The 137631-nt window shown below is 44.2% G+C and overlaps 2 protein-coding genes, 1 long non-coding RNA gene and 1 pseudogene across 3 annotated transcripts; 1 reads left to right on the top strand and 3 right to left on the bottom strand.

The window, feature by feature from the left end:
- Positions 1–29406: 29406 nt before the first annotated feature.
- ELAC1 (elaC ribonuclease Z 1) lies at positions 29407–47514 on the bottom strand. Its single transcript, XM_062201680.1, has 4 exons — positions 47444–47514; positions 39861–40025; positions 32124–32591; positions 29407–30035 (listed from the first exon to the last, which is right to left on the bottom strand). The coding sequence occupies exons 2-4, from the start codon at positions 40015–40017 to the stop codon at positions 29569–29571; spliced, it is 1092 nt and encodes a 363-aa protein (XP_062057664.1). The 5' UTR covers positions 40018–40025; positions 47444–47514; the 3' UTR covers positions 29407–29568.
- A 7361-nt stretch (positions 47515–54875) lies between these two features.
- On the bottom strand, positions 54876–124817 carry ME2 (malic enzyme 2). Its single transcript, XM_062201679.1, has 16 exons — positions 124706–124817; positions 102786–102905; positions 93641–93774; positions 90913–91062; positions 88472–88547; positions 87199–87360; positions 86589–86692; positions 84220–84329; positions 84031–84128; positions 83600–83713; positions 79017–79131; positions 76657–76799; positions 69694–69796; positions 59664–59734; positions 58924–59022; positions 54876–57099 (listed from the first exon to the last, which is right to left on the bottom strand). The coding sequence occupies exons 2-16, from the start codon at positions 102891–102893 to the stop codon at positions 56932–56934; spliced, it is 1755 nt and encodes a 584-aa protein (XP_062057663.1). The 5' UTR covers positions 102894–102905; positions 124706–124817; the 3' UTR covers positions 54876–56931.
- On the bottom strand, positions 98179–101063 carry LOC133766701 (eukaryotic translation initiation factor 3 subunit F-like; annotated as a pseudogene).
- A 567-nt stretch (positions 124818–125384) lies between the features above and the next one.
- On the top strand, positions 125385–136547 carry LOC133766616 (uncharacterized). Its single transcript, XR_009866730.1, has 3 exons — positions 125385–125599; positions 131442–131508; positions 136171–136547. It is a non-coding gene; the product is annotated as an uncharacterized LOC133766616 (long non-coding RNA).
- Positions 136548–137631: the final 1084 nt, after the last annotated feature.

The following is a 137631-nucleotide window of genomic DNA, read 5'->3' as shown; positions in this document are numbered from 1 at the left end:
TCCTAACTCAGCCACTGACTCCCAGAGTCATCATCAAGGGAGCTTTATCAAACTCTGCAACTTCTTCATGATGGCAATTTAAGGCTTCTCACACTCCAGTTAGCACCTTGTATTTCCATGTCACTCCCTGGAGTACTCTAACTCCAAAAAGTTTTTAACCTTTATATCCATTTATTCCCATCCTTACCCAGGTTAATCCCCTGGCCAATCATTATCATCACCCTTGCACACACCCTCAACCACTTTACCTTCTTCCCCTTTGTGCTAGGCTCGGCAAAAACATAACCCTGATTCAGGTCAGCTCACCACCTACCCCACACCAGTACCCATGCATCTGAATGTGTTTAGCAAAAAGCACAATCAACACTGACTAGTGGCACTGTAATTTCAACACAGTGCTGCCAGCGACACTATGTCCCTCCTCTATTCTAGATCACGTCCCCTGTCTTTCCTCTAACCTGTACATCCTCCCTTCCCTCTCAATTAATAACCTGCTTCCTATTTCTGTAAGAAAATTGAAGCAATGAGACAAAAATGTCCACAGAATCCCCTATCATATCTCTCATAGCTGCAACACGGCCTTGTCTCTGCCTTCACCTTTATTATATACAATGGAATCTCCATGATCCTGGATAAAGCCAGTCCTCCCACGGAAGCAAGGGCTCTCGCTCCGACTCGCCTGATCTAGATCATCACTATCATCCAGCAGCTACCCACCCTCCCTTCTGTGTTATCAATATTTCTCTCTACTGGGTCATTTTCATAAGCTTAAAAGCAACTGTTAATTATCCAGCCATACAGGTTCTTTGTGACTCATCTCCACTGTCCGCTACCACCCATTTCTCTGCTTCCTTTGTAACAAAATTTCTAAGAGTTTCTATCGCTGTACTTTAGTTCTCTTTCTACTCTGGAAAAGCAGATTCCATACCATATATACATTTATATAAAGTTCAGAAACATGTCAAACACTTTATATGTTAAGACCACATACATTTGTAGCAAAATAATAGTGCACATGAGGCTGTCTATATGCATATCTTGAGTTGTCAGCTGAATGAGTAGGTTTCCCACCCTCACTGCATCCCGCTCCAGTCATGCTTTCATCCTACTTGTTTGTTTGTTTGTTTGTTTGGACAGGCAGAGTGGACAGTGAGAGAGAGAGAGAGAGAAAGGTCTTCCTTTGCTGTTGGTTCACCTTCCAATGGCCGCTGCAGCTGGCGCGCTGCGGCCGGCGCACCACGCTAATCAGGAGCCAGGTGCTTCTCCTGGTCTCCCATGTGGGTGCGGGGCCCAAGCACTTGGGCCATCCTCCACTGCACTCCTGGGCCACAGCAGAGAGCTGGCCTGGAAGGGGGCACCGGGACAGAACCCGGTGTGCCGGCGCCGTACGCAGAGGATTAGCCTATTGAGCCGTGGTGCCTGCCATATCCTACTATTGTTAATGAATACCCTTGTCATTGTCAACAGGGAATGCACACTGGCTAAATCCAGTGATCTGGTCTGAATTTTCACCTGATTTACACATACCCTCTGGGTTTCCTCCTCCATCCTTGGTGCTCCCTCCCTGTCTTTGCTGGTTCCATCTGTTTTCTCAAACCTTTAACCTTGCAGTGAGTGACACAGGGTTCGTTCCTTGGACTTCTCTTTTTTAGCTATGCTGATTTCCCTAGTGATCTCATCCAGTCTCCTGACTTTCCATACCATTGAAGGTGCATGATATCCTATGTGGTGACCACTCCCAAGTTCTCTCTCCACTTCAGACCTCTTGCCTGAACTCCAGATTCTGATATCCAGCTATCTGGTGCACACCTCAAACTTAACCTGTCACAAACAGAACAAATCCCCCCTCAATTCTGTTCAAACCCTTTGGCTTTCCTATCTCAGCTGATAACAACTCCATCCATGCTGGACTTTCTTCTTTCTCTTGCATCCATTTCCAGTCCAAAGTCCAAGCACCTCTGGCCACCTCCACTGCCTCCCTGCCCCCGTCTGAGCCACCTTCAACATACATGTTGATTTGTCTTCGAAAAGTTTGCCCTGCTCTCTTGCTTGCCTCTCCTCTGCATAATAGCTACACTAATCCTCTTTAACAGATGTCAGAGGTCACTCCTCTGCTTAAATCCTTGCATCCAATGCCCGTGCTTTCAGAGTAAAAGTCTCCAACCTTACAACAGTCTGAGGGGTCTGTAAGATTGGTGCCACCACCCTGCCCCCAGTCACGAACTCCCTAAGTGCATCTGCTGTATTCCTCCTCTTGGATCCCTGTGCTCCATCTTCCTGACATCCTTTGTTGATGCAGGATCTCAGGCATGTGCCCACATCAGGGCCTGTCGCTAACTGTGCCCCCTGCCAGGCCCACATTTTCCCCAGCTAGCTGATTACACTAACTCTCACCTCCTTTAGTCAAAAATCACCTTCTCAGGGCCGGTTTCATGGTGTAGCACATAAAGCCGCCACCTGTGATGCCAGCATCTCATATGGGTGCCAGTTCTAGTGCCAGCTGCTCCATTTCCCATCCAGCTCCCTGCTAAAAAGCAGGGCCTGAGAAAAGCAGCAGATGATGGCCCAAGTACTTGGGCCCCTGCCACTCACGTGGAAGACCCCAAAGAAGCTCCTGGCTCCCTGCTTCAGTGTGGCCCAGCCCTGGGTGTTGTGGCCATGTGGGGAGTGAGCTGGTGGCTTGAAGATCTCTCAGGGCTGTGGTTGTGGCGCAGCAGGTAAGCTGCTGCTTTCGATGATGACATCTCGTAGGAGTGCCGGTTGTGTCCTGGCTGCTCCATTTCCCATGCAGCTCCCGCTAATGACCTGGAAAAAGCAGAGGAGGATGTCCCAAGTGTTTGGGCCTCTGCTACCCATGTGGGAGACTGGATGAAGCTGTCCTGGCTCCTGGCTGTGGTTTGGCCCAGCCCTGACCATTTTGGTCATCTTGGGAGCGAACCAGTTGGTGGAAGATTCTCTCTTTCTCTCCCTGTCTCTCTCCTCTCTCTCTTTCTCTCTCTCTCTCTCTCTCTGTGTGTGTGTGTGTGTATCTCCTTCTGTCTCTGTAACTCTGACTTTCAAATAAATAATTTTTTTAAAAATCATCTTCTCAATATGGCCTATCCCTACCCTTTTTTTTTTTTAAAGATTTATTTATTTATTTAAAGGCAGAGTTACAGACAGGCGGAGGCAGAGAGAGAGAGAGGTTTTCCATCTGCTGGTTCACTCCCCAAATGGCTGCAATGGCAGGAGCTGGGCTGTTCCAAAGCCAGGAGCCTGGACTGGACTGGTTGCAGGAGCCCAAGGACTTGAGCCATCTGCTGCTGCTTTCCCAGGCGCATTAGCAGGGAGCTAGATCAGAAGTGGGGCAGCAGGGACTCGAACCGGTGCCCATATGGGATGCTGGTGTTGCAGGTGGCAGCTTTACCCACTATGCCAAAATGCTGGCCCCACCTAGATGAATTTTATAATCTTAAGACACTCAACCTAAAAAAAGTTTTTCTATTTTCATTTTATTTGAAAGACAGAGACAGGCAGAGGTCCATACACTGGTTTACTCTCCAAATGTCTATAACAGCCAGGACTGAGCCAGGCTGAAGCCAGGAGCCTGGGCTGAATCCAGAACTCCCACATGGGTATCAGGGACCCAAGTGCTTGAACCATCATCTGCTGCCCTCCCAGGGAGCACTTTAGCAGGAAGCTGGATCAGAAGTAAGACCCCATCTACTGGTGTATTCCTTAAATGCCCATAATGGCCAGTGGCTGGGGAAGGGCTGAGGCCAGGAGCTAGGAAAGAAATGTAGGTCTTTCACACAGGTAGCAGAAACCTACTTACTGAAACCATCACTATTGTCTCCCCGGGTCTGCATTGGCAGGAAGCAGTGTGGGCTGTGGACATCTTAACCTCTAGGCATCTCATATGGGTGCCGGTTCTAGTCCTGGCTGCTCCTCTTCTGATCCAGCTCTCTGCTATGGCCTGGAAAAGCAATAGATGATGGCCCAAGTCCTTGGGCCCCTGCACCCACGTGGGAGACCCAGAAGAAGCTCCTGGCTTCGCATCGGCACAGCTCCAGCCATTGGGGCCAATTGGAGAGTGAACCATCAGATGGAAGACTTCTCTCTCTTTCTGCCTCTCTTCTGTGTAACTCTCTGACTTTTGAATGAATAAATAAAATCTTTAAAAAAAAAAAACCCTCTAGGCTAGATGCCTGCTCTGAGATTCAGTTTTTTAAAAGAAATTTTTCAAAAATCAGGGAAATGATAGGTTGATCGATAAAGACTTTCTAGCCTAAAATATACTAAATTGTTCAGAGGAAAGTAGACTGAAAATACAAGCTAAGAGGACAAAAGAAGGATGTGAAATTTCTTTTAAAGAGAAGCTGTTTCATTATTTTTTTAGATGGATGATAGATGCATTATGATATTTAGATTCCCTTGGATATACTTAAAGATTGACGTAACAGTCTTATTTTTAAATGCCAATACTTATAATATGCCAGAAATAACAAACCTTCCCATTATTTAAACTTGTGATGAAACATTTTAGACAGGAGCTTTAGAAGTACAAGAAGAAACAAAGATTTTCAAGTTTCTTTTAGGACATAAGCAAGAAAGAAATTGTGAGGCCCACAGTCCCAAAGCACTCAAAGGAGCTAAGGCTCTGCTAAGGTTTCTCCAAGTGAAATTGAATCCCCACTTCTGTGTCTGGCCTATGCAGGCAAAGCCTAGAAAGCCGTATTTTCCTTTTGTCATCTTGTTTTTAAATGCATTTAAAAAAATTTACCCATTTATTTGGGAAACAGAGAGCTCCACCCATGCTTGTGTAATGGCCGGCTTTCTATGCTGGAGAGCTTTCTAAGGATGAGGAATTCCTACCTCTCCATCCCAGGGTAGAGATGGAGAGCTCTTACTTCCAGCACTGCCCAGCTAGAAAGACTACAGTGAAACACTGTGGAAGTGATCCCGCAACTGACAAGCCCAGGCACACGATAGTCTAACATCATGTTTAACCTTTTGTTACTGTAAGAGCTTCCCACATTCCTGTGGAGTAAACTCTTGTCATCTCCTTTGGTTTAAAGCATAGGAAGTGATTTCTTTTTGATAAAGATTTATTTATTTATTTAAAAGTCAGAGTTACACAGAGAAAGGAGAGGCAGAGAGAGAGAGAGAGGCCTTCCATCTGCTGGTTCACTCCCCAATTGGCCACAATGGCTGGAGCTGCACCAATCTGGAACCAGGAGCTTCTTCCGGGTCTCCTGCACAGGTGCAGGGGCCCAAGGACTTGGGCCATCTTCTACTGCTTTCCCAGGCCATAGCAGAGAGCTGAATCAGAAGTGGAGCAGCCGGGTCTTGAACTGGCGCCCGTATCAGATGCTGGCACTGCAGGCGGCAGTTTTACCCAATATGCCACAGCGCCGGCCCCTGGTTACTCTGCTTCCGATCCAGCTTCTTGGCAATGCATCAGGGAAGGCAGCAGATAATGGCCTAAGTGCTTGAGTCCACCCATGTGGGAGACCTGGAGGGAGCTCCTGGTTCCTGGCCACAGCAGTGGCCTCAGTCTTTTAGTTTAGTTTTAAAAGGGATCAAATACTTGATGAGGAAAAGACAAAATGGTGGAGCCAAGACTCCCTTCTTCCTCCCACCCCCAAAACGCTGTGATAGTTTCTGTCCATGCTAGATCCAGCAGGGGCCAGAGAGGCAGCCCGGAATTCAATCCTGGGCTCCTACATGGGTGGCAGGGACCCAAGTACTTGAGCATCTGCTGCCTCCCAGCATGCACATTAGCAGGAAGCTGGAATCGGAAGAGCTGTAATTCAAACCCAGGCACTGTGTGATACTCTATTTCTCTCTTTTAAGACACAGTGATCCTCTAAGAACAGTTCCGGAGTTTGTCAGTAGGCCACCCTTTCTGGCTGCTCCCAGATGGAGCTGTGAGTGCTCTGAGACAGAAGTTCTCTTGCCCTACTTTGAGCATTTAACACTGGCCCTTGCCAACAGCAAGTTCAGAAAATGTTGAATGAATGCCTAGAGGAGAGAGATTGGGGATGAGATTGAGGAGACAAATTTGGGGCTAGACCATGAAGGAAGACATGCTGATGAGTTGAACTTCATTCAGGAACAGATATGTTTGGGCTTTTTAAAAACAGCTTTATTAGAGCTATTGTGGCACAGAGGGTTAAGCCACCACCTGAGACACAGGCATCCCATGTGAGCACTGGTTTGAGTCTCAGCTGCTCCACTTCTGATCCAGATTCCTGCTGATGCATCTGGGAAAGCAGTGAAAGATGGTCCAAGTACTTGGGCTCCTGCCGCCCACACGGGACACCCAGATGGAGTTCCAGGCTCTGAACTTTGAGCTGCACCAGTCCTAGCCACAGTGGGCATTTTGGGAGTGAACCAGTGGATGGAAGAGCTCTCTCTCTGTTTCTGCAACTCCACCTTTCAAATAAATAAGTAAATCTGTTTTAAAAATAGTTTTATGGAGGTATAATCTAATGTCAAAAACTTTTCTCAGGCATTGGATAAATGTATATGCCGTGCAACCACCACAAACAAGTTTAGAACACTTCCATCCCCCAAAATTTCCCTTGGGCCCCTTGGCAGTCGGTGCCCACCCCCACACTCCTGGCCTCAGGCAACCACTGCCAGGCTTCCTGTTGCTACTTTAGGTTTTTTTTCTTTCCGACTTTTACATATATGGAATCTTATGAATGCAGTCTTTTGTATCCAAATACTTTGACTCTGCATGTTGTTTTGAGATCAGAATGCTACTATGTGTATCAGTAGTTAGTTCCTCTTTATTGCTCAGTAATATTCCATTGCAGGTACATAGAAATCCACAGAGACAGATGTAGATTAGCAGACTAGGGAATGGGCAAATGGAGAACTGGGAGGTATAAGACCTATTCTGGGGGTGATGGAAATGTTCTGGAATGAGAGAGGGCTGATGGTGTATAACATTGTAAATACACTAAAACACACGGAATTGTACACTTTAAAATGATTAAAGTAGTGGATTTTTGTATTAAGTAAATTTTATCTTTCAAAACTTTGGCCCAGCATTATGGTGCAGCGGATTAAGTCACTGCTATGCAATGCCAGCATCTCATGTTGAGGCACACTCATAAAATAACTGGCCTGTATATTTTCCAAAAATGTCAGTGTCATGAAAGACGGAGGCTGAGGAGCTGTTTCAGAAGAAAGGAGACTAAAGAGACATGCAGTTGAGTGCAGTGCATAATCCTGGATTGGGACTGGGAGGGGGGATGGAAATTGCTATAAAAGAACGTGGTCATGGCTGTCCCCGCGGCTCACTAGGCTAATCCTCCGCCTTGTGGCACCGGCACACTGGGTTCTAGTCCCGGTCGGGGCACCAGATTCTGTCCCGGTTGCCCCTCTTCCAGGCCAGCTCTCTGCTGTGGCCAGGGAGTGCAGTGGCGGATGGCCCAAGTGCTTGGGCCCTGCACCCCATGGGAGACCAGGAGAAGCACCTGGCTCCTGCCATCGGATCAGCGCGGTGTGCCGGCCGCAGTGCGCCAACCGTGGCAGCCATTGAAGGGTGAACCAACGGCAAAAGGAAGACCTTTCTCTCTGTCTCTCTCTCTCACTGTCCACTCTGTCTGTCAAAAAAAAAAAAAATACAAAAAAAAAAAAAAAAAAACGTGGTCAGGACAGTTGACTAAATTGGAAACTGGGCCATAGATCAAATAATAATAATATCAGGTCAGTGTGATGTCCTGACTTAGTAACTGTAGTGTGCCAGGCCAGGTATGGGGCAGGGCAGGAAAGGCTCCTGGGGTGCAGAGTTTAAGGCAGCACCCTGGGGGACCACTTGCTCTCAGGCCTTGCTTGCCTCCGTCCGGTTATGGTCCTGGTGTTGTGGCTGGGTCTGGGAACGCCCTTGGTCTTAGGAAACACACACTGAAGTATTCAGGGTAAAGAGTAGCTTTTGCAACTAATTCCTCAAAAGTTCAAGAGAAGAGGAAGGAGGATATAGGGAAAGAAGATGTTACAGTACGTGCTATGAAATATGAGTAATTGGTGAATGTGGGTAAAGGATGTATCCTTTTACTTTTTGCAAGTTTTTGGTAAGTTTAAATTATTATTATTTTGTAATTTCTAAGGCACTTGTTCATGTGATGAAATTCCTTTAGCAGCAGAGCTGGAAGTTGAACCCCCTGCACCTCCAGCCATCTACACCTTGAGGTATCATGCTTCCCTGTGCCCCAAATGCCCTAAAGCCAGGGCGTGGGAGGGCCTGCTGACCAGGTGCCTCAGAGCCATATTCCTCCAGCTTTAATGCACACAGATGAAAAAGTGGATTCTGATCTAGTGGATCTGAGGTCCAGCTGAGGAGTTTGCTTTCCTAACAAGCTCCCAAGTGAGGCCGATGGTCCCCGACCATGGTTCCAGAGGCAGGCCCTAGACCCCAGGGCCCAGACCTGTAGGGCCTAAAATTCAGGATGTACTAGGGAGGAGAATAATGGCAAGGAGCACTGACTGCTTTAGGAGGCCGCCGACAGTCACAGTTCTACCATGACTTTTTGATGATAAGTTGAGCTTTCTTTTGTCAAACATCATTTCTTTCACTGCACACGCAGAATGAGCCTACTGGGTGCCACACTGTAGGTCTTAGAATTGCATGGTGATGAACACTAACTGAAGCAGTTATAATTCGCCCAGACTTTCCCTCCCCCCAGGAGACTCCAAATCAGCCTTAAATCCAGACAGTTTTCACTCCAGCAAGTGAACTTGACATCTAACAGTCTCACTCAGTGTCACAGGCACAAGAGAGAACATTGCAGTCAGGGAGTGCTGCAAATGACGAGTTCATAAAAGCGAATAAATAAATGAATGAATACAAGAGAGAAAAATATTTTTAAAAAGAGGTGACATTTGTTCTGTGGCAACATTTTAGTGATAAAAGGATCTTCTAATGAATATTTGTGTTACCTTTGTTTTAGCTTTTAACTCTCAAAGGGAAAATAACCTAAACAATGCCAAATTCTTTTCATATTAAAGCATTTTTCTTGGGAGACAACCTTGGAAAAAAAAATTACTTACCCTGGACCAAAATTATGGTTACTATTTATTTTTACTTATTATTTGAATGGCAGAGAGAAAGAGACAGAGAGAAAGATCTTCCATCTTCACTCTTCAAATGCCTGTGACAGTCAGGGATAGATTAGGCCAAAGCCAAGAGCTGAGAACTCAATCCAGGTGTCTCCACATAAATGACAGGGACCCAATTCCTTAAGCCATCACTTGTTGCCTCCCGGGGGTGCAGTAGCAGGAAGCTGGACTCAGAAGCGGTGTCAGGAATAGACACTCTGATACGGGATGCAGATGTTTAACCACTGGGCTAAACACTTGTCTGTATTTTTTTTTCCTTAAAGATTCAGGGAGAACCAAGTACCATTGTTTAGGGGTGGAAAATAGGCCAGCAAACAGGTACTGAAGAGGGAGGGGTGCTGTGACACTTGAGCAGGCCCTTGCTGTGTGGATGGCAGGCCCCTCTTTTAAGAGAGGGTGGCCAGCAGAGCCCGCGCCTGACGTTCTAGAACAATGGTCCCTGCGAGATACTCCTCTTTCTCTGTCTCAGTGGTTGCCACAGCTTCTCTGCTTTTGCTCCTTCCTCTTTCCTTTCTCTGGCTGACTTTCACTTCCCTGGCACTTCTGACTCCAGCTGCTGCCTTTGAACTGTCCCCGCACTGACTTCCCCTTGTGAAATGCTGCACCATCCAGGGAAGCAGGCTCCCACGACAGCCTGGGACCCCGTGAGCCTCCTCTGGGCCTGGGTACCCAGGTCTTCCCTCACATCTTTCAGCAGGCTCTGGAGACTCTGGCGGTAGCTGTTTCCCTCACTTCCTGGCTTGTTCAACAGGAACACCAATCCCCTTTGAGAAAGATGCCCTGGCTCAAAAGCCCCTCCCAGGCCTGGACTGCCCTTCCCGGCACACAGAAAATTGGCGTCTCCATGGAGCAGAGAAATTGGTCTGAACCTGCCCCAGGCTGCACTGGCTATTAGAATGCGGCTCCTGATGCCGATCCTATCCACAGTCCACAAAGGCTCCTAGGGAAATGCTGTTTGTTGGAGGGTTTCACACAAAGGCCCAGGAATGCGGGCTTTGCTGTGCTGCCCCCACAGCCTGCTCTCCGTCTTCACAGCTCTCCCAAGGGGAAAATCCAGACTGGATTCTTCAGCCCAGGGCAAAGCCATGGTGGACAATCACAGGCCCGGGCTGGAGGTCCGCCCTCCCTCCCTCCTCATCCTTCCAGATCTCATGCATCCATGAGGCCCTGCTCTCTTCCCAGCCATGCTCCATCTCGGCTGATCTCATCCAAACCGCAGCCTCTCCACTCCACCCTGTCCTGTCCTGTGTGTGTGCTTTCAGCTTCACTCGGAGATGGTAGCTTCAAGGCTAGGTTTATGCAGGAACTTTGAAGCACTGAAATCCCAGCCCTATCGCTCCTGGGCAACTTACAGAACCAATCTCAGCTTTGGCTACTCCATCTGTAAAAGGAGCTATCATAACACTTGTTTAAAGCTTCATTTCTTCCCTAAGGGTTAAATGAAAATTCTCACCCAACAAGAATTTATTTAGTGTCTACTGTTTGCCAGGCACTGCTCAAGATGGGGCTATTGTGCTGTACAAGACTAATTCCTTGCCCTTAAACAGTCTGCATTCTAGTGGGTGATACATATGCTAGATACAAGGCTAAACATATAACATTAGATAATGATTGATCATTGCTATTTTTAAGCGACTGTAGAGGGTAGTTAGATTTGGGGATGGAGATGTTATTTTAGATAGGATGACCAGGAGGTGACACCTGAGCAGGGACCTGAATGATGTAAAAAAGTGAGCTCTGCATAAGTCTAGGAAGAGAAGACGTAAGGATCCTGAAGCCGAAATAAACGATGGGTTCATTTAACCGGAGCAAGAGCAACACGGATTGGGTGAGAGGCGTCCATGCGTCGGCGGAGGGGAGCCCATTTTCCCCTTCAGGTCTTCGAAGTTGGTTATCTGCCCGCTCAGTCACCTCTTTCTAAGGAATGGGGTTTGGTTTGGTTTTGCCTTTTTCTTTATTTTCCTTTCTTTGAAACGTTAGTAAGTATCTGCATTCAACCAGGGGAGACGAGGTCCGAGGCTCAGCGGCCGCCCGCCCCTTCCGTGTTGCAGTCTGCCCTGCAGCAGCCTTCTTGGGGCCTGTGAGCTCCCTGGCTCCTGATGGCCCCGTGTCTGGTACGTTCTACCCGGTGCTGCCACTACCCTCCTTCATGACGCCATTTGCAGGGTGGGGGATCTGCTTCCCACTGAGCCTGGCCCCAGGGATTTGCACCACCTTGTTTTATGCTTCAGTAAGTTTGTTGGAGAATCCCATTAAGTGCCCATTTATATTTTTTGAATATTTGTATTACTTACAACTAATTATTAAACACAAGTTTTAAAAACCTAGAGAGAGAGAGAGAGAAAAGGCATGCAACAGGTTAGATTAGAGAGGCAATATGAGTGGAAGAGGCCTAGCAAGTAGTCAGTGCTCCACCAGCGATAATTGTTGTTAAAGGGGTCTTAATTTTCCCAACAAGGCTGCATGCTCCGTGCATGGATTCATTCATTGAACAAATACTTGGGGGCCTGCCAGGCACTTTGCTACAAGATAGGGATGTCATAACAAACAAAACAGGGGAGAGGAAAATAGGAAGAAAACCAGCAGAGTGTAGTGACAAGATCAAGTGACAGCTGAGGCCACCTATTTAGGAGCTCAGCTTGGACTCCGTGACACTCTGATGCTGTTCTGTAATACAGCAGTGCCCAGGAAAGTGCCCAGTGAGTCACTGTTTGAATTTTAAGAGATGGAAAAGATATACATGGTAAAAAGAAACCAAAAGAAGTCCAGGGTAGCAATTTTTATGTCACTAAAAATAGACTTTAACATGAAAAACATTGTAAGAAGCAAAGAACACTTTATATACAATACGGATCAAGCAGTTATACAGATTATACACTATATATACATCTTTGTATATAGTGTATATATATTATATAGATTATAATCTATTATACACTATATACATGTATTAGATTATATACTATATACATCTATAAGCTCCACAATATATAAAACAGCAGCACAGAAGAATTGACAACTGTCATCAGCTATTTTCCCTTGGAAACAACAGTCTGAATGGTATTTTTCTTAAGTGATGATAAAATATATTGGAATGACTCAATTAGTAAGCACAGTCTAAAAGGCAGCTTTATACCCAACAAATGAAAACTGTACTCCTTTAGAGAACCCATGTCACAAAGATCGTCATCTACTAGTCATGTATCTCAGTCAATCCCAGAGTATCAATATTATATTCTGTGACCACAATGCAGTAAATTCAGAACCCCCACAAAAGGACTGCGGTAGCTGCACCAGCTCACGAGGCTAATCCTCCGCCTGCGGCGCCGGCACACCAGGTTCTAGTCCCGGTTGGGGCACCGGATTCTGTCCTGGTTGCTCCTCTTCCAGTCCAGCTCTCTGCTGTGGCCCGGGAAGGCAATAGAGGATGGCCCAAGTGCTTGAACCCTGCACCCGCGTGGGAGACCAGGAGAAGCACCTGGTTCCTGGCTTTGGATCAGCACAGCGTGCCAGCCGCAGCGGCCATTTTGGGGGTGAACCAACGGAAGGAAGATCATTCTCTCTGTCTCTTTCTCTCATTGTCTAACTCTGCCTGTCAAAAAAAGAGCTGGGGTCTTAAAATTCCTTAAAGTCTGGAAATGTAAGAAATACTCTTGGGGCCGGCACCGCGGCTCAATAGGCTAATCCTCCGCCTTGTGGCGCGTGTTCTAGTCCCGGTCGGGGCGCCGGATTCTGTCCCCGTTGCCCCTCTTCCAGGCCAGCTCTCTGCTGTGGCCCGGGAGTGCACTGGAGGATGGCCCAAGTGCTTGGGCCCTGCACCCCATGGGAGACCAGGATAAACACCTGGCTCCTGCCTTCGGATCAGCGCGGTGCGCCGGCCGCGGCGGCCATTGGAGGGTGAACCAACAGCAAACGAAGACCTTTCTCTCTCTCTCTCTCTCTCTCACTGTCCACTCTGCCTGTTAAAAAATATATGTATTATGAACTACATGCTAATATATTTATAAATGTAGATGAAGGATACAGAGCTGTAAAAATATAAAATATATTAAGTGGCACAAGGAGAAAGAGATCTTGACTAGAATAATAACCATTAAACAGTTTGAAGTTGTAGTTATCTTACCCCAGCCCAACAGCCTATAAACACATATACATACTTGTTTATATTAAAAAACAGTGGAAGAATAAACCATAAAAAAATTTAAAGACTGCTCATGTGGAGTAAAGGGACAAGAAGAAAGAAGTTAGAATTCTCTGAGTATCTCTTGTTTTGTAGATTTTCCTTTAGAGTCATATAAATATTTTTTGCATAATTAAAAAAACAAAATTAAATTTAAATTAAGCAATCCCTAAAAAGTGAAAGCAAAATGAAACCTAGCTCTGTGTTAAGTTTGTGGCACGCAGAGGAACTAATCCAAGTCATTTTAAAACAAGTAATTTGACTCTGCATCCCTAGTGAGACATACCTTAAGGACCAAGAGCTGTGAGACACACAGGTACACACATGCACATGTGTAGTGTCCTAAGGCTACTTTTGATAATCATACTTTTGGCGGAGTTTGGGTGTTATTTGTCTGAGACTGTTAATGTGTATGGGGACAAAGCAAATGCTCAATTGTATTGCTATTATTGAGAATTGAGATTTTTTTTTTTGATAGGACAGAAAAAAAGATACATGACAGCACTTCAAAAAATTTGTGGAAGTGGTATTAAAGGATGCTTATTTGGGGGCCAGCACTGTGGCATAGCATGTAAAAGCCACCGCCTGCAGTGCTGGCATCCCATATGGGCACCAGTTCAAGTCCCAGCCGCTCCACTTCCAATCCAGCTCTCTGCTATGGCCTGGGAAAGCAGTAGAAGACAGCACAAGTCCTTGGGCCTCTGCACCCATGTGGGAGACCCAGAAGAAGCTCCAAGCTTGGGATCAGCCCAGCTCTGGCCATTGCGGCCATTTAGGGAGTGATGGAAGACAAGTAGATGGAAGACCTCTCTCTCTCTCTGCCTCTACCTCTCTAACTCTGCCCTTCAAATAAATAAATTAATAAAAAATTTTTTAAAAGATGCTGTTTTAGTGCCAAAAAAACCTGAAATCCATGCATACCTTTTTCATAATACCAATTTTCTGTGAACTTTTTGAAGACCTCTCATAAGCAAGAAAATATGGTGCAAATTTTCATCTTTGGTGCAAATTAACTTTTTTAGCTGACTGCTCAGCTATCCTTTGCTCAAAATATACTTTGCTCATTTCTTTTTCTAAAAGATTTATTTATTTATTGAAAGGCAGAGATTCAGAGAGAAGGGGAGAAAGAGAATATAAGAACCTTTCATCTGCTGGGTCACTCCCCAAATGGCTGCAACAGCCAGGGCTGGGCCAGGCCAAAGCCAAGAGCTAGGAGCTTCTTCCGGGACTCCCACTTGGGTGCAAGGACCCAAGTAGTTGAGCCATCTTCCTCTGCTTTCTCAGGCACATTAGCAGGGAGCTGAATCAGAAGTGGATCAGCCAGGACTTGAACCAGTGCCCATATTGGTCACCAGCACTGCAGGCAAAGGCCGAACATACACCACAGTGCCGGCCCCAGCTTCTCTTGTTTTAATTTGAGAAGCAGACAGATACAGAAACAGAGAGCTCCTATCTTATGATCCACTCCCCTAATACCTATAACGGCCAGGATGAAGCCAGCAGTGGGGAATTCAATCCAAGTCTCCCGCATGGGTGGCAGGGACCCATCTCCTGGGTTCCCAAGGAGCAAGAAGCCAGAATAGCAAGCAGAGGTAGGGCTCAATCCCAAGTGCTTCAACATGGGACACAAGCATCTTAGGGTCTTACCCGCTAGGTTAAATGCCCACCCCACAGGTCTGAATTTGGATCGGAAGTCTGTAGCAGGCAGAATTCTAACATGCTCTCCAGTGAATCAAGCCCTGTGTGATCTGACAGGCAGAGTGGACAGTGAGAGAGAGAGACAGAGAGAAAAGGTCTTCCTTTTGCCATTGGTTCACCCTCCAATGGCTGTTGCGGCCGGCGCGCTGCGCTGATCCAAAGGCAGGAGCCAGGTGCTTCTCCTGGTCTCCCATGCGGGTGCAGGGCCCAAGCACTTGGGCCATCCTCCAGTGCACTCCCGGGCCACAGCAGAGAGCTGGCCTGGAAGAGGGGCAACCGGGACAGAATCCGGCGCCCCGACCGGGACTAGAACCCGGTGTGCCAGCGCCACAAGGCGGAGGATTAGCCTATTGAGCCACGGCGCCAGCCCCCATCATTCCTGTAATTAGGTTATTCCATGTGGCAGAGGTGAAGGGACGGTTTTGCGGATATGCCTAATCAGAAGAGATTTTCCTGGGTGAGGCTGACCTGAGAAGACAGCCCTCTTAAAGAGGATCTCGAAGTCAGAACCCCTAGCTGGTAAACTCTTAGATGTAATCTCTTCTCATTCAGAAACAAAGCAAAGAGATTGGCCGCCACTGCTGCTGGTGACATAGAGGACCTGGCCAGTGTAATACCATGAGAAAGAGAAAGACTAAAGATTGGAAGGTAACAGATAAACTCGTCATCATCGCCACTTATGTAGAAAACCACAAAGAATCAGCAAATGACTAGATACAATGCAAGTTGAGGAAGGTTGCCAGATAGCAGAGCAACATACAAAACCAGCAGTGCGGGGCAGGCATTAGGCCTAGGCATTAAAACTCCTGTACCCCACCAAAGGTCCCTGGGTTTAATTCCTGGCTCCAGCTCCTGATTGCAGCTTCTTGGCTAATCCAGACTAACTGAAGAATCAGAGTCTGGTTGAATAATCAAAGTTGAAATTTCTTCAGCAAGTCAAATTGAGGATTTAAACAAGGAAACAACCAGTCAGTTGCCTGAGCTGGCTGTTGTGCAAACCTGCGTTTGGTAACATTTCTTTACCATATAAATGCTTTCGGCCTCAGCCGCAGAGAAAGCCCCCAGCAAGTGTGTTCAGGCTGCCTTCCTTCTGCTCCCTGCTCCCTTCTGTCCACTCAGTGATGAGACAACCTGGGGAGGTGGCCCTCTTCCAGTGAAAACAAACCCTGCAAAAGACCTGTGATTGTTTTGTTCTGAGCACTGTCAACAAAATACTTTCTGCTGTTGCATTATGCAATGTTTTATAGACAGCTTAAAGTAAGGAACAAAGAGGTGGAGTGCTTGACTGGAGGGTTCTCCCCCATAATTCAAGATACTTCCTGTGTTTCAATCCCGAAATTTCTCAGCTTTAGCAGATGCAACGAGACACTGTTACCTATAACATTTGCCTGGTGTAAACTATTCCCAGGGGGAGGGGGCCATAGCATTGACAAAGTGGGACTGACCATAGGAGACCCAGATTTTGCCAAAGGCTCACAACAGACCACCATTGGCCAGTACTGTCAGATCCTTCAGAGAGTCAGGTTGTAAAACTTGGTGGAAGAAAAAAGGAATTCCTAACATTTCCCTCTGCTGATAAAGTGGGAAAGGCACCAGGCTGGCAGTTAGGCATTCTGAGTATAGTCTTGGCTCTACTAGGTATTCCTGTATGGGCAAGCCAGTTAACACCTCGTGGTTGTAATTCTTTTGTCTGTAAGATGGATTTCATGGTACGCCCCGTCTGCTTAAGTCACAGAGAGGTTTTAAGAATTAAAGAAGGTATGCAAATACAAGGCACAGTTGTGGTGCGCTAGTCCTAGATGTGTTTATTCAAACCTAAGAGTGGGGGATTCTGATTTTTGGTTAAAAAAAATCAAATTGCTTTTCACATATAAATTTATTTAATATCTGCACATTATGAGTTAGGAATTACACAGGTTCACATGTAGGGTAGTATCAAATTTGGAACATCGGGGCCGGCGCTATGGTGAGCGGGTAAAGCTGCCGCCTACAGAGCTGGCATCCCATGTGGGCAATGGTTCAGGTCCCGGCTGCTGCACTTCCAATCCAGCTCTCTGCTATGGCCTGGGAAAGCAGTAGAAGATGGCTCAAGTCCTTGGGCCCCTGTACCCGCATGAGAGACCTAGAGAAGCTCCTGGCTCCTGGCTTTGGATCAACATGGCTCCGGCCGTTGCAGCCATCTGGGGAGTGAACCAGCGGATGGAAGACCTCTCTCTCTCTCTCTCTCTCTCTCTCTCTGCCTCTCATTCTCTCTCTGTGTAACTCTGACTTTCAAATAAATAAATAAATCTTTAAAAGAAAAAAAAATTGGAACATCAGGATAGCACCATATGCAAATGGGTGAAGATTCAGAATATGGGTGCACATAATGATTTACGTAGATGCTACATACTTCTGCAAAATATGCCTAAAAATGGTCTTTAGCAGATATTTCCAAATTCTCTTTAGATTACAGCTTTTGAACAAAACAAAAAATCTCAGTGGATTTGGATCTCTAAAAGCCTCTCTATCCCTACAACTGTCTTTACTTAGTACTAAATTTAGAGCCGATGGAGAAATCAGGAAACAAGACAATGCCTGCATCTGCTAATACATTAATATTGCTGAGCCAAACAAACAAGTAGAAAAATCTTGAGTTGGCCTGTGCATGGGAGAGGCCTACAAATAATGTATAGGCTCCTGCTTTTAAGGGGTTTATAGTTAATATAATTTAAGCCTAATATAGTCTGCTAACATTTAGTGAGGACTAGGCACTATGCTAAGTGCTTTATTAGTGTGAACTCATGTAATCTTCCCAACAACCCTATAAAATAGATATGTTATCCAGTTTATAAAGGGGAGTACATTGACTCTCACAGGGACTCAGTGACTTTGTCCAAGATCATATGGCTAGTAACAGAGTGGGGATTCTGAAACCACTGAACTGCTCTTCTAGACAGACACAGATGGGAAGGAATAGAATGCATTCTTTATTATATTTTAGAGGTACAGCCCACCCCAATTAGAATGCTCTGGGTCTGTCTCTTAACCCTTAGGGTGAGCCTTGCATATAGCACATGCTCAAGTCAGTTTATATTGATTTACTCATCGACAACATCATTTTGGATACTTAGGTTGCTTTGAACATAAAATTATCATAAAAACTTAAAGAAACTGACCAAGGTCATGAAAGAGATGCTAGACCTCTGAATTCCGGCAAGTCCCATACTCACTACTCGTGTTCGCACTACGTTACAGTCGTCCTTTTCCCTCTTCAAGGGCAAAGGTCATCGCATCCTCCGTTACCAGCCCAGCATCGAAAGCAGCATCATCAAGGGGAGTTTTCTTTTTTAAAAGATTTATTTATTTATTTATTTGAAAGTCAGAGTTACAGAGAGAGAGAGAGAGAGAGAGAGAGTGTGTTCTTCCATCCGCTGGTTCACTCCCCAACTGGCCGCAATGGCTGGAGTTGCGCTGATCCAAAGCTAGGAGCCAGGAGCTTCTTCCAGGTCTCCACATGGGTGCAGGGGGCCCAAGGACTTGGGCTATCTTCTACTGCTTTCCCAGGCCATAGCAGAGAGTTGGATTGGAAGAAGAGCAGCCAGGTCTTGAACCGGCGCGCATATAGGATGCCGGCACTGCAGGCATCGGCTTTATCCGCTGCACCACAGCGCCGGCCCCCCAAGAAGAGTTGTAACCGTGAGCAACAGGAACTCAAGCAGCATTTGTGAAAGCAGGGCTTGTATTGGAGGAGTGCCAGGGAAGCTGGTGGGTTATAGAGCAAGAGCTGTGAGAAGAGAGGAGCTCTGGAAATGGACTCAGGGCTCCATGCTGCTGAGATGTTTTTTGTCCAGTTCATCCCTCTCTGCCTGGGAAAAACAAATTGCCTAGAGCCCCTAACTCACGGTCCTCTGGCTGAACAATGTGACACGAGTCAAGGGGCTACTTCTCCCCTGGCTCCACTGAGCACGATCTTGAGGAAGTCCTAGGCTAGCCAGGCTTAGGTCATGCTTGGGCTTATCTCTGCCCAGGCACTCTGGAGCATTCCGATTGGCCATGCTCAGAATATGTTGCTTTTCCTGCGGGATGGGAGTCCCTCCCCAGCAGAAGTGGGTGTGGGATTAGAAGAAAGGATGACATGGAAACATGCTGGGCATCCAGAACAACAGCCACCACACGCCTAGCAGTTCCCCAATCATGATGAACAGGGATATGGGGTGGTGTGCAGTGAATTGTTTCCTGAAGAACTGATTCCATATGGAAAATAAGACATCCCTGCCATTCAACTTAGATTCTTCTATGTAATCAATAGTTTTTGGGTATCTGACAAGAGCCAGCCCATGTCCTAGATTCTGGATATTTAGAAACAAAACAAAATCCCTGTCCATCTGCTGGTTTACTCCCCCAAAACCCAAGACAGCCACAACTGGACCTGTAGAAACTCATTCCAGGTCTCCCATGTGGGTGGCAGGGACCTGTGGGCTCTGAGGGTACGTGTTAGCAGCAAGCAGGAATTGCAAGTGCAGCCATGATTCAATCCCAGTTAGATATGGGTCAAGCGGTATCTTGACCACTGCACTAAATACCCACACCCACGCTGTCTTAGTAAGTCTTGATATCTGGTGGTGGAAGACTTCTACTTTTATCCTTCTTTCAATGTTTTCCTGGCTATTCTTGGTCCTTTGCATGCCCATATGAATTTTAGAAATTGCATATCAATTTCCATATATAAATACACACGTATATATCCACACAAAAACTGCAGACCTTTTGATTAGGATTGAACTAAAACTAAAGATAAATTTAGGGATAAATGAAATCTTTCTAATTCCAAATCTCCCAAATTTATCAACATGATATACCTTTCCATTTATGAGAGTCTGATGCATAATTATGCATAATTTCAATCAATGATGTTTTGTAGGTTTTTTTTTTTTTTTTTTTTTTTTTGGAAAGGCAAAGTGATAGAGAGGGAAGGAGACAGAGATCTTTCATCTACTGGTTCACTCCTCAAATGGCCACATGATGAAGACTGGTCCAGGTTGAAGCCAGAGTCTAGAACTCCATCAAGGTCTCCCATGGTGGTGGCAGGCCCAAGTGCTTGGGCCATCTTCCATGTTCTTCCCAGGCAAATTAGCAAGAAGGTAAGTTAGAAACGACATAGCTGGGACTGGAACCACACTGATATATGGGATATTGGCATCACAAATGGCGGCTTAACCTGCTGTGCCGCAACACTGGTCCATAAGACTATATTATCATAAAATGAGTTGCAAAATGTTTCCTCTTTTTCTACTTTTCTGGAAAGTGCTGTGGCATAGCAGGTGAAGCCGCCGCCTGCAGTGCTGACATCCCACATGGACACTGGTTCGAGTTCCCACAGCTCCACTTCCCATCCAGCTCCCTAATGTGCCTGGGAAAGCAGTAGAGCATGGCCCAAGTTCTTGGGCCCCTGCACCTTTGTGGGAGACCCAGAAGAAGCTCCTGGTTCCTTGCTTTGGATTAGCCCAGCTCCAGCTGTTGCAGCCATTTGGGAAGTGAATCAGTGGATGGAAGACCTCTCTCTCTCTGCCTCTGTAACTCCGCCTTTCAAATAAATAAATCTTAAAATAAATAAATATATTTTTCCATTAATTGTTTAGAACAACTCAGAGCATGGAGATTTTTTTGTTTATACAATGGCTTTTAATTAAAAATTTAATTCCTCTGATAGAAAATATGAATAGCCCTATTTGTGTGTGTGTGTGTGTCAGTTCTTGAAAATTGTTTTTTTTTTTTTTTAAGAAGTTATTTTAGGAGTGCTGTCTAAAATCAGAAGTTATAGAGTCCTCTTTTTTCTTGCTGTTTGTAAAATTTGTAACAATACCTTCTTTCCCATCCCTGGTATAGGCATTTTGCAGGAAATATTTTTATCAATCTATCATTGGACCAACTGATGAAAGCATAAATAAAATGTGGTATATCCAGAAATAAAATGTGGAATAGTATTTGCCCATAAGAAGGAATGAAGTACTGATACAACATTATGTCTTGAAAACATTAAGGTACATGGAAGAGGCCAGTTCCAAAGAACCACACACTGTACAATTCTGTTTATATGAAATGTCCAAAAGAGATGAAACTACAGAGACAGAGAGATTAGTGGCTTCCTGTGGCTGAGGGGCTGGCAGAGAGAAGTGGGAGCGAACAACTGCCAAAGAGTGTGGGGTTTCTTTGAGAAATAATGAAAAAGTTCCAAAATGGATAGTGGGGATGTTCGCACAACTCTGCGACCATGGCAAAAACCACCTAATTGTATGGTGTGTAAATTGCACCTCAATAAAGCCATGTTTCAGATCTAGCATTAGACAAGTTAGATTTTCCTTCAGTTTTGTTTAGAACAGCACATTGGAAATTACCTAACTTGTAAGAGCATTTTTTACCTAAGAGTTCATCTTTTTCAACCTCAATACCAATATTTCAAATATCTCTTTCTTTCACATCCTAGAGGTAACTCCTTCTGGAATGCTGCAGAATGGGTCTCACAAGACACTTGGATCACACTGGTTCTCAGGAAGACCAATTTGAGGAAGTAGTTCACATAAAGTAGATTGTGTACCCCCTTAAGGTTCTTGCATATCCCCATGGGATACAAATATCTTGGTTTGAAGACCCCTGAGGTAGGCTCCCCTGCCTGTCGTTATAGGCACGTAGGGGAGGAAACCGATTGTGTCTGCTCTCTGCTCGCTGTATGATGAGTTCCATGGCAAGATCCTTGGCAGGCAGTTTGGATCAGCACTTGGGGTGCTGGTCAGACACGGGTGCTTCTACAAGGTTAGCTCCAGTTTAGAATGCAGAGGAGATACGGAGAGACAAGCCTGTGCTGGAAGCCACATGCAGAGAGCAACCCAGACAGAGTCACTTCGGATTTATTTGAACGAAATGATGCCTGGCTCTACCCGAGGCTGCCTGGCCAGTGTCTGGCAGTTACCGGGGAATTTACGCAGCTGGAACACTGGATCCTTCCCTCTATCATTTTGTGGGCAAATTCTGTCTTTGTACCTGCCATGTCTGCTGAGTGCGTAATTAGCATGCTGACATCTGAGCAGCAGTATTTCTCAGTTCGCTTTATTTAGGGGTGGAAATATTTCTTACTTTGGATAAACTTGGTCACCTCCCCACCCCACCCACCCGTGCCACTTTCTTGTTATCCTGGATATGAGAGCGTTGTAACCCTTGGAATATGTCAAAGACACAGAAATAACCATGTCCAGATGTCAGCTGGAGTTATCCTGTCCTTTGAGATATACAAAGGCACTTTAAAATGTTCATGGAAAAATGAGAAAATGAAATTAAAATTTGTTGAAATCTAGGCATAGTTTTCTTAGTACACATTTCCCATGAACTTTTTGAAGATTTTTGTACATGAAATCGGCTCAATCCCTCTCCCCTCCTTCCACAGGTTAAAAGGCCAATGTCATCACTGAGCCCTGTGAATTGTGTGGTCTTTTTAAAATATTTATTTATTTATTTGAAAGGCAGAGTTACAGAGAGACAGAGGCAGAGAGAGAGAGAGAGAGAGAGAGATCTTCCATCCACTGGTTTACTCCCCAAATGGCTGCAATGGCTGTAGCTGGGCCAATCTAAAGTCAGGAGTCCGCAGCTTCTTCTGGTCTTCCACACGGATGCAGGGGCCCAAGGACTTGGGCCACCTCTACTGTTTTCCCAAGCCATAGCAGAGAGCTGGATTGGAAGAGGAGCAGCCAGATCTGGAACTGGCACCCATATGGGATTCGGCACTGCAGGCAGCGGCTTTAACCCAATACGTCACACAGTGCCAGCCCCTTGAATTGTGTTAGTTTGAGGACTAGCTCACTCATTCCTGGGTCTCTTTCCCTTGGCATTTTTTTTTTTTTTTTTTTTTGACAGGCAGAGTGGATAGTGAGAGAGAGAGAGACAGAGAGAAAGGTCTTCCTTTTTGCCGTTGGTTCACTCTCCAATGGCCGCTGCGGCCGGCGCATTGCGCTGATCCGAAGCCAGGAGCCAGGTGCTTCTCCTGGTCTCCCATGGAGTGCAGGGCCCAAGCACTTGGGCCATCCTCCACTGCCTTCCCGGGCCATAGCAGAGAGCTGGCCTGGAAGAGGGGCAACCGGAATAGAATCCGGCGCCCCAACCGGGACTAGAACCCTCTGTGCCGGCGCCGCAAGGTGGAGGATTAGCCTGTTAAGCCACAGCGGCCACCCTTGGCATTTTTTGCATTGGTGGTGTGTGGGGTTGGGGAGGGGTCCCCAAGTCACACATGACTGGTGGACTTCAGAGAAAGCTTGGGGAAAATGAGGGATTTAATTAAAAGCAGTGCAGCCATCATAAAATAGCATGGGTCTGGAAAGGTTCTCCCACCATTCTGCCTCCATGGGGCTCGGTCTTCTCTCCATCCTTGCCTTTGTTCTGACCTTCCCGTACACAACCAAAGCCGGCACCCTGACTTCTGTGACAGAGAAAACTTTGTCCTCCAGCCATTTCCCCAGCTCGAGGTTTCTGTTTACATCTTAGAACACCAAGCTAAGGCTTACGATTAGTATTGATGAGGATCCACCCCCGGAAAACCACAGGAACCCATTTTCATCCTCTCCAGTTTCTGATCAGAGATCAAGTGGGGATTTTGTCTGTTTTTAGTACTAGCCAGGAAAAAAACAAAAACAAAAACCAAAACCTCGGGAGGACATGGTTCTCTGTATTAATAATTAGGATAAGGAGGAACACTGAGCCCGATATCGCTACTTACCGATGCCTACTGTGTTCTAGGTACCAAGCTAGGCACAAAGGGAAACAAAACCAGACACAGCTCTGCGCTTGTCAACTTCCAGGGCTGGTGGGAAAGAGACACAGCGAACACTCACAGAAGCAAAGTGAAAGGTAAGTGACAAGTACCAGAAAGGCAGGTGCAGGTGCTGTGAGTGACACGGATCCAGGAGGGAGGCCAGGGAAGGTCCCCAGGAGGCCGCTGCTGCGGAGCTGGGAACTGAAGGGTTACCATGGGGAAAGGACCAGAGCATCCCAGCCTGGGAGGCTCTGTGACAGCGGACAGTCGTGACAGCACCGATGGAAGGCCTGTGTGGCCAGGGGAACACTGTGGAGTAGGCAGATTGGAGAGGTGGGTTAGGCGAGACCATCAGCCAGGGGAGTCAGGCAGCTCAGGATTTCCACTTTGGAAAACATCCCGTGGCTGCTGTTTGCAAAGTGGATTAGAAGGCTGAGAAGGCTTGAGAGGAGACAGCAACTGACATGATTATTCAGAGCAGCGTCCATGTGCATGTGAGTTAATGAAAATTTTACAGGAAATGAATGCACATGAAGAGATAGTTCAAAATACCAACTAGCGCTAGTCCTCTCTGGCTTTAAGAACCAGCCATCTCCTGCCTCCCTCCCCCACACCTCTGGCCCCTTCCACAAGGGACCCCTCCTCCACTCCTGGCAATTCATCTGGGATCCCGCCTCTTCTCCGCACCCCACCCCGCTTTGTAAGAAGGCTGTATGCTCTCAGTACTGTTTCGTTTGCCTGGTAGACATCGCTCACTTCCTGCTGCTGAAGAACAAGAATGCTGTGCTCCGATCTCACATCGTCCCCTGCCCAAACTCTGTTCCCCTCCAGTCGAGACAGAGCATTCAAAGCACTACCAGCACTTTCCTTTTTCAGTCTTCCCATGTAAGAAAAATACCACCTCATCATTACCTGGAAGATCTATCCATCAGGGAGTCTCACTGTCAATTCATAGCTTTGTGAGGGCAATACCTTTCACTGTACTTCTGCCGTGGACATATTTAAGTACAAACTACTAGAACCTTCAACTGGATTAAGAATATTCAAGGAGGGGCTGGTGCTGTGGTGTGACGGGTTAAGCCGCTGCCTGTGATGCAGGCATCCCATATGGGTGCTGGTTCGAGTCCCGGCTGCTGCTCTTCCAAATCGGCTCCCTGCTAATGGCCTGGAAAGCAGTGGAAAATGGCCCAAGTGCTTGGGACCCTGCACCCACACGGGAGACCCAGAAGCAGCTTCTGGCCCTTGGCTTCACCCTGACCAGCCCTGGCCATTGTGGCCATTTGGGGAATGAATCAGCAGATGGAAGATATTCTCTCTCTCGTCTGTAACTCTGTCAAATAAATAAGTGAATCTTAAAACATTTTAAAAAAGAATATTCAAAGAAATCACAGTTAAATTAAATGTGCTAGGTGAAAGATGACAATCTTGCCAGGACTAATGTCTTGGAAAATAAGTGCCGTGAAGATCACAGACGGGCCACTTCTCTCCGGCTCCTGGGAGTGTAAATGAGCATGAAAGTGAGTGGGTGGTTCCTACCAAGAATCTAAAAAAATAAGTCGAATGTTTTGACCCTCTGGGAGACCAATTCCAAGAAGGAAAGACTCAGAGATACAAGTATTAATGCACAAGAATATTCATGAGGGGCTGGCATTGTGGTGCAGCATGTCAAGCCACCTCCTGTGACGCCAGCATCCCACTTGAGTGCTAGTTCGAGGCCTGGCTGCTCCACTTTCTATCCAGCTCCCTGCTAATGTGCCTCAGAAGGCAGTGGAAGATGGCTCAAGTGCTTGGGCCCCTGCCATGGAGTTCCAGGCTCCTGGTTTCTCCCTGGCCCAGCCCCAGCCTTTGTGGCCATTTGGGGAATGAACCAGCAGATGGAAGATTGATCTATCTCTGTCTCCCTCTAACTCTACTTTTCAAATAAATAAATCCTTAAAAAAATCACAAGAGTATGATTTATGATCCTGGAAAACAAACAGGAAAGCCTCCAAATAGGAAAACAGTTAAATGATACTACAGCTATAGAAAGGGATAATATAAAGCCATCCAATCAACGCTTTCAGAGAACACATAATGCCATGGGAAAATGCTCACAACATGTTAAGTGAAAGGAACAGTTGAGGGAGGCCAGCCTACATGTAAAAATATGCACGAGTGCACATGCACACATACACAACATATATAAATGTCTCTACGCACCCTGATTTTTACAGTGCACAGAAAAGATTTTTTCCTCCCAATGTGGTCTGTCACCCATATACTGCAGCACCACCTGTGGGGCTTGTTAAACATGCAGGTTCTTGAGTGCCACCTCAGACCTACTGCATTAGTCTTTGGAGGCAGAGACAAAGGACCTCCGTCCAACTTCACACCCCAGGTGATCCGTACACCTGCTTGAGGACCACTGGACCAGAAGCAGCAACTCTCTGGGTAGTGGAATTATGGATAATTATTTTATTGAATCTTTAAAGTAAATTCTTGGGTCCAATGTTGTGCCACAGATTAAGCTGCTGCTTGCAATGGCAGCATCCCAGACCAGAGCATTGGTTCAAGGACTGGCTGCTCCACTTCCAATACAGCTCCCTGTTAATGCACCTGAGAAAGCTGCAGAGGATGGCCCAAGTTTCTGGGGCCCTGCTACCCACATGGGAGACCTGGATGGAGTTCCAGGCTCCTGGCTTTGTCTGCCCCAGCCCTAGCCATTGAGGCCATTTGGGGAGTAAACCAATGGATAGAAGATCTCTTTCTCTCTGTGTCTCCTCTCTCCATGTCACTCTACATTTCAAATAAATAAATCTTTAAAAAAATACAAAATACAAAACATTCTCCACCAAGTATATGTGGCTTTTATAACTCAAAGTTCATTAAATGCATATTAATAAGGCATGAGTATTAGAAGACACTGGTTTAGGGACTATTGGGCAAGTCTAACTTCTGAGAACTGCAAAGTGAATTTTCTAAATCTAAAATCAGCAGCTTAACTTGTGGCATACCATTATGCCCAAGTAGGTATCTATGGATTTGACACTGATAGTTAAGTGTAGGATTAAGTACTCTATTAAATATAGATACGGATATTATTACCTCAAAACATTGTGCAGGTAAAAAAAAAGGTACTAACTTAAAGTAATATAAGGAACAGCATTTCTCAATGTTCCAAGAATTTTTTGGCCAAAAGAGGATTCAGTTATCACATATGTTTGGGGTTCAGTGTATACTATAACCCCCTCCCCCATTTATGAGTCCTATTACCATGAGTGGGTTACAGGTTCTGAGAAGTCCGACATAAACTTCCTTCTTACTCCACAAATTCTTAGACTGTTCCTATCATTAAGAACTAATTCTTGGCCAGAAGAGGGTCTAGAAGGAATTCTCACCATGGGCTGACACCTTACACGGTGTCTCCCATTGTTCCCATGCTCCCAGGGCCTCTGAGGTCTTAGCCTAAATAAACTTATAGGGCTTGATTCTAAGGGCATGGCTCAAGTCAGAGGCTAAGTAACGCCCAGGAACAGCAAAAGTGAGTGCCAAGCTGCAAGATGAGCCATTAAGGAAGAACATCGTTACTTGTTTACTTAGCTGCTGCTACCAGTGAACTGAGAGCTTGATGCTGGGCTTCTGTCTATTCACTTATGTACCCCAAACTTAATAAAATCCAGTGCTTATTTGGTACAGAGTGAATGGAGTACTACCAACCTAGTGGTTTCAATTTCTTGGTGAGTACAGTAATGAAATGGGATAGGCATAGAAGATGTCTAAAGTTTGCGTGCTCATGATATCCAAACTACATTTGTTTCAAATCCATTTTTGGAGTACTTACTATGGGCTGGCATTTCTAAGGATTTAGAGGTAACCTAGACATTCTGTGCCCTCAAAGGCTCTATGCATTGGGGATACTCCTCTTAGCCATTCCCTCCTGTATAGGTTTAGGCATTCAGTAAGTGCCTAATTAATTCTTGCTTAAACTCACTTTGGAAACAAAGATCTCCTTTAAGTCTGATCAAACTTGGGCACTTTGGGGGCAAAGGGCCTAGGTTCAGACAGAATCAGACCATTCTAGAGCTGGCATCAAGATGATCTGAGATATTAACTAACCAGACTATCCTGACCATCATTACTCTGAAGTCTCCACAACCAGCCAGAAGTGACACTGCTGACCAAAGAGGACCCAGCATCCAAAGGACTCTAACAGTATACACTACAACATGTTTCTACGTTTGTGTACTTAACACTGTCTAGGTTCCTAGCAAACAGCAGCTAGGGTCTGGTGAAATGGAGTCAACAGAGCTGACAGGCCTGTGTACCACAGGGCTTCTCAATGCTTTTATCAATGAGCATTATATACATCATCTCATGTAATTGTCCCAACAATCCTGTGAAGCATGTATTATTCCTCCCATCCTAGAGATGAGCAAGCTCAAATGGTTGAGAGAGCATGAAACCTGCTCAGACCACACAGGCACCACAGCAAGGTGCACAATGGAACTCTGCCATCAGGTGTTTCTGGCTCCAGAAACTGGTTCATGATCATTCATAGCAGTGCTGTGCTCAGTAGGTTGACAGGCACTAGACCACTCCTAGAGGCGCACAGAGCATAAAGGACTTCCCATGCAGATTTGGGGGCCCATTGGAATGAATCCTCCCTCGACACTAGCTGTCTGTGGAACACACTTTGAGACTTATTGTGTGGCAATTCAGTAAGATACCTCGTGGCACAAAGAAGGGACATGGAAGGCAGCTCAGAAGCAAAGACTGCTATGGAAAGAGCAGGTGTTACACTTGTGGCCAAAGAGTTATTAACAGGGACATGCACCTTAGACTTCAGTTGAATGGACAGAAATGTTTTACCTCCAGGGTCATAGGTTCACTTAATGGCTCATTCCTTCAAATAATATTTGATATGACATTCCCATTCCAACATATACACTCTTCAGGATTCATTACAGGATCCGACTTGCCTAGTACTTCAGCTTATTATGTATATTTTGGTATATATACATATTGGGAGTACAAGTATGAATCTGCTGTGAATCTCAGGGGGCCTACGATTTGCATTTTGGGGTGAGATAATTCTTCATTGCACAGGACTGACCCAAATTATGCAAGACATGCTAACATCCCTGACCCATGCTACCTAGACACCAGTAGTACCATCACCACCACCACTACCCCCAGCCACCATCACAAGCAAACATCCTCACAACTTCAAAATTCCTTCTAGGGGAGCAGTATCACCCTAACTGAGAACTAGGGGTTTAGAGCAAACCGGAAAGTTTGATAGTATACTAAGATAGACACCCAGCCCAATCCTGCATCCAGTATTCCAGCAAAGCCATGGTCACACTAGTGTCCATCCTGCATGTACAATATCTCCTTACATTTCTCTCTATTCTGTTAATAACATGAACAGATTCAACACAAACTGTCAAAATTCTACTCTTAGCTGAGAGAGCCAAGCCCAGTGCACCTTGCCAGTAACAGCAACAACCGGGACTGAAGCGAAGCCTGGGACTGGACGGTGTACTGGCTTTTATCTGCGGCAGAGGCCACACAGTGAGATGTGTACCCGAACAGTCTGTAGTTTTGTCAGACTTGGACTTTAAAGAGGACACTGGGTTTTTTATTTCAAAATGATTTATTATCAAAAAGCTTGCTCCCTGTCATGACCGAGTCAATTCAGCAATGCGCTACCCTTTTCAGGATTATCAGGACCCAAAGAACTTCGGACAAAAAGCAAAAACTGGACTGTGGGTTCCGTAACGCACACGCGCATGTCAACATGCATTCGGGGACACTGCTTTCATTTCTTCATTGGAACGCTGATCACCATGAAATCTTCTGCCAGAGTCACCTTCTGCAGATCCGACGCGGATTCAGCTTGCTTTTTCAGTTCTACAATGCCATCTGCTTCTCCTTCTTTGGCCAAGGCAGCTGGTTTGTACCTCTGACTGAAGTGAGTCAGAACCAGCCGCTTTGCATGGCACAGCTTGGCAAACGTTGCTGCCATCCAAGGTGTGCTGTGGCCGTGCTCCTTTGCTTTGTCCATCTGGGCATCGTCCAGGGTGGCCTCGTGGATCAACAGGTCGGCCTCAAAGCACAGCTTCACACCCCCATCACCCACCACCCCAGAACAGTCACCCAATATACAGATTTTTCTCCCGCTGACAGGCGTTTTGAGGACATCTTGGGGAGAAATTGTAACTCCATTTTCCAGAACAATAGAAATTCCATTTTTCAGCTTTCCATAGGCAGGACCTGGCGGAACACCTAATGATGAAGACAGATAACATTAGGTCATGGGAATGGAATTTACAACTGGTTAAGGAGTTGATTTTAACAGCATAGCAAATAGCAAATGGAAAAGGCTCCAGCTCTTTTCACAATTATTATGCATGTTTTACTGCTTATGGAAAACTGGAATATTTATAAATCTTTAAAAGTTCAGTGCTGATACCAGATATCAGCAATGCTCTAGTACTTAAAACATTTCCCATGCATTTGTGTCAAAGTTTTAAGCTTTTATTTTCCTTTTCTTAAAAAAGATTTTATTTTTTATTTATTTTATTTTTATTTATCTTAAAAGACAGACCATCTTATCGTTGACTCCCCAAATAGCCAAAGCCAGGAAACTGTTAGCCCATCTGGGCTTCCCATATGGGTGTAGGGGCCCAAGGACTTGGGCCACCTTCTGCTGCTTTCCCAGGTGCATTAGCAGAGAGCTTAATCATAAGTGAAGCACCGGGTGCTCACATGGGATGCCGGCCTTGCAGGCAGCAGCCTAACCCACTGCACCACAGTGCTGGACCCCCAAGCTCCTATTTTCCACGGAGACTCTCTTTCAGCCAATATAACAGGCTTGATTCTCTGCTGTGTACAGGAGTAACAGTTTTTGCATGTCCTTTATTTAATAATCTCATCTTTGGATAAAATTAAAGCATACACTTAAATAATGACATAATCAATGCCCACTGAAGTTAAGTATCTACAAACTGGCTAACTCCATGAAAACTTGTTAGAGTGGATCATTGGGAGCCCAAGATCAAGGAGCATTTCAGGCAACCATACTCTATCAATCATGGAAGACAGGCAGTTCTGCCTATGCCAAACTACACTTAAACCTCCTATTAACCTAAAATAACACTTGACCATCACTCTGGACAGTATTTAAATGTAAGTATAAATACTGGTGCTGTGGTGCAGCAGGTTAAGCTGCTACTTGCAACTTGCATCCCATATCAAAGTGCCAGTTTAAGTCTCAGACACTCTGCTACCAACCCAGCTCCCGGCTAAAGCACCTGGGAAGGCAGCAGAGGACAGCCCAACTACTTGGGATTCTCCACCCACATGGAAACCACGATAGAGTTTTGGGTTCTGGCTTCCATGTGGCCCAGCCCTGGATACTGCAGGCATCTGAAAGTGAACCAGCAGATGAAGGTCTCTCTAGCTCCCCCCCCCTCCACTCTGCCTTTCAAAACAATAAATCTTTTAAAAAAAAGTTTGCAGGGGCCGGTGCTGTGGCACAGCAAGTTAAAGCGGTGGCCTGCAGTGCTGGCATCCCATATGGGCACTGGTTCTAGTCCCAGCTGCTCCACTTCCAATCCAGCTCTCTGCTGTGGCCTAGGAGGGCAGTTGAAGATGGCCCAAGTCCTTGGGCCCCTGCACCCATGTGGGAGGCCCAGAAGCTCCTGGCTCCTGGCTTCGGATTGACGCAGCTCCAGCCATTGTGGCCATTTGGGGGAGTGAACCAGTGGATGGAAGACCTCTCTCTCTCTGTCTCTACCTCTCTCTGTAACTCTTTCAAATAAATAAAACAGTTTCCAAATATAGTATTTCCACGGGTTTTTAGGTTATAAAATTATCTTTGGCCTAAGTCACTTTTTCCTACTATCTAGTTTTTGTTTTAGCTGAGGAAGTGGTTGTGTGAAAAAAGGAACATGTGAAAAATAGCACCATGCTTTTTACAGGTCCTGCCACGCCAGGGGAGGCGATGATGCTGCAGGTGGGACAGAGCTGGCCTCTGCCTCACTGGAGGCGCTGAGCATGGCCTTGCCTGGAGGAGGGGTGAATGCCTTAGTGGGCCTCAAGCCCATCTTGGTGTTCTTGCTTCTCAGTGGGATGAACCCTGGTACCTAGAACCTGACTGAGGCACAGTGTTCTGAACACTAAATTAATTTAAATCAAATTCGAACTAGAGTAGGCAAAGTAGATAGAGAAAGAAACCCTGCGAGTAGTTGATTGCAGTTGTAAGGTTAAGAACAGCAAAAATTCTCAGCCCAAAGATGTCCCTGACAACGTATTTCTAAAGCTTCAGTTAACAACAGCTCTGTTGATGAGAAGGAAAAGAAAATCACTTACCAAGGTCTTTCAGTTTCTGTGCATTGAGTTTACCTGGGCGCTTCTTTTCCATAACTGAAAACCCAAAGGCAGGAATCCTGTGAAAGAGGCGAAACGCTTTGACAACAAACTGTTCGTCGTCAACCAGAAGGTACGAGTCTTCCTCAGGGTCCAAGAGGATGGTCCTTCCTCGGCCCTCCTTGGGAGGGCCGTCTGCTTGGTCCACCTGCGCCAGCTCTTTCAGTGCTTCTGTCGGACACTGATCCACCGTAGGCACCAGCTCATGAACCACATACGGGAACACCAGCTCCGTGTGGGAGAGCTCCATGGTTCGCCAGATAAAGTCCCGCAGCCCTACAGGGCCAAAAATCTCAATGGGCTGCCTGGGGACCGTGCAGCTGCTCTGCAGGCTGATTGTGCACAGAAGGCCTGGAAGGCCGAAGATGTGGTCTCCATGGAGATGCGTGATGAAGATCTTGGTAATCCTCCCTTTTGATTGAGACAGAGAAATACATTTGGCTGGTTTTTTTTTTTTTTTTTAATAAAAATCTACACAAAGTTATTTGAAACAAGCCAAACACAAAACAAAAAGTAGTAAATTGAATTTAGAAGTTCTACTTATCACCGTAATCTTATTCATTTACATTTTGCTACATGGTTCCAGAAACAAGACAGGCAGTAGTTCACTAAATGGTCTTAATACCATACAACTTTCATAAACATCTTCAAATTACATAGTTTCCTAGTATTGATTTTCCTACATACCTTCTCACTTAAAACACACACACAAAGTATAACAAAACAATTCACTAAGTTTTAGACTTCAAGTGTCAGAAACATCTGACAGCTACACTGCCCCCTACTGCCTCCCCCGAGAAGAGCAGGCCTGTACTGCAGCAACACAGAATGTCCCACTGGCTCCACTGACTAGACCAATGCCTGGACCCCAAGCTGCCTTTATGGGCTCTCTCACTGGAATGGGGGTTAGCCAGCCCAGTAAGAGCCTGCCTGTTGGGGTGAGCCTGTCGGGGTGAGGCTGTCGGGGTGAGCCTGTCAGGGTGAGGCTGAAGTGGGGGAGGGAGGAGTTAGAAAAAGGTGGTAGAAGGGCGTGAGGAGCTGGGAGGGGAGGAGGTGGGCCACCGAGGCGGAGGGCAGACCCTCTACGTACTGGTGCCTTCTCTGACTTTCAGTTTGAACATGACAGCCATTTCGGTGCCTGCTGGCTTAGGTTACAACTTGATTTAGCCGGTGGTAAGCTGAATTTACTGCTGGTACGTGGCAGGACGTCACCCCGGCACTTTCTGAGCTGCACCACACAGCTTTTTATAAAGGATGCATCACAACTAACACATTTCCAGTGTAACAGAGGCTCCTGGTCCTAGCTCAAGGCCCACCTACTTGAAACATCTGGTACCATAAAGGGACAGGGACGGTTTACTGTGATGTGATCTGCCCCCTGGCATCAAGTGTCCTCCAAACGAGTCTTCCCAAACGCCCACAGAGGCCAGGCCCCAGAGCAGTAGACAGGTTGGCCAGAGGCTGACTCTGGACCTTGAGCACCCCCAGGAGGCGCTCTGCAGCCTTCCTCAATCCGTAGCTTTTCCTTTCCTATGCTTGATCCCTGTTCCTTTGACTCCTAGAATCCTTTCATTCCCTCCCCTCCCCTGGCCCAGGCTGCCGAGCCACCTCCAAGTGTGACCCGAGGACTGTGCAGACCGAAGAACCATAGCAGCCACGGCTTCCAGATCCCATGTTAGCCTCGAAACTGCCAGTGTCAGCGGTTCTGGGACCTCACCCTGTCTGTTCCCAAACAAAGACCACGGCAAACACAAAACAACTGGGGAACCCACAGCAAGCGAGGCGAAGTGAGCAGGCGAAAGCTGCTGCCCACAGTTATCAGTTTCAGGAAAGACAAACTGCATTTTTCAAGAAACCTGATATCAGAGGGAGGAGGAATGGCAACCACAATTATCAAAGGTATGAGGAAGCCATCAAATGAAGAGAGAAAAATGCGTGAGCTCTCTCACTTGCGAGCAAGGAAGGTATGCAGAAGTATGCCATCCTCAGAGGAGCGGACACACAGAGCCTCTAAGAACGAGAGTGCAGGCCCACTTGCCGCCACATGAGAGTCTGCAGTGTTCCATTCGCATTTACTGGCCAGCTGAAAAACAGCAGCAGGTTATGCCAAGTGTGGCAAAACCACACACACACACACACACACAAATACACTCTTGTCTTAACCATACCTGTATGTATAGAAAACTTACCTATGATTAGAAGACTTGTACTTTTCTTCTTTATAGTTTCATTTGAACTTTTACAGTGATCATGTTATACTTTTTAATAATCCATTTTTTAAAAACACATTTTTGTAATTTTTGAGTGGCAGAAAGAGTGAGCAAGCTCCTACTTTCTGGTTCTTTCCCTAAATGTCTGCAAAGGCCAGGGCTGGGCAAGGCCAAAGCTAAGAGCAATGAATGCAATCCAGGTTTCCCACATGGGTGGCAGGGACACAAGTACTTGATCCGTCACCTGCTGTTTCCCAGGGTCTGTGTTAGCAGGAAGCTGGAGTCAGAAGCCAGAACTGAGAGTCAAACCCAGGCCCTCATATATGGGATGATGCAGATCTTTTGCCTCTGTAATGCTTTTAATCATCACTCTTACAATAATTTTTGAATAGGAAAAAAGATGGCTTTAGCTTGTTCTTTAAACTTATGAAAGAAACAGAGATGGCAAATCTGTACTTGCTAATCATATGATTACATATTTGGATCATGGAAGCGTGAATGAAGTATGTTCAGTTAAATACAAAGAACCTCTTAGGAAACTCTTAGAACATACCTCCCCCGGAGAGTGCAAGCTGAAAGGGTTTCAGCGAATCAAATAATGAGAGGTCCAGAGAACCAGGAGGTACTGAGGATGCTGTATTCTGGGCTGTGACTAGGGGCATCTGAAGTGCCAGAACCAGATAATGACACTGGGTGGCCACCCCACATTCCTCTAGGAGGCCAAGAATGTTTTTTAAGCCAATAAAAATGTTACTAAACTTAAGGGTCCCTTGAGAGAGAGAGAGAGAGAGAGAGAGAGAGAGAGAGTGTGTGTGTGTGTGTGTGTGTGTGAACTCTTGCCATGCTTAGCTTTGTCAATTATTTAAAACATGGATAAAGGGGGTAGGCATTTGGTACAGCACTTAAGCTATTGTTTGTGATGCTTGCATCCCATATCCGTCCATCTGGGTTGGAGTCCTGGCTCTACCCCTGATTCCAGCTTCCTGCTAAAGTGCATTCTGGGAGGCCACAGGGATGGCTCAAGTACTTGAGTCCCGGCCACCCACATGGGAGACCAGGATGGAGTTCTGGCTCCTGGCTTCAGCCTGGTCCAGCCTTGGCTATTGTGGGCATTTGCGAATGAACCAGTAGATGGATTTCCCTTTGTCTTTGTTCCACCGCCCTTCAAATAAAATAAAAATAAATAAACAAAATTAAAACATATATAAAGGAATGTTGAATGTGAAATATTGGAGAAAGGTAACATGGTGGAAGATTACGGAGGACCCCACGGTCTTTGCCTCCTGATGTCACCTCCCATAACCTCTCTAGGCGGGACTTGTGACTGGCTGCTGCCCACTAGCAATGCCACAGAGATACAGGGTGATCACTTTAAGGTATGTAACATTCCATCCTGCTGGCAGACTTGCTCTAAAGTTCTTTCTCCCTTGCTGGTAGGAAGCAGAAACGCACATGGCAAAGGACCGGGAGGGCCTCCAGGAGTCCAGAGCAGACCACCTTGCAACTGTGCCAATTCTGCTGGCAACATAAGTGAGCTCAGAAGCAGAACCATCTCCAGTTGAGTCTCTGCTAAGACCACAGCCTCAGCCAATACCTGCAGGTCAGCCTAGTGAGACCCAAGAGCAGACAACCTGGCCCAGCTGAACCAGGCCCCAACTCCCTGACCCACGGAAACTATGTGACAATAAACGCAACTAAGCCTGTAAATTGGTAATCTGTCATGCACATCACAGAAGTGCCAAGGGGATGAAATAAAAAGCAAAGACTCCACCCCATACCCATCTCCTACTCACACTTAACAGCCTCTTGTTTCTACTTTCATCCACTCTATTTAACCCACTGTTTTTTTTTTTTTTTTTTTTGACAGGCAGAGTGGATAGTGAGAGAGAGAGACAGAGAGAAAGGTCTTCCTTTTTGCCGTTGGTTCACCCTCCAATGGTCGCCGTGGCTGGTGCACTGTGGCCGGCGCATCGCGCTGATCCAAAGCCAGGAGCCAGGTGCTTCTCCTGGTCTCCCATGCGGGTGCAGGGCCCAAGCATTTGGGCCATCCTCCACTGCCTTCCCGGACCATAGCAGAGAGCTGGCCTGGAAGAGGGGCAACCGGGACAGAATCCGGTGCCCCGACCGGGACTAGAACCCGGTGTGCCGGCGCCGTAAGGCAGAGGATTAGCCTGTTGAGCCACAGCGCCGGCCTTAACCCACTGTCTTAACACCACTCAGTCTCTACTCCCAAAATGTTAAATACCAGTCTCCACTCTGTGCCTGTCCTGAGGGCGCCCATGAAAAGAATCCCTGTGTGAACCAAGGGAAGTAGAGCAGAGGACCTGACTTAGGAAGCTCACTTTATAACTGGGGCTGGGGCCCCATGTCCCCAACAACACGTACTCACTTCTGCCAGCCACTCTCTTCCTAACTCCCTGTCTCGGCCAGGACATCACCATCACCAACTGGTGCTGATTCTGCTCTTCCTCACACCCTAGACGTTCAGTCCCCACCCCCGCTGGCTCTGGCAGGACCTCCTAAATTCAGTCTCTCCTCTCCGTCCTGTCTCCATTCCCTGCTTCAACACCCTCGTATCCTCCCCCTGCCTCTCTCCCCAACTCCTGTCCCTCTCAAGTGAATGCGACTGCCTGGGAAGGCGTCTCTCTCTGTTGCTATCCTTTCTCTCTCTCCCAGTACCTCTGCCATCAGAAAACTGCCCCAAACCACAAATCGGATCACATCATTTCCCGAGATGTATTTCATGGTTCCTATAACTACTAGAGTTGTAAGGTCCAAACACCTTTCCACACCCTACAGGACTTCACAATATGCCCTCAGTTACCTTTTCAGCATCTTTACCTGTCCCCTAGCTTAGCCAAGTGCTTAATGGTCTCTAAACATACCGTTTGTTTCCTGCAAACTCCTTTCTTGTTGTCTACTTTGCTGTGTGTTCCTTGAATGTTCATCTTTACCTCTCTTTCCAGAGAAACTTTTATAATTTATTTATTTGAAATGCAGAGTTACAGAGAGACAGAGGCAGAGGCAAACAGAGAGGTCTTCCATGTGATGGTTCACTCCCCAAATGCCCATGACGGCCATAGCTATGCCAATCCAAACCTGGAAGCCAGGAGCTTCTGGGTCTCACATGCAGGTTCAGGGCCCCAAACACTTGGGCCATCTTCCACTTTCCTGCTTTCCCAGGCCATAGCAGAGAGCTGGATTGAAAGTGGAGCAGCTGGGACTTGAACCAGTGCTCATATGGGATGCCGGCACTGCAGGCGGTAGCTTTTCCTGCTAAGCCACAGAGCAGGCCCCTAGAGAAACTTTTAATTATCTCCCGGATACCAGCTCAACTGTTACCATCTCTGAGATGTCTTCTCTGAACAGAGGGGCACAGTCAGCGTCCCCATCCTTTGTGCTCCAAACGTACTTAGAAAACACCTCCAGTACTCTGCATGTATCACGTCATCAATGACTGCCTGCACGTTGGTTCTGTCACTAGACTAAGAGATCTTTGGAAGTATCTTCCCTGAGCTCATCAAGTGCCGAGCACTGTGGTGAGTTGTAAGAATCCTAACTTCAGTAACTACTATTTATCAGGACCTAATACGTGAGAGGCGCTGTACTAAACTGCTGAATGTCTTACCCAGTCACTACTTGAACAGATATCCTCTAGGCACATAGAGGTACCTAAGCGATCACTGTACTTTATGACAAAGGGAGACAGAGGACACAGAGAAAAACCATCGAAATAACAATTCCAGATACTGACAACGCGAAGAAGCCAATAAATGGACAAAGTGACAGAATGGGGTGACAGAGCAACCACTTCACCATGAGACACAGCAAATGCCTCTGAGGAGGCGGCATCTGAGCTAAGTTGTAACTGATGAGAAGCAGACAACCACATAGGAGCGAAGCATTATAAATAATTCTTACAACATCCCTTCTACATAGAGGTTTTATTCTCATTAAAAACATTTTTTAAAAAATTATTTATTTGAGAGGCAAAGAAAGAGAGAGAGAGGGCTCCAGTCTGCTGATTCATACTCTCCAGTGCCCACGACAGCCAGGGCTCGGCCAAGGCCAACGCCAGGAGCAGGGAACTGGTAAGTCTCCCTCACAGGTGGCAGGGACCTAATCACTTGAGCCAACTCTGCTGTTTTATAGGGCCTGCACTGGTGGGAAGCTGGAGCCAGAACCAGGTATCAAGCCCAGGTCTTCTGATGCATGGGCATCTTAACCGTTCACCTAATCACCTGGTCCTATCCCCACTTTTGAAACAAGGGAAGTCATGTTTACGTTCTGAGACACAGCTGGGATCAGAACTCAGGTCTGGCTGAATCTGGGCTGAGGCTTTTCACCCCTGTTCTCTATCCCCAGCTTTGGGTCTTTGTTCACCCCAATCCCAACAGCTGGAACGCCCTTCTTCTCCCCATCCCAGGAATTCCTCCTCCTCCAACTCACAGGTCAACCTCTCTGAGATGCCCACCCTGGCAACCCACATAGAAAGGGGCGGCTCCCTCCTCTGGACACCTGCCCTTTGCGTCCTCTCACGACAGCCACTTCGTGGTAGAAATAAGAATGTGCACTGCTCTCTCACTAGGCAGCGAGATGGCTGATGTAGTCCATCCTTTACCCACCAAGCCTAAACAGACATTTGCAGGATGCAAATGAAGTTCAGCAGGGATGGCTCAATGCCTGAGGGCCTTCTAAGTCTTGCCAGGACTGTGGCACTGAAGAGGGATGCAACTGCCGGGGCTGTTTTAGAACAAAACACCCAAGGAGAGCCAAGAAAATTAGGTAGAATAGAAGATAATCTTAGGGGCCAGAGGTACGGCCCACAGAGTTAAGCTGCTGCCTGCATCCCAATATGGGCGCGAATCCTGGCTGTTCCACTTTGGAGCCAGCTCCCTGCTATTGTGCCTGGGGAAGCAGCAGAACATGGCCCAAGTGCTTGGACTCCAGCACTTGGAAGGAGTTCCTGGCTCCAGGCTTCAACCTGGCCCAGCCTTGGCCAGTGAGGCCATCTGGGGAGTGAAATAGTGGTTAGAACCTCTCTTTGTATCTCCCTCCCCCCTTCAAATAAATATATATTTTTTAAAAGATAGGGCCGGCGCCGTGGCTCAACAGGCTAATCCTCCGCCTTGCGGCGCCGGCACACCGGGTTCTAGTCCCGGTCGGGGCACCGATCCTGTCCCGGTTGCCCCTCTTCCAGGCCAGCTCTCTGCTGTGGCCAGGGAGTGCAGTGGAGGATGGCCCAAAGTGTTTGGGCTCTGCACCCCATGGGAGACCAGGATAAGTACCTGGCTCCTGCCATCGGAACAGCGCGGTACGCCGGCCGCAGCGTGCTACCGCAGCGGCCATTAGAGGGTGAACCAACGGCAAAGGAAGACCTTTCTCTCTGTCTCTCTCTCTCTGTCCACTCTGCCTGTCAAAAAAAAAAAAAAAAAGATAATCTTAAAAAGACAGCTAAATGCACACTAACCTGCTTTAAGTTGGCTTTTCATAAGCTGTGTCTGTGTTCCCTCCCCACAGTCGAAGAGCCAGCACTCGCCCTCACACCGGAGGACCACAGCAGAGGCACCCCTGGTTGGGGATGGGTATGCTGCACCTGTCCCCAGAAATGTCACATCCATAGACATCTTCCACCCTGCAACAGAAAGATCACCTGGGGATTATTTCATGCTACTGCACCAAAGATGTATTCCTGTGAGATTTACTATTACTTACTTTTCAGTTATTCAGAATAGTCTGGATTCCTGTTCTCCAATAGTTTTTCCACAAATCCAAACTAAATTTTTTTTTAAGATTGATTTATTTGTTTGAAAGGCAGAGTGACACAGAGAATATGGGTGGGAGAGACACAGAGCTTCCATTTGCTGCTTTACTCCTTAATGCCTGCAAAAACCAGGCTGGGCCAGGCCAAAGCCAAGGGCCTGGAACTCAACCTAGGGTTCCCATGTGGGTGGCGAGGATTCAAGCACTTGAACCATCATCTGCTGCCTTCCCAGGTGCACTGGCAGGAAGCTTGATGGAAAGCAGAGGTGAGACTCCATCCCAGGCACTCTGATGTGGGTGTCCCAAGCAGTGACTCTATCCACTGAGCCACAATGCCCACAACCAAAGTAAGATTTTTATAACTCCTAATTGGCCAAAACTAAAAGTTACAGAACTTGTATGACTGTTCAAACAATAAGAATTAAACCTAATCAATTAAAAACTATAGTTGAGTGGCCAGTGTCGTGGTGTAGCTGATAAAGCCGCTGCCTATGGCTCCAGCATCCCGTATGGGCACCAGTTCGAGGCCTGGCTGCTCCATTTCTGATCCAGCTCTCTGCTAATGTGTCTGGGAAAGCAGTGGAAGATGACCTGAGTGCCTGGGCCCCTGCACCACATAGGAGACCTGGAATAAGCTCCTGGCTTCATATTGGCCCAGTTCCAGCCATTGCAGCCATTTAGGGAGTGAACCAGCAGATGGAAGACCTCTCTCTCTCTCTGTCTCTGCCTCTCCTTCCATAGCTCTTTCAAATAAATAAATAAAAGAAAAAAACTATAGTTGAATTCTAACTTTATGACATTCTCAAAAAGACAAAACCATGGCTGACATAAAAAGATCAGTGTTGTCGGTGCTTTGGGGAAGCAGGGAAGGATAAGGTGGTGCACAGAATCTTTAGCACAGGTAACCACTCTGTATAACACATGAGGACAGACACACTGATCAACTGTACACAGAATGTGCAACACAAAGACTGGATGAACACTAAGGCGTACTTTGGTTAGGAACAGTGTGTATATATACAGTATTGGCTCATCAACTGAAACAAATTTACCACACTAATGCAAGATATTAATATAGGAGAAAGGTGGGGCACGTGAGGGGTAAGTGGGTATCAAGGAACTCCTTGTACTTCTCAATCTCCTAGGGGCAGGCATTTGGCGAAGCGGTTAAGTTGCCACTTGGCACCCGCATCCCATACTGAAGTGCATTGGTTGTTTTTTTTTGACAGGCAGAGTGGACAGTGAAAGAGAGAGAGACAGAGAGAAAGGTCTTGCTTTTCCATTGGTTCACCCCCCAATGGCTGCTGCGGCTGGCACGCTGATCCAAAGCCAGGAGCCAGGTGCTTCTCCTGGTCTCTCATGTGGGGGCAGGGCCCAAGGACTTGGGCCATTCTCCACTGCCCTCCTGGGCCACAGCAGAGAGCTGGACTGGAAGAGCAGCAACCGGGACAGAATCCGGTGCCCCAACCGGGACTAGAACCTGGGGTGCCGGCGCCACAGGCGGAGGATTAGCCTATTGAGCCACAGCGCTGGCCATGAAGTGCATTGTTCAAGTCCCAGCTCTTCCACTTCTGATACACATTCCTGCTGGTACAACCTGGAAAGGAATGGGTGATAGCTCAAGTAATTGGTAATTGGGTCTTTTTTTTTTTTTTTTGGACAGGTAGAGTTAGAGACTGTGAGAGGGAGAAAGGTCTTCCTTCCGTTGGTTCACTCTCCAGAAGGCAGTGACGGCCGGGGCTGGGAGCCAGGAGCTTCCTCCAGGTCTCCACGTGGGTAGGCCACCTTCTACTGCTTTCCCAGGCCATCAGTAGAGAGCTGGATAGGAAGAGGAGCAGCCGGGACTAGAACCGGTGCCCATATGGGATGTTGGCGCCATAAGCTGAGGTTTAACCTCCTGCACCACAGTGCCGGCCCCAGTAATTGGGTCTTGAATTCATATGCCACACACACCACACAACGTGGAAAACTTGGATAGAGTTCTGGGCTCCTGATTTCATCCCAGCCCAGCTGTGGTGTTGTAGGCATTTGGGGCATGAGCCAGTGGATGGAAAATACTTCAATAAAATGAAATAAATGTAATATTTTATATTTATCTTTATATAATATTAAATATAATATAAATGTAAAACTACATACAGCTAATCTGTAAAAACAAAACCAGCTGCTGTAGGGCTAGGAGCTGGTATTTCATTATGCTCACCAAAGGGTGTCTCTGGTGCCCATGGTGATCAGCCCTTTTCCTGAATGAAGTAACGAGTACATAAAGTAATACTCTGTACCACTCCACAATACTGCCGTTACTTCACAGCAATGCTGAGCAAGCGTCTCACTCCCCTAAATGGCAGGGGGCAGGGCCCAAGGCTGGCTAGGACTTGGCACTCTGCTATTTATAAACTTTTAAAAGTTATTTGAGAGGCAGATTTGAGGGTGGGGGGAGATCCCACCTGCGGATTCATTCTCCAAATATCAGCAATAGCCCCTGGCCAAGACCTCAATCCAAGACTCCCACATGGGCAGCAGGGACCCAACTACTTGTCATCACTACTGCTTCCCAGGGTGAGCATGAGCAGGAACCTATGTCAGGAGCCAGAGCTGTGTATCAAACTTAGGTACTCTGATGTGGGCTACAGGCATTTTAACTGCTAGGCCAAATGCTTGCCCCATAGACTCTGCTGTTCTAGGTGATCAACAACAATGTTTCCTAAGTGTAGATTTCTGCCAGCTCCCAGCACTATTCTTTTTACCACTTGTGGGCACATCTGCTTTCTGATATATTTATATGATGGGATGCATATTAAACAGAATGAGAACAAGCTGAAACTATACAAAACCAATTATAGATTATCCATACTGATGGCAGGGAGGAAAACAAATAGTTTTGAGAAAAGTACTGTAATAAGAAAATCTGACAGAAAACTAGATAAAAGGTAAATACCAAAAGCCAGCCATAGCTTTTCTCAGGTCTAGCGACAACCAAATAAAAACAGTAACGAGAGGGCACACATTTGGTGTAGTGGCTAATAGGTACCCTTGGGATGCCTGCCTCCCACATCCCATACCAGAGTGCCTGGTTCGACTCCTAGCTCTAATCCTGATTTCAGCTTCCTGCTAAAATGCACCCTGGCAGGCAGCAGGTGATGGACCAAGTGCTCTGATCCCTTCTACCCACAAGGGACACCTGGATTGAGTTCCAGGGTGAGGCTTCAGCCTGTTGCAGGCATTTGGGTAGTGAAACAGCAGACAGATGATCTCTATCTCTCTGCCTTTCAAATAAATAAAAAAATAAGCTGTTGCTGTGGATTCGTTCTGAGAGGAAGAGTGTGGTGGGGGCAAGAGGCGCGGAGTCATCACACAGACCCTGGGAGCCGGGTGAAAGCAGGCCAGAGGCGAGCAGCCTGCAGACTCGTTTATTTCAGTTGCTACAGCTGCTTATATAGCCGAGGTAGCCAATCCGGTCAAGGGGCGGTCTATGCCCTAAACAATCACAGCCTGTTGCCAGGCAGGCTCTGTTGTCATGTGGTTTCCGAAACCATCCAATCACAGCCTGTTGCCAGGCAGTTTCTGTTGCCAGCGGCCATCTTGGCATGGCCTTCTCATTCCACCACAGTAAGTATGTTAAACATTTTTAATTATTTTAAAATTGAGCACTCCTGACCCCCCCCCCCACACACACACCTTATAAAATCACCAGAAATAAAGACAGCAGGAAAGAACAGGAACTAAAAGATTCCAACAACTTGGGATACACATTGTGCTCCTTGATAGGAAGATCTGATATCACAGAAAGTCATCTTTCCCCAGGTATTATCGATACATTTAGTGAAAATGTTATCAGATTTCTAGTGGAGTTATCTTGGGGAAAAAAAATCCAAAGGTCACACAGGAAAAAAAAAAAAATGCCTGGGCGAGACATTGGCCTAGTGGCTAAGACACTGATTGGGACACCCAGCCCTTCTCAGACTCCCGGGTCCAGCTCCCTGCTCATGTTCACCCTGGGAGGCAGCAGGTGATGGCTCCAGCAGATAGGCCTCTGCCAACCACGTGGGAGGCCCTGACTTCATTTCTGGCTCCCCGTTCAGGCCTTGCCCAGCCCTGGCTATTGTGAGGTGAACCAGCAGATGAGATTCCTCTCTCATAAAATAAAAAATGCTAAGAAAATTACCAAAAAAGGTACTGACTTGCTTTCCCAGATATTAACAGTTAACCAGATGTAATGAAAACAGAATAATATTACCACACACAAAAAAAGTAAAAGCAAGGAAAAAATCCAGCAACTGGTCACATATGTACGGAAATATATAAAAAAGTAGAAAAGGGTGGTTTATATAATGGACAGCTCTGACATCACTGACTATTCTTACAGAAAAAGGCAAAGCAAGATCTTCACTTTCCATTGTATTTAGAAATACATTTCAAGGGGCTGGCGCTGTGGCGTGGCGAGAGGGTCGGCATCCCATATGGGCTCCGGTTTGGGTCCCGGCTGCTCCACTTCCCATCTGGCTCTCTGCTGTGGCCTGGGAGAGCAGCTGAGGATGGCCCAATTCCTTGGGCCCCAGCACCTACATGGGGGACCCGGAGGAAGCTCCTGGCTTCGGATCAGCTCAGCTCTGGCCATTGCGGTCATTTGGGGAGTGAACCAGCGGAACGGAAGACCTCTCTTCCTCTTTCTCTGGCTCTACATCTCTCTCTGACCCTATCTTTCAAATAAATAAAATAAATCTTTTTTTTAAAAAAAAAAGAAATACATTTCGTATGGGTTATAAATTTAAATGTAAAAAGTTCAATAAGATATGTTGAAAAAGATTAGGTCATTGTACATAACTCTGGGAATGAGGAAGCATTTATTGGCAAAAAAAAAAAAAAAGAAACTGAGAAGTTAAAACAAATATTTTCACTATACAGGTTGCCAGCAGCCACCTTGGCATGGCCTTCTCATTCCACCACACTTATATATCAAAAAAACTCATAAAAATCAAAGGTTAAAAAATAGATGGAGAAAGTTATACCCCTTATGACAAACGGTTAATGGCTCTAAAATGAGTATATGCAGATAAAGTAAAAAAAAAATTTGATACAATAGAAAAACAGAAAATGCCAAGAATCTATACAAAAACCTCATACAAAATCCAAAAAGCCAATGTGCATTAAAAGTGCTTAGTTTCTGGGTGATGATCGAATCACAAATTCAAGAAACAGACACTGTTTTCCACACATCAGCTGGCAAGTATCAATGAAGCAAACTGGGATGAGGGTGAATGAGTAAAGAGGCGTTCTCACACTTACTGAGGGTGGGAGTGAGAACTGCTCTCCCACTCTGGGAGAATAATCTGGCAGCACATTTCATCAATACTGATGATGCCACTAGCAGCACTCCACTTGCACTCAGCAGTCCCCTTCTCCAGAATCTCCCCAATAGAATAGGAGCTATGTACACTGATGCTTCCTGTGGCACTTTTAAGGGGGCTAAACTATGGAAGCAATCTGAAAACACGCCAGCAGGGAGGTGGCTGAGTGTTTCACAATGATGGTAGAAGTCTACCATTATTTACTCTAATAACTATTCATTCCGCAGGTAACACTCAGGTCTGTAACTGCTGTCCTGGAGGGGTGACGATGAGAAAGATGACAGATGGATATGCGATAAGCCTCATTTTTATGCACATTATTTGAGAAAGTCTGGTGTGGAAAGATACACCCCAAGCTGTTAATATTGTTCATCTCAGGGATGATTAAAATGAGGGAGTGGGGTATGAACAGGAGGTAGATTATTGACTTTGCTTTTAAATTTTTGGATCGTTTTTTGATTGTAATGAGCAGCATTATTCTGCACTCAATTTTATTTAATATTGATGCTTTAAAAAAAAATGCAGCGTCCAGCTGCATTCAGGCTGACCTGAACTCACTAGTCAATTTTCTAAACCAACATTTTATTATGAAAAATATCTCACACACAGCTAAAAGCAGAGCTGAGTACAACACATTAAAGCTCTCCATCCATCACCGGGCTTTACAGTTCTCACCTCTGGGGCCATCTTGTTCCATCTATATCCCATACCCACCCTCGGGAGCCCAGAACAGCTGTAAGTGAGATGGGGATCTTTCACAGGAGATGCACCTCGGCCGTGTGTGGCGCTCTTTCAGCCACTAGTGATCAGTACCAGATCCAAGACATCCTTCTATAATTCCATGGTCAATTATTTGGTTGCCCTGCGTTCAACTGGTACATCTAACTCCCGATAAGATGTGCTATGAAATACTCGGTAACTCTGATGAGGTTTTCTTCCCAGAAAAAATAGAACCTGGAAAACGCCGTGCATCTAACTACCAATTTGTTGAAGTATGGGAAAAACAAAACCCAAGATGTAAAGAACTCTACAGGCCAAATGACTTGGTTTTTTCAATAAGTCAATAAGTCAAACAGAGAGAGGGTCGAAATTAGAAGATGCCAACCAAATGCAACTCCTGTAGCTTGTGTGCACTCTGTCGTGGGCAAACTAGACTTGGACGGGGCAGCTGGGAAAATGAAAACGCTGATGGCCAGCAGGTGGGCGCACGGACTGTTACCAGACCCATAATGGCTTTATGCGTTAGAAAGGAGTACCAGATGGAATGGCGCACTTCACGTTTGCTTTAAGACAGAGCGAAGGGGATACATGAAGCAAGATTCACCGTAAACTGGGAGTTCAATATATTCTATCTCCATTCATGATTGAAAGCTTCCTCAGTAGAAAGCTCAAAGACAAACCGGACCACCGAGGCCCTCCCACCAGGTCGGGAAATAATCCGCAATCTACGTGCGTGCACCATCCTAGGCGCTAGGAATCCAAGCGAGGACACCAGAGGAGGTCTGTCTTCTCGGACAGACACCAGCTGCCGCGCTCCGCCCTCGCCGCAGGGCGCACTCCGGCTGCGGTCCCTGTCACTGGACACCGGCCAGCAGTCCAGGGTCTGACGGCCGGGAGGACGACGGCTGCCCAAGCGCTTCTAACTGCTGCCGGGTGGAGAACCGCCGCTTCCTGGTTTCCAGGCAACCGGTGTGCGCCCCGCAATCACCCTGGGGTGTGGAGGACGCAGACACGGCCGTCCTCCATTTTACACTCGTGGCCCGCAGAGCCAGAGTGGCCAAGCCGACCAGGGCCAGCGGTCACTAGGGAGCCCGGAGTCCCCGGGCAGTGGCCCTAGCACGTCCTCGCTCCCGGGCGCCGAAAAGCCAGGCCCGGGAGGGCTGGAGCCGGCGACTCCCGAGGATGCGCGCCCGCCCGCTGCGGCGCGCCCTGCCCCACTCACCCTGTCCCCGAGACCCGGGCCGGAGCCCAGCGAGGCGCAGGCCCGCGCCGAGGGCCAACAATGCGCCGGGCGGCGCGGCACGCGGGCGGAAGTGCACCGCGGCCCGGCTCCCGCGCGGCCGCTCTAGGACGCGCGGGAGGTCTGTGCTCGGTGGCGCCGACCCGCGGCCCTGCGCCAAGCGCACTTGCTGGCTCGCAGCGGGCCAGATGCTCTCTAGCTTCCTAGTTCGCTGTAAGATGGTGGCCGTGACCCGCGGGGAGCTGGGCGCGGCTGAGCCAAAAGCGAAAACGTTCACTCCTCTGCTTGTTTTCTTTTGTATCCCGTGTTTGTTTTCTGTGTTGCTTTTTCCGAGTGTTCATCCTTTGTTCCCGCTTGTGTGATTTTTAGCCTTCGGTGTCTTTCACGCACTAGGAGAAAAACGCAGGTGCCTTGGAATCAAGAGTTCATGTCTGCATAACCGTGAACCTTCATGAGCCTCTACCTGGAATCCCTTTGTGTTTTAAAATTTTATTTGAGAGGCTGAGGGGGAGGACACAGAGATACAGCTAGAGATAGCCCACCCATCCACTGGTTCATTCCCTAAATTCCTGCAATCGCCAACACTGGGAGCCAGGGCCTCAATCCAGGTCTCCCACGCCAGTGGCAGGGACCCGACCATTGAGCCATCACCATTGCCTCCCAACGTCTGATGTAGCAGGGAGCTGGAGCCAGGAGCCAGAGCCAGGCAAGGAACCCTGGCACTCAGATGTGGCATAGGCATCCCAACCTGCAGCTGCTAAGCTAAAGGCCTGCCCAAGCCACATTCTTGAATATACCATGTATAAAGCAAGCAAGCAAGAAGGCCCCTCCCAGGGCCGGCACTGTGGCCACTAGGTTAATCCTCCACCTGGTGCTGGTACAAGTCCCAGCTGCTCCACTTCTGGTCCAGCTCCCTGCTATGGCCTGGGAAAGCAGAAGACGGCCCAAGTCCTTGGGCTCCTGCACCCACATGGGAGAGCAGGAAGAAGCTCCTGGCTCCTGGCTTTGGATGGGCTCAGCTCCTGCAGCTGGCACCATCTGGGGAGTGAACCAGCCGTTGGAAGCAATCAAGTAACAATTTGAGGAGACAAATGAGAAAGCAAAGGGGGTGGTAAGAATATGGCAAGGAGATCACTAGCCAAAAGGTCAGTGAGGAAGAGGAAGGACATGAGCTAAGTAGGATGGGAAGAGACAAAGGAATGAAGAAAAATGAACAGAAACGTGGGACACTGTTAGGCAAACCAGCAATGGATTCCCGGTAGAATCAACAGAAAAGATACGCAAGGAAATCACGGCTGAAAACCCAAATTTATTGAAAAGTGGTAATTTTCACACTCAGAAATCCACACATTCCAAACAAGATAAACACAAAGAGTTCCACAAATAGACACACCATAGTAAAAATGCTGAAAGCCAAAGAAAAGGAGAACTCTTGACTGCCCAACTAGTGGAAAACTCATCTCTTATAAGGAAACAAGAGAGCCGATGAGTTCACAGAGGAAATAATGAAACCAGAAGGCAGTAGATTAAAAAAAAAAAAAAAAGGCCGGCGCCGTGGCTCAACAGGCTAATCCTCCGCCTTGCGGCGCCGGCACACCGGGTTCTAGTCCCGGTCGGGGCACCGATCCTGTCCCGGTTGCCCCTCTTCCAGGCCAGCTCTCTGCTGTGGCTAGGGAGTGCAGTGGAGGATGGCCCAAGTGCTTGGGCCCTGCACCCCATGGGAGACCAGGAGAAGCACCTGGCTCCTGCCATCGGATCAGCGCGGTGCGCCGGCCGCAGCGCGCTACCGCGGCAGCCATTGGAGGGTGAACCAACGGCAAAAAGGAAGACCTTTCTCTCTGTCTCTCTCTCACTGTCCACTCTGCCTGTCAAAAAAAAAAAAAAAAAAAAAAAAAAAAAAAACCAAGTAAAAAAATAATAAAAAAAAAAAAAGTTGGCTAGGAATCCTATATCCAGCAAAGCCACCTTTTGAAAAAGGCAAAAATGCTTTCCCATAAAGACCAAAAAATGGAGATAATTTGTTGCTATCAGACCTACTTTACAAGAAATACTAAAACGGGTTTGCAGTAAGGTGCAGTGGGTTAAGCCGCCACCTGTGACGCCGGCATCCCATGAGAGCACTGGCTCAAGCCCTAGCGAACCAGCACACGGAAGACCTCTCCCACCTTGTCTGCCTCTCCCTCTGTTAACTCTGCCTTTCAAATAAAGAATTCTTAAAGAAAAAAAAAAATTAAAGAAGGTTCTTCAGTCTGAAAACAAGGGGCCCACACATGGTAATTCAAGGCCACAGTAGACAAAAAGGAAAAAAAAGTACCAGTGGAGTTGCACTCTCTGCAGCTGAACACAAAGTTCTTTTGGGAAGGAAGTGCCAAGCAGCACCAGCTTTGACTGCACAGCCCGGAATCAGTACACAATGCAAACTTCCTCACTTCCCTCCACCGTCGTCTGTCCAGTGGTCACCCAGTGACTCTATACTCCATCAGTCCTCCAAGTTTTGTGATCGCTTTTTGCTATCACAGTGTGGTCACAGGCAACCCTGTGCATAAAGGTGGTTGTTTTTATTTTTGCAAGTATGAGGGGGTCCTCAAAGACTTCATGGAAAATGCGTATCATCTTTTAATTCTGCTCCCCACTAGCTTTGTGAAGTTCCCCTGTATTTCAGGACCGGGGTTTTGGTGTGATGGTTTTGCAGAGCGTCCATGGAAGTCAGATTCACTGTGGACAGTTTTGGGAAGCAGGATGATGGGAAGACTGGTCATCGCAAGAAATTTCATCTCAAGGGGGTACAGGCTAGCACATGACTAAAACTCCTATTGAGAAGGAATACAGCCTGGATGCGGGGCTGTGGGTGTCAGGTCATTTCTGGGGTCTGGACAATGCCCGTATTTCCTTAGATTACGGAGTGGTCCTCTGCGTGCCAGGATCCATCATGGCCAGACTGATGTCCTGGGAAAGGGCTGATGTTCAACAGCAGGGGCTGCTGCTTTCCACCCTCTCAAGGTGCCTGGGAAGCTGGGAGGTGGGGGAGCCAGAAGACAGCCTCTTCTGATCTTCTCCGGGTTATGAAGCAAGGCTTTCTGGTGAGAGTGACACTCTGAGAGGCCAGCATGACAAGCGGGTTAACCTGCTGTGCCACAATGCAGGTCCCAATAGCACCAAATTCAGAAAGTGTCCAGGGGGCCAGCATTACGGTGTAGCAGGTTAAGCAGCCAGCTGTGACACTGGGCATCCCTTATGGGCACTGGCTCCTCCACTTCTGACCCAGCTCCCTGCTAATAAGCGGGGGGGGAAGCGCAGCAGATGGCCCAAGTCCTTGAGCTCCTGCAGCCACGTGGGAGACCCAGATGAAGCTCCCAGCTCCTTCCTGCCTTTGGCCTGGCCCAGCCCTGGCTGTTGTGGCCTCTTGGGGGAGTGAACCAACAGATGGAAAAATCTCTCTGTAACCCTTCCAAATAAAATAATTAAAAAAAAAAAAAAGTGTTCTGTGCATACCCAACTTTAAAAGCAATGTCATCAAGCATTCTTTATGCACAGGAAAATTTTACTAAGAAAATATAAGAGCACAAATCTCATATCACAAAGGAGAAGACAATTCACATAATTAAATTTTAGACCAACCCCCTGCAACCACCTGTAACAAGCCAATCTAGTATAATATGCTCTACACAAGGCTTTCCCTTAACTAGCATTCCCATGAGCAACTACCACAAGACCGTTCATTCCATTATGTTGTCTTAAACACAAAGATGAGAAAGGCTAAACAATGGGGCATGCTGTGTGGCTTCCATGAGTAATGAATAGTTCGGCTGTTATCAAAGCAAATAATGAAAAATATCAATTGCAAAACTATGGCCTTAATTTGAATTAATTTTAAAGGTCTTTAGGCAAAGAGTAACAAAACATTGGGCAGAACATTTTTGTTCAATATTTAGCTAAAATAGGTCTCTTCAGAAATTCCTTAGTTCTACACATACATCTTCTGTTACTTGTTTACTGTTCTCACCTTTTAATGGAAGGAGTTGTGTAAGCATATAATACAATAGATATCTAGAATATATCTTACAATACAAATGCACATTGACACAAAATACAATATATAAGCATAACTGAAACTTATTTGTACTGAAGTGACAGCATTTGGTGGTTCTGTGTTATTAAATCAAAAGATGTTAGTGGACCTGGCTACTGATAATCTTTGCCATAATTAATCAAATTCAAAACCAAACTTTTATTTTATATATCCAATACTTAAAATGCTGAAGACTAATGAATAAGATTTGTATTGTGTTTGAATTAAACATGAAAACAGGGGCTGGTACTGTGGCATAGCATTTGTTAAGCCACCGCCTGCAGTGCTGGCATCCCATATGGGCGCCGGTTCAAGACTCGGCTGCTCCACTTCCGATCCAGCTCTCTGCTATGGCCTGGGAAAGCAGTGGAAGATGGCCCAAGTCCTTGGGCCCCTGCACCCGTGTAGGAGACCTGGAAGATGCTCCTGGCTCCTGGCTTTGGATTGGCACAGCTCCAGCCGTTGCAGCCAATTAGGGAGTAAACCAGAGGATGGAAGACCTCTCTCTATGCCTCTCCTCCTCTCTCTGTGTAACTCTGGCTTTCAAATAAATAAATAAATAAATCTTAAAAAGAAAAAGATAAAAAAAAAATGAACTGGAAAAGCACATTAAAAAAAAACTCACACTGATCTTAAAAGAAAGGTGATCAATTTTCTCTTGAAACAATAGTTCTTGAAGACATTACTCCCTCAGAGTGGAGTCTAAACTCAGAGCCCAGCTTTGCCAAAGGAGATCCTTTGGCAAGTCGCTTACTCTCTCAGTGCCTGTCTTTGTAAAACAGGCAACAAAACTGAGTAACAGCAAGAATTAAATACGTAAGGTACCTGGAACACTCAGAACACCTGGCACACAGCAGGGACTGCCCAACACACTTAGCTTGTCATTGGTCACCACCCTACAAGAATACTTCAGAAATTTCATGGAAAAATGGAATTCAAAGATGTTGTAGTGTAAAAAATTTTTTAAATCCCTGCATCATTTTTTGTCATAATACATTTTATACAAGTGTCTTAAAGAATCTTTGTATGCCTGAGTTTCAATTTTTTTGAATCAAAATATTTGTATTATTCCACTCTCCACAAACTTTTTGAAGTACCTTTGTATATACCAAATCTGTAGGTGACAATTCAATGATGTAAGAATCAATGTTTACTAGAATATACACTTAAAATTAGGAAAGGAGAAATACTTGTTCTAGAACATAAAAGGAAGCCCTGACAACTGAGTTTTTATATATGCATATTTTCACACCTATAAATCTCCCTTAGTCTTAAAATTAGAAAAGCATGATAAATTTAGGAAAACCTTCCAAATAGCAAAGTGGCAGATAAGGTTTCACTTGGAAAAAACATTAAATATGAAATATTTAATAGCTATATTGAAAACTTCATTTGTAGGTAAAATGCTACCTACCAAAAGGTATCATGTATTCAAGTCATTTGATTCCATGGATATATTTCATGCAACTAAACTATGAACAGCTTTCTCTTTGAGAGGCACAATTTTCCTTATCCAAGAAAGGAAAATAATTGTTTTAAAAATCTAAGCACTAGTTTATCTAAGTAACTCTGATAAGCATTAAGGGAATTATGAAATAAGAGTCATGTCCTAAATAACCCCACTCCAGTTTACTGAAATTTCAAACAGAGCACTGGGTTTTCTCTCTGCTTAATGAAAAAATTTAATTCTGATTTCAGAAAAGGGGGAACTTTTCTACAGCTGAATTATCTTGAATATTTTAAGTGTGTTACCATAGATCAGCTGTAGAGGCTTCATTTTAACCCTCACAGGAACAAAGCACGTATCACAAATGAGTTGAGAGCCAAAGTAGGTAACGAATCTGGGCCATTTTCTGTAGCCAGCAGGGGCCTGCACCTGAACACAGGTCCTTGTCTTGGATGGAAATGCAGTTGGCAGCTATTTCATCCTTTGCCCTTTATACGGAATCCAGCATGGCTTTGAGATTTATATTAATATTCTCATGTAGTAAAGATCCTCAAAAGAGCTGATTCCATTTTGGTGAGTGAACAGAACTCTCGAGATATTTAAGAGAATGAAGGCTTCCCTGAGGGGCACTGAGTGGGCCTGAGAAAGAGGCCACAGCGGACTTGGAGGAAGTGGGTTCTCCCCACCCTCCTCTCCCCAGCCCCTGGGGACTTTCTGTTATCTGAGAGCAGCAAATTACACTCCACACTCCTTACTATGTATAGCTCTTAATTCATCAGCAATTCTTCTGCAAAAATCGTCAAATCCTCTTTCTCCAGAGGCTGGCAACTGACAGAAAGGAAGGACAAAGCATAGAATTAATAGCAAACAAATGCCCACTGGCAGGTGGTCTTTTACGAATCAAAACCGGTTGCTAGGTTTCATCTAAGCATGCTACAAATCTGTCATTCACAATGAAACAGTATTCTAGTTTTTATTTTCAGAAACATCTAAAGTTTTATTAATTTTTGTCCTTATAAATATCTTTAAAAATGAAACTAACAAAACTGGATGAAAACGATTATGTGTGAAAACCTAACTTCAGCTGATCCTTCCCATTTAAAGTGAGGGGTTTACCACATAAGCACTAATTTAAACTGCACACCACACCCAGGGCTCTGGAGCACTGCCTCTCTGGGGTGTTCCTGGACCAGCAGCTGGGACACCACCTGGGAGCATGTCAGAAATGCAGACTGTCAGGCCCCGCCCCACAGCCCCTGCAGCTTTAGCTCTCCAGATGATCCCAACAGGGCTTTAAGGCAATGGTCATGAGGACAGGAGCGGGGATCGGAGGCATCTGCACTTTAAAGGTTCACAGGGATGCTGAGGCAACCACTTGGTAATGAAGCCATCCCTGGGGCCAGCTCTGTGCGTAGCAGGTGAAGCTACCACCTGCAGTGCCAGCATCCCACGTAGGAGCTGGTTCAAGTCCCAGCTGCTCCACTTCAGATCCAGCTCTCTCTATGGCTTGGGAATGAAGTGGAAGATGGCCAAATTCTTTCGGGCCCTGCACTTGCATGGGAGACACAGAAGCAGCTCCTGGCTCCTGACTTTGGATCAGCGCAGCTCCAGCCATTGCGGCCAACTGGGGAGTAAACCAGCGGATGGAAGACCTCTCTCTCTATCTCTCTCTCTCTCTGCCTCTCCTTCTTTCTCTGCATAACTCAAATAAATAAATAAATAAATCTTTTTTTTTAAAAGCCATCATTTCATTAAGAATATTTTAACCAAGATCTTGAAAACTTCCCCTTTATTGTCAATAAACCTTACCCTCACTAGTTATCCATGTTTCATACTACAGGTGGTGGCAGAGAGTAACATGTATTCTTTTTCCTACTCAGTAATTACTAACAAACTCATCTACAGAATTTCTTCTTTATTAAAAAGAATGTAAGAGAGGTTCCATTGCTGTTCTTTAAAACAATTACCTTCTTGATCAGTACAAGCTCCCATAGAAGGCACAAATGTTTTAGTTTCTTTTCCAATTTGAGGCCATTATTGGCCTCCTACTCCTGTCTTTTCAATGCTAATAATTCCTGCCTGCACTCTTTGCTTAAATATTAAAATATTTAAATTTAATTTACATCCAATAATCAATAGCTAATATGCCGATTCATAAATAACAATGCAAATAGGTAGTTCTTTATGCAAGGCTAAGAAGTATTAAGATTTTTAATCTTAAACAGATTAAATGCCATTTAGTTTATTTTTTTCCCACTAAGCAACTTAATAATTTCCGTTAAAGGCTGTTCTAGTGATCTTCAACAAGCAAGTATCTGAGTTGAGTTACTCTAATTCTGCAGGTGTTCCTGCCTTCAATAAGCACTAGCAAAAAACAATACAACAATCATACTTGTAATTCTAAATTAAAATCAAGATTTTTTTAGGGGTGATCTTGTCTTCATACAGGTAACAGGAAAAACAAAAATCTTTCTTTTAAAGAAGCTTGTGACCTAGCTCCTTATTTTATGAAACAGATTTCTGACTTTACTCATCTGCTATATTGGTTATCCAATTGCATTTTCCTACACTCCAAATGGCAATGCCATTCTACGCATCCTTAACTATAAATCACTTTCAAAATTATTACTCATGTATCTTTACAGAAAGAAGGGATGAGTAAAAGCCCCTTTCCTCCTGCAGAGAAATAACGATAACGTACATGCTGATAGGTGCCTCTGAATGGCTATCATTATTTGAGAATGAGCATATTTAAAAGTTCTGTTCACTTGAAGCAATCCTGGTAGGGAGGTGGTATTGCAATTTGACTCTGTTTCAAAATGCTCCTCGATTTTTAGAACTCTCCCATTTGTAAGCCACAGAAAATCTGGTTTCTGCCAATTATTACAGAATTTACTGGAACTAAATATGGCATTTCCTAGCCTGAACATCTATTTAATCCATCCCCACTTTGTTCCAAAGTAATTTTGATGGTTTTAAAAAAAATTTAAATTCACCTTCACTGGAGAGTCATCATCACTAATGATATTAAAAGGAATGTATCACAGGGACACTGCCAATCATCTCAAGTCACAGAGTGCTGCTGCTGCAGCAGGGGTACAGCACTCTGCTTACACGCAGCTCACTTAGACCTGAAACAGGACTAATTTATTTTTTAAAAGCCATTTCAGGTTAGTCATTATGATAGGCATACTGAAATCAACTAGAAGTGAAGAAAATAAAAATACGTTTTTCCTAATAAGCAAACCTAAATTTCTAGCTGGGCAATAAGGTAGCATAACTGAAACAACTAATTATTTTTATTAAATGAAAGTGATTCTCATATACTGTGGAAAATGACTTGTTGACAGGCAGCAACAGTTCCTGATACTTTCTTATAACGGTATACAGTTAAGCCTTGATTTGGTTCCAGAAAATAAATAGGGTGGATTTTTCATCTTGCCCTCTATCTGTCTACCACAAAGGAACTTCAGAGCATGGATGTAAAATGAAGCAGGTACAAAAGAACAATTTTAGATACTAACAATTCTTCCTTGGAATGTGGTTTGTTTTCAAAATTCTGTATTCAGACGTACAGAGGCAAATTTCCATTGTAGAAGCCCTAAAAGAACGGGGTGAGACACGATTATTACCTGCAGTAGTAAATGCCTGGCAAGCATGAAGAAGAGTGCAAGTCAAGATGTTCACAGATACATCTGTAACAGCTCTTGGGTATGCCATGGGCTACGAATTAGAATTAATGTAGGGTGCTGGTGGGCATTAACAATACAGTCAACACATCCACTCCCCAACAGATGGGTGACCCAATGGGAAAAACAGAAGTCACGCAAAGAGGTGGGGGTGAGGGAGAATAAAACACAGGGAACACCGTAAGTCTGAGAACACTGCAGCTTTCTGTTTGGACAGAAGGGCTCTCTGAAGCACGGGAGTACTGATGCATCAGCGGGAGGGCTCCTATTCTGTTATCTGGGGAGGCCGTGATGCAGATTCTGGCCATTCATACACATCCGGGAGCAGGGAATCGTATTCACTTCGCCATATCCTTTCTTTAATATACTGGGCCTTGTCTTCAGGTTCTGGGTATCGGAATGCCATTTTATTAGCATACAGGTATTCTGTAATCTGAAAAGGAAGTAAGATTATTGTGTAGGCACCATAAACACCTATTAGAGAAAGTACTATTATAACATAAGGAAATGAGTTCAGAAGAAAGGCAATTTTATTCAAAATAAAGATACTATATGACATACTTGTAAACTATGCAAAGTTTAAAAGATGAAATAAAAATCAACTGTAACTTCATGAAAAATATTATATGTTCTAGTCAACAGAATTATTAGCAGTTCCCTAATATTTCAGTCTAACAAACAAATTTAAGTTCTACTGTATCAGTGTAGTGGACTTACGTTGGGTACCCTGCACAGCCCATCATGATTGCCCCACCCCAGCCCAGTTGAAAGGGTGGGCATAGGAGACTCTGCTTCCCAGCCACGGGGGTGAAAACCTCACCCAAGGTGAGCCAGATGCTTTTTTCACTCTGAATTTGGACTAGGAGGCACAGAAATTACAGATCAGGGATGGACCCTAGAAAGAAGGTGGCTTGAGTGGACTTCTGATCTTTTCAAACAGGCTCCACACCACGACTGGTAGTGAGAAAAAACCCTACGTGAGGAATACGGAAATGGTCCCTGCAGGGCAGGAGACAACTATATGCCTGTCACACTGTTAAGTTCTCAGCTTAGGCTTGCTTGCTTTCTCTTTCTTTCTCTCTCTCTCTCCCTCTCTTTCTCTCTCTCTCCCTCCCTCCCTCCCTTCCTTCCTCTTTCTCTCTCTTTTTCTCTCTCTCTGCCCCTCTCTCTGCCTCTGCCTCTCTCTTCCTTCCTACCTTCCTTCCTCCCTCCCTCCCTCTCCCCCCCCCCCCCCAGGGCTGAAAGTGAGGGCTCAGTGGCTGTGGGTTGGGATTGGGGCATACATGAAGCCTTGCCTACTCTCCTGACCCATTTTCTCCTTTGCTCTTAAGTGTGGGAAAAGACATACCCATAACTGGTATAATGGAAATCAGTACATTTTTTCTAAGAGATGTTGGGCAATATGTTTCAGAAGCCTTAAGCACATTAACACCTTTTGCTTTTATGACTGGAACATAATGAAAAACCATCACAAATACACATAAAGATTATCTGTGAGGATGTTCACCATGGTGTTATTTCAAATAAGAAACTAAAAAACACTTAGATGTCCAAAAATAGAAAAATGGCCAAATCATGCTATACTAACAAAGGGAATATCATGCATGAGAATAATTAATGACTTACATAGAAAAGGTTTATAATACTTTTAAGTGGAAAAAGTACAGTGAGAAATCAGTTATAAGAACAGGCTAGGGCTGGCGCTGTGGCATAGTGGGTAAAGCCACCACGTATGGTGCCGACATCTGATATGGGTGCCGTTCGAGACCCAGCTGCTCCACTTCCAATCCAGCTCTCTTCTATGGGCCTGGGAAAGCAGTGGAAGATGGCCCAATTCCTTGGGCCCCTGCATAGCATGGGAGACCTGGAAGAAGCTCCTAGTTCCTAGTTTCAGATTGGCCCAGCTCCAGCCATTGCAGCCATCTGTGGAGTGAACCAGTGGGTGGAAGATCTCTCTCTCTCTTACTGCCTCTGCCTCTCTGGAACTCTGCTTTTCAAATAATAAATAGATCTTAAAAAAAAAAAGTCAAAGTTGATATGTGCATGTGTGTGTGTGTGTGTGTATGCTTACAAAGAAGATTTTTGGCAACAAAAGCCAAAATAATAATGTGTGTTATATTCTCATAGGAAGAATATGGATCACTAAAAATTTCTTCTTTGCATACTTCCAAATGTTTCAAAACTATCTAGTTGATTTGTATTACTTGCATAAGGAAATGTCATTAAATTTTATGTAAAGTGGTAGATTACTACTTACTTTAATAGCAATGTTAACAGAAACTTCCTGAATATTGGCAAGGGGTGGGTAAAGTCTCCCTTGAGCTAGCTCTTCATCTGTCAATTGACTTGTCAGTGCCTGAAGAAAAAAATAGCATTTAACAATTATTTATTTAAATAACAGAGAAAGGGACATAGTAAAATGAAGAAAGCATTAGAAAAACAGAATACACATTTTTTCCTTTTTACAAGAATACGCTAAGCCACTGCAGAAATTAAAACTACTTACCACTAAATAATAAATGACCAGACTTAGATTTTATAATATAGTCCACTTAATACATACAAGGCTTGACTTAATTACTACAGCTACAGTGAAAATAGACATTAGTATCTGTATTAACATGAGTTCTTCAGAACTGATATCTCAAAGTCTGTCATCATTCCAAATAAGACCGGCACCTGTCCATTAAAAACAGGCAAAGAGCTGGATCTTATCTCTGCTGTTACAATGTTATATTCCAATATATATGATACAAGTATAGTCTAAGTGTTATGAAGGGATTCAAAGCTTCCAATCAAATATTTAAAATTATGATTTAAAGAAATTAATTTCATATAAAGGTAGACAGGCAAATCAAAAAAGTACTGCATGGGTAGTTTTCTTTTCATTAGTAAGGTAGATTTAACTCATTCTCTCTCTGCTTTAATTTTTAGATCCATTCATCTTCAGAGTAATTCGTCCCTTATAAAATAAACAAGAATATTTATAACATTTACCTTTGCAGCTTCTAGGAAAATACTGTCACTGATATGACGGGTGTGACAGAGAATAACCGCTAAAGCCACACCTAGGACAGATTTTAAATAGTTTATTTAGTAAAGTCACTTTCCAAATGAAAGGAGTCAAATCCCTGTATTGAAGCAAATAAATGTTAAGCAACTCCCATCCCAAACAGCTCCCCAAAGGAAAATTGAAGTCCAAGTTAAAATCAAGTCAGACACCCATGTTAACCATTGCAATTCTTATTCACTAAAGAAATAATTTTAGAAATACCAAATAGGGGCAGGCACTGTGTAAAGCCGCCGTCAGCAGTGCCAGCATCCCGTATGAGAGCTGGTTAGAGCCGGCTGCTTCACTCTCAATCCAGCTTTCTGCTATGACCTGGGAGAGCAGTGGGAGATGGCCCAAGTCCTTGGGACCTTGTACCTGCATGGGAGACCTGGAAGAAGCTCCTGGCTCCTGGCTTCGGATCGGCTCAGCTCTGGCCATTGGGGCCAAATGGGGAGTGAGCCAGCAGATGGAAGACCTCTCTTTCTCTCTGTAGCTCTGCCTTTCAAATAAATAAAAGCTTAAAAAATATCAAATAGCTTTCCTCAATTTAGCTCTTATACTTTTCAAAATTACAAGTGCATAAAATCCATCGATGCTTAATACAGAAAAACATGTTTCCAGCCCACATCTAGCCTCTACTTCTTGCTCTAGGAAAGCAACTGCTTTTAATTCTTTTAGCTGGCTTTAATATTTATCTCTTACTTTTAAATAACCTGCTTATATTTCTTCTGGTTTTTGAGTTTTAGATGTCATGGACACTTTCCTGTGGAAAATAATCACTTAGCTCTCTTTCTTTTTTTAAGGACTTGGGCCATGGTCCACTGCTTTCACAGATGTCCCAAATGGTGTCTTAACCACTGTAGCAGACAAATGTCTCTGCTGTATATTTCAATTGTTTCTATGTGTTTTTCAAAATCACGTCATTAGTGTTTTGCTCTGCATACATAACTAACATCCACTTTGTTTCATCTATATTCTGACAAATTTTTGTTCTTAATTCCTTTCTGCAGCTCTAAACTTGTATCTGGGATTATCTCTTTTGCCTGAGGAACAAAATACCCCTTCCTTTCGTATAGGTCTGTAGGCGATGAATCCCATTTCTTGTTTTTCTGAGAATGTCTTCATGCTGCCTAATCCCTGGAAGATATTTTCACTGTATACTGAATTCTAGCTTGGCAAGTATCTCCTACAAGCAGCATAAGCAGATCACTGCCTCTTGGCATCAGTGTTGTTGTGGTGTCAGCTGAAGTCTAACAGGTGTTTCTTTAAAGGAAATCTTTTTGTTTTGGCCACTTTAATATCCTTCTCTTGCTGGGACTTACTGAACCCTCACAATGGTGCTTCTAAATGTGAATTTCTTTATGCTTATCCTGTCTGGGTTTCTGTGTTCCTCAATGCTGACTGTCATTTATCAGTTCCAAGAAATTCTTAGTCATGAGGCCTGTAAACGTTGCCTATGCTCACTCTTGCTCTCATTTTCTTCTAGAATTTCAGTGATATATTTACTGATTAATGGCATACTCATACCAATTTGTATTTTGCTTTCTGTTTCTGTGCTTCATTCTATATTTTTGTGAGGTTTCTTCCAACTGATTAATTTTCTTTGGTTTAATTTGCTGTAAATCTCCTTCATTCAGTATTTCATTTAGATTCTTGTACTTGAAAATTCTACTGGCACTTGGCTGATGCTTTCAATTTTGGCTTTTATCTATAAATATAATAAGGATATTATTTCACTGTATTTGTCTTATATCTAGAGTTTCAGTGTATCTGTCTTGTTATTTCTGCTGTCTTGTACTGTCACAAGGCTTGTATTTGAAAGTTTATTTATTTATTTTTGACAGGCAGAGTTAGACAGTGAGAGAGAGACAGAGAGAAAGGTCTTCCTTTTTCCGTTGGTTCACCCCCAAATGGCCGCTATGGCTGGTGCACTGCGCCAATCTGAAGCCAGGAGCCAGGTGCTTCCTCCTGGTCTCCCACACGGGTGCAGGGCCCAAGCACTTGGGCCATCCTCCACTGCCTTCCTGGGCCACAGCAGAGAGCTGGACTGGAAGAGGAGCAACCGGGACAGAATCCGGTGCCCTAACCGGGACTAGAACCCGGGGTACCGGCGCCACAGAAGGAGGATTAGCCTAGTGAGCCGCGGCGCCAGCCTGAAAATTTTTTTAAAGCAATTTGAGGGTTGGGGAGTGTTATCTTCTTTCAGAGAAGAGTTCTGTTTGTTCTGCTGGGCACTTGTGGGAACTGACAGTCCAGAAGAAAGGCTTGAGATTTTCTATATCACCACTGCTGCTGCAAACAATTCATTTCAAGGGCTTCAGCCCAGAGTCGGTGGCCGTTTACTACAATCTTTGACAAGGTGTCAACCTTGTCCCTCCTTCAAGAAAAGCCCAGTTTTACTTTTTGGCCACTTTCTCCTGATCCTTAAGTGCTTCTAGTACAAACCTGGCACTGAATGCTGGCCTGCCTCTTGGGAGCTCTAGCACTCTGCTTATCTTGACCTGGAATCCTCCAATATTTCAACTGAGTCAATACCTTTTGATCTTTTAAAGTTTTATTTTTTAAATTATTTCATCCAGTTGTTACAGTTGCTGAACTACATAATTTAAACATCATAAAAGCCTTAGGGTTTTTTAAAGCGGCTTAATAACCAAACTTTCAGCCAATTCTGATTGATTGGTTGATTGATTTATAAGGCAGAGTTAGAGAGAGAGAGAGAGAGAGAGAGAGGTCTTTCCATCTGCTGGTTCACTCCCCAGATGGCCACAAAGGCCAGAGCTGTGCCAATCTGAAGTCAGGAGCCAAGAGCTTCTTCCAGACTTCCCATGAGAGTGCAGGGGCCCAAGGACTTGGGCCATCTTCTACTGCTTTCCCAGGCCACACCAGAGAGATAAATCAGAAGTGGAGCAGCTGGGACTTGAACTGGCACCCATATGGGATGCTGGCACTGCAGGCAGTTGCTTTACATGCTTTGCCACAGAGCCAGCCCTGCCAATTCTGTTTTGACACCCTTTTTTTTTTTTTCTTTTTTTTTTGACAGGCAGAGTGGATAGGGAGAGAGAGAGAGAGAGAGAGAGAGAGAGAGAGAGAGAGAGAGAAAGGTCTTCCTTTTTGCTGTTGGTTCACCCTCCAATGGCTGCTGTGGCCGGCGCATCTCACTGATCCGAAGCCAGGAGTCAGGTGCTTCTCCTGGTCTCCCATGCGGGTTCACACCCATTTTTAATTCCACTGCTAGGTCATTATTTTTTTTAAAGATTTATTTGAAAGGCAGAATTACAGAGAGGCAGAGGCATAGAGATGTCTTCCACCTGCTGGTTCACTCCCCAAATGGCCGCAATGGCAGGAGCTGGGTCAATCTGAAGCCAGGAGCCAGGAGCTTCTTCCAGGTCTCCCCAGAAGGAAGAGGGGCCCAAACACCTGGGCCATGTTCTACTGCTTTTCCAGGCCAGAACAGAGAGCTGGATTGGAAGTGGAGCAGCTGGGACTCAAACTGGCTCCTATATGGGAAGCTGGCACTGCAGGCGGCAGCTTTACCCGCTACGCCACAGAGCTGGCCCAGCTAGGTCATTTTTTATGTCTATATCTATAGTGCAAATAATTTTTATTAATGAGTTTAGGATTTTAAAGTGTTTTACAAAAGTAATCAACTGCCAGATTCCTTAACAGTCAAATATAAAAAATGGCTTTATTAATATCAGCAACATAGTATTCTCTTTCATGTTCTCATGCCATAAAAATACTATCAGATGAAAGAGACAGATTTTGAACCCTGTCAAGTTCTAAAAAGAGATTACTGACGATGAGAATTTCTACTACAGATACTGGGTGTCAATAGACAACCATAGGGGCCAGCACTGTGGCATAGCAGGTCTGCTTCTTCTTCTTTTTTTTTTTTTTTTTTAAATTTTTATTTATTTATTTTTTTGACAGGCAGAGTGGATAGTGAGAGAGAGAGACAGAGAGAAAGGTCTTCCTTTTGCCGTTGGTTCACCCTCCAATGGCCGCTGCAGCCGGCGCATCGCGCTGATCCGAAGCCAGGAGCCAGGTGCTTCTCCTGGTCTCCCATGGGGTGCAGGGCCCAAGCACTTGGGCCATCCTCCACTGCACTCCCTGGCCATGGCAGAGAGCTGGCCTGGAAGAGGGGCAACTGGGATAGAATCCGGCGCCCCGACCGGGACTAGAACCCGGTGTGCTGGCGCCGCAAGGCGGAGGATTAGCCTGTTAAGCCGCGGCGCCGGCCAGGTCTGCTTCTTATAGTGCCAGCATCACATATGAGCATGGGTTTGAGTCCCAGCTGCTCCACTTCTGATCCAGCTCTCTGCTATGGCCTGGGAAAGCAGCAGAGGATTGCCCAAGTACTTGGGCCCATACACCCACATGGGAGACCTGGAAGAGGCTCCTGGCTTCGGATAGGCGCAGCTCCGGCTGTTGTGGCCAACTGAGGAGTGAACCAGCGGGTGGAAGACCTTTCTCTCTCTCTGCCTCCCCTCCTCTCTCTGTGTAACTCTGACTTTCAAATAAATAAATAAATAAATCTTTAAAAAAAAAAGGGCAATCATGATTATGTGAGGAAAGAAGAAATGCTAATACACAAGAGCACCAGGGTATTCACAGGTCAAATGAGTACTCTTCCATCCTGACAACAGGTCTAATACGCTTGGCTCTGCCAGCCCATGGATACTACACATCTACCTGTCCGTCTTAATCTGAGCCTCCCAGCTAATCAGAGAAAGGCCCAAAACTGAGGGACACACAGTATAAAGCACATTCAACGCTGAGCCCTGTTTACTCAACAGTCCTTTAAAATAAAGGACAAGTGAAGACCACCAGAAATGTATGGGGAGAACAAAGCATAAAAATGAACCCTAGTATTTCCCTAGAGAAAGTTAAAAGACACTATAACTTTTTCCTAAAAGTAGCATTTAGTAAAGAAAAATTCTACAATAAAAAAATATGGAGGGGCCAGTGCTGTGGCGTAGCTGGTAAAGCCGTTGCCTGCAGTGCCGGCATCCCACGTGGGCAGCGGTTCGAATCCTGGCTGCTCCACTTCTAATCCAGCTCTCTGCCATGGACTGGGAAAGCAGTGAAAGATGGTCCGAGTCTTTGGGCCCCTGCACCCATGTGGGAGACCCAGAAGTACCTGGCTTCAGATCAGCACAGCTCCGGCCATTGCGGCCATTTGGGGTATGAACCAATGGATGGAAGATCTCTCTCTCTCCCTCTCTCTCTGTCTCTCCTTCTCTCTGTAACTCTGCCTTTCAAATAAAAATAAATCTTAAAAAAAAAGATATGGATATAAAAAAGGAAACTTTTAAACTGACTGAATTGACAGATGCCTGTAATTAGTTATTGTTAATCTCCTTTGGTGTGATATCAGCATTGTAATGTTTTCAAAAATAAGAATACTTAATTTTTTTGGACATATACTGAAGTACTGGCAAATGAAATGATAAGATATCTCTCATTTGTTTTAAAAATATCCCAGTGAGGGTGGGATGGGTGGAAAGAAGAGAGATTAAAGACAAGCTATAGGCTGAAAGATGGCAGACTGGAACACGGGAATTTACTCACCTGTTCTATTTCTTAAAGACTGAAATTTTCCATAATAAAAAGACAAAAAAGACTTGAAACTAAACATACACTAAAAAGTACAATAAGGAAATACTACAGAAACCTCCCAAGTTATGGAACAGAAAAGACAGATGTGAAAACATAAAACACATTTCCAAGTCAAGGACAAGCGAGGGGTTCCACCATGGTCAAACCCAAGTTCTTCAAGGTAAAAAAAAAATCTATATATCTATATATATAATGAAATAAAGGAATGAAATAGCACCACTAAAAGAAAAAAAAATTCTCTGAAAAGACAGTGAAATGGCATGATAAACGGAAATAAACCCGAGCCCAACAGTACCCCAGGAAGCTTCCAGGAATCTTAGAGAACAGTTCAAAGACTGTGAGAAAGAACAAGTGAGAACTGGATCTGAGGGGAATGAGACCCTCACTGATTTCACATTTCTCACCAGCAGCAAGGGCCACCCAAAGTGAATCTGGTGAGGAAGATGACTTTCACTCTACAAATCCTGACCCTAGCAGACTATCAAGAGACAGGACAAAAGAAAGGCATTTTCAGACATGTACAAATGTAAACAATTTCCCTAAGTACTTTAGAAAACTGATTCAAAGCCTAGTCCTGAAATGTGAGACAGAGAGTGGAGTAGTACATGTGCGTGGGAAACACAAGAATTTAGAATGTAAGAGCTTGCTGTGGAGCAGAATCAAGAAGAATTGAGGGGCCGGCGCCGCGGCTCAATAGGCTAATCCTCCGCCTTGCAGCGCCGGCACAACGGGTTCTAGTCCCAATTGGGGCGCCAGATTCTGTCCTGGATGCCCCTCTTCCAGGCCAGCTCTCTGCTGTGGCCCAGGAGTGCAGTGGAGGATGGCCCAAGTGCTTGGGCCCTGCACCCCATGGGAGACCAGGATAAGCACCTGGCTCCTTCCTTCAGATCAGCGCAGTGCACCGGCCGCAGCGGCCACTGGAGGGTGAACCAATGGCAAAAGGAAGACCTTTCTCTCTGTCTCTTTCTCTCTCTCTCTCACTGTCCACTCTGCCTGTCCAAAAAAAAATAAATAAATAAAACTAAAAAAATAAAATTAAATTAAAAAAAAAAAGAAAAAAAGAAATGAGGGGCTGGCGCCGTGGCGCAGTAGGTTAGTCCTCCATATGGGTGCTGGTTCTAGTCCCGGCTGCCCTTCTACCAATCCAGCTCTCTGCTATGGCCTGGGAAAGCAATAGAAGATGGCCCAAGTCTTTGGGCCCCTGCATCCGTGTGGGAGATCGGAAAGAAGCACCTGGCTCCTGGCTTTGGATTGGCACAGCTCTGGCAGTTGTGGCCATCTGGGGAGTGAACCAATGGAAGGAAGACCTCTCTGTCTCTCCCTCTCATTGTCTGTAACTCCACCCCTCAAATAAATAAATAAAATCTTCAAAAAAAAAGTAGAAATGAAAATTACTGGCAAGAAATCAGAACTGCAGTTAAAATGCAGCTTGGGATGCCCGCACTCCTTATCCTAGTGCCTGGTTCAAGTGCTGGCTCCTCCACTTCTGATCCAGCTTCCTGCCAGTGCTCATCCTGGGAGGCAGCACTCATGTGGAAGACCTGGACTGAGTGCCTGGCACCTGCTGTCATCCTCACCCAGCTCTGGCTGCTGCAGGCATTTGGGGAGCAAACCAGTAAATGAAGATCATTCTTTGTCCTCTGCCTTTCAAATAAAGTGGGACAAATCAATAAAATAATAAATAATTTAAAAAGCTATCACTTAAAAAGAGGAGGAGATTCATTATATTAGATATGTGAGATTTGAATATAAAAAATTTAGTAATATAGACTTGTATACTCTAGAATATCAAATCACACTCTTGAATATTCAAACTCAATCTATAAGCAAAGCATGGAAAACAAAACACAACATAAATTTAAAAAGAAAACATGAATTCTCCATAATGTAGAAAATATTAACTAGTCAAAATAGAGAGTAGACTAAAAAGAGATAAAAAAGGTAAACCAGATGATTTTTCTCATTCTTTACAGTGGCAAGCTAATAAACACTCTTAGGTTGCTACTGAAAGTTCTCGAAACTGGTCACCTCAAGATAAAAGTATTGAGGCCAGTGCTGTGGTGTACTAGGTTAAGCCTCCACCTGTAGCACCAGCATCCTCTATGGGCACCAGTTTGAGTCCTAGCTGTTCCACTTCTGATCCAGCTCCCTGCTGATGGCCTGGGAAAGCAGCACAAGATGGCCCAAGTGCTTGGGCTTCTGCAACCGAGTGGGAGACCTAAAGCTCCTGGCTCCTGGCTTTGGGTTGGCCCAGCTCCAGCCGTTGCAGCCATTTGGGGAGTGGATCACTATGGCATCAGAAGGTAATGTGTATACTATATATTTCACAGTGGGCAGCGTACACAGTAACATTGGAAGAATTAAGATAAAGGGAGATAAGTTGTCATGATGGTAACCACCAGAAACAGAAAGGGAGAGCCACCACATCTGAAAAGTAGGATTAGGAGACACCAAGGAGATATCCAGAAAGCTAAATAACTATACCACCTGTCCAGTACTTTTATGACATATAAATGAAGATACTTCAAAATGTTAGTGGGGGGCCGGAGCTGTGGTGTAGTGGGATAAGCCTCTGCCTATGGCACCATTATCCCATATGGGTGCCAGTTTTGAGTCCCAGCTTTTTTTTTTTTTTTTTTTTTAATTTTATTTTTTACAGGCAAAGTGGACAGTGAGAGAGAGAGAGACAGAGAGAAAGGTCTTCCTTTTGCCATTGGTTCATCCTCCAATGGCCGCCGTGGCCGGCGCACCGCGCTGATCCGAAGGCAGGAGCCAGGTACTTATCCTGGTCTCCCATGGGGTGCAGGGCCCAAGCACTTGGGCCATCCTCCACTGCACTCCCTGGCCACAGCAGAGAGCTGGCCTGGAAGAGGGGCATCCGGGACAGAATCCGGCACCCCAATCGGGACTAGAACCCGTGTGCCGGCACTGCAAGGCGGAGGGTTAGCCTATTGAGCCGCGGCGCCAGCCGAGTCCCAGCTTTTCTTCCAATTTAGTTCTCTGCTATGGCCTGGGAAAGCAGAAGATGGTCCAAGTGCTTAGACCCCAGCAACTGTATGGGAGACCTGGAAGAAGCTCCTGGCTCCTGGCTTCAGACTGGCTCAGCCCTGGTCATTGGGGCCATTTGGGGAGTGAACCAGCGTATGGAAGACCTCTTTCTCCCTTTCTGTCTGTAATTCTACCTTTAAAATAAATAAATAAAATCTTTAAAAAAATATTTGTGTAAAATGGGCTAGCGTTATGGCACTGTGGGTTAAACTGTTACCTGTAATACTGGCATCCTATATTAGAGAGCTGGCTTGAGTCCCAGCTGCTCCATTTCTAATCCAGCTTCCTGCTAATTCACCTGGGAAGGCAGTGGATGATGGTTCCAAGAAATGGGGATGCTGCCACCCATGTGGGAGATCTGGATGGAGTTCTTGGCTCCTGGCTTCAGCTTGGCCTAGCCCTGGTCATTGCGGTCACTTGGGGGAGTGAACCAGCAGATGGAAGGTTTCCCAGACCCCCCGTAACTACCTTTCAAATAAATAAATAAATAAAATTTTTAAAGTTTGTGTAAATGGAATTAAAATGTTTATTTTAGTGAAAAAAATCATTAAATAATTTTTTATTTTAGATTTATTTATTTGAAAGTCAGAGTTATAGAAAGAGGAAGAGACAGAGACAGAGGGCCTCCATCTACTGGTTCACTTCCTAGATGGCTGCAGAGGGCTGGGCCAAGCTGAAGCCGGGAGCCAGGAGCCCCATCTGGTCTCTCACATGGATAACAGGGGCCCAAACACCCATGCCATCCTCCACTGTTCTTCCTAGCCCACCAGCAGAGCACTGGATCAGAAGCAAAGCAGCTTGGATGAAAACTGGTCCCACACCGGATGACAATGTTACAGGTGTTGGCTTTACCCACCATGCCACAATGCCAACCAAAATTTTGAAGTCCATGCATAGTTTTTTTTAAAGATTTATTTTTTTATTTGAAAGTCAGAGTTACAAAGAGAGAGGGAGAGAGTGAGAATCTCCCATCAGTATGGAATGCCAGTGTCACAGGTGGTGCCTTTACCCACTATGCCACAGTGCTGGCCTCAAGTATTTTCATAACACGAGTTTTCCATGAACTTGTTGAAGATTTCCTTGGACTATATTATTTGTGTAATAAAATAATTAACAATATGAATAAAGTTATCAGGGAACACAGAGCACTTTGGATTTCCTTAATTCCTTGAGTTTTCCCACATGTACATTCAAAACAAACTTTTAAAAATACTGTTTCTCATTTCCATCTCAAACTCCAAAGAATTCCATGAGATATTTTTATGTAATTAACAATTTTTCTATAACATAAATAATGGTAGCATTTACCTGGAAAAATATACACATTGTTTCCTTGACCAGGGGTAAAGACACGCCCATCTTCCAGTTTCACTGGCCCAAATGGACTGCCACTGGCAAACAAACACCGTCCCTGTTAACGAAACGGAATAAGCTCAATTTTGTTGTTTAATGTGGATGAGAAAATTGAGGGGAATTCATACAAAATTAAATCCTATAGTAAAGCATGTTGATATATTACCTGGAAACAAGGGAATAATTTACTGCATAGCATAACCCTATCATTAAAATCCTTTCACTGGGGCCAGAGCTATGGCGTAACCAGTAAAGTTGCCACCTGCAGTGCCAACACCACATGCGGACGCCAGTTCGAGTCCCAGCTGCTCCACTTCCTACCCAGCTCACTGCTAATGTGCTTGGGAAAACAGTGGAAGATGGCCCAGGTCCTTGGGCCCCTGCACCTACATAGGAGAACCAGAGGAAGCCTCAGGCTCCTGGCTTCAGATCGGCCCAGGTCCGGACATTGGGGAGTGAACCAGCAGATGGAATACCTTTCTCTCTCTCTACCTCTGCCTCTTTGTAACTCTGCCTTTCAAATAAATAGAAAATCTTAAAAAGAAAATCCTTTTATTAGAATGAGGCTCATTTTGTACGCAGTATATGCATGTTCACATACAATTCAAAAATGTCCATTTATAAATTTTAAGAACCAACAATTTCATTGCTTTTAAAACACTTTTAAATGTAGATAGCCAATAAATGCCACTGCACATAATGTACTAAGTATATGAGAATGAAGGGGGAAATCTCAAAATTCACTGACTGTAATCTGTTGCTACTAGCTTCCTAGCAGATGCTTTTTGTATTTGTTAATTCAGTTAATTCAGCCCTTATAAAAACACCAGGAGGTTCTTATCATCTCCGTTCCATTAACTTTGTCTTAAAAACAAAAACAAAAAAACCCTATAAAATTAAAGCTTTGATATTTTCAAGTACTTTGTAAAAACATCATACACTGAGGTGGGCGTTTGGCCTAGTGGCTAAGACTCCAGTTAAGACACTGTGTCCCACATTAAGAGTGCCTGGGTTTGATTCCCAGCTCCAAATCCCAACTCTACTTTCCTGCCAACACAGACCCTGGAAGGTAGCAGGTGATGGTTCAATAACTGAGTCTCTGTCACCCATGTGGTAGACTTGGATCGAGCTCTGGTACCTGGCCCTCAGCCCAGTCCAGGTCATTGCAAGCATCTGGGGACTAAATTAGAGGATGGCAACACTTTCTTTCTGCTGAGAGATGGAGAGCGAGCAAGAATGTGTGAGAGAGCTACACATCAAAATTACAGAACTAAAACCTGTACCCAGAGTTTTTTCTAACTCCAATGCCCATGGTCTTTCTATTAGCTTTAATATCCCTTAGTGGATAGTTTGTAAAACCAACGTATAGTATAACCACACTGTCATTCCAGGAAAGAGGCAATTGCCTTGTTAAAGAAAACTAAGTCTCCTAATTTGCTGTGTCCATCCTATTTTAGTACTAAGCTCCATAAGAGCATATAACAAATGTTAATGGCACATTCAGTGTCTCTAAAAGAGATGCACATGCAATTGAAATGTATCAGAAAGATAACTTATAAAACAAAATCCTTTACCATCATCCTTTCCTCACAAAAGACAGAGCAAAAAGAAAATGATACAGCTCTCTGGTCATTTGCAACAAAACGGAGGAATCTGGAAAACATCATGCTGAGTGAAATAAGCCAGTCCCAAAGGGACAAATATCATATGTTCTCCCTGATCAGTGACAACTGAGCATCTAAAAGGAAACCTGTTGGTGAAATGGACACTTTGAGAAACAATGTCTTAATCAGCCCTTGTCCTGACTGTCGAGTAATAACTTACTATTTTATTCCTTTTAGTATTTTTTGTTCTACTTAATACCATTGATTGAACTCTATAATTAACACACAATTCTTCTTATTTATTTAAATTTAAATGAAAAGTGATCCCTGTTAAATATAAAAGTGGGAATAAGAAAGGGAAGAGATGTACAGTTAGGCACATGCTCACTTGGACTTACCCCTAATCGTAGAACTAGAAACGTGACAGGGGATTTCAATTCAATCCCATCAAGATGGCATGTACCAATGCCATCTTACTTGTTAAAGTGATCATTTTAAGTTCATAACTGATTGAAAAAGATAAGATTAAGTGTCAAAGGGATTACATAAATAAGACCAGTGTCTGCAAATAATAATTGATAGAATTAAAAAGGAGAGAATGATGCTTCATTGGAAGTAGGACACGCAACAGACTCATAGAATGGCAAATGCCCTAAACAGCACTCTGGCCTCAGAATCAGCCCTTAAGGCATTTGGATCTGGCTAAAAAGCCCTTGAGAGTTTCACAGGCATGGAAAGCCAAGACACTGTGGCAAAGAAAACAACAACAACTACACAAAACACCTAAATGAAAATGAAAGATGTCTGTGAGTGAGATCCCAGCAGGAAGAACGGGCCATTAAAGAAGGAAGGAACTTTCTCTGAAGGGAAGAGAGAACTTCCACTTTGACTATGGCCTTTTCTAAATAAGATCGGAGTTGGTGAACTCAAGAGGCTTCCATAGTCTGGGCAGCTCATGACAAGAGTCTCAGGTGATTACTGACGTCATCAATAAGAATGTCAATTGTTAGATCAACAAAGGGAGTCACTGCACCTGCAACCCACGTAGGACCTCTGTCCTTCATGTGTTGTACTATGGGAATTAACGGTAAAACTACTACCCAAACAGTACTTTATACTTTGTGTGTCTTTGTGGGTATGATCTATTGAAATCTTTACTTAGTATTTACTAAGTTGATCTTCTGTATATAAAGATAATTGAAAATGAATCATGATGAAGAATGGGATTGGAGAGGGAATGGGAGATGGGATGGTTGCAGGTGGGAGGGAGGTTATAGGGGGGGAAAGCCGCTATAATGCAAAAGTTATATTTTGGAAATTTATATTTATTGAATAAAAGTTTTAAAAAAGAGAAAATGATTCTGCTCAGAGTTATCCTATCTTTGAATACTTAATGTATAACTTAAATAAGTCACATCTGAACAGTCACTTCACTTAGAAAATGATTACTTAAAACTGGAATATCTCCCCACAATAGGATGGACAAACTGCCATAATGCCTGATTATTAGAGTTACTGCAAGAGTTTACATACTGCTTCATCTTTTCTCTAGACCTGAAAATGTGTATTATACCAAGAGTGATTATCCTGTCTAGCAGAGTAGACCTTTGGCATGACTGGACTTAACACTTGAGAATCTGACCCTGGGCAATATGAAGGCCAATGGTGTATAGTAAGCATTACTTCTGCGCTATATGCTTTCTCTCTCTTTTTCAACTTTTAAAAATTTAAGGTAAACAAACTTCATGTAATACAATATACTTTCAATTGCAAAAGGATACAAGCTTCAGTGAAGAAGTTAACTGGGCTAATGGTGACCCAGATACCTGAGCCCTGCAACTCAATACAGCTATGTAATTTTCTTCTTATTCTACAGAGAACTGTTAAGACTCTTCCTATTCTAAACACAGCTCTACTTGAGGCAAAAAAAAAAAAAAAAACTGCTTTTGAAGATTAAGGTTATTTCATGGTTAATGTCATAAATGTTCCTATAATGATGTTCATAATAGCTTATTTTTGTGGCATCATTAATTTCAACAGTCTCATAAAATGCATTAAACAACACAGTACTTCCTGGGGAAAACATTACGTTCTCATGGCATCTGTGTATCTGGAGGTTTAAAAAGATCTTGGGAATCTTCTCTAGGCTGGCAAGACCCTACAGCAATCCACCTTCTTAGGGCCATCTTTTTCTTCTCTTTTTCTTCCCCATCATCAAATAAGAGCTTAAATGTGGCAGACCTTAATGGTAACTATTCTGAAGACCAAGTTGTCCTATTTGACCAACTGGGGATTAAAATACGAAAACAAATAAAAAATATTTCTTCACTGAGCAGCAGAGGGTGTTAGAGCAACACTAAGACGTTGCTCTGGTAAAAATAAAAGACAAAAAAGGGCTGGTGTTGTAGCATAGCAGTTAAGCAGCTCCTTGTGACACCAGCATCCCATATGGGCAATGGTTCAAGTCCCAGCTGTTCCACTTCTAATCCAGCTCCCTGCTAATTTGCTTGGGAAAGCAGCAGAAATGGCCCAAGTCCATGGGCCCCTTCACCCACATGGGAGACCTGGAAGAAGCTTCTGGATCCTAGCTTTGGCCTGACCCAGCATCAGCCATTGTGGCCATTTGGGGAGTGAGCAGATGGAAGATTTCTCTCTCTTTCTGTAACTCTGCCTTTCAAATAAACAAAAAATCTTATACGAAAAATAAGTTTTCTACACAAAAACTTACACCGTTATTTTAGGTAAAGCCAAGAAATAATGTATGTAAAATTAAATTGACATAATGCTTTAATTTTTTTTTATAAGAGCACAATTTCAAAGTTAATGGAAATTGTGAAAAAAATTTGAAACTCAAAGACAATGAAACACAGTGTCCTCCAACTGGTCTCCTTGGGGGAACTCAAACAATAATATACAATAACATTTACTGAAAATAATAAAAATAATAAAATCCTTAACAGTCAGAGCTGTTGTGGCCTTTTCGAGAATCAACTAGAAATGGAAGATCTCTCTCTGTAACTTTCAAATGAAAAACAAATTTTTTTTTTTTTTTTTTTTTGGATAGGCAGAGTTAGACAGTGAGAGAGATAGAAAAGGTCTTCCTTCCATTGGTTCACCCCCCAAATGGCCGCCACAGCTGGCGTGCTGCACCAATCCGAAGCCAGGAGCCAGGTGCTTCCTCCTGGTCTCCCATGCGGGTGCAGGGCCCAAGCACCTGGGCCATCCTCCACTGCCTTCCCAGGCCACAGCAGAGAGCTGGACTGGAAGAGGAGCAACCAGGACAGAACTGGCGCCCCAACTGGGACTAGAACCCGGAGTGCCGGTGCCACATTAGCCTAGTGAGCTGAGGCGCTGGCCTGAAAAACAAATCTTTAAAAAAAATATTAGCAATGGCTTATTTCTGAAGATAGGTATTGATACATAGAAACTGATTTTTACTATTCTCTCTGCTTTTGTAAACACTTGACACTTTCCATAATCAAAAATCTATTCTTTAAATAAGCAGAGACAAAATATTTATCATAGATTTATTAAGAATCCTCAAAGGTATAACCTAACAATTTTAACTGGTTATTCCTGTAAAGAAACCTTTAAAAATCATTTCCCAGCCGGCGCCGCGGCTCACTAGGCTAATCCTCCACCTTGCGGCGCCGGCACACCGGGTTCTAGTCCCGGTCGGGGCACCGATCCTGTCCCGGTTGCCCCTCTTCCAGGCCAGCTCTCTGCTGTGGCCAGGGAGTGCAGTGGAGGATGGCCCAAGTGCTTGGGCCCTGCACCCCATGGGAGACCAGGAGAAGCACCTGGCTCCTGCCATCGGAACAGCGCGGTGCGCCGGCTGCAGCGCGCTACCGTGGCGGCCATTGGAGGGTGAACCAACGGCAAAAGGAAGACCTTTCTCTCTGTCTCTCTCTCTCACTGTCCACTCTGCCTGTCAAAAAAAAAAAAAAAAAAAATCATTTCCCAGAGCCACTTAAACATCAACCACAAGAGCAATACAGAAAACAATTTCATGCCCCTACAGAACAGTTAAGACAAAAATCACTGCACTTAATGGTATATAACAGGTATGAGTAATTGGGACGTAACTTTGTGGTACTTGTGGCAGTGACAAAGAATCCAAAGCACTGAATCCCAATTTGGAAGAAAGTAAAAATTTGTGACAGACATCTGTCAGATGACCAGGAAAGACAGATGTCATGGGTCAGATGTCAAGAAAAGACAAACACAGATGGTGAAGCTACATTTGAAAAGACAAAGAACAAGTGCTTCATGAAATGCAAGGACGAGGAATCATGTTTACAGATAGATTATCCCTATGATATGTGATTTTAAGACCATCACTAAATTATAAGAATCAAATAAAAATTCTACAAATGAAAATTTTACAACTAAAATTAGACAATAACACATTAGGATAGCTGAAAAACAGAATCTGCGAAAGTGGAAGGTAAAACCAAGAAAATCACCGGAAAAATGAGACAAAGACAGAAAAAAGAACAATATGCGCAGCAAACAGTAAAAAATATATGTGAGTCTTGATAAACAAAAAAAAAGTCTGACTTTGTAACTGGAGCCCTAAGGAAGAGAGAGACAGAGAACGTGGACAAAGCAGACACATTACTTGGCTATTTTTCCAAAACAAAATAACAAACAACAACACAGCCATGGAGCAGACTCGGGAGAATTATATACCCTAGGCTGAATAAATACAAAGAAATCATACTAAGGTCTAGTAAAGGAAAATGGCTCAAAAGTCAAGACATGACGATATCTCAAGAGGAAAATAGAAATCAGGAAACAATGAAATGGAACCTTCTAAGTAGTGAAATTAAGGATCCACCAACTATTACTTCTATGCAGACTGAAAGCATCCTTCAAAATGAAGGAAAAGAAAAGAAAAAGAAATTATCAAGAGAATTTGCAGATCCCTACATAAGGAGAGTTCTGCGGCAGGAAGAAAAATGTTGCCAGACAGAGGCACAGCCATGTAAGAAGGGAGAAACAGCAGCAGCAAGAATTGTAGCACAGGTGACTCTAAGCAAGTAATTCTTGTATAAAATAAGTAATAATGACTTTTAGGCTTAAAATACAGAGAATTAAAATGTACAACAAAAATAGTATGAAGGCATGAAAACACAATCATATAGTTAATTACTCCTCAAGGTTGACATGAGCAGTAATTTACATCAGATTTTGATAATCCACGAGTACATGTAATAAGCACTAGGGAACCACTAAAAGAACTCCGCAAGAATGTACAACTAACCAGCTAATAGAAAACAACAGGTCTAATCCATTAATACATTGCCAGTACCTCTGTGAGTGTGTATGCTTCCTCAGGAGTACACTCAGCCTTTGTTGTAGGATTACTTAATGCAAATATTACAGGTCTTTCATTGATCCTGGCCATGGCTTTGATTACATCAGGAGTAAAGAGTCGGCCAGCACCAGCAACCCCTGTAAGGGAGAAAAAAAGAGACAGCTGCGTCACAGATGTAACAAAGCAGCCCCTATCAACACTATTTCTGGCAAAAGGCTTACTAGGACAAAGCACAAGTACTCATTCCCTCATTAAAAAGACGGATTTTGCATCGCTGAGAATGCTATAGGAACACAATTTCAAATCTGAAAAGAAATGCCAGAAGTTTCCACTTAAGTGCATATTGCAAACTATGTATGTAGTAAATTATGGGAAACAGAAAGGAGTACAGGATTCATCACTTGGTCTAATAAAGATGAAACTTACTACAACAGAAATAAGCCTCAAGGACATTAAACTAAGTAAAATCAGCCAGTCACAAAGAGATACTTGTCTGATTCCACTTGCATTCCTACAGCAGTCATATGCAGAAACAAACAGCAGAATCATGGCTGCCCGAGGTGGGCAAATGGAGAATTGTTGTCTAATGGCTATAAGATTTCAGTTTCACACAGTCCTGGAGACTATGTGCTCAACACCATGAATGCACTGTAGTGTCCACTTAAAAACATTTAAGCCAGCAAATTTTATGGTACGTGTACTTTTTCATAATTAAAACATTTTTAAGGGGCTGGCTCTGTGGCATACCAGGTTAAGCCACAATGCTGGCATCCCATAGGGGAGCAAATTCGAGTTGTGGCTGCTCCACTTCCAATCAAGCTCCCTGCTAATGCACCTGGGAAAGCAACAGAAGACGGCCCCAATGCTTGATTCCCTGTACCCACATGGAGGACCCAAAAGCAGCTCCGGGCTCGTGGCTTCAGCCTTGCATAGCCCCGGCTGTTGTGGCCGTTTGGAGAGTGAACCAGCAGGATGAAAGCTCTCCCTCTGTAACTCTTTCAAATAAATAAAAAATAAATCTTAAAAAAATTTTTTAAAATAAAATTTTCAGGTCCAGCGCTGTGGCGTAGCAGGTAAAGCCACTGCTGTTGTGGCCAACTGGGGAGTGAACCAGCAGATGAACACCTCTCTCTCTCTCTCTGCTTCTCTTTCTCTCTCTGTGTAACTCTGACTTTCAAATAAATAAATAAATAAATCTTTAAAAAAATAAAAATAAAATTTGCATCTCAAATATTAAATTGCTAAACTCTGTGGTACTTATCACAAAATAATAAGAATTCAGCAGGCATAAAATACCATCTGGACTACAGCAATAAACCTTCTTGATACAGCTGTTTCATCTTTTATTAAACCTTACCATCTGGGTAGGCTGGTAAGCTCAATTGGTTACAAGGTGGTGCTAAACCTTACCATGTCCCAGACCCTATATTAGACCATCAGAGCATAAAAATGAGTATACCACAGGCAGCTTAAAGCAAATAGAAAATCAGAAAATTGTAACAGGTGCTAGGACAGAAGCACAACTTGGGGACATGAGGAGCTAGGCAGTGGTGCCTCAGCTGAGCACTCACTCAATCCACCCACTAAGAACGCTAACATTTAAAAACTATCTTTTTTGTTTCCTTGACCCTCTAAGGGTGGGGAGACTCAATGGACAGATTCTTGGGTATCCATATACAATTTTCAGAGAAATAAACTACAGAGATTTAAGATCCCTTTTGCTGTGTTAGGAAAAAAAAAAAAAAAAGCCATGAGTTCTATTGCAATGAGGAAGAGAATACAGATACTCTTTTCCTGACCACAAGAACTTACTCTTTATGACCATACTATACTATTAAACAATTCAGTAGAGTTCCTGCATGCAACTGATAAAATTACAAGGGTTGTAGATTCAAATCTCACAGGTATATAGTAAACCAAGTAGCTCCACTTTAAAGAATTTGACATTTTCTGCTGAGAACATCATGCCATGTTGGCATAGTCTGATGCAGGCTGTACAATGTCTGCCTCAAACCCATGGAAAGTTTTCATCTTTGTTGCAAAAGAAGATCTTTGACTCTGCGTAAGATTTTTCTGGTACAGTCTGTCAAATAACCTTTGGCTTCTTCAGGTTTGAGCCCAACAGTCAATTTATGAACTCTAAAAGCAAAACACAATTAGCTGCATAGCTTCTAGCACTTACAAGTATAAGCAACATCTATTAACGTTCACGCATGCAATCAAAAAGCTATCACAGAAAACATCACACATGCTGAAAGCTAGGTTAAATGCAACATTTCGAACAATTACACATGATATTATGATTGGCAACATACAGTTATGTAATAGGACTATTTACTAACAACTTTACTTACCAATTATAGCTGATGGCTTAAGTATATTCACTGCATCTTCAAAAGTACCAGGCATGCTCTCTGGGGCTGAGTGAGCAAATGGTTCCTGATGACTGTCTATTTCAGCTTCCCGCCCCTGCAGTTTTCAGTGAAACACAACACTTTCAGTAAATGCATACAGAGAATCCAGTGAGAAGACATCATTATGGGTGACATACTGACCCCACACAAATGTCTTTCTAGGGGAGAACATTTGGTGCAGAGGTTAAGATGCTGCCTGAGAAGCCCAAATCTTATGTCATATGTCTGGGTTCAAGTCTGGACTCTGCTCTTGATTCCAGCTTCTTACTAATGGACATTCTGGATAGCAGTAGTTGATGGCAGGGAGACCCAGATTGAGGTCCTCGCTTCTGGCTCGGCCTGGCTCAGCTCAAGCTATTGCAAGCATTTGGGTACTGAACCAGCAAATGAGATATTTGTCTGTCACTCTACCTTTCAAATAATTAATTTTAACAAGCATAAATTCCATTATACCCAGAAACTTTGTATTTCTTCTCAAAAGTTCCTTTACTCTATGAAGTCATACTAAATCCCAGAAGGCACAAAGGCTTACAATCCTTTTACTGGGCTAGAAGAGAGAGATACACACTCCAATGCTGCAGATGAACAGGGATTCTCACCATGCTGAGGAAACACAGGACATCCATCAATAGTATATTCCTTCCAGACCTGACCTACCAATATGACAGTCACAAAACATCTCAGGAAAACTGACCTTGCACAAAGGGATCACATAAATAAGACCAAGTGTCTGCTAATAACAACTGATAGAATTAAAAAGGAGAGAACGGGCACAGTAGGTTAATCCTCTTCCTGTGGCGCCAGCATCCCATATGGGTGCCGGTTCGAATCCCGGTTGCTCCATTTCCAATCCAGCTCTCTGCTCTGGCCTGAGAGAGCAGCAGAAGATGGCTCAACTCCTTGGGCCTCTGCTCCCACGTGGGAGACCCGGAAGAAGCGCCTGGCTTCCAATCAGCGCAGTTCCAGCCATTGCAGCCATTTGGAGAGTGAACCAACGGAAGAAGACCTCTCTCTCTGTCTCTCTCTCTCACTGTCTGTAACTCTACCTCTCAAATAAAATAAATAAAATCTTAAAAAAAAAAAAAAAAAAAGGAAAGAACAATCCAACATGGGAAGCAGGGCACACAGCAGATTCATAGAATGACAAATGCCCTAAACAGCACTCTGGCCTCAGAATCAGCCCTTAAGGCATTCGGATCTGGTTAAAAAGCCCATGAGACACTGTGGCAAAAAATGACCTAAATGAAAGATCTCTGTGAGATCCCAGTGGAAAGAAGGGACCATCAAAGGAAGAGGTACCTTTCTCTGAAGGGAGGAGAGAGCTCCCACTTTGATTATGGGCTTATCTAAATAAGGTCAGAGTTTGTGAACTCAAGAGGCTTCCATAGTCTTGGCAGCTCATGGCAAGAGCCTCGGTGATCACTGACATCATAAATAAGAGTGTCAATTGTTAAATCAACAACAGGAGTCACTGCACTTGCTTCCCTCTGTCCTTAAAGTGTTGTACTCTGAGAATTAACAGTAAAACTAGTCTTCAAACAGTACTTTATACTTTGTGTGAGTGCAAACTGTTGAAATCTTTACTTAGTATAGAGTTGATCTGTATGTAAAGATAATTAAAAATGAATCTTAATGAAGAATGGGATGGAGAGGGAGTAGGCCATGGGATGGTTTGGGGGTGGAAGGGCAGGTATGGGGGGAAGAACTGCTATAATCCAAAAGTTGTACTTATGAAATTTATATTTATTAAATACAAGCTATTAAAAAATTGACCCTGCAAAAAGAATCACCAAACCAATGATGTATCAGCAAAAATATATATCCCTCCAAGAGCCTTCAAACGATGTGCTGTCTTATAATTCTTGCATTTCCTACACTAACAAATATGGTAGCTACAGTCCCCTAGGGGAGACAGCACAACTTAAGTGATTTGGGCTTCACTGCCAGGGCACAGGGTTGAATCTCATTTCCACCATCCACAAGCTGAGGATTTTGGAAAAGTCTCCTGTCCTTTAAACGCAGTCTCTTCATGTGTCAAAATTCACAAGATTTTTGAGAGGATTAACGGAGATAATACATGAAGTCTTATTGCAAAGGCTAGCGCATTTTAAACTACAGGTATTCTGAGTGTAATTAAAGCACTTGAGATGTTTCATACACTAACTTTGAGACAACTTGTTCCACAAATGAAGTGGCAAATAACAGCTGTATCCTTCCCACATACACATAAAAACACATCAACATTATGAATGGGACAGGTTCCACCGTGAAGCACTTTACTCACCTTTCACTGTGTTACACAGTGTAACATCTATGACATTCTTGAGCTAATAAAAAGCATGATCAAAGAAGGCCTAAAGGGTACTAAGTCAATCTGGGAGAAAAGCTCTGTATTATCCTAGAACTGGTTTAAGAAATACAGAATTTTTTTTAAGGCAAAGGGGTCCACAGATTTTTATAAGATGGCTATAGGGGATTATGATCACCAAAGAGTTTAGGAATTTCTCCTCAAATATCAGATTACTGCTTATCATTTAATTAGGATGTTCCAAGTTCCCATTAAAAACCTAGGTTTAGGCCGGCACAGCAGCTCAATAGGCTAATCCTCCGCCTGCGGCGCCAGCACTTGGGTTCTAGTTCCGGTCGGGGTGCCAGATTCTGTCCCAGTTGCCCCTCTTCCAGGCCAGCTCTCTGCCGTGGCCCAGGAGTGCAGTGGAGAATGGCTCAAGTCCACGGGCCCTGCACCTGCATGGGAGACCAGGAGAAGTACCTGGCTCCTGGCTTCGGATCACCGTGATGCACCGGCTGCAGTGCGCCGGCCACAGCAGCCATTGGAGGGTGAACCAACAGCAAAGGAAGACCTTTCTCACTGTCCACTTTGCCTGTCAAAAAAACAAAAAACAAAAAACAAAAAAAAACCCTAGGTTTAGGCCAGCACCGTGGCTCACTAGGCTAATCCTCTGCCTGCGGCGCCAGTACTCCGGGTTCTAGTCCTGGTTTGGGCACCGGTTCTATCCTGGTTGCTCCTCTTCCAGTCCAGCTCTCTGCTGTGGCCTGGAAGGCCCAAGTGTTTGGGCCCTACACCCACATGGGAGACCAGGAGGAAGCGCCTGGCTCCTGGCTTTGGATTGGTGCAGCGCGCCAGCCGTGGCGGCCAGTTGGGGGGTGAATCAACAGAAGGAAGAAGACCTTTCTCTCTGTCTCTCTCTCATTGTCTAACTCTGCCTGTCAAAAACAAAAACAAAAAACAACCACCTAGGTTTAGAAGGGTCAAATCCTCACACAATCACACACAATCATACTTGGACAATGGGTATTTGATCTCTTAAGAGCCAGAGAACAAATAAGGAGTCTGGAGCCAACACAGAGACAGTTGACTGAAGCATGAGGCAAGTCTTTAAAAGGGGCAAGAGTGGGAATCTGCTGAGACTTAAGATTCCTTTTGCTGTTAAAAAATAAACCAAAAAACCAGGAGTTCTAAACAACAAGGAAGAGAATACAGATATACTTTTCCTGACCACAAGAACTACTTGAGATGTTTCATCTAATACACTAATTTCCTCATTTCATCTTTTTGGTACTAATAGAATACTGGTACTAATTAACAAGAAAAAGATGGCATGGGTTTGGCGCTGTGGCGCAGTGGGTTAAAGCCCTGGCTTGAAGCGCCGGCATCCCATATGGGCGCCAGTTCTAGTCCCAGCTGCTCCTCTTCCCATCCAGCTCTCTGCTATGGCCTGGGAAAGCAGTAGAAGATGGCCAAAGTCCTTGGGCCCCTGCACCCACGTGGGAGACCTGGAAGAAGCTCCTAGCTCCTGGCTCCTGGCTCTTGATCAGCGCACCTCCAGCTGTTGCACCCATCTGGGGAGTGAATCATCAGATGGAAGACCTCTCTCTCTCTGTCTCTCCTCTCTCTGTAACTCTTTCAAATAAATAAAATAAATCTTAAAAAAAAAAAAAAAAAAGATGGCACAACTGGAGCAAATGTCCACTGAGACAGCTTGCTCCACAGATGAAAATGGCAAATTACTGCTGTATCATTTCCACAGCAGAAGGCCACTGGTACAACTGGATAGTCCAGTGAGACGAGATTAAGAAATGCTAAGATTTTAAAAAATCTAACTAAAAATACACTAGTAAAAACCACACCACTGGGCCAGCATGGCACAGAGGGTTAAGCTGACACCTGCTATGGCAGAATCCCATTTGAGAGAGGGTTCAAGTTCCAGCTGTTCCATTTCCAGTCCAGCTCCCTGATAATGTGCCTGGGAAAGAAGCAGAAGGTGGTCTGAGTGTTTAGGCCCTTGCCACCACATGGGAGACCTACATGGAGCTCTGGATGCCTGGCTTTGGCCTGGCCATTGTGGCCCTTTGGGAAGTGAACCAGTGGATAGAAGCTCTCCCCTCCTCTGTTTCTACCTCTCTAACTCTGTCTTTCAAATTGATAAATAAATAAATCTTAAAAAAAAAACAAACAAACATATACACTGCTCTTCTGCTTCTCCAGGTTTTAAACACCTTACCTTAATTAATAAACCATATTTGTCAAACATCCAGATTTTCTTTTGTGCTTCTTCTTCTGAGAGGCCATTTTCTACCATAGACATAACTATAAGATTTGCAATTCCAAGAGCTGCCTGTCCAACAAAACAGAAATTCAGAAAGTAAAGACTACAGAATGATGCAATGCTTAAATTTCTTTATACATGAAGATTATGTTACAAAGGATATTTGGTTTATTTTTCCCTTAAAAACCACACAAAAGTTAATCCTTTGTGATATTCTCTCTAAAATTTAAATTAACTATTTTATAATAGAGATTTCAAATTCATTTTCTATTTTGACAAAATTATAACCTCATCATGTTCTTTGAAAACAGCATGAACATGTCCAATTTTCCAATTCTAAATAGGATTAGTGTTGGTTTTAAACTGAAAAGCTTACAAAAACTTACCTCTCCTGCTCCAAGAAATAAGATTTTGTGTTCTGAGATGGGTTTACTGATCACTTTTTGTGCTGCAAGAAGACCTGCTAAAGCTACTGCAGCTGTTCCTGTAATAAAAATTAAGAATTAAATTAAAAAGGACATGTTTTTAAGAAGTAGGAATCAAAATATTTTTTAAAAGTCTGATTTTTGCTTTACCTTGAATATCATCATTAAAAGTACAATATTTTTCTCGGTATTTCCTCAAAAACCTGAATGCATTATGATTCCCAAAGTCTTCAAATTGAATAAGTGTGTTCCGGCCATATCTAAAAACAGCAAAATACATAATGCTTGTGTTGAAAATATATTAAACAGCTTTCCTGTCTACTATCCCTTATGTTAGCATTTAAAAATAATGTATTATGGTACTTCAATTAAGGCCATGTGGACATTTTCAGTCAGTGAAAGATTAGACCCAAAATATTGAAATCTATTAGACATGATAAAAAAAAAAAAAAAAGTACTGGTGCTTAAGAACCATGTAGTGCCATGATGGGTCCAGGGGCTATCGATTTTTGTTACCATTTCCAAGAGCCCAGGAGGGATACTCAGCATACTTAAGTTCTACATAATTTCCTAAACTGAAGAGACTCTTTTTAATCTCTTAATCTCAAAAAGTGTGTATTTGGCATGCATAGTCTTATTACATCAATAGCTAAACAGCATCAAAGGAAAGTATATATGAAACAGTTCAGAAAATAACTGTATTCCGATATTGGTGACATCAATCATCTGGGTGAGCAGTGATAATGAGGCAAGGCCTGAAAAGGAGGCAAGACTTAAGTTGGTCCCTAAAAGAAGAACAAAAAATAAAGAGGTAGAAAGAAAGCAAGGTATTCTTTGGTGACCCTGAATTTTCAACAGTCGTAGCTATATGCTGCAGTTTACAAATGGTCTTCAAAAAGTTCAAGGAAAATGCACGTTACAGATTTTTAAAAAAATTTTTGCACTAAGATAAACATTTTTTAATTTAATTTTCCATAGCTTTGGGAAGTATGTTTGTATACTAAAGGATAAGACGTAAGTTGGCTGGGGTCAGATACAGGAGAATCCTGAATACCAAATCAGAGACAGAGACATTTTTCTGCATCCCACATAGAATTGCTGAAGGTTGCAGAGGAGGGAAGAATCCACATGAAGACCTTAAGGAAAATAAACCTACCAGTGAGAGGTAGCACAAGTGGGTGTGGAGTGAGACAAGAAAGACAAGAGAAGCAGCTAGGAGGCCACAGTATGGTCAGGAGAAGGGTCCGAGGCAGAACGCACAGAGACAACGAAACGACAGGGAGAACTGTAAGACAGCAGAAGCAAAACCCGGTGTTGATGATAAGGACCAGCCTGGAAGCAAGGGAGAGGCTGCTCGCTGGCAAGGCAGCCTGGATGACCGTGTAGCTACTATTTGGTTGTCCTAGGTAGGAAAATGAGGAAAGAAAGGGAGATGACAATTTCTGGGAAGCTGAAAGGTTCAGCTTTAGGTATGTCAACTTTGACTCTGAAAAAGAGTGAGTTTTTGAGTAGCTTCTATGCACCAATAATTTAAAAGGCGGACCTTGGAGAGATGATAAAGGCAAAAAAAAGTTCCTATGGCAAGAGGAAGCCACTGACAAAATGAAGTGCACAATGAATTTGGTGTAAACATAAAGATGAACTGGAGAGAAGAGAAACTGGAGACGAGACAGCAAGGCTGTGGCAGAGGAAAATAGATGTAATCTGAGGCACCGAAGTGATTCTACCAACTGGGGTTGAACAATACCCAAGTGCATGAGGGTGCATGGTTCAGGAGGAAGGCTGAGAGAATATCAAGATCAAAAGTTTGGCAATAGGGCAGACACTACTGTCATTAACAGAGGTTGGGAATATCGAAGATTGGCTGCTTAGAGAGGGGAGAAATTAAGTTTGGGACACTAATATGAGTAGCATCCGAATGTCTCAATGGAAGATGACAGTGGTTAGAAATGCACACCTCAGAAACGCAGATGGCCTACAGGGAGGTGTTTTCAACAGATTTAAGAGTCACGTGCATAAAGGTTATGGCTTATACAGCTCAAGGAGAAGAGGACTGCACAGAAATCCACATCTAGTAAGACACAGCAAGAAGCAGCAGTGAAAATCACAAAGAAAGCTGGAAAAAAGACCAAGTTAGGGAAGTCTTCTAGCAATCAAGAGAGGAGTGCTTCAAGAACGGATGAGTGGGAAGACCTGGTCAGATGCTGCAAGGAGGGTGAGAGGGAGAGCACCAATGGCCAGAGAACTGAAAACAAAAGCCGTATGCGAACCTCAGTGGCATGGCAGGAGTGAGCTCTGATGCTAAGGACTAAAAGGAGGTCTGAGAAGTGAGTGCACACTTCCCTCAAGACGTCAGGAAACTCAGGAAGCAAAGCATAGCTCATCGGCAAGAAAGAATCAAAGCTCCCCCAATTTAATCTCCTGCTTATCTTCACAAGAGATACAGGAAAACAGAACTACCATTCCTCTCCTACCCCCAATTAAAGGTGCTTTCATACACTCCAACTGTACTGAAATACCTGTCAGTAATAGCTTTCATGAACTCATCAATCAGTTCATCATAAAGTTGTGAACGGTCTCGCTTCTGATACAAGCCCATGTAAAATGGATCTTTTAGGAGTGCCTACAAAAGAAGTCAAATGGAAAAAAATCAAAACCATTGATTACATAACCAGCTTAGACATAAATTACAAAATAGAAATATCACTAATATAATTTTTAAACCTTATTGTTCTAGTTCAAGAAACTTTTTTTAGAAAGATTTTATTTATTTATTTGAGAGCTAGAGTTACAGACAGTGAGAGGGAAAGACAGAATCCGCTGGTTAACTCCCAAAATGGCCACACAGCCAGAGCAGAGAGCTGGATCGGAAGAGGAGCAGCCGGGACTAGAACTGGCGCCCATATGGGATGCCAGCGCCACAAGCAGGGGATTAACCTACTGCACCACAGTGCTGGTCTCTCAAGAAACTTTTAATAGGCTTAATTTACTATTGTCTGTATAAATGGTAAAAGTGAGGCTTAAGAAAAAAAAGCATCTAATCACAAAATTCTCCTTAAATTATGTCTTTGAAAGAGGAATAATAACATTTCAAATAAGAAAATCAAAGGGGAAAATGGGTTTACTCACTATATTATCAGTTCCCACGTCAATACAGACAGGCAGGCACCTATCTGGCCGTATTCCTGCACATGCTGTGTACAAACAAAGTTTTCCTACTGGAATTCCCATTCCATAGACACCCAGATCTCCAAGACCCAGAATTCTCTCTCCATCCGTCACCACAACAGCCTTAATTACAAAAACAAAAATAAAAGAAAATCAAATTAGAAGTTGCCAAAAATGGGGCCCTAAAGAAAAGTATTTTTAAAAGATAGATTATCGTCACATAGTTTCACTCTCATTTCTAAAAATAAAACTGTTTCTTGGCTAACTTCCAATGAAAACCAACCAAGTGAACTTAAGATTCTAACATATTAACAAGAGAATTAACTAGATTTGATATTAACAAGAGATATTAACAAGAGAGTTAACTAGATTTGGTTTAGGACTAGAATGCTTGTGACTGAAGGGCCAACTTATTTCCAGAAAAACAATTTAAGGGAGAAGTGAACAGAATTCTGCTGAACAGCTTGCCCTGGAGAAAATACAAGTTTGCAAAGAAACAGCATGCTACTCCACCTTAATAACCTAGGCCCAACAGGAAAAGCCTTAGCTAGAGTAGAAGAGAAAAAGATCTAGAATAAAAAGACATACCAACCTACTACCATTTAAGATGAGATTGGGAGTTTAATTGTCTAATCACATTTTTCTAGATTATTCAAAGTGATTATTCACCAATGTCTACTTTGGTAAGGAAGACATATGTAATAAAAGCAACTAAGATTGTTGCCTGTAGTAAAAAAAAAAAATTCTACTGAATATCTTCAAATAAGTTATGATGTTTTATTTAAAAAAGACAATCAGATTGAACAAGGTTTATATTTGCTAAATTTGGTAAAGACCTAAATTAATCTTAGATTTAAAAGAAAGGCATAACTAATCCTCTCCAACACCATCTATAATAAGGTTTTGTGGCACTCTTGTGCATTTCTTCTACCCTTGAATAACAACAGTGAAATCGAAAAGGAATGTGGAGAAGGCAGGAGACACCAGTGGTGTGAACAGTGAGAAAGTTCACCTTGTGCTCTAGCTCCAATTTCTTACTCAGAGCCAAGCTCTATATCAGTAACTTATTTAATAACTATTACTATTATCATCATCTCAGATACAAAGCACTAAATCTGCACGTACATTAGTGCAAATAAACCAGAGCAACAATGGGAAATCATACTGGAGGATTCAGAAGTAACTTACATGGAAACAGAAAGCATTAGGCAAAGGAGGGTTGTGCTATGAGTACCTTAACATGATTTTCTGGCCAGTTATCCACAATTGATCTAACATGACCTCTGTCTGAGATTGAAATAAACAATCCCCTGCAACAGAACAAAAACACTTTTGCATTTCACAACAGTTTTTTGTTTGTTTCTAAGTTTTGTTCATAACTGGAATATTTAGATATGTTAATAAAACATCAAGACAAAGTATAATTTCCAAGTAGATCTTTGATAAGCCACACTGGTTTATTTTTAATCATTTCAATGACTTCCAACTGTAATTATATTGTTCACCCAGCTGCTGCAATGAAGGCAATTGTTAAATGATAGGATCATCTTACCCAAGAAGAAAACATCTACATTTCCTGTTCAAATAAATCCAACATACCTCTGGCAGAAACCAATGTAAAGAGAAACCACCAACACTAAAGGACTTAACAAGGCCAAGTAGACCACTGTTAAACCCTTTGCAACAGAAAATGGGAAATTTGAAATAACAAGGAGCAAGACAATTACAATGAATTCACATAAAAGATGATACACTTGAAGCATCAGAAAAAAGTAAAGTTATTTTTAATCAATAAAAACTGAATGTATTTGTCACACAATATATTGTTCTGAAGTATGTTTACACTGTGGAATGGCTAATGAAAAGTGATTTTAAATATGGTATATTGTTATCTAATTAAGACAGTTAATCCAAATTTCATAAAAAAAGGAAGCAAAGGGAGGAAAAGGCATAGAGAAAAAAGGAAAAATCTAGATTCTAGAAAACAGGTCAAACAGAAATGGTCCCCACTGCCCTTGAACTGATTCTTAATTTTCTAACTGGTATCTTCACTTAAGCATTATTATTATAGTCAATTAAGTTTAGTTCAGCCATTTCTCAACCAATAAATTCATTAAAGTGAGTTTTTTAAAATGCTGGTGTCCTACCACCAGAGATCATGATTTAATTGGCTTAGAGTTTAGATCAACCAACCGAGATTTACTGATCATAGTTTGCGTGAAAAATGAAGTAAAAAAGAAAGCACTGCATAAATGATACACAGGACCACCCAAAAGCCACGCTCTTCATGCCTCATGTCAGCTCCCATGCACATCAGAAGCCCATCAGGGCTTTCAGGAAATTTCCACACCTGGGCTCAAGCCTAGAGACACTAAAGCAGGGCAGGGTCCCGTTAGCAGCAGTTTTAGTTGGCCCGTATCGTCTGGATGGAGAAGCCCTGTCCCAGTAAGGCAGGACAGACCAGCTGACAACTGGAGCCTATCACAGAATGGTTCTAGATGCAGCCTACAGGCTAGAACAGCGGTGTTTCTCAGTGTCTTCCAGGGAATATCTATGTGCAACACAATCACTGAGGGCATACACTAAAACCTGGACCTCTAGGCCTTTTGCCTTTTCTTCAATCTTGGAGATGGAAAAGACAGAAAAGCTGGCATACGTTGACATTTTAAATAAGCCCCACATGTGTTTCGTGTGCACAGTGAAGTCTGAGAGCCATTGGAATACATGAGGGGAGACTGAAGATAAATGCTACCAGACCTTGTTTGAATTAATACATCTGTATCAGCTTGTTAGCTAAGCATGGGAAAAACACAAGGATTGAGGAAACTGTTACAAGTTTAAAGAAACAAGAAAATGCAAATTAAGAAAAAAATAGTATTTATATAACTCAAGGAAGTTTAGAAAGAAGCCATCATGGGGCAGGCGTCTGGCCTAGCAGTTAAGATGCCACATCCCATATCAGAGCACCTGGGTTCAATACCCAGCTGCGCTCCTGACGCCAGCTTCCTGCTGATACAGACCCTGAGATCCTGTCATCCACACGGTGACCGGGACTGAGCTCCTAACTCCAGCTGCAGCCCCAGCCAGGGGTCACTGTGTGCATCTGGGGAGTGAACCAGGGGAGCGGAGCTGGCTCTCTCCTATCAGTTTCTCCTCCATAGCTTTGTGACAGACACTGCTAATCTGTACTCAACACACAACACATCTGGAGGGATGCTCCTTACCAGTACTCTTCCCACTTAAAACACCTGGAGGTGCACAACTATTTAAAGTTAAAATTCAGGAAAAGCTTACTAAACAGAAATTAATGTTGACAAAAATGAGAATGAACCAACCCCTTACTTTGGCAAAATGGTCAAATATTTTAATGAAAATTCTAGAGAATCTGTTACCAGAATAAAGACTTTTATTTTTTGATACAAACAGCATACAATATTCTTCTAATAACCCAATAATTTAAAGAAGGTTAGGAATGAATGCTGCTATTTTTATATAAACAAATGATAATGTGGGATTTTTTATTAATCCTTTCTAATTCAAATTAAGCTTTTATAAAGTGGGAAATGTGATTCCAGTAAGACTTCCAGCCACAAATTAGGAACAAAATAGATGTTATGGAGGCTTTCTCTTACACAGTAATTATTTATATGTATGCTTTAAAAATATAAGCCTTACTTAGGTCTCCTAAAGATGTGTCCATACTGAGAGCAGGCAAGACCAACCGTTGGTGTGTATACAATTGGCATGAGACTTTCAATATCATCTTGCAATATCCTATAAAACAATTTCTCATTTCTTTCTTGTATTCCCATTATATAGATGTATCTGAAATAAAGCACAAGATAAAATGTCAGCCTACATTACATTAAAGGTTTTGGTGTCTAAAATTGAGCCCCGCCTCCACCCCCAAGAAATTCAAATCTCTAAATTATTATTACTTAACAGCTGGGATTAAAACCCAACAGAAATACAAATGTACTTAAATGGTAGACGATGATGAAACAGTAGGAACAGCAGCCAGCAGCTGCAGTTTGCTGTGAGTCGGGCTCTGTAAAAGGCACTGGGAACACAAAGGTTACCATGAGCCCCTCACCCTAAGAAAGCAATCTTCACAGAAACTGACAGGTGGGTGAAAAAGCAGAGTAAAGTAGCACTTATTCATATGTTGAGTATTAGCCATGTGCCAGGCACTACTCTGAACCCTAGGACTGTAAGAAGCGACCCCTATCCTTCAGGAGTTTGAGGACCAGTAGGGATAAAAGTAGTGAAGTCTGCCAAGAGCACAGAGGCAACACAAAGGAGGCAACAGCCAATTCATGCAAATGAATACAAAAGTAACATATTTTAAAGAATCAAGGTTAGCGACAGGCATTCGGCCTGGAGTTACAGACACCAGAGAGGATGCCCACTTCCCACTTCAAGTGCCTGGGCTCGGTTCCCAGCTCGTGCCTCTGCTTCCTGCTGGTGCAGTCCCGTGCATGGACCAGTGATGGCTCAGGGATTGCTACCACCTGGATTCAAGTCTTGGTCTAGTCCCAGCTGTTGTGGGCATTTGGGGAGTGACCAGCAGATGGGAGCTCTGTCTCTCAAGTAAATAATTTTAAAAAACAAAGTTTAAAGAATAAACACTGGCTTAGAAACCAGAAATCATCTGGAAGTAAATACGTTTAAAACAGATTCATTTTCTTTCCCCAAACTTGTTTCTTCTCCTATCTGACCAAACGGGAACCCCAGAGTCCATTTTTGAATTCTTCCTTCTCTACTTCCCTCACCCCAGTCTAATAAAACACCACGTCCTACAGGGTTTACATGCTGTCTCTCCAATCCATGCATTTCGCCCCCATGCTCACCCAGCCCAAGCCCATCATTTCTCGGAGACTCGTGACCTCCAGAGCCTTCTCCCTGTTCTTCACACACACAGCTTTCCTGGCATCAGTGCTTACTTCTCGCAAAAACCTTTGATCATTTCTACTCTCCTTAAATTTTACTGGCTTCCAAATGCCAGTAAAGTAATGTGCAAACTCCTAAAATAGTTAACGAGACTTCTGCCTCCTTTCCAGCCTCCTTTCCTCCACAATGACCTACTTCACGTCTTCAAAGGCAGCACAACTCTCACCTTGGAGTTGTACATTCGATGCACCCTTTGCCCGGTCATGCAGTTGGAGACTCATGCTCTCCACAAGCAGTTCAGGGGGAGCGTGCTCTCTGCACACTGCCCTCCTCCAGAGACACACAGGCGTCCTACTCCTCCTGACCCAACTCTCCCTCCTCTCCTCTTGACTTTCGGGTTTCCCTCCAGCCTAGACAATACCGTGAGACCAGGACCATCGCCTCACACACTTCTGTATTTCCAGGAGCTGGTGGAGGATGTGGTATACAGTTGATATGCAAACATTTGGTGTATAAATAAGAAGCGATCCATTCAGAGGAGGAACTGTAATTCCTACATAGCTACTCGAGGCAGAAATGGGATCAACAGGTAGACAAGAAGGGGGAACAGATTTTTCCTCAGTATAGGGAAACAAAGAACAACTGAACTAGTAAGATGGAAGAGGCAGCTTTGAGAAAGAGACAGCAGGAATGTTCAGAACCAACGACACCTCTCAGCCATTGGGCCAAAGCAAGCTGTGTGCCCCCGGCCCTCCTTGATATTCCACTCGAGTCACTTTTCTACCTGCCGCACAGTGACCTTGTCCTCACCCAGGACTGTCACGGCTCAGAGCTGGCGCACTCACCTTGACCCCCTTTCCCACCCAGCCTGCAACACTTTGGTCTCTTTCTCACTCTGCCTGTTCTCTACAACATACTGTTTAAAATGCAGCCAGAGATCACTTACTTCAGGAAGCTTTTCCTGATGCCCACAGCTGGGCGAGGTGCCTCTTTATGCTTTCAGAACACACAGCCTACACGTGTCATTTTCTCACCGCAGTGCAGAGGACAGTGCCATCACAGGGACGATCTGCCTCCTAGGAGCAGGACTGGGCCTCACTGCGCTGGTCACACATCCTGATCTGTCAGTGACAGTCCTGATGACACCTCTTTTACACGCTACAGGTCCTGATCTATTACCTCCCTTGTCCCCTCAGTGGCTAGGACAGTGCCACGCAAAGTGGGTGATCAGGGAAAGTAGTTGGATACAACGGGTGCAAATTAGACAGTATCCTCTATGCTTTATTCACACCTGAAATGCTCTCCTTTTAAGTAAGGAAGATGATTTCTGCTCAATTTTACTAATAAGGAACATGAGGGAATTATTCACTGAAGTGAAGGAAATACAATCATCATAAAGCAGTTAACTGAAAAAACACAAATTTCATTATGAGGCTGCATATTTAAAGTCATGATGCTCCCAATTTTCAAAATCTGAACATCAATAAAGACTGAACATCTAATTGACTCTTACTTTTCCAAAGGGCTACTCATTTTCTTCAAGTTTCTATGGAATCGTAAGGCTTGAATATCTTGTGTCTCTATCTTGGGAGGTAGAAGTCCTTGCAGACCAAGCATCTGTCGTTCCTGTAATGTAAAGGCCATGCCCTAGAGAGGAGAAAGGAAAGCATTAAACATTATCACACTGGCACTGCCCTTCAAAATGAAACTTAAATGCAAATTTTAAAAATCAGTGAGAGGGGCTGGCGCTGTGGTGTAGCGGGTAAAGCCACCACCTGCAGTGCCAGTTTCCCACACAGGCACCGGTTCGCGTCCCGGCTGCGCTACTTCTGATCCAGCTCTCTGCTATGGCCTGGGAAAGCAGCAGAAGATGGTACAAGTCCTTGAGCCACTGCACCAATGTGGGAGACCAGGAAGAAGCTCCTGGCTCCAGGCTTCAGATCAACCCAGCTCCAGCCACTGCGGGCATCTGGGGAGTGAACAAGTAGATGGAAGACCTCTCTCTCTCCCCACCCACCCCCCCACCCCCCGCCTCTGCCTCTCTGTAACTCTTTCAAATAAATAAATAAATAAAAATTGATTAAAAAAATCAATGAGAGGGGGCAGGCACTGTGGGGTAGCAGGTAAAGGCACCACCTGCAGTGCCAGCATCCCACATGGGTGCTGGTTCATGTTCCGGCTGCTCCACTTCTGATCCAGCTCTCTGCTATGGCCTGGGAAAGCAGTAGAAGATGGCCCAAGTCCTCCAGCCCCTGTACCTGTATGGGAAACCCAAAAGAAGCTCCTGGCTCTGGATTGGTAGAGCTCCGGCCACTGCAGCCAATTGGGGAGTGAATCAGCAGATGGAAGACCTCTCTCTCTCTCACTCTCTCTCTCTCTCTCTCTGCTTCTGCATAATTCTGGCTTTCAAATAAATGAAAATCTAAAAAAATTAAATTAAAAAAAAATCAATGAGATATGACCTTTGTCCAGACTTTTGTAATTTTCTAAGACTGATAATGTGCAGACTTGGTGTTTGGAAAAAGGGTTACTCTGACACCACTGCTGGGAAAGTAAACTAGTTTAGGTTTTTAGAAGACAATTTTAAATTTTTTCAATGCATTTTTAAAAGTATATTTGTTTATTTATTTGAAAGTCAGAGTTAAGAGGGTGGAGGTGGGGGTGAGTGTGGGGAGACATCTTCCATCTGCTGGTTCACTCCTCAAATGTTTGCAACGGCCAGTCAGGCCAAGACCAGGAGCTTCATCCAGGTTGCCACATGGGTGGCAGAGACCCAAACACTCAGGCTGCTTTTCCCAGGCCATTAGCAGGGAACTGGATTGGAAGTGGAGTAGCAGGGACACAAATCGGGGCCTATATGGGATGCCAGAGTTGCAGGTGGCAGCTTTACCCGCTACACCACAATGCTGTCCCTGATGCATATGTTCTTGAGTCAGGTAACCTGACTTGCAGACAGCCATCAGTGAGAAACATTTACACATGGAATAAGGAGTAACAGACACAGAACTTCTTTACAGCACTACTTCTAGGACTCTTGGCTGCTACAAACTAGAAGTCTAGCAATTTGTGAGTAAGGACCCTATGGTATATTTCTGTATCTTAAATACCACAGAAATAGTTACACACACACACACACACATACACACACACACCCCTTTACGTATGTACAATAGCAGGAAGATTTCTAAGACACATAGTTAAAGAAAAAAAAGCAAGTTACAAATCAAAGCATACTCACTGTTAATTCACTTATATTTAGAAAACTGTCATAGAAACTAAATATTAGATACAAATGTCTTCACACATTATAAATGAGATCAACAGAATACAGTTCAAAGGAATATAAACTAACCCATAACAGAGGCTACCCTCACTCTGAAGGGACTGGGACTAAATGAGGAAAAGGGGAAGAGAAACGATATTTAAAAGATTAATCAGAGCAGGAGTCTGGCCTAGTTGTTAAAGCACCAGTTGTGAAGCCCAAATCCTGTATCAGAGTCTTGGGTTTGAGACCTGCCTTTACTCAGTTTCTGATTCCTGCTAAGACACCTGGGAAGTAGGTGGCACGTCAGTATTTGGGTCCCTGCCATCCATGTGGATTAACAGTTGAGGCAAACAACAGGCTAACCAAAAGGAAAAGGAAAAGCTAAGGAATGAGATGTCTGGGGGTGGAAAAGCTCCGAGTCTGGGAGGCTACATCCACAGGCTGTGGGCACGTCCAGGAAAGGAGTGAGAAGGCATTAAGCTCCTCCCCCTGGCTAACCTTGAGGCTCTGACAAGCAAGGCTGACAGGATTGTAAACTGTCCAGCAGAATGCTGGAGGTGTGCCCAGCATGCCTACAGAGTTTCTTGGCAGAGAAGGACACTTACTGGTTCCAGCTACTTACATTTCTGTTTATTCATGGCTAGCCAGTAAATTAAACAAGAGACTTCAGTGGGCATATTGAACAATACAGACTTTTGTTTCAAGAGTTGTTTTTTTGAAAAGAAGAATGACAAAGAGAGAGGAAAGTAACAGAGTGGGAGAAAGACCTTCCATCTGCTGGTTCATTCCCCTAATGTCTGCCACAGCACGGGTTGTGCCAGGCTGAAGATAGGGCCCAGGAATTCCATCCAGGTTTCCTACATGGAACTGAAGTACTGGGTCATCATCCGTGGTCTCCCAGGAGTATTAGCAGGAAGCTGGACTAGAAGTGCAGAATAGCCAGAACAAGAACTAGGCACTCTTCTGTGGGATGTGGGTGTCCCACGAGGCAGCTTCACCTGCAGAGCCTCAGTGCCCACCCTGAGAATACAGACTCTGAATAATCAGTTCAGAGATTTCACTAAGCAAGCAGCAGCAGCAGTAATATAGCCCTAGGAGGACTATTTAATGTCTGGAGCTACTGTATTGTTGTATTTATTTTTTAAATTATTATTTACCTATTTTCAATTATTTGAAAGGCAGAGACTCTGAGAAAGAAGACAGAGATTCAATGTCTGCTGGTTTACCTCCCAAAGGTCTCCAACTGCTAGGCTAAGCCAGGCTGAAGTCAGGAACACAGAACTCAATGCAAGTCTCCCAAGTACTTCATCACCTACTGCTTGCAAGGGTGCACATTAGCAGGAAGCTGGACTCGCAAGTAGAGCTAGGAGTCAAATCCAGGGGTTCCACACACTGACAGGACCACTGTGCCAAATGCTTGCATCTACATTCTAAATGAGCAGTTTTCAACAAAAACTTAAGAGACACATAGATAAATGAAGTCTGGTCCATACCCAGGAAAAAAGGCAGTTAACAGAAACTGTCCCTGAGGAAACCCAGACACTGTACTTACTAAACAAAGACTTTAAATCAGTAATTTAAAGTATGTTCAAAGAACTAAAGGACATCAAGTCTAAAGAACTAAAGGAAAGTACAAGAACAAAGTACAAGTCCCGCCTAAGGGAGAATATCAACAGATAGAAATTACACGACAGGAAACATTCACCCAAAAATCCAAGAAGCTCACCAACTCCAAGTAGAATAAACTCACAGAGGTTTACACGTAAACATATAATCAAACCGCTGAATGCCAAGGACAAAGGAAAGATCTGAAAGGAGAAAAGTGATTCTCGGTAACATTAATAGCTACCTACTTATCAGAAACCAGGACGATGCATTCAAAGTGCTGACAAACCTATAAGCTAACTAGTAAAAATGAAGAACACAGTTGAGATACTGGATTGAGACACCAGTATCTGATATCAGAGTGTCTGTCTTTGACACAGGTTCCTGACTGCAGCTTCCTGCTGAGAGCCTGGGAGGCAGCAGTAATGGCTGAGGCAAGTGGGGTCCTGGTACCCACATGGAAAATCCGGATTGAGTTCCAGCTTCCACCTTGCCTGGGGCCACTGCAGACTATTTGGAGAGTGAACCTGTGGACTGGAGCTCTCTGTGTGTGTCCGTTTCCTTCTTTGTCTCTCTTTTAAAGTTTTTTTTTTTTTCTAATGAAGAATTCAAGACATTCCCAGATAAACAAACAGAAAATGTATAACCAGCCATAACACCAGCTCCAATATATCACAATCTTAAAAGTATTTTTAAGATCATGGCAACATAAAAATTGATGACATACTGGAGTGGTAGGAATATGATTTTTGAATTTTATTGGCCACTATTTGTGTTAATAATAAACTAATTAACATTTTTCTGGGGCCAGCACTGTGGTGTAGCAGGTAAGGCTGCCGCCTCCAGTGCCAGCATCCCATATGGGTGTCCGTTCGAGTCCTGGCTGTTCCACTTCCAGTCTAGCTCTCTGCTGTGGCCTGGGAAGGCACTGGACGATGGCCCAGGTCCTTGGGCCCTCGATCCCTGTGGGATACCCGGAGGAGGCTCCTGGCTCTGGATCAGTACAGCTCCGGCTGTTGCGGCCGGCTGGGGAGTGAATAGGCAGGTGGAGGACCTTTTTCTCCCTCTCTCTGCCTCTGATTTTCAAGTAAATAAATAGATCTTTAAAAATTTTTTTTCTTTTGATTCTTAACTATTAGAGAGCCAGGCTGGGAAGTTCATAAAAAACAACAAAAACTCTCCTAGACCTAAGAACCAGAAAATCAGAGCTCAAGATAGAAAGCTTGAGCAATTCATTAACTATTTTAGAGCTCCAGTGGAAAGAAGGGGCCATTGAAGAAGAAGGTACCTTTCTCTGAAGGGAGGAGAGAATTTCCACTTTGCTTAAGGCCCTGTCTAAATACTGACAGAGTTTGTGAACTCAAAAGGCTTCCATAGCCTTGGCAGCTCATGACAAGAGCCTCGGGTGATCATTGACATCATAAATAAGTGTTAATTGTTAAATCAACAACAGGAGTCACTGTGCACTTGCTCCCCATGTAGGACCTCTGTCCTTAATGAGTTATAAGAATTAACGTTAAAACTTGTCCTCAAACAGTACTCTATACTTTGTGTGGGTGCAAATTGTTGAAATATTTACTTATTATAGAGTTGGTCTTCTATATATAAAGATAATTAAAAATGAATCTCTACATCTGCTTGGGAGATCCGAAAGAGGCTCCTGGCTCCAGAAAGGCGCAGCTTCGGCCGTTGCAGCCAATAAGGGAGTGAACCTAAGGAAGGAAGACACCTCTCTCTCTCTCTCTCTCTCTGTGTGTGTGTGTGTGTGTGTAACTCTGACTGTGTAACTCTAAATAAATCTTTAAAAAAATATGCATCTTAATGAAGAATGGAATGGGAGAGGGAGTAGCAGGTGGGATGAAAGTGGGAGTGGGAGGGCAGGGGAAGAACCTCTATATTCCAAAAGCTGTACCTATGGAATTATATTTATTAAATAAAAGCCTTCTAAAAAAAATCTTAGGATACAAAGTTCTAATCCACAAAGTAAAGGTGTTATTTTATTTTATTTTTTTGACAGGCAGAGTGGACAGTGAGAGAAACAGAGAGAAAGGTCTTCCTTTGCCGTTGGTTCACCCTCCAATGGCCGCCACGGCCGGCACGCTGCGGCCGGCGCAACACGCTGATCCGAAGCCAGGAGCCAGGAGCCAGGTGTTTCTCCTGGTCTCCCATGCGGGTGCAGGGCCCAAGCACTTGGGCCATCCTCTTCTGCACTCCCGGGCCACGGCAGAGAGCTGGCCTGGAAGAGGGGCAACTGGGACAGAATCCAGCGCCCCGACCAGGACTAGGACCTGGTGTGCCGGTGCTGCAGGCGGAGGATTAGCCTAGTGAGCCGCGGCGCCGGCCATTAAAGGTGTTATTAATTATCTTCTTCAACATCCTTCTCCAATTAAGTTAATAATTTGCCCAGATATTTATTATTTATTTAGCTCTTTATTTTAAATGGAATCCCTTAGCACACTCAGATTTGGCTAGAATAATCTAGACTCTTGAAAATAATAAAAATTTGAGAGGCTGGTATTGTTGCCCAGTGAGTTAAGCCACCACTGGTGAGGTCAGTACTCAGTACTGGAGTGCTGGTTCAAGACAACTACTTCACTTCCAAAGCAGCTTCCTGTTAATGAGCCTGAGAAAGCAGCAGATGATGGTCCAAGTGCTCTAGTCCATCTGCCACGCATGTGGGAGACCAGGATAGTCTCCAGTTCCTGGCTTTGGACTAGTCCAGTCCTGGCTGTTGGAGCCATCTGGGGAGTGAATCAGTAGACTGAAATTCTCTCTGGCACTCTGCCTTTCAAATCAATCAATCAATCAACCAATCTCTTATATTTGGGGGCAGGTGTTTAGTCTTTTAGTTAAGACACCCAACAAGGCCCATATTGGAGTGGCTAGGTTTGAGGCCTTGCTATAGCTCCTGATTCCACCTTCCTGCTAATGCAGACCATGGGAGGCAGCCGTGATGGCTCCAGTAACTGGGTTCCTGCCACTCATATAGAAGACCTGGACTGACTTCCCAGTTCCTCGCTTCAGCTAGGCCAGGCCAGCCCAGCCCCTGACGTTGAATCCATCTGGGAACTGAACCAGCAGATGGAAGCTTTCTCTTTCAAATAATAATAAAAAAAAAAATACATGAAATATTTGCTTTAAAATATATTTTACTGATTTTATGTGAAAACTGAACAAGAAGCAGCCCACGGTGTTGTTGGCTGACATTGTTCCAGACGGCACATCCTCTGCATACTCTAACACTGTGCTCAGGGCATCTTGGATGAGGGCGGATGCCCCTCCTACTTCCTGCAAGTCACTCCAGAGTCCAATCACCTGGTTGGGGCTAAAATAGGTCTTCATGATCAGGTCAACTCCAATGTGATCAGTGTCATAATGGGCATATTTCACTGTGAGGTGTGACCATCACTCCATGGTCCTCCCAGGGACACCCACTGAAGTGCTGACGTAGGCCTTGGTCCTCCTGTGGCCATTCTGAAGACACATCCACAGTGAGGTGAATGGGGTGGGGGTTCTCCCAGCTGTAGTACTTGTGGATCAGCATGGAGTGTTCCTTGATGTCATGACCTGTAGTGTACCAGCCCAGGATGAGTTCATTTGGACAGATTTTTTTGGATGTTCTTAGTAAATTCCATGTCAACAGGCACTTCATCTTCTGACTCATGCAGCACTGAAAAACAGTTGGTGACCTCCACTGAGTGCCTGTCAACAGTTCCCAGTAGGGTCTAGCGCCTTCGTAGTGTCACTCGTAACTGCCCAAGACGAAGGCCAAAATGACCAGACACAGTGTGACCACGCGGCCACCAGGGAAGGGCCCCAGGAGCATGGGACTAGGCAGCGAGGGTGCCGAGGTCTGTGCAGGGGCTTATGCAGAGGCCGGGGTCTGGCCTGGACCCGTACCTACTGCCGCCACAAGGTCTACAGATGTGGCCGGAGCTGCTCCCACAGCAGGAGCTGCAGCCAGCATTGGTGCTGGTGCTGAGCTGGAGGCTGGAGCTGCAGTTACAGCCAGGGTTGTGGCTGGAGTGGCAGGAGATGCACTTGTGGACACTGCTAGGGTAGCCATCTTGTCAAGAAGGAAGGAGCCTCATAATATATATTTTCCATGAACTTTCTGAAAACCCTTCATGCACACCCACACACACACATATCCATGTGTGTGTATTTTAGTTAGACCTATACATCACTTATATATCTTTTAACCATACACTGGATGCTACATTAAGCGTGTCAAAAGCCTTATCTCATTTAATACACTGAAAGCATCACAGGGTACAAAGTACTATTTTTGCCATTTTACAGATAACTTCAAGTGAGCTGCTCAGAGAGCTCTGTACAATACCCACAGTCACACAGTAACAGATGGAGCTGGAATATGAACCTAGGCTATCAAAATGTAAAGTCCAGGCTGCTGCTGCTGCTGCTTTTTCTTTTATTTAAGATTTTTGTTTTACTCATTTGAAAGGCAGAGTTACAGAAAGAGAGAGGGAGAGAAATCTTCTATCTGCTGGTTCACTCCCCAAATGGCTGCAATAGCCAGGGCTGGGCAAGAGTTAGGAGCTTTTTCCGGGACTCCCATTTTGGTGCAGGGTCCCAAGCACTTGCACCATCTTCTGCTGCTTTCCTAGGAGTATTAGCAGGGAGCTAGATCAGAAGTGGAGCAGCTGGGACTCGAACCGGTGCCTGTGTGGGATGCTGGTGACATAGATGGCAGCTTTACCTGCTATTCCACAATGCTGGTCCAAGTCTAGCCTCCTTAAGTATTACAGTTATTATTTAATATTGCCACTAAAAAAGTAAAGGACTTGCCCACAGAACCCAGTTTCAAGGACAAAGTCAGGACTGGATCTCAATCCTGCCTGTCACCTCTATCCCCTGATGCAACAGTCTCAGTCATGGGCAAAACTGTGTGCAAAGATCTGCAGAAAGTTGGATGGGCTTTAAATGCAGGTTCGTTTCACAGTTCTGACCCCATTTTCCAATGGGCTAACTGGCTCAGGAAGAGTATCTCATGGGAGTTTCGTCAATCCAACTATTCCATATTTGCCCCAAAGTTCTTGCCAAAGTGCTATTCTGGGATTTTGTTATTGTTGTTGTTCTCTTTTTAAAACTAGACACAGGAAGCAAATTCAATCCTTTTCTAGTAGTAAAAATTGTAAAAAAAAAAAAAAAAAAAAGAGCTGAAATTTAGGGGTGTGCAGCAGCTATGATCTATCTTGCCAGGTGGAGAAGAGAGAAAAAACACACATAAAGAAAGCAAATACTTGGCCGGCGCCGTGGCTCACTAGGCTAATCCTCCACCTGCAGCGCCGGCACACCGGGTCCTAGTCCCAGTCGGGGCGCCAGATTCTGTCCCAGTTGCTCCTCTTCCAGTCCAGCTCTCTGCTCTGGCCCAGGAAGGCAGTGGAGGATGGCCCAAGTGCTTGGGCCCTGCACCCGCATGGGAGACTAGGAGAAACACCTGGCTCCTGGCTCCTGGCTTCGGATCAGTGCTTTGCGCCAGCTGCAGCATGCTGGCCACAGTGGCCATTGGGGAGTAAACCAATGGAAAAGGAAGACCTTTCTCTCTGTCTCTCTCACTGTCCACTCTGCCTGTCAAAAAAAAAAAAAAAAAAAAAGATAGTGGTCATAAATAAGCCACTATCTTAAGAAAAAAATAGAAAGCAAATACTCCCGAACAACCTTAGTATAAAGCTGTGAAACACAAAGTTTTATCTCTGGCATCAATCTGTATACACGAAACCTTATAGGAAGAAAGAAAATACATACTGGTATTAGTAACACTAACCTTGTTTGTTCTTGGATTCAACATCAGTGGCTTGCCTTTCTCTTTTATGTGCAAACGACGACATGCCCAAGTACAAGGCATGGACACAACTCTGAATCGAGACAACATCTTTTCTTCCACCTAAGGAAAATGAAGCAAAGAAACCACTGATGAGAAATGGGTTCTAGGACTGCCAGTACATCAAGTAGCCATTTTCCAAAGCATATTTAACGGCTTATCTTTCCACAGATGAAAACATTTTTCCCAAATACATCTATTGCTTCCAAAGGTTGTAAAAGTCATAAAAGGGTGACAATAAAGTGACCATAAAGACTTCCTGGTGGGTTGGCATTGTGGCATAACCACTGCCTGTGATAACAGCATCCCATATGTGCAATGATTCAAGTCCAGGCTGCTCCATTTTTTCAAAAAAAAATATTTATTTATTTATTTATTTATTTATTTGAAAGTCATAGTTACACAAAGAGAGAAAGAGAGGCAGAGAGAGAGAAAGGTTTTCCATCCACTGGTTCACTCCCCCAGCAACAGCCAGAGCTGCACCGATCTGAAGCTAGGAGCCAGGAGCTTCTTCCGGATCTCCCACGCAGGTGCAGGGCCCCAAGCACTTGTGCCATCTTCTACTGCTTTCCCCGGCCACAGCAGAGAGCTGGATCAGAAGTGGAGCAGCCAGGTCTCAAACCGGCACCCATATGAAATGCCGGCACTGCGGCTTTACCCGCTACATCACAACACCGACCCCTCTGCTCCACTTTAATCCAGCTTTTTGCTAATGGCCTGGGAAAAACAGTGGCATATGGTCCAAGTGCTTGGGCCCCTGAACCCATGTGAGAGACTCGGATGAAGTTCCTGACTCCTGGCTTCAGCCTGGCCCAGCCCTGGCCATCGCAGCCATCTAGGGAGTGAACCAGCAGACAGAAGATTGATCTCTCTCTTTCTCTCTCTCTATGTATGTATGTGTGTAGATGTATGTATATATATATGTAGATAGATATATAGATATATAGATATATATCTCTGACTTTCAAGCAAATAAATAAATCTTAAAAAAAAAAAAAAGACTTTCTGGTACCACTCTTTATTTCTTGGGTAGTAATCACTGCTTCCCTACTGTATGTGTCACCTACTATACACCAGAAGTGGTGTTAAACATTCAACCTCTTTCTAATCCACGTAAGTATAGCCAGGTCTCAATCTCCTACTTGTGAGAGAAACAACTGAGAGGATAAAAGACACAATAACATCCACTAAACAGCAAAGGGAATTTCACTGAATGAATTCAGGAGACTAGCTTAATAGGTAAAAATCATAGAAAAGCCTGAAACATACATATTCTCAGGAAGAGACGCTAACCAGATTCCCATTTAGATACAGAGTTGTAAAACACCATATTCAAGATGTTACATACAGTGAGGGAGAGACAGAAAGAAAGGTCTTCCATCTGCTGTTTCACTCTCCCAAATGGCCACAGGGGTCAGAACTGGATCAATCTGAACTCAGAAGCCAGGAGCTTCGTTTGGGTCTCCTATCTGGGGTGCAGGGGCCCAAGTGCCTGGGCCATCTTCTACTGCTTTCCCATACCATACTAGAGAGCTGGATCGGAAGAGCAGCAGCTGGGACTAGAATTGGCACCCATATGGGATGCCGGCGCCACAAGTGAAAGATTAACATACTGTGCCACAGCCCCAACCCCTTAACATTTAAATTTGATATACTATAATATTTTGTCTTTGAAAATATATCTAACATTATATTTAATATTAAAATAGTTATAGAAATTGGCCACAGGACACATCAAGTAACTTTCATCCTTTCACCTCTATCACCAACATATGAGAATTTTCAAAATTTACAAAATTTACAATACAAATTAAGTCTCCAATATTTAGTGATAACAGATTCTTCTGTTTATCAATGCTCCCACCAAAATCAGAATTTACAAATGCCCATTTATTTCCTTAAACATCATATATTATTGCAATTGTCATGCAGTAAGTTCCTTTTTTAAAATGGAATTTCTATTTGCTGAGATAGCCATGGTCTGTATATGGAGAGAGGACGGCAAATACATAAGGATTTTAAAAATTATTTGAGAAGCAAAGAGACAGAGGGAGGAAGGGGGAGAGGGAGGGCACGGGGGGGGGGGGGACACAGAGACCATGAGCATGAGGGGAGCACTCCCATCCACTGGTTCACTTTCCAGATGCCTAGGCTGGGCCAAAATCAAGAGCCAGGGACTCAGTTAAGGTCTCCCAGGCGAGCGGCAGGAACCCAGTTACCTGAGCCACTATCGCTGCCTTCTAGGCTCCACATTAGCAGGCAGCTGAAATCACAAGCAGAGCTGGATATGCACCCAGGTATTATGATACAGGATATGGATGTCATAACCAGTAGGCCTGCCAAAGGATTGTCGAAAAGTAATTTTTATAGAGACAAAATCACATAAATTAAAATTAACCACTTTGAATTTTAGGATTCTGAGATACTAAGAAATTCTTAGCACTGTACAAGCACCACCTCTATCTAGTTCTAAAATACTTTCAGCACCCTGCAGGAAGCATCACATCCAGTAACCAGTGGCTCCCCATACCTCCTTCACCCAGCACCCCGCACCCACCAATCTGCTGTTTGTAGGGATTTACTCAGATCTTTCATGTAAATTTGGCACCTAAATTTGGCCAGAAAAGGTAAGAGATCTATATGATCACTGGCACCATCAAGAAGCAAGAGACACAAACTACAAAACAGCTGATCTGTTTTCTTCAAAAATCTTAATGTCACGAAAGACAAAGACTAAGGAACTACTGTATTCAGAGAAGTCTAAAGAGATATGATAACTAAATGCAAAACCTAATCCTGGACTGGATTCTTACTAGAAAAAACAAATACTATGGAGAACATTATTGAGACAACTGGCAAAACTGGAAGACACATGGAAAATGACATAAAAATACTATAAAATTTTCTCAAGATATCCTTGTTCTCAATATACACCCTAAAGTGTCAGTGGGCATATAATAAATACAAACTATATTTTGAATAATTTCAAAAGTAATTTTTTAAAGATTTATTTATTTATTATGAAAGTCAGAGTACAGAGAGAGGGAAAGACAGAGAAGAGAGAGACCTTCCATCCACTGACTCACTCCCCAGATGGCTGTAACAGCCGAGGCTGGCTGGGCCAGGATGAAACCAGGAGGCAGAAACTTCATCTGGATTGTCCACACAGGTAGCAGGAGCCCAAACGTTGGGCCACCTTCCGCTGCTTTCCTAAGCCATTAGTAGAGAGTTGGATCAGAAGTGGAGCCGCTGGGACATGAACTAGTGCCCATATAGAATGCCAGCATCACAGTGAAGGAGCTCAGGACTAGAAGCAGGCCAGACTAATTCCATCCTACAGCTCCTTGCCAGCACATACACAATAAACAGAAGAGGACAGAAGCCCACTGTAACAAATATTTGGTAACAGACAACAAGATTTAGATTTCTACAAAAACAAGTTAGAAAAGGCTCCATCTGCCTTTGTAATAGCTAACGTATAACCACACTTCCTCCTTGGAGATAATGTTTTAGAGACATACCAATACCCCCAGACTGCAAGTCCCCATAGCTTGGTCTCTTTTTCACCAGCTTCTCTGTTTCTTACTCAGAAAGAAGCTTTGTGGGGATCTTCTGTTTCTTGCTCAAATAGAACTTCATTTCTTCCCCTCTTACCATTGTGTCCAGTCTCATAAATTCAGACACCAGGACATGAACCCGGACTCATCTCACCCATTTGCCCACACAGTAGGTGGCAGCTTTACCCACTATGCCACAACAATGGTCCTTCAAAAATAATTTTTAAAAACAACTCTAAACAGTAGCATTAAGTATGCTAATAAATGCTGGAGTAGCAACTTACTTGCACAATAAAATCTCATTTAAGACTGAAAAATACTTTTATATTTAGGGCTAAAAGATATGACATTTTAGTTCATTTACTTATCTGAAAGGTAGAGTAACAGAAAGAGAGAGGGAGAGACAGAGTGAAAGAGAGATTTTCCATCTGCTGCTTCACTCCCCAGAAGCCCACACAGGCAGGTCTAGGCCAGGCCAAAGCCAGAAGTCAGGAGCTCAATCTGGGTCTCCCCTGTGGGTGGTAGGAATTCAAGTGTTTGGGCCATTATCCACTGCCTCCCATCAGCAGGTGCATTGGCAGGAAGCTGGATCTGAAGCATGGTGCTGCAAGGACTCATGAGATACAGGTGTCCTAAGCAGCAGCTTAATCCACTGTGCCACAAGAACCATCCCAGGTACATCTTTGAACTATGTGTTGATGTTACATGAAAGGGCTTTTTCTTTTTCTCTTTCCAAACTTTCTATCAAAGAGGAGCAGCCTTTGATAAATAGAAATTCAAATTCACCAAAGGCTAGCTTCAAAGTTCAGATCAGGGTGGGTGTTTGATACAGTGGTTAAGTTGTTGTTTGGTACACTGACATCCCCCATTGGAGTGCCTGGTTCAAGTCCCAGCTCCACATCTGCTCTAACTTTCTGCTAATGCATATTCTGGGAGGCAGGGGTGATGGCTCAAGTACTTGAGCCCCTGCCACCCAAGTGGGAGACCTGTATTGAGTTCCTGGCTCCTGGCTTCAGCCTGGCTCAGCCTAGGCCACTGAAGCCATGTGGGGAGAACTAGAGGATGGAAGATATATTTTTTTTTTTGACAGGAAGAGTTAGACAGTGAGAGAGACAGAGAGAAAGGTCTTCCATTGGTTCACCTCTCAAATGGCCGCTACAGCCGGCGCGCTGTGCTGATCCAAAGTTAGGAGCCAGGTGCTTCCTCCTGGTCTCCCATGCGGGTGCAGGGCCCAAGCACTTGGGCCATCCTCCACTGCTCTCCCGGGCCACAGCAGAGAGCTGGACTGGAAAAGGAGCAACCGGGACAGAATCTGGTGCCCCAACTGGGACTAGAACCTGGGGTACCGGCGCCGCAGGCGGAGGATTAGCCTAGTGAGCTGTGGCGCCGGCCTTTTTTTTTTTTTTTTTTTTTGGAAGATATCTCTTTCAACCTTTCCTGCTCCCTTTTTTTTGTCACACTGTGTTTCATAAATAAATTAATTTTTTACTTTATTTGAAAGACAGTTACAGAGAGAGGTTTTCCATCCGCTGGTTCACTCCCCAGATGGCCGCAACAGCCGGAGCTGCACTGATCCGAAGCAAGGAGCTTCCTCCAGGTCTCCCATGCAGGTGCAGGGTCCAAGGACTCGGGCCATCTTCTACTGCTTTCCCAGGCCGTAGCAGAGAGCTGGATCAGAAGAGGAGCAGCTAGGACTAGAATCGGTGCCCATATGGGATGCCAGCGCTTTAGGCCAGGGCTTTAACCCGCTGTGCCACAGCGCTGGCCCAATAAATTAATTTTAAAAAGGAAGACATTCCCAGAAAAGTTATCATTCCTAAAACAATAAGCTTTTATTGTCCAAAAATTTTAGATTTACATAAAAGTTGACAAGATTGTACAGAGATCCCAAATATTCCCTCTGTTTTGGTTTCTCCTGATTTCTAGAACAAGCTTTTAAGATGTTGAAGCAGCAAAGTTTTTCTGGGGAAAATAAAAAATGACCACAACACTTTCAATTGCATTAGAAAAGCTACAGGGTTCAAAGGGTCTCAAGACCATTGTTTTATGGACATTATTATTTTTTAACAGTAGTATAGTTTGGCACTCAAAACTAGACTTCCTTTCTAAAAAGCAGAAGGTGTGGTCTGTTTTTATAAGATCCTTGAGCTTAGTTTTTATATTTTTATGAGATTGTAAAAAATAATCAGTATGTGATAGAGATGCATACGGGCCTCCTAGGCTTGAAACTTTACTATCTAGCCCTTTCCAAAAACATTGTTGCCAGCCCCTACTAACAAAGGTTACAAAACCCTGTGACCTGAAAGGTAAGCAGTACAATCTCTCCATGCGGTTTACACACACACACACACACACAAAATCTGATTGGGGACAGCATTATTTTCAGATTAGTTCTACAGTTTCAATCCAGAGGTCAGCAAGGACTTCAAATATGGGACGTTGTAAAACTGTTGCTGGGGGCCGGCGCTGTGGCACAGCGGGTTAAAGCCCTGGCCTTAAGCGCCGGCATCCCATATGGGCGCAGTTCAAGTCCCAGATGTTCCACTTCTGATCCAGCTCTCTGCCATGGCCTGGGAAAGCAGCAGAAGATGGCCCAAGTCCTTGGGCCCCTGCACCGCGTGGGAGACCCAGAAGAAGCTTCTGGCTCCTGGCTTGGGATCAGCGCAGCCCCAGCTGTTGCAGCCAGTTGGGGAGTGAACTAGCGGATGGAAGATATATCTCTCTCTCTGTTTCTCTCTACCTTTCCTTCTCTGTGTAGCTCTTTCAAATATATAAATAAATCTTAAAAAAAATTGTTGCTGATTACTTATTGGTGGACACAGCAACATTCCAGTGGATGGAAGACCTCTCTCTCTCTCTTTCTCTGCCTTTCCTTCTATCTCTGTGTAGCTCTTTCAAATATATAAATAAATCTTAAAAAAATTGTTGCTGATTACTTATTGGTGGGCACAGCAACATTACAGCTGAAGTTGTTTTCGATTTCCAGAATCACTATTGCTGTCCACCACCCTCTAAAGTGAGCTTTACTGCGTAAGACCATTGGCAGGAGGTGCAGTCTCATCCAGCTGTGGATGCTGATCCTGCTATTAAATGTGATGCAGGGCTGGAAGTCCATACCAACAACGTTCCACTCATATTAAGTAGTCATGGATGCAATTAAGCTTTAAATAGTCAAAGTAAGTAGGGGATAAACATGAAAAGAATGTGTCAATTATTCGAATGGCTTCCTGATCTTGACAAAAACATAAAAAGCATCGTACTGTAAGACCCCTGCTAAAAGTAAATATTAAAACAATATTTTAGCAAGGGTTAAAAAGTTTGGCTGCTGACAGTAGCCATTCCTTAAGATAACCGTGTCTCCACCCACCTGCAGAATAACCTTGGGAAACTGCTCTGTGTAACTGTCTCACGCGATAAAACTTGCAGGGGTCCGGAAAAGAGTTGCAATAAGGTTCTGTGACCATTGTATAAACTTACCCCTTCCTCACTAAAATCGCAACAAGAGTTTGCCCTTCAAGGTAGCTAATCACCTAACACCCCACATACATATGTTAATCAGGTGGCTATTGTCTTTAAAAACTGCTGTAACCCCTGCTCCAGCTCTCTCTCTCTCTCTCTCTCTCTCTCTCTCTCTCTCTCTCTCTCTCTCTCTCTCGACTGCCTGTGGTGCTGGGGAGCCCGTTTGCGCAAACGATAAATAAATATCCTCTTGCTTTTGTATCTACTGGGATAGAGTTTTGGGTCTTTGGGCGACCACCCGAGCGCGTTGGATTCCCAGATTTGGGGTCCTTCAGTACCAGTAGCCAGGCCAAGACAGTAGAGACGGCTTTGTTCATAGCTTCAAGAAATAAATTTAGGGGCCGACACTGTGGTGTAGCGGGTAAAGCCACCATCTGCAGTGCCCGCATCCCATATGGACGCTGGTTCAAGTCCCGGCTGCTCCACTTCTGATCCAGCTCTCTGCTGTGGCCTGGCAAAGCAATAGAAGATGACCTAAGTTCTTGGGCCCCTACACCCATGTGGGAAACCCAGGAAGGAGCTCCTGGCTTCAGATCAGCATAGCTTCGGCCGTTGAGGCCAGTTGGGGAGTGTACCAGTGGATGGAAGACTCTCTCTCTGCTTCTCCTTCTCTCTCTGTGTAACTGACTTTCAAGTAAATAAATAAATCTTTAAAAAAAAAATTAAGGAAGCCATCAACATAAAGATAGTAATTGAAGTCACAAGCATATTATTTAAAAAAAGAAAGAAATTTAAGAATTAATTGTGGGGCTTGAAGAAACACTGACAAAGAAGGTATAAAAAATGAGAGAAAAGAAAGATGATAACACCACGAGGAAAAGCCAGCAATTAGACATCTTCATAAATGTATGGTTCAAAAAATTTCTGAGTATATTCTGTCAACAGAATGAAACCTTAAAACTACATGTAGGAAATTTGAGACCTTTTTAGGAAATATTTGAGCTGCTCATGAGACAATAAAAATAATAACCAACAGATGAACTTACACAGTAACTTTTTTTTTTTTTTAAATTTTTGACAGGCAGAGTGGACAGTGAGAGAGGGAGACAGAGAGAAAGGTCTTCCTTTTCCGTTGGTTCACTCTCCTATGGACGCCACGGCCAGCGCGCTGTGGCCGGCGCAACACGCTCTGGTCTCCCATGGGGTGCAGGGCCCAAGCACTTGGGCCATCCTCCACTGCACTCCCTGGCCACAGCAGAGAGCTGGCCTGGAAGAGGGGCAACCGGGATAGAATCTGGCGCCCCGACCGGGACTAGAACCCGGTGTGCCAGCGCCGCTAGGCGGAGGATTAGCCTGTTGAGCCACGGCGCCGGCCCACAGTAACATTTTGACCCAAACACTACAGATGATTTCATCACTCAAGGCTACTGATTTTCTCTTGGGAGGCATCAAGTTCTAACAACTTCCAGAGAGTTTTCAGGGGATCAGAAACACAAATTACTGGAATTATATACTTTACCCATTTGAACTGTCTTATCATATATTATGCAAGCGCTATACTGTTCATTCTACTCTATTTATTTTTTAAATCTGTTTGAGAAGAGAAATGGTGGGAAGGGAAGGGTGGAGAGAGAAAATGTTCCCATCTGCTGGTTCACTCCCAAAATGCCTGTAATAGCCAGGGTTGGGAAGAGGCTGGAGCCAGCATCTGGAATTCAATACAGGTCTTACACTTGGGTGGCACAACCCAATTACTTGAGCCATCATCATAGCCTCCCAGGGTCTGGATTAACAGGAAGCTGGAATCAGGAACCAGAAGTGGCTATTGAATCTAGGCCTCTGATAGGGGGACAAAGTGTCTCAACTGGTCATCTCAACCAGTGACTTAGATGTGAAGCCAAATACCCACCCCTAGTCCTCACGGTTTTTCACTGTTACTTTTCTATGACCACAGTCATAACATGTTAGCAAAAATAACCAGGATAAAATCAAAGTACTCAGGTTATCCTTTTAGAAATTAATTTATGCTCTCATTGTGATTTATTAAAATGCTATAAAATTATATTTTGCCTACATATTTTATTATTCTGTATATTTATATTTATTGTAGAGTGACATAATCTATTTAATGGGGAATTCAAGCAAATTTAAAGGGTAATTATTGACTATACCTGATTTTCACCTCATGACTCTGCTAAATTATTTTTGGCCTCAGCAGAGAACTGAAGTCATGGATGATAAAACTGTCTATCGAGAAAATCTGACACAACTGAAAAAAATACTGGAACTAATAAAAATATTTCAGCAATTCAAAGTGGTTGGGTATACTATATATATAATAAATTCAGGTATATAATAGGATAAAAATCCAATTTAAAATAGTAACAGAAATTATAAAATAATTATTACAAAATACCTAGGGATACACCTAATGGAGAAACTAACAGACATAAAGAAGTCCTAAATATACGGATAGATTTCAGCATGGGAATATTCAGTGTTGTAAATATGTCAGTTTTCCCCAAAACAATCCATAATTCCAAGGCAATTCCAATATTTATGAAATTTTAGATTCAGCTCATGAGTACATTTTAAAGAGCAGATGTAACAAAATTCAAGAGAATGAAAAGGTAGGAATGTTCCTTGGCAAAGAGTAAAACCTGAATTCCAAAGACAGCAGGGATATAAATATTTAAAAAAGAAAACTGTCATTACAAATACCAGAATATCTGAGAATGAGGTTATAATCTTGGGGTAACACAAGCCTTTCCAAATTAGTTTGCAAACCCTGATGCCATTTTAGAAAAATGGACCATATTACCAAAATTTAAAACCTGAGTAAAATCAGCCAACAAAAATCTAGTTAAATAAATAACATAATGGAAGAAACATCTGCTTCATATATAAAGACTTTTATCTGGAATGAATGAAGAACCCATACAAATTAAAGACAAATACATGGGGGAAAACTGGCACAAAGAGCCGGAGTTGTGGAATAGCAGGTTAAGCCACTGCCTGAGATGCTAGATCCCATACTGGAGTGCCACTAAGTCCAGGCTGCTCCATTTCCAATCCAGCTCCCTGCTCACGTGGGAGACTGGGATGAAGCTCCCAGCTCCTGGCTTCAGACTGGCCCAGCCATTCTAGCCATTTGGGGCGTGAATCAGCAGATGGAAGACCACTTGCTCTATCGCTGCCTTTCAAATAAATCTTTAAAAAAGATGGTTACTTACGTCCTGGTTGGAGTCCCAGCTGTGGTTCCTCACTCCAACTACCTACAAATACAGACCCTGGGAGGCAGCAGTGATAGCTCAAGTAATTAGGTCCCTGATACCCACAAGGGAGATTTGGACAGTTCCTGGCTCCCAACTTAGGCTCAGCCTAGTCCCGGCTACTGAAGGTATTCAGAGAGTGAATCAGCAGATGAGAGCTCTCTCACTTTCTGTCTGTCTCTGCCTCTCAAATAATTAAAAAAAAGAAAACAAATTTTTACCCAGTCAAAAAATAAAATTAATATCCAGCACTGGTGAAGATATAAAAACAAAAATGTTCAATAAAAATGGATAGTTTTTAGAGGGAAATTTAGCCATTTCTGTAAATTATGAAGATATCAACTCTCATTCCAACAATTCCAATTCTAAGGTAGCTATCCTAGAGAAATGCTCAAATGTACACAACATGAGCCTAGATGAAGATGTATGTATTAGTATTATTTGTAACAGAAAAAATGCTGTCTTGTTCTACTTTTTTTTTTTTTTTTTTAAAGGAAAGCTACCTTTTGTCCCCACCAAGAGGCAATAGCCAAGGCTGAGCCAGACAAAGTCAGGAACAAGGAACTCAATGCTTGTCTCCCACAAGGGTGGCAAGAACCCAATCACTTGCACCATCACTGCTGTTCTCTAGGGTCTGTGTTAGTGAGAAGTTGGCATTGGGAAGTGGAGCAGGACATAAAACCCAGGCACTCTGATGTGGGATACAAGCATCTTACCTGCTAGGCTAAAAGCCTGCCGCTTGGACTTTTTTAAATATTAAGGAAACATGAAGAATTTCCGAGTTAATGGATCTGCTGCTAACAGAAACACTAATGAACAAAATTACCTCTTTGCAAAGTAAAGAACAAACTGTTTTCTCCCTACTCACACACTTCAGACATCCATTCTGTGAATTCACACTGTTTCTCTTCTACTGCACCCTCAACCCAGCTTACTTCTCTGACAATCAGAGACATGCAGTTTTTCTCCACGCATTAAACAACTTCCCACTGAATACCAACTGGATGCTTTATAATTCAAGTCAATTCTGGTCAGATCCCACAGGTTAAGGTATCAATCTCACCAGACTGCTCCACTTCAGAGGCCAATTACAAGTAGGCTGCCCCCTACTTCTGACCCAGCAACTTGGGTTTGCTAATTTGCTAGGGTGGCTCAAAGAACACTGGGAAACATTTTACTTTCACTGACCAGTTTATCGCAAAGGATACACACCAACAGCTAGATGAAGAGCTGAACAGGGCAAGGTCTGGGGTGTGGTGGCCACGAGCTCTCATGCCTCTCTGGGCATGCCACCTTCCCAGCCCTTTCACGTGCTCAGCAGCCCAGAAGCTGATCCCATCTTGCTCAATTTTTATAGCCTTGAATTTCCAGCCCAGAGGTGGCAGGTGGGGCTGAAAGTTCCAAACCTCTAATCATTTGGTCTTTCTGGTGACCTACCCCATTCTGAGTTACCTCCCTGGCATACTGCAAGGTGGGATCAAAAGGGGATCATTAAAAATAACAAGACATATCTATAACTCCTGACATTTCAAGAGTTTTAGGAGCTGCCATAAGAAACCAGGCAAAGACCAAATACATTCCCTGTCATGCCCTACTACTTAAGACATATTTAATGAACTCCCTTCCTAAAGCAGAAAAGAATCTATCATATCACCAAGGATATAAACCTTAAACTAAACTATGCTTTGTTCTAATGAGCAGATTTATAAACTTAAACAGATTTTCCTTGAATCACAACTACAGTTACACCAAGTCTTTGAGATCACCTGCTTTCAACCTCTAAACTATAGCTCAGAGATAGAAGCTGACATATCCAGTATCACTTAGCTTCTTAGTAGTCCAGGGTTCTGGTTTGGTTTCCCCTTCCTGTTCCAACATATTTTTAGCCCAAGCCTTTTGTTACATTCTTCCTTGTTTCTTCAATGAATTCCCTTCTAAATCCCATTTTTCAAGACAAAATTTGATTTCCTAATTTAAGCAATTTCTCTACCACTTAAATTCTCATAGTTCTTGTCTACTGACATGCTACCCTTTTGCTTCAATAATTTTACATCTACATTACAATGACATGTGAAGTGCGTCACAGCATATTTCCAAACTGTACCTGCACAAGCTTAGGCCCCCTACTCAAGGAATGATAAAACTTTTCCCTCTGAAGGCTACTTCCCCACCCAATGTAAGAGGCACCACTTCCATTCCAAGGAGCCACCACTCTAGAAGACAATTCCCCATATTCTCATTTGCCACAAATATACAGTACTATGTGGCAACTACTACTGCTCAAGATTCTGGTTTCCACTTGCCAAGTGAACTCACTTTGGGTAGTAAAGGGGTTTACAGACAGTTTCTGTGCTAAAGGGTTACAAACTGCAGGAGTAGAAGTCCAAGCCCAAACTCAAGAGAGCCGAAGGCTTAGGGTTCTACTTGTGATGTGGGGTGGGTGGCTTAACGTCACTTAGTATTATGCCTATATTCCTATCTATAGCAATCTGTTTTATTTTTTTAGTCTCTATGAAACATACTACCAAATTTGGTTTCCTTTAAGCCAACCTTCAAAAACATTCAACAGGATTTAATTAAATCACTACCATGCAATACTCTCATATCATCAGTAAGTTACGAAGTCTTAAAGCTCTCCTTTAGGAACTTTTTAAAGCTATAACTAACTTACCCTTTTCTTGATATTTTAAAAAGCAAAAATAGATACATATCTCTGTAAGCTCCCCAATACAAACTTCTTGCATGTTCATGAATTATTTCCAGGAACATCATCCAGGTCTCCTTCATGGGTGCAGGGGCCCAAGTACTTGGGCCATCTTCAGCTGCTTTCCCACACCATTAGCAGGAACCCAGATGAAAGTAGAACAGCTGGGAGTCAAACCAGTGTGCACATGGGATGCCAGCATTGCAGGCAGTAGCTTAACTTGCTGAGCCACAATTTTGCCCCGGTTACTAAGTTTTCAAAGAGCTGACCACATAGTTGGTGTGGTTCTTCCAGGAGAGCACTGCTAAATTCAAGTAACACTTTGGTATCAAAAGATTAGTACTGTAACATATTGGTGAAGGAGGCAAATCTAAAATAGTGTGGAATATATTTTATTTTAAATCAAAGGTGATTTGAAAAAAAATCATATTGCAATCAATGGTTAAGATTAGCATTTTAAAACTTTTTGGGAGCCGGCGCCATGGCTCACTTGGCTAATCCTCCGCCTGCAGTGTTGGCATCCCATATGGGCGCAGGGTTCTAGTCCCGGTTGCTCCTCTTCCAGTCAAGCTCTCTGCTAAAAGCCCAGGAAGGCAGTGGAGGATGGCCCAAGTCCTTGGGCCCTGCACCCGCATGGAAGACCAGGTGGAAGCACCTGCCTCACGGCTTCAGATCAGCACAGTGTGCCGGCCGTAGTGGCCATCTGGGGGGGTGAACCAACGGAAGGAAGACCTTTCTCTCTGTCTCTCTCTCTCTAATTCTGCCAATCAAACAAACAAACAAACAACAACAAAAAAAAACACTTTCTGGGGCCAGCACTATGGTATATAAAGGGTAAAGCTGAAGCCTGCGGTGCCAGCATCCCATATGGGCACCAGTTCAAGACCTGGCTGCTCCACTTCCAATTCAACTCTCTGCTATGGCCTGGTAAAGCAGCAGAAGATGGCCCAAGTCCTTGGGCCCCTGCACCCAAATAGGAAAGCCAAAAGAAGCTCCTGGCTTCTGGCTTCAAATTGGCCCAGCTCTGGCCATTGAGGCCATTTGGGGAGTGAACCAGCAGATAGAAGGCTCTCTCTCTCGCTCGCTCTCTCTCTCTCTCTCTCGCTGCCTCTGCCTCTAAGTAACTCTGCTTTTCTAATAAATAAATCTTTATTAAAAATCTTTTATTTTTATTTGGAAGGCAGAGAAAGGGAAAGAGAGATTAGCATTTTGACATATGAAATTTTCTGTTTTTTGCTCCTGGTTAAAATCTTGTTCCTATTTAATAGTGAATTTAGCCTGTATAATACACATAATACCAACAGGGCCAGCACTACAGTACAGTGGGTTAAGCTACTGCCTGTGATTCAGTATTTCATACTGAAGTGCTGGTTTGAGCCCCAACTGTTCCATTTTCAATCCAGCTTCCTGCTAATGCACCTGGGAGGGCAGCAAGAAATGGCTCAAGAACTTCTGCCCCCGCCACTCATGTGAGAGACCAGGATGGAGCTCCTGGCTTCAGAGACCCAGTTGCTGCTGGCCATTTGGGGAGTGATCCAGAAATGGAAAATAGACAGACATACTGCCTTTCAGATAAGTAAATAAATCTTTTCTTAAAAGGTTCATTACGGCCGGCGCCGTGGCTTAACAGGCTAATCCTCCGCCTTGTGGCGCAGGCACACCGGGTTCTAGTCCCCATTGGGGCACCGGATTCTATCCCGGTTGCCCCTCTTCCAGTCCAGCTCTCTGCTATGGCCCGGGTAGGCAGTGGAGGATGGCCCAAGTGCTTGGGCCCTGCACCTGCATGGGAGACCAGGAGAAGCACCTGGCTCCTGGCTTCGGATCAGCGAGGTGCGCCGGCTGCAGCGGCCATTGGAGGGTGAACCAATGGCAAAAAGGAAGACCTTTCTCTCTCTCTCTCTCACTGTCCACTCTGCCTGTCAAAAAAAAAAAAAAAAAAAGGTTCATTATGGGGCCGGTGCCATGGTGCAGCAGGTTAATCCTCCACCTGCTGCGCCGGCATCCCATATGGACGCCAGGTTCTAGTCCTGGTTGCTCCTCTTCCACTCCAGCTCTCTGCTCTGACCCAGGAGGGCAGTGGAGGATGGCCCAACTGCTTGGGCCTCTGCACCCGCATGGGAGACCAGGAGGAAGCACCTGGCTCCTGGCTTCGGATTGGCATAGCTCCACCTGTTGTGACAATTTGGGGACTGAACCAACAGAAGGAAGACTTTTCTCTGTCTCTCTGTCTGTAACTCTACCTGTCAAATAAATAAAATTTAAAAAAAAAAAGATTCATTATAAAAAATTATACCAACTGTCAAATCTATATCACAGATAACTCTGATGATAAAATAAGGAGAATATATGCAAAAAAGCATTATAATTACAGACTTAAAAATTGTTACATAATTGAAATTATTAGAAAATTTTATTTTATTACCAAAGGATAGAGACTAAAACATGGTAGTGGATTAAACAGGAGTTGGCTCCCTAAACTCAGACAGCCATTTAAACCCCAAAGGCTTTTGCTAATACTAAAGGTTGATGGATTACGATGGTGACTTGATATAGTTATGGCATCTAGGAGGTGGGCCCAAGGGACTGTCCCAGCACTGGGTGCTTGCCTCATTCTCCAGAGGACTGGCTATGTAAGTTGAGTTCACCTCAGCCTCTCTGCCTTCTTGTTTGCTGTGTGACTGCTCCTCTGTGCACACATTCTGCCTCTGCCAGCCTCCACCAGAAGCCAGGCTAATGAGGCTGCCGGATCTTGAACTGCGGACCTCCAAGAGGTAAGCCAAATGAACCTTTTCCTTCCCAAGAAGCTCCTCCTCAGTTAAAGTGGTGAAAAGTTGACTAACACAAAGCATAATTTTAATACTGTCTTTAAAACAAGTCTGCCTAAGTTAAAAAAAAAAAAAAAAAACTTTGCTAAAGTTAGAACTCAGGGGGCTGGTGCTGTGGCGTGGGAGACCTGGAAGAAGCTCTAGGCTCCTGGCTTGATTGGCCCAGCTCCGGCCATTGTCGCCATTTGGGGAGTGAACCAGTGGATGGAAGGTCAATTTCTCTCTCTGCCTCTGCTTTCTGTAACTCTATTTTTCAAAAAAATAAATATTTAAAAATAAATAAGTTAGAACTCAGGACATTTAAAGAGAGGGGCTGGTGGGCTTAACACCAGCTGAAGGCAGGAAGACAAAAATCGGGAGAAACACACCTAGCAATTTATGTCCAGAGACAGGACAGAAGGAGGACTATCAATGTGTAAAGATGGCAAACAAAAGGTGGTAGAGATTCGGAGTAAATATGACATAAAAGAAAGCTGCTTATAGCAAGTTTCTTGGATACTGGAATATGCCTGAAGTTTCTCCTCCCTTGCTCTTTCTGTGAGTAAGTGCTAATAAAAGGCAGAGAGGTTACTGAACTGGGAGGCAATGGAATGTACTCTCTGGGTGGTGCTCACATATTGGATTGGGACTGAAGCTGTTAGGCTCTACACAGGCAGCAGAAAGGAGAGTCAACACCTGGGAGAGAATGAGGCAGGCATTTGACACAGGGGTTAAGATGCTGCCTGGCATAGCAGGTAAAGCTGCCGCCTGCATATGGGCACCAGTTTGAGTCCCGACTGCTCCATTTCTAATCTAGCTCTCTGCTATGGCCTGGGAAAGCAGTAGAAGATGGCCCAAGTCCTTGGGCCCCTGCACCCACATGGGAGACCTGAAACAAGCTCTTGGCTCCTGGCTTCAGATCAGCTAAGCTCTGGCCGTTATGCCCACTTGGGAAGTGAACCAGTGGATGAAAGACTTTCTCTCTCTCTCAGCCTCTACTTCTCTCTGCAGCTCTGCCTTTCAAAATAAATAAATAAATCTTAAAAAAAAAAAAGATGCTGCCATGCTGCCTGGAATACCTGCATCCCACAGTCTGTTCCAATCTGGAAGCCAGCAGCTCCTGGCTTTGACCTGGTCCAGCCCTGGACGTTACAGGCATTTGGGAAGCAAACCAGCAGGTGGAAGGTCTCAATCTCAATCTCTCTTTCAAATTAAAAAGAAAAAATGGGGGGGGGGGCAGAGGTACAGTGGGTTAAGCTGCCAACTGTGAATGCTGGCATCTTGTATCTGGACACTGGTTTAAGTCCCAGCTGCTCTGCTTCTGATCCAGCTCCCTGCTAACATGCTTGGGAAAACAGAGAAGATGGCTCAAGTGCTTGGGCCCCTACCATCCACATGGGAGTCCCAGATGGAGTTCCAGGTTCCTGGCATCAGCCCAGGCTGTTGCAGCCATCTAGGGGAGTGAACCAGTGGATGGACTTTCTCTTTTTCTTTTTGTCACTCTGTCAAATAAAATAAATCTTTAAAAATTTTTTTTAAAAAGTCACTTGGGCAAGAGGCCATGACTTGGTGCTGCAAGTACAGGCTTTGTAGTTAGACAGATTTGAGTCTGCATCTGGGGTCAGCTGATCACCAGTTTAGAATAAGTTTTATCAGCCAGGCATTCCCAAATTGGCTTTGAATTGGTTTTAATCTGGAACATGCTCTTCACTGGTATGTAACCAAAAGAAGACAAACTAGGACAATGTAATAGAGTTTTCCATAATACTGAATTCATTGTCTCTATTAAGTTTGTAATTATAACTTTTCTACCTTTTTGGTGATAAAATGTCCTTTTATTTAGGAAAGCATGGAAACAGTAGATGACAGTAATTTTTAAGAAGATCCTTAATTGGCCGGCGCCACAGCTCACTAGGCTAATCCTCCACCTACAGTGTCAGTACTCCGGGTTCTAGTCCTGGTTGGGGCACCGGATTCTGTCCCGGTTGCTCCTCTTCCAGTCCAGCTCTCTGCTCTGGCCCGGAAGGGCAGTGGAGGATGGCCCAACTGCTTGGGCCTCTGCACCGGTATGGGAGACCAGGAGGAAGCACCTGGCTCCTGGCTTCGGATTGGCATAGCTCCAGCTTTGCGACAATTTGGGGACTGAACCAACAGAAGGAAGTCTTTTCTCTCTCTCTCTTTTTCTCACTGTCTAACTCTGCCTGTAAGAAAAGAAAAGAAAAGAAAAGAAAAGAAAAGAAAAGAAAAGAAAAGGAAAGATCCTTAATTACCCTTGACAGAATTAAAAGTTGAGGATCTTATATCTGGGCTCAATTGCCACCCCTATACATCCAGCTTAATTTTTTTTTTTTTTAACTTGTCCATGAATTCCAAAGATCTAGCAATCACTGACTTAGAAGTCTCAGTTTTCTCTTCAGTGCAATGGAGGAAAACAAACTCTCTCTTGTAGAAGTTTGTGCAATAATGATGACATATAAAAAGTATCAAGTCCTGGGGTCAGCGCTATGGTGTAGCAGATTAAACTGCCGCCTATGGCCCTGGCATCACATATGGGTGCCAGCTGGGAGTCCACACTGCTCTACTTCCTATCCAGCTCCCTGCTGGTATGCCTAGGAAAGCAGCAGAAGACCAGGAAGATGCTACTGGCTCCTATCTAGCCCAGCTCCAACCATTGCAGCCATTTAGGGAGGGAACCAGCAGATGGAAGATCTCTCTCCCTCTCTCTGTAGCTCTGCCTTTCAAATAAAATAGGTAAATCTTAAAAAAAAAAAGTTATCAACTCCTTAAAGCTTTACCATCAACAACACAAAGCTTGACTACTTGACTTGAAGATTTATTTAACAGAACCCAAAAATGAGCAATAAAATCCATATTCAGGCAGTCCAACAGACAGGTCAGAGGGCAAGCTCTGGCCTAGATTTAAAACCTGGCTTTGTCACCTGCAAGCTCTGTGGGGCCGAGTAAGTCACAGACTGCCTGAGTGGCAGGTCTCCCACCACTCCAAAGGAGATGATGAAGATCTGCTCTACAGGGCTGTTTTAAGATGCAAACTGATAATCTACTTCAGATGCTACCACAGTACCCTCTAAATGCTCTAGGAATGCTGACTGTCATCATTCACAGAGTAAGGAGGCCAGAGGTGCTCTAAATGCCTGCAAGCTTCCCATCAACAGCTTCAATGGTAAATCCCATAGTAAGAGACCACGAGGGTAATACGACCACATCTACTGAAAATATTTCAAGTTAAACCTCTAGGCCAAGAATGAGAATCTGGATGGCATACAGATCCTCGCAATATCAAATGTCACCCTAAACAGTATCTGCAGAATCACTAATTCTCATTATTTTTGAAATTTGTCCGTGTTCTTCAAAGGAAGTACCATAAAATCAAAATGGTGACTCTCAGATAAAATGGTTAACTTTTAGGAAAAGTAACCTTTCTAGAAAATCAAATGTAATTTTTATTTACTCTGAATTTTCTCTACTAACAATCTTCAGTGAAGAAACAGATTTTAGTGTTACTTGTTTTAAAATACAGCTAGTTTGAAATTCAAAAACATAAATCATAATTTTAGTTTAGCATAAATTAACTGTAGTTTAGAATAGCTTACTTTTTTATAAAGTACAATTTATATGTGAACAGCATTGCATTGAGAAATTCTCAAATGGTAAATGAGTTTTTCCTGTAGCAGTCTTCAATGTTTTCATAAATACACTGAAAAACAAAAATCATACATAAACACCTCTAAGGGTGTAACCCCCAGCAGTTCCCTGTTCCAGAGCAGCTGGTAAGCAGGAGCAAGCTATTCTGAAGAGAAGAAACACTTTAACCAAAGCACAGCCCAACATTTCCTGTAACTATGATATCACCATTTCTAACCTCACTCTCTGCCAAACTTTCAAGTTTTTTTTTTTTTTAAGGTTTATTTTATTTATTTGAAAGAGTTACAGATAGAGTAGGGCCAGAGAGAGAAATCTTCCATCTGCTGGTTCACTCTCCAAATGACTGCAACAGCCAGAGCTGAGCTGATCCAAAGCGTCTTCCAGGTCTCTCATGAAGCTGCAGGGGCCCAAGGACTTGGGCCATCTTCTACTGCTTTCCCAGCCATAGCAGAGAGCTGGATTGGAAGTGGAGCAGCTGGGACTCAAACAGGCGCCCACACGGGATGCCAGTGCTGCAGGCTGGAGCTTTAAGCTGCTGCATTGATCCCCTTTCAAGTCTTTATAACCACCATGTTAGAATCAGGTGCAGGTTGCAAATACGTGTTCAAAGTTCATTAAAGGTCTAATATTAGAAGATACGGTTAAACTGGATTTTCTCTGTATTTCTGCAAAGCATAACAGCAATATACAACAACTAGTTATAGCAGCTACTCACGAATGATTTAAGGAAAGTGATTGTTCCCTGACTTCCAGAATATTTGGAAACTAAAGATTAAAATTCATGAGTCCACACTGCATTTCCCTTAATGTAAACAGTACTGCAGAAGCATTGCATTGTGGGGGTGTAGCCATGAAGTTACATTGCCTGAGTTTAAATCCAGGCTTTACCAAGGTAAAAAATGGGTCTAGGTCAAGCTAATCTTCCTAAGCCTCAGTTTGCCTATAAACTGTAGATAATAACAGTACCAGCCTTAAAGGATTATTTTGAGAAAATCCATGCAGAGATCAGGGCCCAGCCATCGCTTAATTGCTCCTGCTTTTATCACTATCATCATCATCATCATCATCAATTGCAACACTAACAGAAGCAGCAATGGTTTTAAGTGCTTTGCTTATTAGTGATTGTCCTGTTGACTGTACAAAGAAATTATGGTGTATATATGCACTATGACAGGTCCTACGCAGTTGTTAAAAAAAAAAAAAATCTTGTCTCTTCCAACAAGACAGATGCAACTGGAAACCGTTATACTTAGTGAAATAAGCCAGTCCCAAAAGACAGAGCCTATATTTTCCCTGATCCAAGGTAACTAATAGAGTACCTGAAATGTAATGTACTGGAGTTAAACAGGCATTTTGAGATTTCATGATGGTTTACACCCCTTGTCTCTCGTTGAGGAAGTTTTTTTTCCTCTTCGTGCTATTTGTTGAACTCTTATTTAAGAGTAGGGTTAACTATACGATTATTAAGTAAACTGAAAACAGATCTTGGTAAAAATTAAGAGTGAGAATATGACAGGGAAGAGGAGGAGGAAGGGTTGGAGAGTCGGGAGGAGGGAAGGGAGGGGAGGAAGTGTCACTATGTTCTTTAATCTGTATATACGAAATACATGAAACCTGTATAACTTAAACAAAATTTTTTTAAAAAAGTGATATCACACGCATTAGGAAGGCAAATACACAAATATGAGAAAACGTTTTGTAGGGAAGCACCTCTGTGGAGGTTTATTTTGCTCACAAGCAACACAAAAACTTTCTAGAATTATCTTTGGAACCAAAAACGAAAGTCAAATCTAGGACCACAGATGTAATATCGCACGCAGCGCTGGTTATCGCGAGCGTCCAAGCAACACCTGCCAATCCTGGGGCACAAATGCCATTTCTCCCGAACGAACGACGATCCCAATCTCAGAACTTTCTAGGCTGCAGCCACACTTTCCCGCAAAAGCAAGAACGTACACACACACACACTGGCTGACGGCGGCTGCTCGCCCACCCCGGATCGGGAGCCAAGGGGCTTTGAGCCCTCAGACCAGTCGTCCAGGGTCTCGGGGGGAAGACAGCGAGGGATGCTCGCGGCCTGGAGGCCACAGGGCGCGACCCCCGGGCGGGGCTGGGGGTGGGGGGCGGCGCCCCGGCGCCAGCGAAGGCAGGACCTGGCAGAGTGCGCCCCAAAAGCGGGCGCCAGGTTTGGCCGCGGGCCCGAGGGTCGCGCCCGCCCCTCACCCAGGGCGCGGCGCCCCAGGCCGCTTCCTTCCTCCTCACGCCCCAACCGCCGAACGCGGACGTCTCCGGGCCACGCTCGCTCCACGGCCCGGAGAAGGCCGGCGCCCGCTTCCCCTCACAGCCCCCGCCCCGGCAGCGCCGTGCCAGGCCTCCCGCAACCGCGTGCCGCGCCGAGCCTTACCAGCTGCCGCGCCCTGCGACAGGTGGCTCCGCGGGAGGAGAGGCCGCGGCTCTGCCGCCCACCCGGGTGATGCTCCGCTCCGGCGCCGCCTGGGCCGCCGCCTCCTCCTCGGAGCTCCTAGAAGCCGGCGCCGGCTCAGGCTCGCACTGGCGTGGGCGGCCCCCGGACCAGCCGAAGTAGCCAGGAACCCGGCGCGGGCAGGCACGGCCCCATGGGCGGAGACGGACAGACGCGCCGGCCAATGGGAGGCAGGGAGGCTCGGAGCCAGCGCGGGGGGCGGGGCCCGCCTCGGGGCTCGGCGCTCAGGCTCCCCGCTCTGCGCTGCCGGCGGCCGCACCTCTCTCCGTGCTGTTCTTCGAGGTTACTGTTAGAAGCCGGGCGCGCGCCTGAGGGCGGGGACGCCATCCGGAGGGCGTGAGAAGGGCTGTGCTGAGGAGGAGGAGGAGGAGGAGGAAGACGAGTGCTCCCTGGAGGAAGTCGGGACCGGCGGGGCGTCGACCCCGCGGGTCGGCGGGGGCGTCGGGGGTCAGGGCCGCGTGCTCGCGCGAGAAGCGGCTCTGCGCAGGCGCGGCCGGGGGCCGGTCTCCCCGAGCGGCCGCGGGGAGGCTGCGAGTTCGGACGTCCGCTGGGGGAGGGAGGGCGCGGGAAATGCGAGGCTTCCGCCCTTGAGGGACGCGGTTTCCGAGCTGTGCAGCGTGCCTGGAGGACTCAGTGGCCGCGGCCGCTGGCGGGGCTGACCCGCGGGGACCTTACCTATCGTCCCTGCCCTCACAGCCGCCATAAATAGAGCGTGCGCGTCCTCTCAGGAAGGCCCGTCCTGGAGCCCGGCCGGCGCCGCGCGTTCCTGCCGGTGCCCGCCCGCGAGGGGAGTTCAGGAAGGAGAGCTTCCCTCAGGTATCGGGAAACGGTGCTACCGAGAAGCCTTGGCTGGCGCTGGGTTCGTGTACGCAAAGCAAGGAGTGGAGACGATAATTTTAAGCTTAGAGATGTAACGGGTAAAAAAGAGGCAAGGCGGGTGGAGAAAGAGTGATGGGAATGTGGGATGGCTGGTGCCCGCCTGGACGCTGACGACTGTGCCGCACGGCGGGGTGGGGCATGGGAAGGAACACTGCAATTAGATGACAAATGGTAGATAGGGCTGCTCTAGCAGGCACCGCAGCGCGGCGTGGCCATGAAAAAGTCATGACCTCAAATCACCCTGCGTACCAGAACCCTAACATGCAGAGGCTGAATGAGGGAAACTTGGGGAAGTTCACATAGAGGGGAAATCCTTTCGTCTTGGAAAGATTGTCCTCCAAGGGCGTCACCCCGGGGTTGAAGGGTTCTAGAGAACTGGCAGGGATGGGACTTCAGTTTGGTTAAGTTGAGGTCAGTTTATACCTCGTGAAATGAAGTATCTGTTAATGCTAAGGAAACAGACGCTCAGCTCGCATGTTCCTTCTCCTTAGACACTCGAAGCAGTGATTGGTCAAAGCTTCCTACTGAAAAGCCAAACTCACAGTTTGTTACTGGGAAAACAAACTGGTAGTTGTTCTGCTACTACACACTCAGTCATCACAGAATACGATAATTCACCTCTGGTCAATAAATACATGTGTGGCTTTCTACCCACCAACCCATTCTTCAGAGGATATTAGCTGGGTGTGCTATGACTTCACTCAGTTCTAACATGCTGTACCTGGAAATGTAAAAGGTTCATGGAAATACAGAGTGTTGGTGCAGTAAGTTTTAGAGTCCATTCATTTTTCCTTTGTATTTCTGTGAACTTCCTGAAGATCCCTCCTAGTGCCCAATTGTCACAGGTTAAGAGCTCAGATCCACAGGACTGTCCCTACTTCCTATGTCAGATGCCCCATGTTGCCACCAGGTCTCTTTGTATTCAGTTAATTTGCTAGGATGGTTCACAGAACTCGGGGAAACACTTTAACCTACATTTACTAGTTTGTTATAAAGGATGTAGGTGAATGGCAGAGATGCCAGGAAACTGGAATTGGAAGCTGACTCAAACCCAGACACTCCAATATGAGATCCAGGCATCCCAAGCAGCATTCTATCTGTTGCTCCAAAAACTTGCATCAAATATACAATATTTTTAAAAAGAAGTAATCTAAAATCTGATGTCTAATCCAATAGGTTGGGGGCATATGGAACCAAAGTATTACTACTACTACTACTACTACTACTACTACTACTACTACTACTTTAGATCTGGCATCCTCAATTTGACCTAATAGTTACAAACTAAAGAAAGAAGTATAAATTATTATTATAGGGCTGGCATTGTGGTGCAGTGTGTTAAGCTGCTGCATCGTATATCAGAGTGCCAATTCAAGTTCCAGTTACTGCTTGCAGTCAGTCCATTTTCCTGCTAATGCATCCTTGGGAGGCAGCGGATGATAGTGCAAGTGCTTGGGCCCTGCTTTGGCCTGGCCCAACCTTTGCTATTGTGGGCCTTTGAGGAATGACAGAGCAAATAGAAGTCTCATATTCTCTCTCCCTGTCTCCCTCTGTTTCTGTCTCTCTGTCTCTGTCTCTCTCACATACATACACACAGCCTTTCAAGTAGATGAAAATATTAAAAATTATTAGTACAGTAATGGAATTTTTGTGCATTTTAATAATGACAGAAATTGTTTATAGCTGCAAACAGAAAACCCTATGAGAATTGAATTATACAAATGGAGACTTCTTTCACAAGACAGGAAACATAGTAGGATTCAGGCTTACTCAATCTGGAGGCTTGAGAATGAAAGAACCTCTTCTAAATGCAAGGCCTCTTCAGGAGATGACAGTAGAACTGACAGTCCTTGACTCGGAATATGGCTGAACATGAAATACATTTCCAAGCAGAGGGTGGGCTACCTGTGTTATTCATCCCATTTATGGATAATCTGGGAGTGATAAAAGGAAGGTCATTTGGATTGTAGTGGGTAGGAATGTGTGGGTGCAAGGGGAGGGAGTTTGAAAGTTATCTGAGAAATGTTTCAATTTTTTAACAACTTTTTTTTTGTTGGCTTGCTTGCTTATTTCCTCCCAAGGAAAGAGCACATCCTGGGAGTTTGGAATGTGTAAGTTCTAGTGTTCTCTAGAACACTCTCTTAGGGAACTGGATGGCTTTTCTCCCATCAGATGGACACGATTAAACTTTCCCTACCTATCTCTAAGATGTTGAAAAGAGTAAAGGAGATGAAAAGTGTAAGGGTTTTGTAAATTTAAAAGGATATAGATGCAAACAAAGTATTCAGGCTTCCTGCTTGGCATGTGGATGTTGTTCAGTGAATAACAATTGCCACTTGCTGAGCGCTTATTATTTGCTGATCATCACTCTAGGGCTCTTCCTGTATACATCAAAATCTTTTCATTGTCTTAACAGTCTGAGGTAGGTGTAACTGTTATCCCCATTTCACCTATAGGAAAACTGAGTACTTAGAGGTTAATTCACCCAAGGCTGCCTCTAAGGAGTGGAAAGAACATGCAAACTCTGCTGTACAATTCTGAATGTTTTTATATACAGTTCAATGTCTTGCAAAGACTAGAAAGAGCATTGGAGCATGATGCCATCCCACTTCCCAGACTGGGAAGGCCCTCCCCTCTACAAGCTGTCAATTAAAATCCCCTTCGTAACTCAAGGACAAATTCTACTCTCATCTTTTCAGTGGACTCTGGTGTAAGAGTATATAAATGTGCATTGGAATCACCTGGGAACTTTAAAACAATCAGTTATCCTACACCAATGACATAATCTGATTTGCGACTCCAGCACACGTGTTTCCTGATCATTCTCTTGCATTCCCACTTTGCGTACTTATACAGTGTATTATGAATTCCACAAGAGAAGGGATTTATAAAAATTATTTCTTCCAGGGCCAGCGCTGTGGCGCAGCAGGTTAAAGCCCTGGCCTGAAGTGCCAGCATCACATATGGGCGTCGGTTCTAGTCCTGGCTGCTCCTCTTCTGATCCAGCTCTCTGCTATGGTCTGGATAGCAATAGAAGATGGCCTAAGTCCTTGGGGCCCTGCACCCCCATGGGAGACCTGGAAGAAGCTCCTGGCTCCTGGCTTCGGATTGGCACAGCTCCAAATAGTAGCCATCTGGGCAGTGAACCAGTGGATGGAAGACCTCTCTGTCTCTACCTCTTTCTGTAACTCTTTCAAATAAATAAATTTAAAAAATTATTTCTTCCCGCATTCATCCCTTGTCCCCATGTGATTAGTGCTTGATTAAACGACGAAAGCATCTGGTTTATTTGGGCAGGTAAATTAGGGTCAGCATTAGATGCAAGAGTTCTCAAAATGTGACCCAAGACCCTGGCCACCTTCCTCCCCAGGTTGTTAGCAGTGCAGATTCTCAGGCTTCCCCAGAGAGTGGAATAAAAGCTGGGAAAGACATTCCTGCAACAACCCAGTGAATCAGGAACTCAGGGATTGAGACCCAACAATTTTGATTTTAACAAGCCCTCTTGGTGATTTGGATAACACCCACAAGGTTAAGAACCACTATCTGGTGCCATGCATTGATCTCAGGACACAGTTCATTTTTCTGTGTAAAATTTCCTACTGAGAAGAGAGAATTGGGAAACAAGAATGAAAAAGACAGTGCTTGTCCTCCACCCTGAACGTACCCAATCTCATCTGATGTAGAAGGCAGCAGTGATGGCTCAAGTGATTGGGACCTTGCTGCCAATGGGGGAAACCAGGATTGAGTTCCCCAGCTCCAGGCTTCTGCAACTCCCACACCTGATTATCTAATTGAGTTTTTGGGAGTGAGCCAGGGGATAGGTGCTTTTTCTCTCCCTCTGTCTCTGTCTCTGCCTCTTCCTCTCAAATAAATTTAAAGATAATTTAAAAGAGCAACCTTTAAATAAAAATATGTACTTATTTATTTGAGAGGCAGAGCTATAGAAAGAGAGGGAGAGACAGAGAGAAAGAAGGCTCTTCCATTCGCTGGTTCTCCCTGCAAATGGCCAGTGCTGAGCCAGGTTGAAACTAGGAGCCTCATCCAGGTCTCACACATGGGTAGGGGAGCCCAAGCACTTGTACCATCTTCCTCTGATTTCTCAAGCCCACTAATAGGAGGCTGGATCAGAAGTGGAGCAGCCAGGACATGAACTGGCACCCATATGGGATGCCAGCATTGCAGGTGGCTGCTTAACCTGCTGTGCCACAATGCTAGCCTCAAGAGCAACCCTTTTTATGGTACTGGAATTTGGGGAAATACTACGTACAGTGATTAATTTCAGTCTTCCTGGATTAAGCAGATAATGTATTAGTTAAGTAAGGCTTGTTGTAATGCTTAAAAACTAAATTTATTATGAATTATTATTAGCCATTATGACATTTGATTGTGAGTACAGAAATGGCTGATGGAATAAATTATAGAAGACTAACCTTTAAGGAAATACTTTTTTTAAAAAAAGATTTATTTATTTATTTGAAAGTAAGAGTTACACAGAGGAGAGGCAGAGAAAGAGAGAGAGTTCTTCCATCCGCTGGTTCACTCCCCAATTGGCTGCAATGGCCAGAGCTGCGCCAATCCAAAGCCAGGAGCCAGGAGCTTCTTCCAGGTCTCCCATGCAGGTGCAAGGGCCCAAGGACTAGGGCCATCTTCTGCTTCCCCAGGCCATAGAGAGAGCTGGATCGGAAGTAGAGCAGCCGGGATTTGAACCAGCACTCATATGGGATGCCGGCACTGCACGCAGCGGCTTTACCCACTACACCACAGTGCCGGCCCCCCAAGGAAATGCTTTTGATGATAGAAGTCAGTAAAGGCCGGCGCCGCGGCTCACTAGGCTAATCCTCCGCCTTGCGGCGCCGGCACACCGGGTTCTAGTCCCGGTCGGGGCACCGATCCTGTCCTGGTTGCCCCCTCTTCCAGGCCAGCTCTCTGCTGTGGCCCGGGAGGGCAGTGGAGGATGGCCCAAGTGTTTGGGCCCTGCACCCGCAAGGGAAACCAGGAGAAGCACATGGCTCCTGCCATCGGATCAGCGCGGTGCGCCGGCCGCAGCGCACCAGGCACGGCGGCCATTGGAGGGTGAACCAACGGCAAAAGGAAGACCCTTCTCTCTGTCTCTCTCTCACTGTCCACTCTGCCTGTCAAAAAAAAAAAAAAAAAAAAAAAAAAGTAAAGTGGTTACCTTTAAGAGGAGGCAAGTTTGGTTCCTGAAAAGAGACCTAAAGGAAACTTCTGAAGGCTACACATGTTCCATATCTCAGGCTGAGTGATGGCTTCATGGGTGTGGTCATATGCAAAAGTTCATCATGCTTGAGATTTACATACTCTGCACTTCTCACTGCATGGATTGGATTTTATAATCACCCCAACAAATAAGTAAAATAAAAAAATTACTTTGCTTCTTTTGAAGTAAATGCCTTCTGGAACTCTGTTGTGGATCCAGTATCTTTCTTATGGCCTTCCTCCTTGGGGTCCTACATTGGAGCCCCCCAAGAAAAGCGAGGTGCTCATTCTTGACTGCCTAGAATACAGCTCACTGCCCTGTCAGAGTTGTCAGATGGTTTTGCAGGCAATGCAAATAGTACTAACCTCAGGAACAAGACACAAATGCTTCTTGAGGAAGCATGGATTACAAGACTGAATCAAACAAAGCCCTAAGGCCCAAATTGATGACAAACAGGTGTTGGTTTCCGTCACTGAAAAGAGAAAGGTGTGAGTGAGGATCAGTCTGCATGGGTTCTGTCCTGTTGGGAGCTGAAGTCGCCATTTTGGGCTTTGTTTTTAGTTTGGCCTGTTCACCAGTGAAGTGGGAGGAGTCTTGCAGTGACCAGTGCTGGAATACACTTGTCCAGGTGAGTACCCTGTGAAACTCTTCAACTGACAGCGTTTTGTTGTACCTGAGTGAATGCAAACAGAGGATCACCACACACTGATAAACTTGGATGGTCCTTTATTGCTGGTGGTGGAGAGTAGGCTCATGACCTGAGGAATGCTCAACCCCAAAGCTCAAAGCAACAGGGTTTATAAAGGCAAAAACCACAAGGAGGGGAAAGGGAATACATGGTTGCTAGTGTCAAGCTGACCTAAGACCTATGTGAAACTAGTATTAATTACAATCTTGACAATTCCAATTGCAATCTTGACATTCTTCCAGGTACTGACCTAAATCATATGTGGGACTTAGACAAATTACAATTTTATCATTAATCCAGGTGCAGCAGCCTGTTTTTATGCTTGAGCAATCATGCTAGGGAGTCTCTGTGCTCTGCCAAGTGGGATGCCGTAGACTGTTATTGTCTGAGTTTTAGATCATAGTTTCAGACCACAGCCTCATGGTGCAGGGGTGCTTTCTCAAGATGGAGTCGTGGGTGCTCTAAAATGGGGTCCCTACTGTCAAGGTGTTACTTCAGTTTCAAGTGGTATATATATATGCCAATTATTTCAAAATGGACACATATTTGCCAGCCTTCCTCAAAATTAAAGATACCTGGAAAAAACTTTGCATCAGTTGCCATTAAAATGGAGTAGGCCTATTTTATCCAAACACCACGATGTGTTTCCTTAAGGAAAATCCGTATTATTGATGTCTCTCAGAATTATGGAAGGTCATTCTCTTTGTGGTGAGAGTATACATAAATAGAACTGTTGCTTTTCAACTGACACTTTATCTGTAGCAAACACAGATAAGTAAGTTGTGCTAAGCACATAATTAGATTTACACATCTCCATGGACCTTAGAATAGAAACCATTAATAATGAAAGCTAACTGCACTGCTGCAAATTATTCTCCAATAAATTAGGATCATTAAAAAAGCAAACTTTTTCAAAATCCAAGAGAAAGTAAACAGTGTGTCTAAAGGCATTTGTTCTAGACACTGAGGAAACAAACCTTCTGTTGGCCTCATCTGGAAGTGAGACAAAAACATTTGTTTAGGTAAGTACTATCATTAAGAAAAAATAATGTTTTCCCAAAATACAATGAAGTGTAAGTGGTGGTAATTACCCCCAAAAATGTACTAGCAAGTCTTTATATAATTAAAGTAAATATAACTTTTAAGGCTGTCTGCAGGGTAAATGAATACCTTAATAAGCAGTATCCTCATTACTAAAATATTTTAAAGTTCTAAAAATCTTTGTGAAGAACAAAGACATTAACATTATAGGTTCATTAACAATAAAAGGACATTTATTCCTAGAGGAAAAATAATACTTCAATATTTTCCTGTACTTGATTAGGTTAACCTAGAAGGAGCAAAGTAAAAATTGAGTAGCGCCATGACTTTGTGGGAAATACCCTCTTTATTCTATGAAAGTAATTTGATCCTGCCAAGGCTGGCCTTGAAATCTCCCTGAGCTGTAGGCTTCTTGGTGTCACTTACTCTAAATCCTAGTCCTGGCACTTACGTTCTAGGGCAGCAGGTAAAGCTCTTGCTTGCGAAGCCCACATCCCATATCCAAGTGTCGCTTCAAGTCCCAGATACACTGCTTCCAATCCATCACTCTTGCTCATGCATTCTGGAAGGCAGATGATGGCTCAAGGGCTTGGGCCGCTGCCAGCTATATGGGAGATCTAGATGGAGTTCCAGCTCCTGGCTTCAGTCTGGCCCACTGCTAGCTGTAGTGGGTATTTGAGTGTGTGAGCCAGTGGATGGAAGATTCTCTCTCTCTCTCTCTCTCTCTCTCTCTCTCTCTCTCTCTCTGTCAAGTGGATGAAATTTAAATAAACAAAGATGAAGAAATAAATCCTAGTACTGGCTTCATCATTATCTGTAACTCCTCGTGAGATGATTCTGGGAGAGGCAGCACTGATATCACCAGGAAGCTTGTTTAAAAAAACAAACAAACAAACCCCAGAATGTGCTTGGAGCAACATGGCCCTGTGGTTCCCATGGAACCATGCATAGAACCACAACCATGGAGGCCCTCTGATGCCCTGGATTCTGTGAACTCATTGCTGGGAATAGATTTTTATTTCTAGATAGGGGATAATGAGAAGTCCATGATGCTGTCTTTATCTTCAAGTGGTTCCTGTGCCAAGGCAATCCACAGTTGTTCATTTCATCCCCACACTGAAGGTGTATTATGCTTAAGTCATGAGCAGTGCCATTTTACTGTTCATTCATTCCATGTGTAGCAGAACTACACACCAGGTAGAAAGTTTGCATCAAATGAGATGGCTGCAAAGTCTCCGATGTCTCGGGGATGAAGTACCAGGAATGCTTGCTTTGATCACACAAATGTGTTCCTAGCTTGCTGAACATAACTGCGTAAGAGCAATAGCACCTTCAGGCTTCATAGCTGTTAGGATATATAAGTCTGAAAAGCTACCTCTGCGCTTCTATCTGTTGGGGGCAGTACAGAGACATTTTTTCTGTAAAATGTTCAAGACTCCTGTCCCCAAAAGAGCAGCTACAGCAGATACAGTAAAATAGGGGCACCAAAATACATAAACTGGGTTTGATTATTCAATATCTTTTCCTACAAAGCAACAAATGATAAGTTCTTTGTTGCATGGGTATCAATTCCTAAAAATAGCTTTAACATTGTTATATGGATGGTTCTATGTATTTTACTACAAGACATTCTGTAACCACAAAAGAAGCTTCCTACGTGTGCCTTCTCACTCAGTATATTTCTTTACTCCCAGTATTTATTTTTAAGTTTTATTTATTTGAAAGGTAGAGTTACAGAGAGAGAGAGAGAGAAAGAGAGAGAGATCTTCTATTCATTGGTTCACTTCCCAAATGGCCAGAGCTGAACCAAACTGAAGCCAGGAGCCAGGAGCTTCTTCCAGGTCTTCCACGTAGGTGCAGGGACCTAAGCACTTGGACCATCTTCCACTGCTTTCCCAGGCACATTAGTAGGGAGCTGGATCAGAAGTGGAGCAGCCAGGACTCAAATCAGCGCTCATATGGGATGCTGACACTGCAGGCGGCAGCTTTACTGGCTACGCCATAGTACCAACCCCTCCTTTTTTTTTTTTTTTTTTTTTAAGATTTATTTATTTATTTGAAAGGCAGAGTGACAGAAAAAGGAGAGACAGACAGAGAAAGAGTTATTTCATCTCCTGGTTCACTCCCCAAATGACCGCAATGGTGGTGGTTAGGCCAGGCTGAAGCCAGGAACCTGGAACTCCAGCCAGGTCTCCCACATGGGTGGCAGGGAGCAAGGCACTTTAGCCATCTTCTGCTGCCTTTCCAGGGGCAGTAACAAACAGCTGTATCTGAAATGGAGCAGTTGGGACTCAAACCAGTGCTTGTATGGGATGCAGGCATCTGGGGCAGTGGCTTAACTAGCTGTACCATGAAACGGGCCCCAGGCTTGCTAGCATTCTGAAATGCTTTCTGAAGTGAATTACCTTCTATGCCAACCTGACCACCTGAGCTGAGAGTTCTTTCAGATATTCTTCATGTGGCTGTCAGTTTTCTCAGGAATATCTAGGATATCCCAGGATCTTCCTGGAGGTTTGACTCAATTCTATTGGTTCATGTTAGGACTTGGGCATGGTGGAATCTGCACCAGTCCGAGCAATTAACTGGGAGCATTCTGGATTAATAGGCATCTAAAGGGAAGTAGAATATCTTTCTTTTCTTGCACTTGAGCCAAAATTATAATAGATTGCACAGAAGAACATGAACTAAATGATGTTTCCTAAGTAACAGGACTTTGCAAAAAGGACATTTAAGCTCCAACTTGTTAAAGCTACCAAATAGTGCAAATAGAATCAGTTGCTCATGTCTTTGCATCTGAAATAAAAAATAATGGGTCTTCAAATTTATTCATAAAGAACCAAATCACAGGGGCTGGCGCTGTGGCGCAGCAGGTTAACGCCCTGGCCTTAAGCACTGGCATCCCATATGGGCGCCGGTTCGAGACCCAGCCACTGCACTTCCAATCCAGCTCTCTGCTATGGCCTGGGAAATCAGTGGAAGATGGCCCAAGTCCTTGAGCCCCTGCACCCGCATGGGAGACCTGGAAGAATATCCTGACTCCTGGCTTCGGATCAGCACAGCTCCAGCTGTTGCGACCAACTGTGGAGTGAACCATCGGATGGAAGGTCCCTCTCTATGCCTCGCCTCTCTCTCTGTGTAACTCTGACTTTCAAAAAATAAATAAATAAATCCTTTTTTTAAAAAAAAGAACCAAATCACAGATTCTTAACTATTTTTGTGCACTGGACATCATTGTTGGAATCTAGAGACTTCATAAAATGATTTTTTTCAACACATAAAACAAAATTTGCAGAATCCAATTGCAATGAATCAAAGTAACAAAATAATTTTAAACCCCAAATCTGTAGTATAATAATATATGTGCTATCCTATAATGCATTTAATAAATCTAATGGTAAGACCAGCAACTGGTAATAATATTTCAAAGTAGTTGCAGCAATTGTAAAGTGATAGGATCAATAATTTGTTTAATCCTCATGTTTTGTTGCCTATATTTATGATTGGAAAAAAGTTAAATTCCAGTTGTAAATTGATGGAAATAAATATATTTTTCCAATCCAGGTTCACACACTGCTTATGCTTAAGCACTCCTGTGGGAGACTGGTGTTGTGATGTAGCAGGTAAAGCTGCCTGCAATGCCAGCATCCCATATGGGTGCTGATTCATGTCCCGGATTCTCCACTTCTGATCCAGCTCCCTACTAATGGCCTGGAAAAAGCAGCAGAAGATGGCCCAAGTGCTGGGGCCCCTGCTACCCACATGAAACACCTAGAAGAAGCTCCTGGCTCCAGGCTTCAGTCTGGCCCAGTGCTGGTCATTGTGGCCATCTGGACAATGAACTAGCAAATGGAAGCTCTTTCTCTCTGTCTCTCCCTCTCTCTGTAACTCTGACTTTCAAATAAACAAATAAATACTAAAAAAAAAAAAAAAAAAAAAAAAAAAAAAAAAAAAAAAACAAAACCAAAAACCTCCTGTGGTATTGTACCAGTTTTCTTCGAGGTTCAGGTAAGAATCCTGTTTAACCTGTCAACAATTTATAAATTCAACTTGCTGTACTAGAAACCAGCTTCTTGGGTCACATCTCCAGCTTCAAGGTCATGTGGAGACGTTCTCCATCAGCAGGCCTTTTGTGACTTTCACTTTTGTGACTTTCACTTTTGTGACTTTTTGTGACTCTATTTTAATTTGTTGAGCTTTTCATGGGGCAACATTACTTGGGCTTGCCAGGTGCTGGGTGAATTTGCATTAGGACGTGAGTGAGAGTTTAACCAATTAACATTGGGAGGTTACTTTCCAGTTAAAAATTAGCCAAATCTCTCCAAGGTTTACTATTTAGAGAACTTGTTTTAGGTATTTTTAGAGGAATTTATGCCTAGGGCATATAGTGTTAGACATGTCAAGTAAGCAATTTGTTCCTGATATATAGACTCTTGGAGTAATTCCTGTAAAACACATTTTGAAAGCCTACCACAAGAATTCTTAAAAAGTGATTTACAAGTTTTTCTGGTAGACACATATTTATTTCTTTTGTAAAGAAAAATAACTTGTTTGTGTTTTAATATTTCATTCATATCCTCTGAATTGACACAGGAGCAGCAGTATTCCTTGTGTGAGGTGGGGAAAAAACAGCATCTTGCTTCATGCCAGCTGTGAAAATAACATTCAAAAAGCATTATGCCAACCATGAGAAACGGGAAACTGAACAGACCCCATGACTCTCAGCCTGTTCTGTACCACAGGAAGGAGAAGTGAGAACAGACAGTGAGAAAAAGAACACTCTGGAGCTCCTTTTTCTCTGTCCAAGTCCTTTCAACAAGCGACCCACAGATTCGCCCCCTCTGGGGTGTCAACCCTCCTTCATCTCACGCAATCCAACTTCTAGCATCTCAGCTTTCATGCAGACAGCTTGTGCACAAGTTCCTCCTCTGTCAGTGGAGCTCAGACTTTTCTCAGCCCTCAGCTTCCTCATTCTTTCAGCAAAACTGGACCCAGCTAACTGCTTTCCTTCTCCTGGCTCCCCTG

This window comes from Lepus europaeus, chromosome 9 (genome assembly GCF_033115175.1).
Source record: "Lepus europaeus isolate LE1 chromosome 9, mLepTim1.pri, whole genome shotgun sequence".
Taxonomy (NCBI): Eukaryota; Metazoa; Chordata; class Mammalia; order Lagomorpha; family Leporidae; genus Lepus; species Lepus europaeus.
The sequence above is the reverse complement of the archived record's forward strand: the minus strand, read 5'-3'. Positions and strand labels throughout refer to the sequence as shown.

Bases quoted from the DNA above. Each gene is read 5' to 3' on its own strand.
- ELAC1 (XM_062201680.1), bottom strand. From the start codon at position 40,017: ATGTCTATGGATGTGACATTTCTGGGGACAGGTGCAGCATACCCATCC. The intron at 32,592-39,860 runs GTTAGTGTGCAT...CTCAATCAAAAG, and splicing joins GAAAAGCCAACTTAAAGCAG to GGAGGATTACCAAGATCTTC. The intron at 30,036-32,123 runs GTAAGTGATTTT...CTTCATCATTAG, and splicing joins ACAGAAACTGAAAGACCTTG to GTGTTCCGCCAGGTCCTGCC.
- ME2 (XM_062201679.1), bottom strand. From the start codon at position 102,893: ATGTTGTCTCGATTCAGAGTTGTGTCCATGCCTTGTACTTGGGCATGT. The intron at 86,693-87,198 runs GTGAGTAAACCC...CTTCTTTTGTAG, and splicing joins ACGTGGGAACTGATAATATA to GCACTCCTAAAAGATCCATT. The intron at 83,714-84,030 runs GTAAGTTTTTGT...TTTGTTGGACAG, and splicing joins TATTTCTTGGAGCAGGAGAG to GCAGCTCTTGGAATTGCAAA.